This window comes from Bos indicus, chromosome 19 (assembly GCF_029378745.1).
Source record: "Bos indicus isolate NIAB-ARS_2022 breed Sahiwal x Tharparkar chromosome 19, NIAB-ARS_B.indTharparkar_mat_pri_1.0, whole genome shotgun sequence".
Classification (NCBI taxonomy): domain Eukaryota; kingdom Metazoa; phylum Chordata; class Mammalia; order Artiodactyla; family Bovidae; genus Bos; species Bos indicus.
The window spans coordinates 30,844,667-30,985,829 of record NC_091778.1 but is presented as its reverse complement, the minus strand read 5'-3'; the positions used below and the strand labels follow the sequence as shown (position 1 = coordinate 30,985,829).

At 46.4% G+C, this 141,163-nt stretch overlaps 4 protein-coding genes, 1 long non-coding RNA gene, 1 other non-coding gene and 1 pseudogene across 11 annotated transcripts; 4 read left to right on the top strand and 3 right to left on the bottom strand.

The window, feature by feature from the left end:
• Positions 1-24,744: 24,744 nt before the first annotated feature.
• On the bottom strand, positions 24,745-29,619 carry LOC139177546 (uncharacterized). Its single transcript, XR_011561993.1, has 3 exons — positions 27,768-29,619; positions 27,230-27,305; positions 24,745-26,450 (listed from the first exon to the last, which is right to left on the bottom strand). It is a non-coding gene; the product is annotated as an uncharacterized lncRNA (long non-coding RNA).
• Positions 29,620-30,339: 720 nt separating this feature from the next.
• Positions 30,340-46,068, top strand: TMEM220 (transmembrane protein 220). Of its 4 annotated transcripts, XM_019981428.2 has the most exons (6): positions 30,355-30,530; positions 31,218-31,247; positions 35,547-35,607; positions 37,682-37,805; positions 39,637-39,696; positions 45,868-46,068. In XM_019981428.2, exons 1-6 carry the CDS (start codon positions 30,438-30,440, stop codon positions 46,001-46,003), a joined length of 504 nt encoding a protein of 167 aa, XP_019836987.2. In that variant the 5' UTR covers positions 30,355-30,437; the 3' UTR covers positions 46,004-46,068. The 4 variants fall into 4 exon arrangements, with proteins under 4 accessions (XP_070629198.1, XP_019836988.2, XP_019836987.2 ...); XM_019981429.2 differs by lacking the exon at positions 39,637-39,696 and having other exon boundaries at positions 30,341-30,530; XM_070773096.1 differs by lacking the exon at positions 31,218-31,247.
• ADPRM (ADP-ribose/CDP-alcohol diphosphatase, manganese dependent) lies at positions 43,159-55,888 on the bottom strand. The gene is made up of 4 exons (XM_019981426.2): positions 55,829-55,888; positions 53,199-53,816; positions 52,225-52,341; positions 43,159-49,241 (listed from the first exon to the last, which is right to left on the bottom strand). The coding sequence occupies exons 2-4, from the start codon at positions 53,797-53,799 to the stop codon at positions 48,946-48,948; spliced, it is 1,014 nt and encodes a 337-aa protein (XP_019836985.1). The 5' UTR covers positions 53,800-53,816; positions 55,829-55,888; the 3' UTR covers positions 43,159-48,945.
• A 54-nt stretch (positions 55,889-55,942) lies between these two features.
• On the top strand, positions 55,943-87,117 carry SCO1 (synthesis of cytochrome C oxidase 1). Of its 3 annotated transcripts, none has more exons than XM_070773095.1 (6): positions 55,943-56,274; positions 57,765-57,855; positions 60,494-60,691; positions 61,369-61,461; positions 66,112-66,227; positions 77,045-87,117. In XM_070773095.1, exons 1-6 carry the CDS (start codon positions 55,990-55,992, stop codon positions 77,192-77,194), a joined length of 933 nt encoding a protein of 310 aa, XP_070629196.1. In that variant the 5' UTR covers positions 55,943-55,989; the 3' UTR covers positions 77,195-87,117. The 3 variants fall into 3 exon arrangements, with proteins under 3 accessions (XP_070629196.1, XP_070629194.1, XP_019836986.2); XM_070773093.1 differs by lacking the exon at positions 77,045-87,117 and adding an exon at positions 72,155-73,219; XM_019981427.2 differs by lacking the exon at positions 77,045-87,117 and adding an exon at positions 73,226-76,222 and having other exon boundaries at positions 55,947-56,274.
• A 2,462-nt stretch (positions 87,118-89,579) lies between these two features.
• On the bottom strand, positions 89,580-89,970 carry LOC109573520 (small ribosomal subunit protein uS8-like; annotated as a pseudogene).
• A 10,098-nt stretch (positions 89,971-100,068) lies between these two features.
• On the top strand, positions 100,069-122,236 carry LOC109573382 (myosin-3). Its single transcript, XM_019980557.2, has 42 exons — positions 100,069-101,357; positions 101,854-101,889; positions 102,007-102,060; positions 102,685-102,896; positions 104,541-104,684; positions 105,238-105,394; positions 106,376-106,403; positions 106,732-106,840; positions 107,416-107,508; positions 108,178-108,241; positions 108,321-108,419; positions 109,174-109,277; positions 109,370-109,508; positions 109,895-110,013; positions 110,104-110,253; positions 110,769-110,939; positions 111,038-111,344; positions 111,452-111,522; positions 112,075-112,162; positions 112,247-112,364; positions 112,955-113,078; positions 113,167-113,303; positions 113,388-113,643; positions 113,962-114,204; positions 114,288-114,464; positions 114,572-114,717; positions 114,797-114,887; positions 115,252-115,641; positions 115,729-115,855; positions 116,261-116,379; positions 116,546-116,742; positions 117,082-117,265; positions 117,842-118,007; positions 118,270-118,394; positions 118,868-119,176; positions 119,293-119,496; positions 119,571-119,696; positions 120,519-120,689; positions 120,784-120,888; positions 121,048-121,143; positions 121,238-121,375; positions 122,095-122,236. Exons 4-42 carry the CDS (start codon positions 102,693-102,695, stop codon positions 122,119-122,121), a joined length of 5,823 nt encoding a protein of 1,940 aa, XP_019836116.2. The 5' UTR covers positions 100,069-101,357; positions 101,854-101,889; positions 102,007-102,060; positions 102,685-102,692; the 3' UTR covers positions 122,122-122,236.
• Positions 122,237-139,207: 16,971 nt separating this feature from the next.
• Positions 139,208-139,279, top strand: TRNAC-GCA (transfer RNA cysteine (anticodon GCA)). Its single transcript has one exon. It is a non-coding gene; the product is annotated as a tRNA-Cys (tRNA).
• Positions 139,280-141,163: the final 1,884 nt, after the last annotated feature.

Sequence of the window (141,163 nt, the reverse complement as noted above, 5' to 3'; positions counted from 1 at the left end):
TGACAGAATCCCTGGTTACCAGTTATTAGATGCCGGTAGCACACACTTTCCTCTCCACCACAAGTTGTGACAACCAAAAATGTCTCCGCACGTGGCCAAGTGTCCCCTGAGGAGGTAACACTGCTCAAGGTTGAGAACCACCACAATAAGTCATAACTCTGCAGCTACAATATATATAATGCAATGCAATTTATATAGTAGAAGTCTAGGAAGTCCTAGTCATTGCAATAAGATAAGAAAATTAACAGTGAGTTAGTTACAGAAGGAAGTTAGTTCACTTCCTTATATAATGTAACAAATTAAATTTCAAACAGACTAAAGAATTCAGATTTTTTAAAAGTCAAAGAATTAAAACATATAGAAGAATGTTTATCTGATCCTATGGTCTAAAAATTAACACTTTTAAATTTAAAAAACAGCATAAATAAAAGGTAAAATTCAAGGTGACATATTCTATATGTATATTAATTTATTAAGAGTCTACAGTCTATGTGACATATGAAGGTTAATATATTCCTACATTAAAAATAGATGTTACAAATAGAAAATAAAAGACCACTGCCTCAGTAGAGGAAAAATAAAAGGCAAAGAATATGAGCTGGATATGCACAAAAGAAGGAAAATAAGTTAGTTAACAAACTTTAAAATGTCTGATATTTTCCGTAACTCAAAAAATGTAAATTAAAACAATTGCAATGTACTTTTGCATATACAATTGACAGAAATTGGCTTTAAGCAGTAACATCTAGTTGTGGGGAGAATGTGCAGAACCTGGTTTTGCATATGGGAACTTATGTGGTTTTATCTTCCCAAGGGAGTTTTGGTATCACAATTGGCATATTTTTGACCCAAACATTTCACTTTCAGAAATGTATCCAGGAAAAAAAAAATCTTGATTGTGTATAAAATGCATCATCAAGATTGCTTTTCACAGTAGGAGGCAGCTGGTTGCATCAATGATGCTATATCCATAAAAGTGAATCCCTTGAAGTCTGTTAAAAGAATATGCGGACTGTGTTTTCCAAACTGGTCTTTCCCAATTCCAAGGGGTTCCTTGGGCTGTTTCAGCAGTTGCCTCTGGTTGGTGGGGGTTGTGTTGGGGGGACTATCAGCCAGGAAGGGGCAAGGGGACAGGAACAGGTAAGACTGAGAGCTTCCCACTCCTATTCAGTATCAGATCAGATCGGTCGCTCAGTCGTGTCTGACTCTTTGCGACCCCATGAATCGCAGCACGTCAGGCCTCCCTGTCCATCACCAACTCCCAGAGTTCACTCAGACTCACGTCCATCAAGTCAGTGATGCCATCCATCCATCTCATCCTCTGTCGTCCCCTTCTCCTCTTGCCCCCAATCCCTCCCAGCATCAGAGTCTTTTCCAATGAGTCAACTCTTCACATGAGGTGGCCAAAGTACTGGAGTTTCAGTTTTAGCATCATTCCTTCCAAAGAAATCCCAGGGCTGATCTCCTTCACAATGGACTGGTTGGATCTCCTTGCAGTCCAAGGAACTCTCAAGAGTCTTCTCCAACACCACAATTCAAAAGCATCAATTCTTTGGCGCTCAGCCTTCTTCACAGTCCAACTCTCACATCCATACATGACCACAGGAAAAACCATAGCCTTGACTAGACGAACCGTTGTTGGCAAAGTAATGTCTCTGCTTTTGAATATGCTATCTAGTTTGGTCATAACTTTCCTTCCAAGGAGTAAGCGTCTTTTAATTTCATGGCTGCAGTCACCATCTGCAGTGATTTTGGAGCCCAGAAAAATAAAGTATGACACTGTTTCCACTGTTTCCCCATCTATTTCCCATGAAGTGATGGGACCGGATGCCATGATCTTCGTTTTCTGAATGTTGAGCTTTAAGCCAACTTTTCCACTCTCCACTTTCACTTTCATCAAGAGGCTTTTGAGTTCCTCTTCACTTTCTGCCATAAGGGTGGTGTCATCTGCATATCTGAGGTTATTGATATTTCTCCCGGCAATCTTGATTCCAGCTTGTGTTTCTTCCAGTCCAGTGTTTCTCATGATGTACTTTGCATATAAGTTAAATAAACAGGGTGACAATATACAGCCTTGATGAACTCCTTTTCCTATTTGGAACCAGTCTGTTGTTCCATGTCCAGTTCTAACTGTTGCTTTCTTGTTTTACATATTAGGCTTACAGAAGAAGTCCTTTAAAGAAAGCATTCCAGGGTTAAAGAAGTTTGCATAACATTGTTGTAGAATAGCATAATGGCAGAAATGACATGAGTTTGGGAATCAAACAGATCTAGTTATAGTCCTTGTTCTGCCACTAAACTAGTCTTATGACCTTGGCCAAGATGCTGGATCCTTCTGTGCTTTGGTTTCCTCATCTGTAAATGCTGGAGAGGATGTGGAGAAAAGGGAACCCTCTTACACTGTTGGTGGGAATGCAAACTAGTACAGCCACTATGGAGAACAGTGTGGAGATTCCTTAAAAAACTGGAAATAGAACGGCCTTATGATCCAGCAATCCCACTGCTGGGCATAAACACTGAGGAAACCAGAAGGGAAAGAGACACGTGTACCCCAATGTTCATCGCAGCACTGTTTATAATAGCCAGGACATGGAAGCAACCTAGATGTCCATCAGCAGATGAATGGATAAGAAAGCTATGGTATATATACACAATGGAGTATTACTCAGCCATTAAAAAGAATACATTTGAATCAGTTCTAATGAGGTGGATGAAACTGGAGCCTATTATACAGAGTGAAGTAAGCCAGAAGGAAAAACACCAATACAGTATACTAACGCATATATATGGAATTTAGAAAGATGATAACAATAACCCTGTGTATGAGACAGCAAAAGAGACACTGATGTATAGAACAGTCTTATGGACTCTGTGGGAGGGGGAGAGGGTGGGAAGATTTGGGAGAATGGCATTGAAACATGTAAAATATCATGTATGAAACGAGATGCCAGTCCAGGTTCGATGCATGATACTGGATGCTTGGGGCTGGTGCACTGGGACGACCCAGAGGGATGGTATGGGGAGGGAGGAGGGAGGAGGGTTCAGGATGGGGAACACATGTATACCTGTGGTGGATTCATTTTGATATTTGGCAAAACTAATACAATTATGTAAGGTTTAAAAATAAAATAAAATTTAAAAAAAAAAAAGAAAAGTAAAAACAATAATGATGCCTAACTTACAATCACTATTGTGAAAACTGATAATACATGACTGATAATACATGTCAAGTGCACAGACCTCAGCACATAACAAGCAGCAATCAAGGGTAGCTACCACTATACTATATGTTATATATCTAATAAGATGCAAAAATGTCCACAAGTACACTTAACAAAGATTGTCCACAGCAAAATAATACATGTCAATATATAATGGATCACGTGAGAGAAAATGTATATATAACACCAGTGCTAATGTTTGCTGGGAGGTAGAATTCCAGGTGGTTTAGAGTTATACCTTTTTGCTTCCTCTCCCAGAAAGTGCTTTTGTAGACTCCCAAGACCCTGTATCTCTTTATGTGTAGGAGGGTCATGTGATACGATTCACATTCCTTTTCACAATGTCCTGACAGTCCAGACAGAGTTAGACTTCACCTTTAGCCTGTTTGATAGGTAGGATTTGTGTCATCTTCAGGATTCATCTTGTCTGCTAAATCTGGGCCTTTAGGATATGAAACATTGGTGTCAATATGTGGAGAACATTAAATCCAACTGAGAATTGTCTCATGGGAGCTGGTGGAAGGATGCTGTAGATCACAGCAAGCCAGCATCTCATAAGCTCTGAGGACAAGTATCTGTGAAATGGGGCAGCGTTGAGAGCCAGCCATTTCTCCTGCCTCTTTTTATATAAATGCTGCTGCTTATTATGGGATATCCTGGGTACTGCAATAAGAGAGGGCAGAACAGAAAAGGGATTTTAGAATGTGAGAAAGGGCATGGCCTACATCAAACTATCTCAAATTTATCTCTTATTTGAGTTGCGAAGTTGAACAGTTCTATGAAGACCTACAAGACCTTCTAGAACTAACATTCAAAAAAAGATGTCCTTTTCATTATAGGGGGCTGGAATGCAAAAGTAAGAAGTCAAGAAACACCTGGCTGCTTCTTCTGCTAAGTCGCTTCAGTCGTGTCCAACTCCGTGCGACCCCATACACAGAAGCCCACCAGGCTCCCCCGTCCCTGGGATTCTCCAGGCAAGAACACTGGAGTGGGTTGCCATTTCCTTCTCCAATGTATGAAAGTGAAAAGTGAAAGTGAAGCCGCTCAGTCGTGTCTAACTCTTCGAAACCCCATGGACTGCAGCCTACCAGGCTCCTCCGTCCATGGGATTTTCCAGGCAAGAGTACTGGAGTGGGGTGCCATTGCCTTCTCCAGAAACACCTGGAGTAACCGGCAAATTTGGCCTTGGAGTACAGAATGAAGCAGGGCAAAGGGTAATAGAGTTCTGCCAAGAGAATGCAGTGGTCAGAGCAAACACCCTTTTCCAACAACACAAGAGAAGACTCTACACATGGACATGACCAGATGGTAGACACTGAAATCAGACTGATTATATTCTTTGCAGCCAAAGATGGAGAAGCTCTATACAATCAGCAAAAACAAGACCAGGAGCTGACTGTGGCTCGCATCATGAACTCCTTATTGCCAAATTCAGACTGAAATTGAAAAAAGTGGAGAAAACCACTAGACCATTCAGGTATGACCTAAATCAAATCCCTTATGCTATACAGTGGAAGTGAGAAATAGATTTAAGGGACTAGATCTGATAGACAGAGTGCCTGATGAATTATGGATGGAGATTTGTGACACTGTACAGGAGACAGGAATCAAGACCATCCCCAAGAAAAAGAAATGCAAAACAGCAAAAGGGCTGTCTGAGGAGGCCTTACAAATAGCTGTGAAAAGAAGGGAAGCCAAAAGCAAAGGAGAAAAGGAAAGATATACCCATTTGAATACATAGTTCCAAAGAATAGCAAGGAGAGATAAGAAAGCCTTCCTCAGCGATCAGTGCAAAGAAATAGAGGAAAACAACAGAATGGGAAAGACTAGAGATCTCTTCAAGAAAACTAGAGATACCAAGGGAACATTTCATGCAAAGATGGGCACAATAAAGGACAGAAATGGTAGGGACTTAACAGAAGCAGAAGATATTAAGAAGAGGTGGCAAGAATACACAGAAGAACTGTACAAAAAAGATCTTCACGACCCAGATAATCACAATGGTGTGATCACTCACCTAGAGCCAGATATCCTGGAATGTGAAGTCAAGTGGGCCTGAGGAAGCATCACTATGAACAAAGCTACTGGAGGTGATGGAATACCAGTTGAACTATTTCAAATCCTGAAATATGATGCTGTGAAAGTGCTACACTCAATATGCCAGCAAATTTGGGAAACTCAGCAGTGGCCACAGGACTGAAAAAGGTCAGTTTTCATTCCAATCCCAAAGAAAGGCAATGCTAAAGAATGCTCAAACTACTGCACAATTGCACTCATCTCACACGCTAGTCAAGTAATGCTTAAAATTCTCCAAGCCAGGCTTCAGCAATATGTGAACCGTGAACTTCCAGACGTTCAAGCTGGTTTTAGAAAAGGCAGAGGAACCAGAGATCAAATTGCCAACGTCCGCTGGATCATGGAAAAAGCAAGAGAATTCCAGAAAAACATCTATTTCTGCTTTATTGACTATGCCAAAGCCTTTGACTGTGTGGATCACAATAAGCTGTGGAAAATTCTGAAAGAGTTGGGAATACCAGACCACCTGACCGGCCTCTTGAGAAACCTATATGAAGCTCAGGAAGCAACAGTTAGAACTGGACATGGAACAACAGACTGGTTCCAACTAGGAAAAGGAGTACATCAAGGCTGTATATTGTCACCTGCTTATTTAACTTATATGCAGAGTACATCATGAGAAACGCTGGGCTGGAGGAAGCACAAGCTGGAATCAAGATTGCTGGGAGACATATCAATAACCTCAGATATGCAGATGACACCACCCTTATGGCAGAAAGTGAAGAAGAACTAAAGAGCCTCTTGATGAAAGTGAAAGAGAAGAGTGAAAAAGTTGGCTTACAGCTCAACATTCAGAAAACGAAGATCATGGCATCTGGTCCCATCACTTCATGGGAAATAGATGGGGAAACAGTGGCTGACTTTTATTTTTCTGGGCTCCAAAATCACTGCAGATGGTGACTGCAGCCATGAACTTAAAAGACGCTTACTCCTTGGAAGGAAAGTTATGACCAACCTAGATAGCATATTCAAAAACAGAGACATTACTTTGCCAACAAAGGTCCGTCTAGTCAAGGCTATGGTTTTTCCTGTGGTCATGTATGGATGTGAGAGTTGGACTATAAAGAAAGCTGAGTGATGAAGAATTGATGCTTTTGAACTGTGGTGTTGGAGAAGACTCTTGAGAATCCCTTGGACTGCAAGGAGATCCAACCAGTCCATCCTAAAGGAGATCAGTCCTGGGTGTTCATTGGAAGGAATGATGTTGAAGCTGAAATGCCAATATTTTGGCCACCTGATGTGAAGAGCTGATTTGAAAAGAGTCTGATGCTGGAAAAGATTGAGGGCAGGAGAAGGGGATGACAAAGGATGAGATGGTTGGACGGCATCACCGACTCAATGGACATGGTTTGGGTGAACTCCAGGAGTTGGTGATGGACAGGGAGGCCTGCTGTGCTGCAGTTCATGGGGTCGCAAAGAGTCGGACATGACTCAGTGACTGAACTGAACTGAGGCCACCTTATTGACAGCCATCAAAAGGGCAATGAAATGGCCTAATTTTTTTCAAATCAGTGTGTCCGTGTCCATCCCAGGAATACATAGCTACTGAAAGGAGTGTGTGTATGTGTGTTGCAAGGGATTAGGGGGTTGAAAGGGTCCAGGTCACAGTGTCCAGGGCTTAGCTGAGCTCTCCAGCCAAACTTTCTGAGAGGATGCATTTGTTTCCCATCTGTGCTGTCCAATGTGGTAGCTACTGGCCACATGAGGGTAGTGAGTCTTTGAAATGTGGTTCATGGGACTTTGTGAATTTTTCATGTTATTTAAGTTTAACTAATTTGCATTTAAACAGCCATGTGTAGCTACTGGCCACCTTACTGGACACCTCAATGTGGTGGTGAAGAACACAAAAGCCTGTTCAGATGGCCTGGGTTTGAGTTGCAGCTACTGCCACACTGACTTTGGCTAAATTATTTAGCCTCATTCTACTTATCTGTAAAATGGTGTGACCCTAGAATTTCCGAGAATTTCATGAGTTGCATACAGTCAACATGAACTGCTGTGTATACTGTGTGCTCATCATGCTCATAGGAAGTGACATAGAAGCTCCTGTGCTGGATTTCCTCCGTCGGCCCCTCCTGATCCACTCTCCACTCTTTCTGCCCCACTCTGTCCTCCAGGAGTTTAGCTTTCACGGACCACATCAATGGCTCCCTTGTCCTCTGGCTTCCAGTTGGCTTCAATCAATGAGAAGTGCTGACATGGAGCCGGAGGGTGGGAGCAGAGAGAGGGCAGGGTGTTTGATGATCCACCTCCGTCCTGTGTGGCCACCAAGCTGAGTCCCTCCACATAAGGGCATGGCCCCTGTAGGCCTCTTGCACAATGCCCCTCTCCCACAATGCCCCTCTCCATCAATGCCCCTCTCCCACAATGCCCCTCTCCATCAATGCCCCTCTCCCACAATGCCCCTCTCCAGTTTCTTGGGCCCGGGGGTGGTAGGGATTTGCTCCTGGGGGCATCACTGACTCTCCCCACTGACTTCTGTTAACACTGCCCACGCCTTGGGAACTAGTCCCTGTAACAAGCCCCGCAGGTGACGTAATCATTTCCGGTCAGACTTGCAGGTACCGTCTTGTTACTCCCATGGTCATCATTGTCTCACTGTCCCCCCACCACTACCTTGGGAAGTCTTTCTCGACTGTTGGGCTCTCTCTCTCTGTTGGACCCCTAAGCTTTATTCACTGCTCTCAGCTGGTTGGGTTGTGATCTCTGCAAGTGGGAAGATGATCATCAGTGAGGAGAAAATGTGTTTTCTCTGCAAGAATCCCTGCCCCCAGAGGATAATCAGATCCACTCCGCTCACAAGCCAGAGCCAGAGAACACTCTAATTGCTGCTTTTCTGTGCTTTGCATGGGAATCTGAAAGCCTGAATCCATTATCCCCGTTCCAGGGGGAGGAGCACTCTCCCCACACCACCAGCCTGCCAGCTTGTCACACCCTTAACCACAGCCATCACTGAGGACAGGCTGGGATGAACCCTGTCTCCCCAAGAAAGACACACAAGCTCTGTCTCTGCCGACCTCAGGGCTCATTGGCTGGAAAGATGGCCAAGGTCAAGGGTTGGTCACTGAGTGCTCAGGGTGAGGACCAAGTATGGCCTTGAAAGAGACGAGGATGAAAGCTGGCATTGATCAGCAAATGTTTACTATTTGAGAGGCACTGGTGCATCTGTGAGGGTTTGTACACACAAGTGGCAAAAGAAGTCAATTCTGGTTGATTTAAGGAGAAAAGTAATTATTGAGGGGACATTGAGTGAAATGGCCATGAGCCCTGGAAGCCAGGTTCTGGGAATGGGCAGCTCAGAGGGAGGCTGAGCCAAAATCATGCCAAAGAGCAAGTCACATGACTTCTGTCCCCAGAAGCCCAGGATCCCCAGCTCGCTCTGCTTCGCCACTGCCTCTACAGGTGCCACCACCCAAATGCATCCCCCACTCCAGCCCTCATCCCTGCTTCTTCGGGTCACCAGCTTCTGATTCAAATTACCAGGAGAGTGAGACTGCTTGGCTGAGTCCGCATGCCCATGTCCCTGTGCCAGGGGGCTGGGAGGGCAGGACTTGGATCTTTCAGCTTCTGTGGGGAAGTGGGCTTTGTCTTCTATCAGGACAAGATGGCCAGGAATCCTCCAAACATAGGGAGGGGGAGGTGCTGGACGGCCATTTCCACAGGGTGTACGTGAGTGAGCCGCAGAGCCAGCAGCCTGGAGGGACTGATGGTCCCCAGACCAGAAAGTGTTGTCAAACATTAATGCCAATATGCATAAGAATCAACCCAGGTAATTAAGAAACAGTGCAGACAGGCCACACTGCTCTGATCCAATCAGCCTATGATGGGGAACACGCGTGATGCTGAGGCAGGTGGTTCCCATGCGGGCGCCATGACCCTGTACTCTGCAGGCACAGAGGAGGTTCTGACTTAACAAACCACACAGGGATGAGCTGAGGCTTGAAGGGCCAAGGGTAGGTGACGATGGGGAGGATGACGATACAGGCAGAGGGGATAGGGTGAGAAAAAGCACCAGAGTGAGGCCTAGCATGGGATTTGTGCTATGCTAAGTCACTTCAGTCATGTCCGACTCTGTGCAACCCCATAAACGGCAGCCCACCAGGCTCCCCGTCCCTGGGATTCTCTAGGCAAGAACACTGGAGTGGGTTGCCATTTCCTTCTCCAGTGCATGAAAGTGAAAAGTGAAAGTGAAGTCTCTCAGTCATAAAGGAACTCAAAGAAATGGAGACCAGAGACTGATGAGAACCTGCAACAGGAGTGGGGAGAGATGAGGCCCGGGAGCTGGGCAGGACCTGGGTCACTGCGGAGCCTTCTGGGCCATTCCCAGGGAGCTCCGCTTGTTTCTTCCAGCCAGTGAATTTCGAACAGATCACGACTCACTGGTGGATGGTGAAAGCAGTTCAGTGGGTCTTGGCCAGAAGTTTTAAGAGTGATATAGGGTGGCAACTCGGGTAAGTAATGACTCTTGAAAATGTTGCCTCAGTTATACAAATAAGTGCATTGTAAAATCAGTTGCAATGTAAAATAAGTTTCTTCTTGTAGGTCAAGGTCATAGAACTTTGAAAGCTGTGCTTGTGGGCAGAAAGGCACTATTTGAAGCTTTATGAAGGAGAGGGTCTTCCCTGGTGGCTCATCAGTAAAGAATCCACCTGCAATACAGGAGATGAGGGTTTGATCCCTGAGTCAGAAAGATTCTCTGGAGGAGGGAATGGCAACCCACTCCAGTATTCTTGCCTGGAAAATCGCATGGTGACCAACAGTGAGACACGACTGAAACGACGGAGCAGAGCACGGCAAGGACAGGGGTGATGAGAGCAGATCTGCAATATACAAAGATCCTCTGCTGCTGGCTGCACATGGGAAAGACCCGAGGGCCGAGCCTTCAGGAGAAGGAAAGGCGCCGCAGGCCTGAACTTCAGCAGTGCTCGCAGGAATGGAGAGGAGGGTCATGGGCAAACGAGGTGAAGTCGCCACCACGCTGGAGGCCTGGAGGAGAAGAGGAAGGGCTCCCCACTCCCCGTGTGAGCAGCCAGGAGGACAGAGGTACCAATACCTGGAGTGGGGAAAGGACAGGGGAGGATGCAGACCTGGCACACTGTTTGGGGAAGCAGAGCAGGTGGAGAGAATGAGCTGAGGGCTGGACACTGTGAGTCAGCCATGCCTGTGGGCCTCATGGGGCCCTTTGTCCAGCACATGGCCTGAGACGCGGGGCACCTGCCCTCACTCAGCCCATCAGACACTGTCCCTGGAGTTGGAGCCTTGAGTAGAGGACACAGGGCCATTCAATCTATAGGGCTGCCCTGGAGAGAGCCCTGCTTCTGCTCTGAAGGGTCCTTCTAGAGAGCTGGTCCTTCAGTTTTCCACTAAGTCAGTGAGCTCCCCTATCCTGTCCTTTCTGAGTAAATGAGCTGAAGCCCTTTTCTACTACTTGAAGGCGAAATGAAAGCAGCTCAGTTGTGTCTGACTCTATGTGACCCCATGGACTGTAGCCTACCAGGGTCCTCTGTACACAGAATTCTCCAGGCAAGCATACTGGAGTGGGTTTCCATTTCCTACTCCAGGGGATCTTCCCAGCCCAGGGATAGAACCCAGGTCTCCTGCATTGCAGGCAGATTCTTTATCATCTAAGCCACCAGGAAAGGCCTTGCATTGCTTACCACCGAAGAATTCTGAGAAATAACACCCACTCTACTGACCTCACAACATCTGGGGGATTAAAAAGGTAAGGTTTCAAAGTGCTCTGCAAACTGTAAGGTGCCAGACGGCTGTACAGAACAAGACCTGGACAACACCCGCTTCCGCAGGTCCTTCACATCCATCGTGTTAGGAGCCCACTCATTCCTTCACTTCTGAGACTTGCTGAGAACCTCAGGGGAGGCACGGTGCAGGTGAGCCTGTGAGAGGCCAGAGATGAACGCTGCATGGTCCTGAAACTGCCCCCACATAAAACAGTCAACCAAAACTACTCCCAACCCATACTACCGACACCCTTTACAGGTGAGGAAGCGTTTGTGATGGGCTTGGGAAAGCTGACCTAGACTGAGATGGGCCAAGAGAAAGGGAAGGAGGATCAGCCAGCAGGGGGCCTGGCATAGGTGACATCACAGAACCTGCAACCCTGCACCTACCCGACTCAGTCACTGCAAGCAGCCTCGTGGTTTGGGCAATGGAAACAAGGGGAAGGCTGTGGGATGTTACCAAACCAAACTCGGGTCCACTTGCTGGAAACGCGGCAAAACCAATGTACTGATACTGGGTTGCAATGAAGGAAAATGCAGCATTTATTGCAAGGTGCCGAGCAGGGAGTACAGGCAGTTTGTGCTCAAAGATGGAACTACCCTGAGGGTTTTCAGGAAAGGGTTTCTCAAGGCAAGGTGAAGAAGAGGGTTGAGGGTGCTTGATCACCTTCTGGACATTCTCCTAACTGACTGGTGGTGAGGTCACCACGGTGTATTTCAGGAGTCAACATGACCAACCTGGTTCCAACCATCCTGGGGTCAACATGCCGGTGGTCAGCATGCAGTTAACTTCTTCTACCTGGTGTGTGTTTTAGTAGCTACAAAATAATTCAAGGATATTAAGGTCCTTGGTTTTGTGTTTCAGCTAAACTATATGGTTTGGTTTTGTTTGACTGTTTCCTTTGTTTCTGCATTTTCTCACTTCTCTGATTAAATTTGCTCTTTGGAACTTGGGGAAGGCCTAAGAGGCTAAAACTTTTCTACAAGAGGTGGGGGACACAGAGGGTGGTCTGTCTCGAGGAAGGCCCGACAGGTTCCTGATCAGTTTCAGGAGCAGAGGACTTGGCTCATGGAGATATGAAGATCAAAGCATAGATTTGATGCCAGAGCATTTAGGGATGGATCTAAAGGTTTAAAGCACTTTTGTTAAAAGGAGGGGAACAGAGTAGATTCATAGTTTATGAACAGGGCTTAGTGTCTTTTATCTGACCCACCCCAGGACAGGTTAAGTGCCTCTTCCAGGTTCAAATCACCCCTATGCTTCCCCAGGGTGATCACTCCTTCCTTGACAGTCACCCCAAAACTTGTCAGACTCAAGAGGGGAAGACAGTACCTTTACTGTGTCCTTTACATAGGGCCAAGCACCCAGCAGGCACTCCACAAGTAAAGAATGCATGAATGGATGAGTGGGTGAATGAATGGATGAAGGGCCCTTCCTCCTGCCAAGTAGCTACAATGCCTCCATTTCTACTGAAGTATCAGAACTGAATGCTGTGTACACATGGCACTGTGTGACTTGTCAACCCCAGAACTGGCACTCTCAGCTCCTTCTTTAGGGGATGTGTGCAGGGCTCTTGTTTACCCAGGTAGATAAGCAGAGGCCATGGCTGGTCAAAAAGAGCTGAACACAGCTGGGTCATGAAAGAGGCAGCAGTGGAAAATAGCCAGCCCACCCAACCTGGATGCCCCACTGGGGGTGGGAACTCAGATCTCATGCTCCTTGTGCAGCAACATCCTGACGGTGCTGGATGGCAGGCAGTCCTCACCCAGGAGCCCCTCTTTGCTCCCACTCTTCCTCTTTAATATGTGGTGATGGTGTGGAGGGCACAGGTCTGGGTCAGGCACAGGACAGTCCTTCATCACTGGCTCTGAAGAGAGGTTGGCAAAGCTTTTCTGTAAAGGTGTGCTAAGTTGCTTCAGTCATGTCTGACTCTTTGTGATCCTATGGACCATAGCCTGCCAGGCTCTTCCATCCATGGACCAGATAGTAAATATTTAGACATTGCAATCTGGACAGTCTAGGAAATGGCTCCAGTATTCTTGCCTGGGAAATCCCGTGAACAGAGGAGCCTGGCGATCCCATAGGGTCGCAAAAGAGCTGGACATGACCTACAGCAAAACAACAACAATCCGTCTTCTCCACAACCTCCCAAGCCTTGTTGCCTTTCCTCCTTCTGATAACAGCCATACTGACAGGTGTGAGGTTCTGACTGGCATTTCTCTGATGATCAGTGAGAGAAATAGAGGAAAACAATAGAAGGGAAAGACTAGAGACCTCTTCAAGAAAATTAGAGATCCTAAGGGAACATTTCATGCAAAGATGGGCACAGAAAGGACACAAGTGGTATGAACCTAACAGAAGCAGAAGATATTAAGAAGAGGTGGCAAGAATACACAGAAGGACTATACAAAAAAGACCTTAATGACCCAGATAACCATGATGGTGTGATCATTCACCTAGAGCCAGACATCCTGGAACGCGAAGTCAGGTGGGCCTTAAGCAGCATCACTACGAACAAAGCTAGTGGACGTGATGGAATTCCAGTTGAGCTATTTCAAAACTTAAAAGGTGATGCTGTGAAAGTGCTGCACTCAATATGCCAGCAAACTTGGAAATCTCAGCAGTGGCCACAGGACTGAAAAAGGTCAGTTTTCATTCCAATCTTAAAGAAAGGCAATGCCAAAGAATGTTCAAACTACTGCAAAATTGCATTCATCTCATACGCTAGCAAAGTCATGTTCAAAATTCTCCAAGCCAGGCTTCAACAGTACATGAACTGTGAAATTCCAGATGTTTAAGCTGGATTTAGAAAAGGCAGAGGAACTAGAGATCAAATTGCCAACATCTGTTGGATCATCGAAAAAGCAAGAGAGTTCCAGAAAAACATCTATTTCTGCTTTATTGACTATGCCCAAGCCTTTGACTGTGTGGATCACAACAAACTGGAAAATTCTGAAAGAGATGGGAGTACTAGACCACCTGACCTGCCTCCTGAGAAATCTGTATGCAGGTCAGGAAGCAACAGTTAGAACTGGACATGGAACAACAGACTGGTTCCAAATAGGAAAAGGAGTACGTCAAGGCTGTATATTGTCACCCTGCTTATTTAACTTATATGCAGAGTACATCATGAGAATTGCTGGGCTGGATGAAGCACAAGCTAGAATCAAGATTGCCAGGAGAAATATCAGTAACCTCAGATACGCAGATGACACCACCCTTATGGCAGAAAGCAAAGAAGAACTAAAAAGCCTCTTGATGAACGTGAAAGAGGAGAGTAAAAAAGCTGGCTTAAAACTTAACATTCAGAAAAGTAAGATCATGACATCCTGTCCCACCACTTCATGGCAAATAGATGGGGAAACAATGAAACAGTGGGAGACTTTATTTTGGGGGGCTCCAAAATCACTGCACATGGTGACTGCAGCCATGAAATTAAAAGATACTTGCTCCTTGGAAGAAAAGTTATGACCAATCTAGAGAGCATATTAAGAAGCAGAGATATTACTTTGCCAACAAAGGTCCATCCAATCAAAGCTATGGTTTTTCCAGTAGTCATGTATAGATGTGAGAGTTGGACTATAAAGAAAGCTGAGTGCCAAAGAATTGATGCTTTTGAACTGTGGTGTTGGAGAAGACTCGTGAGAGTCCCTTGGACTGCAAGGAGGTCCAACCAGTCTATCCTAAAGGAAATAAGTCCTAAATATTGATTGGAAGGACTGATGCTGAAGCTGAAACTCCAATATTTTGGCTACCTGATGCAAAGAACTGACTCATTGGAAAAGACCCTGATGCTGGAAAATATTGAAGGCAGGAGGAGAAGGGGACGACAGAGGATGAGATGGTTGGATGGCATCACTGACTTGATGGACATGAGTTTGAGCAAGCTCTGGGAGTTGGTGATGGACAGGGAAGCCTGGCGTGCCGCAGTCCATGGGGTTACAAAGAGTTGGACACGACTGAGCAACTGAACTGAACTGATGATCAGTGAAGCTGAGCACCTTTTCATGTAACTGCTGGCCATCTGTGTGTCTTCTTTGGAGAAATGTCTATTCAGGTCCTTGGTCCATTTTAAAATCATGTTGTTTGCTGTCTCTGCTGTTGAATTGTATGAGTTCCTTGTCTATTGTGGATATCAACCCCTTAGCAATGCTGGAAAGCTAATGTATAACATTGTGACTATAGTTAACAAAACTGCACTGTATGCTGGAAACCTGAGAAGAGGGTGCATGCATGCGCAGTCGCTTCAGTACTGTCCGACTCTTTGGGGCCACATGGACCTTACCTGCCAGGCTCCTGTGTCCCTGAGATTTGCAAGGATACTGGAGCGGATTGCCATTTCTTTCTCCAGGGGGTCTTCCCAACCCAGGGATCGAACCTATGTCTCCATTGTCTCCTGCAGTGCAGGCGAATTCTTTACCCACCGAAGCTACCTGGGAAGCCCAATAAGAGGGCAGACCTTAAGTTTATTTTCACTACCAAAAGAACAAAGAACAGGATGTGACTGTGTGAGGTGATGGGTAAATTTATTAGCTTGACTGTGTTGACTGAGGGTAATTTCACATGTATACGTATACCGAATCAGTAAATCGTACACCTTTAAATGTACACAACTTTTAATTGTCAGTTATACCCCAGTAGAGCTCGTGGGGGAAACAACGGCAGACAGCTTTCCAGGTGATTCTGACACACACGAAAATCTGAGAACCACTTGGGGAAAGAGATCAAGAGAGGCTGGAGGAAAGGGAGGTGAGGAAGGGCAGGGTGGGCAGAGCTGGGAGCAGGGACATGCCAGGCTCTGTGCCGGGAGGGGTCTCAATGCGATGAGACAGAGGTCACATGACCCACAGAGGCAAGGATCAAGACGGGAACCCGTGGAGGTGGGGGTGGCGGCACTAAGGATGCCAGTCCCAGAAGGAGGTGTGAGAGACAGGAACATAGAGAAATCAACACTTCGAGCCAAGGGTGGAGCAAGGTGTAACCGAAGGGCATGGACAGATGAGGGAGGGAAGCAGAGTTCACCCATTCCCAGAAGCTGCTAGAGGAGGAGCAGAGCCCCTGATGGAAGAAGAGGATGAAGGGGAAGGGGGCATCGTGGACAGTCTTATTGCCTTCTCACAGCAACTCTGAAGGGTACAGCTGATTATCGGCTCTGTTTAGTGGATGAGGCTCAGCAAGGTTCAGTAACTTACTCAAGGTCACACAGCAGGGACATGGCAAAGTTGAGACTCCACGTCCTCAGGAAGGAGCCCATGCCCTCAGAGCACAGAAGTGACTGGAAATCAGGAGGGGACTCGGAGACTGGCTCTCTCCACAGGGCTCTGCAGGGGAAGAGCTGACAGCCACCTATTTATCGCAGCAATAGTAAGATCTCCAGCACCCCGCTCCATTCAGGGCTTCCCCACCCCCTCCCCATCTTAATTCCTATAATTTCTCCTTGAGAGGAGGATCAGCCAACTGAGACAAACAGCTATTCCAAGTTTCAAGTAAACATAACCCTGGGAGGTGAGAATTCTTTTCTAGGCCATTTTTTGGTGAGAGGCTTGGCTGGGGCCGCAAAGATAACCACTCCTGTGCTTCTCCCCCACCCGCCCCTGCTGATGTTCTCAACTACAAAACACTCCCCTCCTGGGATATTCTCCTTCCATAAAGTTCTTCCAGCATATTTTCTGATGGATTTCTAGAGTGAACCAGAGATTTTTATCTTTGTGATTTAATTAAAATGTGTTTGCTTGATGGTGAGGAAAGACAAGCTTCACCACTGTGGACACCTCTTCGAAAATGCCCTTTTCCAGCCCTTTGGTGGCTTCCCCGATGCTTGGGGCTGCCCCACCCAAGAGGGTAAGGGATGTGGGCTCTTTCAAAAAGGTACCCACCAGGGCTCACCCCCCCCACAGCCTGATTATGCATGCCCACCTTCCCTCTGGGGCAGCCTACGTGAATCAGAAGGGAGAAAGCACTGGGCGTGTTAGACGAGCAAACCAGGCAAATGCCATTTGCCCTTTGGGTGTTAGGAAATTGGCTGAGCAGCAATGGCCTCCTTAATTGTTGACTTTGAGCTCACGGGAGATGAAATGAGTGGGAAGAGTGAGCAGCCACTGCCTCCAGGGTCAGCCTCAAGGGAGACAAGCGCAAACTCCTAGAAACAGGAGTTGGAGATGAGGGAGACGGGCAGTTGCTGAAACAGAATCAGAAAGCTTACCAGGCAGTGTCCAAAGCAGATAGCTCCTGGATTAATCTCTTTGTCCAGGGTGACTCACACGTCCTCACTGAGCCCCACCCAGCCCCACCCAGCCACAGACCAGCTGGTCCCAGAGGTGGGGAGATACAGTGCAGCAACTGGCCTGAATGGTCGTGGCCCAGCAAGTCCCAAGTCCTGGCTTCAGACATGACACTCAGGAGAGCACATTGTCTACAGAAGCCGAGGAGGGAATTCAAGGAGGTGCTGAGACCAGCAACTCAGACATCAGTCTGAGAGCACTTCAAGGCAGCCAACTGGGCTGTGATAGTAAAAGGGGACCAGTTCTCAACCCATCAAAGCCCTCTTTGCCTTTAGCAGTAGAGGTACTCTTGGACACCTTCTTCGGTTTCCTGAGCCCCACTTTGAACATCTGAGCTCTTCACTGGACTGACCTGTGCTCAGGGTCTCCCACTCAGAAGCTCACAACAGTAAGGGTCTCCATACCCTACCCCTTCCATCACTCAGGAGCTCACAATAAAGGTCCCCATACCCCACCCCTACATCACTGACTGCCTGGCAACTCCTCCTGCCTGCTTCTATTTTATGGGATATTTATATTGTTCTATAGCTTTCCTGGGAGTGTATGGTTTTTCCAAGCACATAAAAAATCTCCTGGAGATCAAGGTCCATATCTTAAACTCCACACTGTTCCACAACATATTAGACCCATGTCTCAACCAACTTGATACTTTCAGAGACATACACAGATTAGTGGCTCAACTGATATACATAGTAGAGGCAGAAAAAAAAAAAAAAACAAACAAACATGTATTGAGTGAGTGAATGAATTTAGCTTCCATGCAGCTCTTCCTAAGAAGGCCCAGGACATCTCCTCCCCAATTCCTTTCTCAGAGCCTTCATGGCTCAGAACTCTGATTAATGGTCCCGCTGAGAAGGGCAGAGGCCAGTCTGCTGTTCCCCAGCAAGCAGAGCCCACGGGTGGCCAGGAGCTCCCAGAGCAGATACTTACACAATGCCCCACAACCCCACAATGAGCACACAAGACCCTTTGTGTCCTGTGCTCTGTGTCCACACCCTGTGCTCCCCTGGGCTGCCAGGCCTGTGCCGTTTCTAGGCAACCACCTCACTGAGCTTCCAGGTGATGGAGGACCTGCAGGTCGTTGGGGTGAGAAGCCCCTGCCTACTCCCAGGTCCAGACACTTGTGATGGGAGCAGATTGTCCTCATCTGGACCATCACCTGTGCAGAGGGCTTCCTCCAGGGCCTGTCAAGGTATGGATCAGGTCCTCCTGGAAAGACAGCAGTTGATGGGCCCTCCCCTGTGAGGAGAGCAGGCAGCCACCACTCTGTCCTGTCTAGCAAGGAAAGATAACGGTGGAGGGGTGAGGATGAGACCACATCCTGGGGATGCTGGGAGGTGTTGGGTGGTGTCTGTTCCTTGGAATGAAATCCCCAAGAGAGGCAGAGAAATATTTTGCTTTTCCCTCTCTCCTTTCAGAATCATGGAAATCAGTGGACCCCAACCCAGAATAATTTTGTCTCTCTGCCCCCTGTAGGGACATTTGGCCAAGTCTGGAGATATTTAGACTGTGAAGACTGTGGTTTCTGTGAGCTCCTGTTCATTCTTCAGATCTCTCCTCCCCAGCAAGTTTTTCTGACCCCACTGCCCTGTTCAGGTTATCTCCCACCTCATCCTCTTTTACCCTCTCAAAGCACCTTGTGCTCACGCATCATAAAAACACTCTTGTAGCTAAAGCAGTAGATGTGCAATTGCTGATTCAAGGTCCCTCTCATTAGAATATAAGCTCCTGACAGCAGAACCGGAGCTTTCTCATCCACAGTGCATCCCCCAACACCAGGATCAGGATGGAAAACGGAACCAGGAGTACCTTTGCTACTGTACTGTGCTCTTCTCCAACTTGTTCATTTCTCAGCACAGCTGAACTCACCTTAGACAAGTGCCTAATGACTCAAAGGCACTTAGTGAGATTTAATAAACATCGTTCCCTCCCCCACCTTGTTCCCACCCCCTCCCCTTCTCAACCTTCAGCCCCCAATCCGAAGTCAAGCACAAGAGGGAAGAGTCAACAAACAGTCTGCTGATTGACTGATGCCTGCCGGCACCTGAAACCCCAAATTCACCTTCCAGGCAGAGGGGTGAAAGATTCTCATGCTTCCACAGAGACTGAGGGCAGGAGCAGGGACAGCTCTGAACTGGGCCCCCAGGCAGCAGGGAGGGAATTAGCTCAAATCACATTAACATGCTTCTCAGGAAACACTGCTGAATTAGAGGTTACAGTCACAGCCACTGCCTCTTTTTAATAGGATGCTAATGCTCATTCTGAGCAATTACTCTATTTGCAATGGTTTCTTAATGTTCAGCTTCTGGAGCTCTGGGAGGAAAGGGCCTTGTGTTTCCAGTAACCCCGCCCCCCCTCCACTGGCAAAGCAGAAGGATGAGCTGCGGAAATGCACCTCATGGCCGGACCAGGGACCTGCTCCAGTGAGCCTGGGGAAGGGGCTGGCAGCTGGCTCCCTCGACTGGGAACCAGGCCAAGGGTGAGCCCCTACAGGCTGAGGCAGAATGGTCTCCCTGAACCTCCTTCTCAGTTCCTTGAACAGCTGTGCAGCTGCTGAGCACTCTTAAAGCATCCTGTCCTTGTCTCAGCATAGCACTTACCATGCTTATTTTGACTTTAACATTTCCCCCTTTTGGTTATTAGAACAATGGAGGTTCATTGCAAAAATAAAGCAAACTGTAAGAGAAGAAAACAGATCACACTGCATGGTGCCCAGAGATCAGAGCATGCTACCAGATTTTATTCTATATACAGGCACACATAAAAATCTGTAAATACCTTAAAAAAAAAATGGGCCCATTGTACTCTCTACCCTGCTTTTTAACAGTAGGACGAACATACTTCATTGTCATCGCTTATGCAATTGTCTGTCTTTCCCAGTGAGTTTTCCCCACAGTGTGGGCGGCTCCCAACTTCACTAGGTTCACTGTGCATGCTGGGCACAGACCCTAGCGCATGGCAGTCATCCCTCAAATGTTAACTAGAGATGACATGTCAGTCAGGATTCTTTGGGGCCACAAGTTGCCCAGTTAAGTACCCAATTAAAGCTAGCTAAAGCAAAACAGGAGTGTATTGGCTAAAAAAATCTGGGATGTTCAGAAATACTTCTAGCTTCAAATGAGACTTGATCAGTAATTCAAACCATGCCATCCAGGACCTAATCAATCTCTGCTCAACATCTCTGTCTTGTCTCTGTCTCTCTCATCTCGTGTGGTGTTAGTGTCATCGTTAGGCTCCTCCTGGTGGCCCAGATCCCCCAGATCATGTCCTCACACCACAAGGTCCAGGAGAAGAGAGCAGGTCACTTTCGATAATGGCAGCATATGTTCTAGGGGTGATGGTGGGGTGGAAAGGAGGGGTCACTCTCTCTTTAGCCTAAATTGGGACACAGACCTTTCTCTGAACCCATCCCTGTGGCCAAGGGGATGCTAGAGCTGGGGGTGGGGTCAACCCCAGCCAAGTCCCAAGCATGAGGATAGAGAGTAGATGGAGTCACAGAGGAAGACAACAAGTGCCCGCTAGAAATGAACGATCACAGAGGCAGGTGGGAGAATGAGTCAAGTATTGAGGAAGGTGGGCAAATTGTTTTCTGCCAAGATAGTTTAGAATCTAAGAAAGGAAAATACAAGGAAGGAAGGAGCATGGCTCACTCTGCCTCGAGTTCCCAGCTCACCAACAAGGTGCAGAAGCAAAATGCAGTGACACCCACATCAGTCACGAGCCCTTGGGACTGTGCTCATCCAGTGTGAAGGGTTTCTTTCTCCTCTCTTGCCTCTCTCCCTCCTCCCTCCCTTTCTCTGTCTGCATGCAGGTGTGTTTTTCCCCATCTCCTTCTCTCTGTTTTGCTGCTATCAGGTATTTGAACTTGATCAAACACAGTTACTATATTATCAACCAAGTAGGTGCTCAATATTTGTAGTATGATTCTGGAACTTCAAATCTCCTTTCTGATAAGTGAATCCTGTTTATTTCCATAGACTATGAAGCCTTAAAACACACTTTGAATGTAATTTGATTTTTAAGAGCCATAACATGGGTCTCCTCACAGAGCTCAAAAGGCCCCACTTCCCGCAGGTGGTACAATGGGCCATACCTGTGTGTTGGCAGAGATAAGAAGGGCAGTGTCCAAGCTGAACTAATTTCAGGGCACGCCTGGCAGACTTCTGGTCAGTCTTTTAACCAGCTCTGCTGAAATGTCCAACAGCACTGCCTTGCAGCGACTGGAAAGCTCTGGGCTCTAAGTGGTGGTATGTTAGGGTCATTTCAAAGAAATGCTTCCCACGTAGAATCAGACAATCAAATGAAGAAAGGGCTTTAGGCAGGAGGGCAGACTACTGACCAGGAAGTGGCGGCAGCCATTTCTGGATTATGTGACATTCTAGCGTCCAGTTCACCAAAGCAACATCTGATCCACACCCATAATAAACCTGACCAAGGGACTAAGGATTTTTCCCACTCAGCTCCCAACTTTGGGACCACAGTTGAGACCTCCCCCACAAATTTTGTCCTTTTTCTCCATAAAGGACCATCATTATGGTAATGAAAAATCATTCTGTGGGTGCACTTTCCAGGCCAGTGCTGAGCTGGGCAACTCTTCATCTGTTCATTCATCCTATAGTTCTTCATTGGCCAACTACTGAGTGCCAGGATGTTTTGGGTGTTGGGGTGACAGTGAGGGATAAAATATATGAAGCCTGGGTTCTCAGTGGGAAGAGACAGGTCATTTAAAATGAGTATATAAACACAGAATATCGAGCAATGAGAGGTGCTCAGAAGAAACACAAAGCTGAGTAAAGGGATAGAACATGAAGAGGAATGCCATTTCTGACAGAGTAGTACAGTCTTTAGGATGGGGTGCCATTTGAGAGAACCCTAAAGGAAATGAGAGATCAAGCCACAGGAGAGGGAAGGATGGTCTGAGTGGAGGAAATTGTGTCTGGAAAGGTGACAGCCTGCTTGGTTTGCTGGAGGAAGAGCTGGGAAGTCAGCAGGGACGGTGCAGAGAGAGCAAGGGGGAGACAGTAAGATGGGGGACCAGGGAGGTCATGGGCCATGTGGGAAGGATCCAGATTTGGGACTTTATTCCAGTGCCATTGGAGAGTTGTGAGATGGGGAGAATCTTGTTTTGTTTTGTTTTGCTTTAAGAACGGTTCTGGCTTCTGAGGGGAAAGGAGGGTCTGGGACAAGAGCGGAAGTGGAGGCACAGTGAGGCAGCAAATGCATTCTTCGAGGTGAGAGATTTTAGGGCAGGGAGGAGGGGCTGCTGTGGATGGATTTTAGAAGCAGAAGTAACAGGTTTTGTCACTGAATTAAGTACAGAGGAGAAGCATACGTGGAGGATCACTGCAAGGATTTTAGCTTGAATACCTGGGAGAACCGGTAGTGCCATTGACACACTGAAGACTCAAGGGCGGAGCCCATGAGGGGGTGGGGGCGGATCCAGGATTTGACTTCAGATGGGTTATCTCTGTTGGGGCTGGGCAGAGGGAGACCAAAAGGCTGAGGAATCAACCCCAGGGGAATCCACCTTGTGACGGGGAAAGTGAGGATGGGGCAAAGGAGGCTGAGAAAGAGTGGCAGGGAGGCTGGGAGGGACCCAGGAGGGACCCTTGACCCCTGCCTGAGGGCAGCAAGTATTCCACGGAGAACCGGATCAGCCGTGTCAAAAGTTGCTGGTAAACGGAGCAACGGAAAACCAGGGATTGACCTTGGAACTGAGCAGACAGGCCAGGGAGGCTCAGTGGTGCCCCCGAGGCCACGTCAGCAGTGAGAGGGTTGCAGTGTGGATGTATCTGTGCCCCCATCAAGGTCATCACACCCCAGCCACCCAGGCTCCTCACTCCTGTGGCCTCTGAGAAGACAGACCTGACTTTACTGCTAAGGGGTTGGTGTCAGCAGGCAGTCCTTTTAGAAAGCAGCTTGACACAGTTCAAAACACGAGCCTGACATTTCGTTTTCACTGTTTTGACTCCTAAAACTTACTAGGTTTTCTCTCAGCCTAGCTTTGAGATGATATCTTAAAAACGTTATTATTTGTAACTGGACAATTTTTGGTGAGCTAGTTTTGAGGGCTAACTCTGCCCACGTGATGATTAGGGGAGCAGGTGGCCGCTGTCTCCCTTCTCTGTGCCTATCAACCCCTTAAAACTAACGCGAAATGACAATAAGTGATTTTCTTTTCCTGCATCTTTGGACTGTCTTATGGATTACAGCGAACATTAGCTGCCTTTGAAATACAATTTTTTCAGATTATGTTATTTTTATTAAACAGCTCATTATGAAAATTTTCAAACACAAAGTTTAAAGTATTGTGCTGTAAAAAAAAATAAATAAAGTATTGTGCTGTGACTGCCTAGATACCGCCACCTAGCGTCTACATGTAACATTTTTTTCTACTTGCCTTATCCAATCTACGTATCTATTTACCCTGCTGTCTGTTATCAATTGATTTTATTTTTTGAGGCATTTTGAAGTAAGAGGCAGATGTTAGTACACTTCACCTCTGAACACTTTGGTGTGTATATCATTAACTAGAGTTCAATATTTGCTTAAGAGGTTTTTTTTGAGATAAATTTTGCAAAAACAGAGAAATCAACACCTATCATGCATACATATGCTGAACTTGGACAAACACATTCACACCTGGGTAACTGAAACCTCTGTCGAGATGCAGAGATTTCCTTATCACCCCGGAAAGTTCCCTCACCCTCTTGCCCAGGGGGTTCCCACCTCCACCCCAGAGGCAACTGCTGATCTGATGTTTTTCACTGTAGATGACTTTGCCTTTCCCAGGGTTTTGCATAAATAGAATCCCAGAGTGTGTACTCCCTGTGTCTGCCTTGTTTAGCTCAGCATAATGTTTCCGCAGTTGGCGGTTGCACTAGCGGGTTATGGGTAGTTCATTTCCCTTTCCTGCTACTCGTGTCCACTAATGACTGTATCGCAGGTGGTTCATCCATCCTGCTGCTGATCGCAGTGATTATCTTAATAAAGGAAATTACCCTTTGATGAATTTCTGGTTAAGATGCTTCTGCCTTTCTGTTAAGCATCTGCTCATCTTCTGAAGCAAACCGGACCTGAGTTGTGGCTGTGAATCTGAGCTGTGGCTGTGCATTGTTTGTGAAATCAGAAAGCTCTGGATTCCGAGTTCAGCTCCAGCAGTGATAACCAGGAGCCCTTGGGCCAGTTACAATCATGCATGTGCCCGGCTTCTGACACCTGAACACTGGAAGCAGAAGAGTCTAAAGGATGTGAGATGCGTACTAGGATCAGAGCCGTGTATTCGGTCCCGGGCTCACTCACGAACTACAGTTAACAAGTGTCTGCTATTCTAACTTCCCTAAGCGCTGGAGAAACAATAGGAAACAAAAGTGGGCCCAGACCTCATGGGCTTTTAGTCCAGTGGGCAACATGAACACCAAACAACCAACTGCACAATTAATTTATTGTCATTGTTCTTGGTGCTGCAAGGGGAGCTGTGACAGCTGCTGAGGGCATCCAACAGAGGCGCTCAAGGTGCTGAGAGTGTCGTATGAGCCAGAGTGAGACAGGCCCAGGGGAGCCTTCCAGGCGGGAGCCATCCGTTGGAGAAGCTGATGAACGCTGTGTACAGACGGTCCTGCACGTGCCCAGTGGTGGAGAAGGAGGGGGACGGGGCATACTTCGAGGCTGACAGGCCAGGATCCGTGGACAGTGTTCAAAATGTGGGGCTTTACCCGCAGAGCCATGCGCAGCCAGGGCAGCATCACACAAGACTGTCGTGTTTCATCCTTGCTGCTCAGAGCTGTGCCTGCATTGATTTCAGGAGGGGCGAGGGGGCGAGAGGCCAGCAAGCAGAGGTTTGAGATGCATATCTTTCATGGAGCCTTGGTGGGGGGGCGGGGGGAAGCTCAGAGTCGCTGGGGCTGCTCGGGCTGCTGTGCCAAAACACCACAGGCTGGGGCTGGAGTGGCAGAAACCATCTTCTCAGGGCCCTGGAGATGGGAGCCCAAGACAGAGGTGCCACCAGGTCTCTCTTCCCAGCTCACAGCCAGCCAGCCTTACTCTGGGTTCTCACAGCCTTTTCCCGGTGCGTGTGGACAGAGAGATCACTTGTGTCTCTTCCTCTTCTTAAAGGGACCCCAGTCCTCTCAGACTAGGGCCCCAGCCTTACAACCTCTTTTAACTTTAATTAGGGCTTCTCAGGTGGCTCCGTGGTAAAGAATCCACCTGCCAGTGCAGGAGAAGCAGGTTCAACCCTGGGTAAAGAAGATCCCCTGGAGGTCTGGCAACCCACTCCAGTATTCTTGCGTGGAGAATCCCATGGACAGAGGAGCCTGGCAGGCTACAGTCCACAGGGTCGCAGAGAGTCAGACATGACTGAGTGATTAAACAGCAGTATCTCCTTAAAGGCCCTTTGCCCAGTGCAGTCACAGTGGGGGTTAGAGCTTCAATACATGAATGGGGGCAGCGGGAGCACAGTTCAGTCCACAGCAGGGTGGGCGTGTGCATTCCAGTCGGGATTAGGGCGGAAGTGCCGACAGCGTGGACTAGGTATCCGCAGTGATGGTGAAAGGACACTGGGCGGAAGAATCTACCGGAATCAGTGGAGGACATCACGAGGCGGGAGGGAAAGGGAGGTGTCAATTCCTAGATTCGTTGTCAAGGGCAACTCCTAGGTTCCTAAAGTGCGGTGAGCTGAATGATGGCCCCCTGAAAAGGCATGTCCATGTCCCAACCTCTGGAATCTGTGAATGTGACCTTACTTAAAAAGAGGGTCCTGCAGATACAACTGAGATGACATGATCCCGTGTTACCCGGGTGGACCCACATTAAAGGACAAGCCTCCTTATAAAAGACAGAGGGGAGAAGACACAGACACCCCAAAGGCGGAGACTGGCCTGGTGTGGCCACAAGGTCCCCAAAGCTGGAAGAGACAGAAAGGACACACTCCCCGCTGACACCTTGAATTTGAGCTCCTGGTCTCCAGAACTCTGAGGGAGTACGTGTGCTTATGGTTTGCAGCCACCGGTTTGGCGATCGATCCTTTGCTAAGGCAGCCCCAGGCAACCAACGCAAAGAGTGCCTAAACGGGAGGTTCGGTCCTGGAGGTTCGGTCCCGGAGGTGGGGGCGGGGGTCGCTAGGGGGCAGGTCCTGTGGGATGGGAGGAAGAATTTAGGTTTAGAAATGTAGAATTTGTGACTCTAAGATGTGAAGGAGCTGAAAGGATAGCAGCCGGGCTTACAGAAAATACTCAATAAATGATAGCTATTCTCCTTATTATTTAGTTTTGGAATGCTCCGATATTACAAGGAATGGCTCCTCTTAAGCATATTTGGTTTTGCTGGAATCTTGGGAGGGCAAACAGTTTGAAGCTCTGCCAGGACACAGGGCAAAGTGCAGCTCTGTGTTAGCAACACCCCAGCGGGGACCAGCACTTCCTGGTACAAAGTTCTGTTTGTCCCTCTTCACCTCAGGTTGATACCAACCTCGTACCCACCTGGAAAGGCTACAGCACAGCCACATAGGACAGGTAGCCCAGGGGAGCACCGCCAGCCCTCTCTGCCCTCCCTTCCCTCCTCCCGGCAGGGCTGTTGGTGGAAAAAGCTCGCCACCTTGTGGACACCCACAGTTCTTGGTCTGAAATCAGAATCAGGCTTGGAGAGAAGGAGGCTTGGAGAGAAGGGGCTGCAAAGACCTACCTAAGTAAGTAAGTACGTGAAGTCGCTCAGTCATGTCCGACTCTTTGCGACCCCATGGACTATAGCCTACCAGGCTCCTCTGTCCATGGGATTTTCCAGGCAATAATACTGGAGTGGATTGCCATTTCCTTCTCCAGCAGATCTTCCCAACCCAGGGATCGAACCCAGGTCTCCCACATTGTAGACAGACGCTTTACCATCTGAGCCACCAGAGAAGTCCTACCTACTTACCTCCATATGTAGCCTCGTTTAATCAGGCTCTGCAAGTCAAGGTCTGGGTGGAAAATCTCTCTGATCTTGAAAATATCTAAGAAATAAGGAAGATGGCTCCAAGCAGGCCCTGAGGGACGGCCCCTCCTGCCTGTGTCTCAAGGTCTCCTCCCCAGGCTACGCGGCAGGAGCAGCTACTTCTCTCTCATGGGTGGGAGAGCCTTGGCCCCACCCAGACCACGGCTTCCACAAACCCGGAAGAAACCTCCCTACTGGCTTGGAGATACCCAGTTCTGACTCAAAGCACAGAGAGCTGGGGTCTTTCTCAACCAGTGTATTCAAAGGCTAGTCTATGCCTCGGTTTCTTCATCCATTCAATGGGGGTAATAGCAGTGTCTATGTAATTGATCTGTTGTGGACATGAAATGAGTTAACCTAAATAAAGTGCTCAGATGACTGCCTGAGCCAGCAGGCCCAATACCTGTTAACCAGTATGTGCCCCTCTCCCCACCCACCCCGAACCACCACCATCAAACCCAGCTTTCAGCAATATCCTTACATCTCAAGGCATCCCCACTCACTGTCAGATACCAGTGGTATCCAGGTATGCCAGGTGCTGTGGGAGGGGAATAAAAATAGGTAAGTTATAGTCCTTTCCTCCAGCAGTTGCGGAACAGTCCAGGAGCAGGGATGACACGGGTACACACCAGTGCCCCGCCTGCTCTCAGACGCTGCCACTGACCTGGTAGACTGGGGCAGTCCAGCGGCGTGAAGGCCCCTCCTACCAGCCTTTCTGCAGAGGGAAGCCAGCACTGACAGGCCACTGCTCCCTTCCAAACCTCGTCCTCCCTGCGGCAGTTAACACCGCAGATGAGAAGGGAAAAAATGGAGTGAGTTCTCAAGCAGAGCTCTCTGGGAAACTGGAGTCACTTAAACTTATTTCTCATGACCTCTCAGGCTAAGCTTTCTCTTCCCTGTGTTTGCAAAAGCTGGACAAACATACAGCAGGAGGATTTAGAGGATTTCAAGCATTGGCCTAACTGTCGAATTGTGATTTTAAAGTCATCATTCTGTGTTGTGAGTGGTAAAAAAAAAAAAAAAAAAAAACCCACCCACACAGGGTTATATAGAAGAAGGGACTGTGCTGACTCACAAAGCTGAAGGGGGGTGAGATGTTCCCAGTGGGGCTAGACCCAGAGCCTCACGTGATGTTACCAGGTACCTGCCTTCTTTATCTCTGAGCTCTGCTTCCCCCACCTGGACTCAACCTCAGAAAAGCTTTCTCCCGGCAGCTCTACTTTACACAGTACCAGCTCAACCCACTTCTGTTTAATGCTCCAGCTAGGGTTACTGGATTTAGAAAATATTTGGGACACACTTAAAATAAAAAAAATACTATTCCTTGTTGATCTGAAATTCAAATGCAACTAAACATCCTGTATGCTATCTGGCAATCCCCCCTCCAGCGCAGGTCCTAGGACTGCATCTGGGCAATCTGAATCACACACCACCTCAGACCCAGTTGTGTGTTCAGGAGGATGGGCTGTGCCAGCTGGCAGACAAGGGTCACCTGCCTGTCTCATGTCAGCCCTCCTAGTACACGTGCCCTGATGTTGGGAGACAGGGTCCCTCCCTAATAACTGGGATGCTGACCCTACAGGCAGGGGGTAAACCCTGCACCAGCAAAAACAACAGATGTCCACACAATGGCCATGAATGTCCTGGTCAACACTGAGAACAGAAAACTCTGGGTGGTTGTACAGCACACAACGGTTTAGAAGGCATTTGCCCACCACTCCTTCTTGCCTCCCATACCTCTGTTTGGCTGGCAGAGCGGGCACTGTGATCACTTTCTGTATTTCTTTGTAAGACCATCACAACAAAGGGCCACAGACTGGGGCGGTGAAACAGCAAACACCTATCATCTAACTATAATTCTGGAGGCTGGGAGGGCAAGATCAGGGTGTCAGCAGGCTTGTTTTCTCCCGAGGCCTCTCTCCTTGGTCTGCAGACGGCTGTCTTATCGCTATGTCCTCAGTATATGTCTGTGTATATATCTCTTCCTGGATACTGGTCATATTGGATAAGGTTCACCAACGTGACCTCATTTGACCGTAATTTTCTCTTTAAAGACCCAGTCTTCGAACCTTCCTGGAAGTGCGCACAGCAAGTCCCCTTTGTGGCCCCTACACCAAATAAGGGGGCCAGGCAGCCCGTGTTTCCGAACTAAGCATTCTTTGAAAGGAATGAAATAGAGAAAGAAAGAAAGAAAACACCCTAAAAGAGTTTTAGGAGATTTAGCAAAAAGGAGAGGAGCACAGGAGTACACGCTCATGATTTGAAGGGATTAAGACTTTTTAGAACAGCAAAAATGATGAGGCCTATGGATGTGTAAATGAGCCCCACGAAGAACTAATCAGAAAAAAAAAAAAAAAAAGGCCCGTAAAACAAGCAAGGGGAGAACAGTGAATATTTCAAGTGTCTTTAGTTCATAAGAAATTCATGAGCAAAACGTGTGGAGATCTTGTTGGTTTTGGTGGTGGGAAAGAATTGTAAATATGTATAATATGTAAATACCTCTGATAATAAAAGCCCATGAAGATAAACGAAGCTGTCTTCAGAAAAGCTGTGAGCTGTATGAGATGCTAATATCACTGCCGTCACTCTAAGAAATTACCATAATGCTTACAGCGCTTTGAAAGTTTCCGAGCTTTGAAAAGACACGCATAAACACTAACCAGAAGGCGCGCACTCACACGCATACACACACACACCTTTTTTTCTCGTTCCTTCGTTCGTCTCTCCCTCCCTTCTAATGTCCTCTAATTTTTTTTTTTTTTAAATATGAGGAAGACAGCCTTAGTGAAAACTGGTGTTGGAGTTGCACCTCTCTGGGTTCAAGTGCAAATTCCTGCCCCCACGGACCAGCTGTGAAATGCTAGGACAGCCACGCGGGCGCCCTCGGACTCACTCTCCGCGTCTGTGAAATGGGCAGACCCCCGCGCCTCCCCGCGTTTGGGGAGGAGCGAATGGGGACACTCAGGGAGGCCCGCTCGGCGCCTCTCCCGCCCCGGCGCGCGCCGGCCGGTGGCCCCGGACCTTCCGGAGAGCGCGCGGGCGGGGCGGGAGGAGGGGCCAGAGGTGGACCGCCCAGCCCGGTGGACGTGCGCCCCGCTGGGACCGGTTTGTCCCGGCCCGATCCGGCCCAGCCCGGCCCGTCCGCCCGACCATGGCGCCGGCGGCGGGGCGCGGGGCGCGGGGCCTGTGGCGCGCCTGCAACTGGCTTATGGGCGCCTTCTTCGCGCTGGCGGCCTTTGTGCAGGTCAGCGCCCCGGGCCGGGCGGGGGCGGCGGGAGGGGAGCCCCGGGCTCCAACTCCAGGCCGGTTGCGGTGTAGACCGACCGACCGGCGGGGTCGCAGAAGCCGGCCCGGTACGGGCAGGGCGGGAATTAGGGTTGATGCTTAGGGCACCCCCACCCCATCTGGGCTGAGATACAGCTGCGGTCACATGACCCCGTTTGCTCGCTGGAAGGAGCTGGTTTGGCGCGTGTCTCTTTGCGGGGTACCTTTATAAAAAGGCAGCCCGGGGGCAAGGCTGTGCACAGCTCGGAGAGCAAGCAGAACAAAAACCCTCACAGCTAATTATCCTTTCAAGTAAGATCTGGGGTCCCCTCGCGATAGCTTTCCTCATTTCTTGAGGCTGGAGGGCCGTTTAAACACCCATTCTGGGCTTGGCCCACACTTCGCAGAGCCTCTGTGCACTTCTTTACAAAATAAGTGTGGCTGTGTGTTTAAACCAGGTGCTGGGGTCAGCCAGAAACACCCCCTACACACACACACAACCAGAAGCACCCGCTACACATACACACACACAACCCCATCAACTAGACTGTCTTACTCCTATCCTCCTGTTGGGCTTAGCAAATTGCTGACATGAATGAAGACCAGACCAAATACTGGAATAGAACTGTGACAGCCTGGGGCTAATGCTGCTGTTCTGGCATTCCAGGTGAACGATCCGGATGCAGAACTGTGGGTGGTGAGTATGGCCTGCTCTCCCATACCTAAAAGAATCAGGGAACTGGAGGAAATATGCAGTGTGTCTGTTTGCCTTCCTCCCTGCTTCGTGTACTTAAGAGCGTAGAAATCAAAAGTAAGAGCCTTTTCCTAAAATGTTAGGAGGAAAAGTGAAAGTGTTTGTTACTCAAGCATATCTGACTCTTTGCCACCCTATAGACTGTAGGCTGCCAGTCTGGAGTGGGTAGCCAGTGCCTTCTCCAGGGGGATCTTCCTGACCCAGGGATCGAACCTGGGTCTCTTGCATTGTAGGCAGATTCTTTACCATCTGAGCCACCAGGGAAATGTGAAAACATTAGGAGGAGAAGGATCAAATTGAGAATTCAGAATTTTAGAGAGATACAGGGGCCTTTCAGCTGTATTCCCTTTGAATAAAACAGGCCAACTAAGAACACTTTTCTGAAGACAGAGTAGACCTCTCAAGGTCATGTGAACCAATCCTCATGAATTTCTACCCAGAAACCCCAACAAACGTTGGACCAGAAAATGGCAGGCTTAAGGTTTGTGGTTCTGCTAATTCAGTGAGTTATATTCACAAAAAGTAATTAAAGCCCATAAAACCTACAGTATATACTGAACTGATGCTCTGACTAAACCGTTTAGAGGAGGGGGGAATTTGTTCCACACATTTTCTGAAATATCTGGATTTTGTTTCTTTTAATAGAGGCATCTAAGACTATACAATATCACCGATGAGATGATCTTAAGCTTTGGAATAATGTTGACTTTGTACAAGTAGCAACAAGTAAAAGCATTTGGAATGACAGTACATATAATATCACGTATAAATATAACCACATTCTGATATTCTTATTGTCCAGATTCTCATGCCCCTGCATCAAATCAAACTGCCTCTTCCTCAGGACTCTGGTCCATGTCCTTAATTCCAAATGTTATTTCTCCTGCAGTTCCAACTATCCAGCTTAATGGTGAATTTCCAAAAGACTCCTAGACCCATCCACCAGTACGTCACACTGACTCCTCTAATACGCACAAGGTCCTCTAATACGCACAAGGTCCTTTTCAGCATCTTTCCTTCCAAAACCCACTTTTCCTCCTGACTCACCATTTCTGTTATCAGCAGAGTCATTCTGAGTCATCCTTGCTCAAAACCTCAGCCATCTCTAATATCTCTGTTTTCTCACCACTGTCTTTGCTGCTGCTAAGTCACGTCAGTTGTGTCAGACCCTTAGCAACCCCACGGACTGCAGCCTACCAGGCTCCCTGTCCATGGGATTTTCCGGCAAGAGTACCGGAGTGGGGTGCCATTGCCTTCTCCAACCACTATCTTTGAGTTCCCCTCAAAAAAACAAAATGAAGAACAATCCACCAAAAAGCAGTGTAGGTCTAATTGCTCATCTGTACAGTATCTGTACATTTTACCCTTTACATCATGCTTGGATGATGAAATATAAGCATCAACACCAGACCCCCACAGACATCCTCACTCACCTCCAGTTTAACCCGCCATTACCTCCCATGTGGACCCTTATGGGTCCTTTCTAATTCTTTGAGCTGCCTTTAATCTCTTACATTCCTATAATTCTTCCCACATATTGCTTCCTGATTCAGAAACGTTTGTCACTCCCCAAGACATCTAAGTTGGCCCTCCACAATATGGCCCTAACCTACCTTCCCAACTTGGTCTTGGAAGCCTAGTCCACCTGTAGTACTTCTGGCACTTGCCCTGAGAATTCCTGTGTCAGACTTTTATTCAGGTGTCCAGGCCTATCTCAAATGCCGTCTCACCTCAAAATCTCTCCACCTCTTTCCCATAAATCCCAAGCATCCTTCCTCTGAACCTTCACTGTAGCAGTAACTCATTCTGCTTTACATTGGAGTTGGCTCTGTATATGCCAGCTCCCAGGGGTCAGGGGCCAGTTCCCTCTTCTTGCTTGGCAACCTAGCATAGAGCTTTCCTATGGCAGTCCTTCCCAGACTGACTCTTAGAGTAGAAGAATGAACACACAGATGAACTGACACTCGGTTACTGGGTCCTGGGCGCTTGTACTGTACCTGACTGATGTTCATGTTCTCTACCACAAATTGCGCATGGAGTATACTTGTATCAGGATGCATACAGGAGCAAATAACAGAATATCTGACTAGCATCAGGTTATAAACATACAGACCATCTCATGAGAAGAAGTCTAGAGGCAGCTGCTTAATGGTCAACAGTGTCATCAAGGACCTGCACTTGCTTGCTTGTTTCTCTGCCAGTCCTCAATGGGTAGGCGACATATCCTCATGTTTACAAAATGGCTGCTACAGCTCCAGACATCTCATCCCTAGACAAAAGCATCGCAAGTAGGAAGAAACAAGGCAGGAGGTAAAACCAGTTTTCCTCTGTGCTTTTTCTTCCTTTCATCAAATAGCAAATGTTTCCCAAGAAGCTCCCCAGACAGGCTGCTGCCCAGTTAGTACATATTACTACTAATAAGGCTTATGGTCTAGGATCCATCCTGCTGGGTCAGTACCCATGAATATTGAGTGTGAAGGGCTCTGCATATCAGCCTTGCCTCCAGAAGACTTTTCCGTACATTTCATTGCTGGAACATGATGGCCCCTCACTGCTAAAAAGGGTAAGAAAACAAATTGGCTTTTTTAGTTTTTATAGTGGCAGGGAGACGGGGGAGAGCATTGTTAGAAATGACTATTATGGGTCTCAGTGGCTATATGTTCAATTAAACTAAATATAGTAAATAAATATTACAGCACCCTTTAGTTTAAAAAATTCACCAACAAAAAGATAAAAGACCATTATACTTGGGTTCTACTGAGTTCATTAATGAGTGTTTATACTATGCATTGTTTTTACTTGTGTACTAAAAACAATTACTTTCAGTCTCTCTGCATGTAAAAAAAGAAAATCCTTAATCTCATTCAAAACAGAGATAAGCATTTAAATAAGGATTAACATGGCACAGCTACCTTGGGAAACGATTACTTAAAGATTTGTCCTGGTCATGTGTTTCCAATACACTGAAATAAGATCTTAGACCCTTTAATCACAGATATCTGTTATACTTAAATGCACATTTAAAAGTCTCCGCCAAACACTTCTTATGGAGAGCACAGTTAAATACTGTATGATGTGTATGTGTTTAATTTCTGTCTGTCTGTCTATCTCCGTCTCTCCCTCAGTTGCTAAGTCATGTAGGTTTTCACTGGGGGAACTAACTAACCCCTTACTGCTCTAAGTGTGGTCCTTGGAAAAGCAGCAGCAGTGTCCCCTGGGTGCTTATTAGAAAAGCAGAATCTTGGGCCCTACCCCAGACCTCTGGAATCAGATCTGCATTTTAATCAGACCTCCAGATAATTCATATGCACACTAACGTCTGGTCTAACCCTCAGCAGCATGGCTGTCCTTGCAAATGTCGGTACCTGCTGATACTCCAGTCATCACTGGGGACCCTTTGGGAGGGATGAACATGGTCTATAATACAGATACCATCTCTCCCCAGGGTCAAGACAGGTGTGTTTTCACAGTGACAGCAGATCACTTAAAATGTTGAGCCCTGACAACATCCAGATAAACTAATGGTTTCTAACTAGCCATCACGATTGATGTGGCTCATAGCTACATTCTGGGGAGGCCCCCATGCTTCTTATAAACCTCCCACCTCTGCTTGTCCTCTGCCCACAACATACAAGCAATAGGTTTTTCTTGAATCTGCCTGCTTGCTGTGAATGAGGCCTCTTCAGGGCCAGTCTTCGCAACTCCAAACCAAGTTATCAGTTTCAGAAATGAAGAACCTGATCTTATTGGGCACATGTGATCCATACACTGTTAGTAAACTTTCTGTGGTCTCACTTGCAGATGGAGTATGGGGCTGGATGGCCCATGGGTCTAGACTCAGCAGGGCCACGTAGCTAATTATGGCTGCTCAAGTCCTGCTTTTCATAGAGCAATTTTTGAAAAGTAGGGGAAGGCCATTTAGGCGTGGGTGTCGCTTGGGAGAGATTAGGAGGTCACTGTGTCTTGAGATCAAAGCTCTGCTCACTGCTAGAGCTTGAGAATGAACAAGTCTTTCCTGGAAGAGCCTACGGTCTAGGAAGAAGGCAGGTAGAATGACACCCTGACACGGTAAGTGCTGTAAAAGCCGAGGTTACCACTTCCTTGGCTGTTACTAAAAGCTGGAGGTAAATCGTGGCACGTGGGACCACCACCGGTGTCATCTTTCTCTGCTCCCTAAACGTCTCGGAACATCTCCTGTATCGGGCATCCTTCTTACCCCTGTAATTTCCTTTCTGCTCACAGGTTATGTATACGATTCCTGCCACTCTGACCCTGCTTGTTGGACTTAACCCTCTTGTCACAGGTATGAACCTTGAATTCTCAATGGTGATACGGAACATCAGATTTCCTTTTAATAATGAGAGTCTGTCTGCCCAACTCCCAGTAAAAAACTGGAGCCCTCCATGTCTTTCTTCTTCCTTCTGATCCTAAGAGGAGGCGAATTCCAGTCTAGATCATCCCCTTCCATCTTCAGGAAAACTTGATGCAGACGTGCCATACTAAGACAGGCTTTATGCACTTGGATCCCAGCATCTCTGATGCTGATGTGGAACAGCCCCAGAGAGATGGGCTTCAGTCACTGCACTTATTTCTTAAGCCACTAAACTAATGGAAAATCAGCAACAATCAAACTGCTAACTTTGTTTCCATACTCAGTGGGGATCAATGTCTATTATTTATCTACTCTATACAAATCCTTCTCCCAGTACCACTCTGGTTCATCACTTTCTGATTTTCAATTCATTCAAAATGAATGAACTGCTATGTATCTGAATTGCTACTATTATATAGAAACTGTCTATAATGTCTGTAACACATCTCTGGATTTCTCATTAATACATATTGCCCTTTCTAGTCTCCCTGTGTACCTTCACAGTGAAAGTGAAAATGAAGTCGCTCAGTTGTGTCCAACTCTTTGTGACCCCATGGAATGTAGCCTGCCAGGCTCCTCCATCCATGGGATTTTCTAGGCAAGAATACTGGAGTGGGTTGCCATTTCCTTCTCCAGGGGATCTTCCCGACCCAGGGATCGAACCTGGGTCTTCTGCATTGCAGGTAGATTCTTTACCATCTGAGCTACCAGGGAATCCATCACAGTAACTCCAGCAATTTCCTGCACACTTTTATATATGTTCCCTCCATCTAGACTGTAGGCCCTTTAAAAGCAGGATCATGTCTAACTCATGTACCCAACGCTTGTTGAGTCAATGAATGGCTGTATAACACAGAGGCTTTATCGTGTATTTGTCTCATAACTTTCTCCTTGGACTCCTTACACATATATATCCCAGGTGAGAATACATATAAAACATTCACTTAAAATAGCTGGCTTGTATGGGCCACAGGTCACCAACCTCAGTCAGGGGCAAAACATAGCTGCTTCACCTTTTACGGCCCTAAAAATTCATTAAACCTAAATTGGACAGTTTTATTCTATAAAAGTGTCTTATAGCAGAAAAAATTTTTTCACTGTTTACTAATATTTTCTTATTAGTGGAGAATATCAGTCCTGCAGGTTATTCTTCACTTTCTTTAAATCAGCTTCTACTAATGGGGCTGGAAATTTCTCAGGGCCTTAGAATAAAGACGAATGATCCCCGCCTGGGTGGGGAAAACTCCCGTGGCCCAGATGTACAGGCTCCTTGTACAGCCCTCTAGAACTCTGTTTACATCTTTAAGGTGTATCCATTAGGGCTCTGTTAGTTGCAAGCAAGGAAAAAATACTCAACTCAAATGGCCTATAAGCTGAAGCGAGATGTACTGGGATCCTTTACTGAAAACACTGAGGCAGTGCTGGCTTCAGGCGCCGGTGGCGGCTCAGAACTTACACTTCTCTGCAGTCTTAGTTGCACATCAGCTGCACTTCAGCCCTGGGCTCCACGTGGTGGCCCTGCTGCTCAAAGGTCACAGCTTCACCATGCTAGGTCCAACAGAATCTAGAATCCACTTCCCTGATCGCTCCGCAAAAGCTCAGGATGGAGCTGGTGCTCCTGATTGGTTATCTGTTCATCCTGAGACAAATCACTGTCACCAAAGGGATGGAATACATTGACCTTGTTAGTGTCCAGTCGTCTGGGACACTGGGACGTGTGTGAGAGAGTGCGGGAAGGGTGGTTCCCCAGAGAAAAGACAGGTCGTCAGCATCCGAATGGGAGATTATGGACAACCAAAATAATAAATGTCCACTTAAGTTTATAAGTATTGTTTTCACTTCTGTTTTAACCTTTTGATTTGAGGACAAATCAAAACAACAGCCAAAAAACCCCCAGCCTTTTCTGTATGTTTTCCCTGAAGGCAGATGAAAAGCCAATACAAAGAAATCTTGTTTCTCTGGGGCGTGGTTCCATGATTAACAGCACCAGGATATCTGTTTTTAGGTAACTTTATTTGGAAGAGTGTGTCTGCAATACACATATTCCTTTGTGTCCTGTGGGCTATCAGCTTGGCATACAACCTGTTGCTTCATAAGAAACAGAACCTCTTGCATGAAGAGGAAGGCAGGTGAGTGAGTGGTGGCTTTCACAGTTTGGGGTGGATGGGGAAGAACTGGGAAATTTGTGTCTTCACAACACCTTATCTTGGTGATTTAACTCCCCCAATACTTTGAGGAGGGCTTCCCTGGTGGCTCAGAGGTTAAAGCGTCTGCCTGCAATGCGGGAGACCTGGGTTCGATCCCTGGGTCGGGAAGATCCCCTGGAGAAGGAAATGGCAACCCACTCCAGTAGTCTTGCCTGGAGAATCCCACGGATGGAGGAGCCTGGTGGTCTACAGTCCATGGGGTCGCAAAGAGTTGGACACAACTGAGCGACTTAACTTTACACTTCGAGGGGCAGGGAAGATATCTCCTTTACAAGCTAAAGAAACTGAGGCAGTGACGGAGCTGGAGCCGGGCCTACCACACTCTGTGATAGTTGCTACACATCACCTTATATTACCATCAGGCAGTTGGACCTTGGCCCCCCTTGTGATGCCATAATGTTCAGTCCAATCTAATGAGGTGAAAACTCCGTCAGCATCTGGGTTCAGTCCTGGTACAAGCCACCTCTTACCCGGTTAACTGGCCTCCTCAGAGGGGGACCTCTGCCAGCCTTGCCCTTGCACATCTCCTGTCCTCTGCACCCTCTGTCACCATCACTGGCTCTTGTTTTGTCACCTCTTCCACTGCTTCCCCCCCTCCCCACCGGCTTTTATCATCTTTTCCTCTGCTTCCCCCCACCCTTGATTCCCTGGCCTCACAAAGAGCCCCCGTTCCTTTCCTTTCTGTCCCACTGCTAACATCTGCCAACACCAAGATTGAGAGTCCTGTAGGTTAAGTCCCACTGGTTTTGTGCTGCTGTTACAGGCCCTAATCTTTGGAAACTAGATCAGGTTGGGGATGGGAATGCAGACCAGATGGTTTGAATCAATCCCCATCTACTTGAAGCCAACAAGATTCAGTGAAATCAGAGGGGTTTCCAAGTGGTACTTGGCCAAATACAATTATTTTCTACTCTGTGTGGAAGATACGACCTTTAAACAAATATTTCTAGAGGCATATGCTGCTGCTGCTAAGTCACTTCAGTCGTGTCCGACTCTGCGACCTCATAGACGGCAGTCCATCAGGCTCCACCATCCACGGGATTTTCCAGGCAAGAGTACTGGAGTGGGTTGCCATTTCCTTCTCCAATGCAAGAAAGTGAAAAGTGAAAGTGAAGTCACTCAGTTGTGTCCGACTCTTCGCGACCCCATGGACTGCAGCCTACCAGGCTCCTCCGTCCATGGGATTTTCCAGGCAAGAGTACTGGAGTGGGGTGCCATTGCCTTTTCTGCTAGAGGCATATACCCACCCCCAAATCATTAGACTGACTCATTCGACAAATCATCCCTGTCCTCTAAGACATGACCTGATCTCCTACAGTGTGTACTTGAACTACTGATTTGAGCTCAACCTGCCTAACACTGACCCCTCTAAGACAATATGAAGAGAGTGCCTGGTCAAATCTGGGATTATCTTCTTGACTGTAGTTGTTTCTCTGTTCATCTATAAATTGGGAAACAATCATAAAGTTCATATCTGCCTCATAAGATGAAATTTATTTTCATATAGGGTTCTTTAAAGGGTCTGACAAAAGTAATTTATGAGTCATGGCCAGACTTGAAAGTATTTTGTAGATGCTTGTATCTTGGAGCAAGTCATCAGACAATCAGCAGAATCAAGTGTCATTGTAGATGCTCTGTATCTTGGAGGAAGTCATCAGACAATCAGCAGAATCAAGTGTCAGGGAGAAAATGGAATGATATGCATCTCACTTACAGCCTCTTCAAAAAAAATGAAATCTCTGCTATTTTGTAGGGAGCTGTTTGGTCTCGTGATCATCACAGCATGGCTGGGCCTGTGCCACAGCTCTTCAAAGTAAGTTTTCGACCCATCAGTTAAAATCAGATGTGCTCAAGTAGGTGAATGAGAATGTTGACACAAATGTAAACAGGAATCTTTTGAGAGAAATCTTCCCTTTCTGTAGGGGAAGCTAACAATAGTTGGCTCAGTGTTTCATGATCACTTATACTTTTGTGAATACCACAACACACAGTTTTCTGTGTCATCGCAGGGAGCTGCCAGTCTAAGAGGGTGTCCTTCAGGGAGAAAGTGATCTCAAAAGGAAGCTCGGAGATGGAGGAAAAGAGAGTAGCAAATAAAATATAAAACTGGAGGTATATATACGTGAATATTAACTTTGTAAAACAGTAATAGAAAAAGAAAAATGCATGACAACTGAGCATGTAAGTTGGAAGGGAAAAAAATGGAGCTAAAGCAGTCTGGGGTCCTTGAATTATCTGGGAAGGGTAAAAGTACTAACTTATATCAGACTTTGATAAGTCAAGGATTCATGTGGTAATAATCTAAGAGAAAACCTTAGATTATTAGAAAAATAATTAAGAAAAATAATATTTAAAAAATCTTAGAAAAATAAGAGGTAACCACTAAGAGAAAAGGAGTATAGAAGGCAGGAAAGGAGAAGAGAAAAACACAGAACAGATGGGGAAACAGGAAGCAGATGTTAAGATAGAGAATTACATTCAAATATATGATAAATTACATTAAATGTAAATATTCCAATAAAGATTCAAAGATTTTCAAAATGGATAAAAAGGTTAAAAACCCAACCAAACACTGCTTACAAAAGAGAACTCTTAAGTACACAGAATCAGAAAGATTGAAAGTCAACAGGTGGAAAAATCACAGTATACAAACACCAACCACATGAAAGCCTGTATAGACATTTTAATTTTAAAAAGTAGACTTTAAAATCAGCATTAGAGTAGAGGACTGTTTTTGGTAATGAAAACATTTTTGCTTTTTTATTTTGAAATACCTAAACATATTCAAAAGCAGAGAGACTAATATAATGAATCAGATGTACTCATCACCCATTTTCAACATTTATTATATATCCAATCTTGTATCATCTATCACTATCCTGATTATTTTGAAATAAATCTCAAACATCATATTGTTTTATGTTTTATGTATTTCAGTATGTATCTCTAAAAGGTAAGCACTTAAAAAATAACCACTCTACCACCATCACACACACAAAAATAAAACAGTAATTATTCAGTATTGAGTTGTGCAGCCAATGTTTACATTTCCACAACTGTATAATGCTTGTTCCTCTGTGCTCCATATTTCCTATAAACTGGTGGTGAGATCACAGGCTTAGGCATAGGCTGGTCATCGTTGTTGTCTTCTTCTTTTCTTCTTATCATCATCGTCACCATCACCACCACCATCACCACCACCACCAAGCAAGACCACTTCATGGGTGGTGGTATGTACTTCCATCACAATGTACATCACACCTAGATGTTTCTCTGTAACATTATTATAACATTTTGATGACCATTGCCTAAACCCACTAATTCATTTGAGTTGCAGAATGCTGATACTCTAATAATATCATTTCTTTTCCTGGAAAACTTCTAAAACTTCTACTTATCAATTATTTGACTACTCAGATACAAATCGTAAGAGGAAAAGGAGTTGATTCTCTTAATTTCCCATTTTTCAGAATAATGAGTTTTTCTTGCCGGGCATCTTCCAAAAGTGACCAGTGAGTTTTGTTTATTTAACAGTACCATTATGAAGTCATAGATCTCAACATACTTGATGTTTTTTCAATCCACGGCAGTTGCTTAAACTGTTCCATCTTTGATCAGTGGCACTTATTTACGTTGGCTCCAGAAGTTTAACATGATCCTAGTAAACTTTTAGTTTTTTGGGTCTTAGTAAATTTTGATTGCTTCCTTGCTTTCTGACAAAATGTTCCACGCTAAGATGTACATTTTATGCCACAGACCTGGAATCAACCATTTTCCCCAAAAGCCTTCATTACTTTTGGTAGCTAATAGTATTTAGAAGTCACATTCTGGGTATAAATGGTGCTCACTGCTACTGGGTTGAGTTCATTCTTTTTAGTGGTTAGAAGTAGGAAATTCACATATATGTACATATGTATGTGTGTATACACACACACACACGTGTATTGTGTGTCATAAATGTATATGCATACATGAGTATATAAAATACATATAAAGTATCTATATGTATATATATTTTTACATAGATACCTCAACATAACTCATCTGACTTATCTGACAATACACAATCAGAATAACAATATAATTATGGAAAATAGGCACTTTGTGTTGTTGTTCTTAGGGAGTATCTCTTTAAGGGATGCACATTCAAATTACGTGGAATAGTTACTCTGTATGCTAATCTCACCAAGTGAATACATAGTTTATTTCATTTTACTTTAAATTTCTAGGGATACTTTATTTAAAATATATTGTTTTATAATTATGTAAAATATCTATATGGTTCTACATACAGATCTACAAAACAGAGGACATTCAAAGGGCTCTAACTTCTCTATCCCCGAAACCTAACTCCCCCCTTTCCTCTACAGGTAAACCTTTTTTCTACTTTGTGGTTTATCCTTCCATGCTTTCTTAATGGAGCAAATACATGCATTCACTGTTAGATAAAGTGGAAGCACATTATACACAATTGTATTCTTCATTTTACCCTTACACATCCTGGAGATCATTCTGTGGTATATGAAGACTTTCCTTATGTTGATATGTCCACAGTATATGCATCCAGCCCTCTACTGTTCAGACTGTATCCAATCGCTTGATAGTAAAAACGGTACCAACAGAGTGTATTGTCAAATTTTTGAAGTCTTACTAATTGGTTAGTTGAGAAACGGGTAGTAGCTTTCACTTGCATTTTTCTTACGGTGAGCATAAGGTGAGCGTACTTTCGTGTGATGAAGAGCCATCTGCATTTCTTTTTCTATACACCTTAGTTCATCTCTGAGAGATGTAGGTTTAACCAGTTTCTAAGGCAGTTGGTCTTCTCTACTTTTAGAAGCTCTTTAGGGCTATTAACCCTCTGAATGTGATATAAGATGAACATTCTTTTTTGCTTTTATTGTCCTTTTACTCTACTCATGCAAAGTATGCTTTGCCATGAAAAAAACTTTAATGTATCCAAATTGATCAGTCCATTCCCTTACTGCTTCTGGATCTGGAGTCACAGGAAGGAAAACTTTCCCTCCTCTCAGGTTTTAAGTAACTTACTTAAGTTTTCTCCTAATACATATATGGTTTCATTTTTACATTTAAATCTTTGACCTGTTTAGAATTTATCCTAGTATAATGGCAAAAAGAATGGATGCAATATTATCTTTTTCCCCTTTGGCTCTCTGGTGATCTCAACACCACTTATTAATAAAAGGCATATATAATTAACATAGCCTCAAAATAGATAAAATAAATACTGACAAGCCAAAAAAGAAAAACTGAAAAATTAACAATCATTTTGGGAGACTTTAATACACTTTTTCCAGTTACTAACAGAACAAGAAGATTTTAAAAATCAATAAAGATATAGAAGACTAGCTACACAATAAAAAAATTGACCTAATGGACATGTATAGAACACTAGCACCAAGAAGGACAGAATTCACATTCTTTTCAAGTAAACATTGAATATTTACAAAAAGACTTCATGTTGAGCATGAAATAAGTCCCAACAAATTTCAAAGAACTGTAATATGGAGCATGTTCTCTGACCACAGTACAATTAAGCTAGAAATCATTAACAAAAATAATAATTATATAACCACTGTATGTTTGGAAATCAGGAAATACACTTCCAAAGAACATCTGGAAAAAAATCACAATGAAAATTAGAAAATATTTTGAACTAAATGATAAAGAGAACACTACATATTAAAATTTGTGGGATGGTGGCTAAAAAGCATGCTTATGGGGTCATTTATAGCCTTAAATACATATATTAGGAAAAAAAAAAAAAAGGCTGAAAAATCAATGAGTTAAGCTTCCAAGAAGTTAAGAATTTTCCAAAGAAGTAAGGAAAATAACAGCAAAATAAGCCCAAAGAAATAATGAGAAAATAAACACAAAAGCAGAAACCAATGAAATAAAAAAAAAAATCAACATTTCATTCTCTGAAATGATTAATAATATTGATAAACCCTGGCAAGACTAAAAAGGTAAAAATAATTAGAGCAAGGAAAGGAAGGCACAAAACACCAATAATCAGGACTGAAAAAGAAAGTTATTACCCATGCAACAGACACTGCAAAAATCATAAGAGGAGATTATTAACAACTTTTTCCCAATAAATATGAAAATGTAGATGAAATGCACAAATTCACTGAAATACAATTTGTCAGAACTGACAAAGTAAGAAATACTCAGAATGGTCTCATCACTGTTAAAGAAATTGAGTAGGTAACTTTTCCTAAAAGAAAACTCTAAATGGCCTAACTGCAGAATTCTACCTAATATTTAAAGAAGAAATAATGCAAACTTAAACAAACTTCTTTCAGAGAACAGAAAAAGAAGGAATATTTTCCAGTCTATTTGTTGAGGGCAGAAAAATCTGGATACCAAAACTTGACAAGAATGTTACTCCTACCACCCAAAAAAAGGAAAGAAAAAAAGAAATTATACAGCAGTCTCATTCATGACCACAGACGGAAAAACCCTAAACAAATTAGCAAATCAAGTCCTGCAATTCATGACCCAACCACCAAGTTGGTTTTTTCCTAGGAATAGTTAGTTTAACATTTGAAAACCAAGCAATGTTTTTCATCAGATTAATGGAAAGAAAAAAATATCTATGCAAAAAGAACATTTGATAAAATCCAATAACCACTTATAATAAAAACTCATAGAAACAGACTTACCCTGATAAAGGGTGGTTGTTGTTTAGTCGCTAAGTCGTGTCTGACACTTTATGAATCCACGGACTGTAGTCTACCAAGCTCCCCTGTCCATGGAACTTCCCAGGCAAGAATATTGGAGTGGGTTGCCATTTCCTTCTCCAGGGGATCTTCTGGACCCAGGGATCAAACTCGTGTCTCCTGCATTGCAGGGAGATTGTTTAACACTGAGCTCCCTGATAAAGGGGTAGCTATACCAAAGATTAACCCTTAATGGTGAGCCGCTACTTCCTCTGAGATCAGGAGTGAGAAGTGGCCACTGCTGCCACTTCTCACCACTGTTCTAGCTCTTGTCCTTGCCAGTACAATAAGGCAAGAAAAAGAAAGAAAAGGCCCAAGGATTGGAAGGGAAAAATTAAATTTTCCTTATTCACAGATAACATTAATTACATATGTAGAAAATTTTTTAAAAACCTAAAAGTTTCTTCAAATAGGTGACTCTGGCATGATTGCTGGATACTATGTCAATTTACTAAAATCTTATTTTTAATCAGCAATAACAGAAAATGATAAAAAGTTGCCATTTATAATATCAAAATATCAGCACCCCAGGACTAAATATAGCAGAGATATGCAAAATCCCTACCAAGCAAAACTATAAAAACTATAAAACATTATGGGAGAAATTAAAGATCTCAATATTAAAGAACACCTAAATGATTCTTTGTGAGTATACGATAAATCCATACTGGCAAAAGGATAAATGAATGAAACAAGAGTCTAGAAACAGTTCCATGTACATATAGAACCTTGATTTAAGACAATGGTAACACTCTCGGGTAATCTTTACAATAAATAGTGATGGACCAATTGAATATCGATACAGAAAAAAGAGAAACCACCCCTACAACTTTCATAAAAATCGATTCTAGGTGGATTATAGATCTAATGTAAAAATCAAAACGATGAAACTTTTAGAAAAGGTAATTTAGTATCTTCAAAATCTTGAGGAGAAAAAGTTTTCCTCAACAGGACACTAAAATCATTAGGTGAGGATCCATTTTAACACTGCTTAATCAATGATCTCAGTTCCTCACAAGACATTAAGTGAGCAGGAAAAGCTATATAGAATACACATTAAAAAAGAAAAAAAAAGATTTGCAGTAGGAACATATAAAGAACTACAAGAATTATATTCCAATTTAAAAAATTAAAAACTGTATAAAAATGCAGTGATGTATTAAATTCAGTCTTCATATTTGTTACCAAACCAAATCATTATTTTTATTGGATTTTTGTTTCTAATCATTTTTGTGTGTCTGTAGGGCTCCAGGTGGTGGAAGAATTCAGCTGGCCATTGCTACCACAGTTGCTTTTCTCCCGTTTATCTCCTGGGTCTACATATATATAAACAAGGAGATGCGCTCCTCCTGGCCAGATCATTGCAAGACGGTGATTTAAACGAAGAATCCTGTTCTTAAAATGAGAGTTCTTGATTTTTTATAAACATGGTTGTAACAAGCTGACTTCCTAGGAATTTATTTCAGTTACTACTAGAGATGAATTTTTTTTTTTTTAATCCTAAGAACCAACACAGGACTGGATGGGACTAGTAAGAGAAGGATCTGACATTCTGTTTTATCATACTGTAGTAGGAAAGTTAAGAAAGATGAATTCCAACTCTGCTTCATCACTATCCATGTGACTTGGACAAATATATAAATCTACTTTAATTCTTTGTAATTAAAGAATTCCAAAGATAATTGAAATTATCTTTTGGATAATTCTTTATCTGTAAATACCAGCCTGCCTACTTATTTATATAATTGTGAAGATTAAAGTAGATAAAATGAGAGCATTCCAAACATAAAGTCCTCTGCACAGGGTAACAGAGGGAAGCAGGGTTTGGATGATAGATAGGAGTTTAGGAGAGAGCTATGCCCTTGAACTAACATCGTTAGAATGGACTGGTACCATGAATTAAATGAGGTGCCGTGAATTAAATGAGGACTTTGTGTGAACAAAGTGAACAAGTATGTCTTGGAAAAAAAGGAAAGTTAGTTAGAATAAAGGAATTTGGGACCAAAAAGAAGCAGATAGGGAATATTAATTACCATGTAATTGAAAAGTCAGACCAAAATCTATACACATATCCTTAACAAATGTCAGAAGTAGCTCTGGAGAGATCACTTCAGAGCTGCACCATCTGGCGACCACAAGCCACATGGTGTATTGAGCACCTGAAATGTACTTACTGAAGAAGTTTTAATTTTTTGTTTTAATTTACAAACATCAATTATGAGGAAACTGATACATGTATTTGGAACACTTGGTTTAAGCTTGTTTGGAACAACTGAATTATGTGAATCCACTTCTTCAACTTTAAATTTTGTACCTAAATACAGACCCAAGTTTTTCCAATGAAAAGTTATTGTCCAAATGGATGGATTATAAGCATAAAACACACACTACATTTGAAACTTAGTATAAAAAGAATGTAAAATATTTTTATATTGATTACATGTTGAAATAACATGAGATGTATTGGAATACACAATTATATTATGAAAATTACTTTTATGTTTCTGTGTACTTCTTAAAATGTGCCTGCTGAAATATTTCAGATTACCAAGGTGGCTCACATGTTGTTTCTGTGGGTCAGCGCTGTTTTAAAGCACCCGGATACAACCCTTTTAGTTGATGGCATCAAATTCCGTAGTTTGATGGTACGCAGGCATCAAACTCCATAGTAAAGACAGTTTCCTGAGATTTAGGAAATATTTGACCCAAACAGTATTAGCACCAAGTGTATGTCAGGAGAGTGAAGAGTCTGGTAGTTTGTCCCCTTGTATAAAGGATTTCGGCGTTCCAGCGTACACTTATGGTGCGTATTTATGGTTTTGTATATATAACTGTCAGTCAAGAAATGAAGAAACAGACTTATTTTCAAATTCCAAATTCCTACCCAGCCTCCAAGCAGTGCTTGACACTGTGCAGAGAGCACATTATCGCCAAGTCTGTAAAGTGAATAGAGGGCCTCAGACGTAACCGGATCCCAGTTCTTATGAATGTTACACCACAGTATGCACTTCCCAGGTGTGATTAAGGATCTTGAGATGGGGACTGTCTGGGTGAGCGCTCAATGCCCTCACTGTTACAAGAGGGAGGCAAGGGGAGGCCTGACCACACAGACAGAAGAGGAGAAAGGCACGTTGACAATAAAGCAGCAAGAGGCTGGAGAGAGCCGTGAGGCTGTCTCTGCAGAGGGCGGGGCCGTGAGCCAAGGACAGCAAGCCACGCAGTTCTGGAAACTGGAAATGGCCAGGAAGCAGTCTCCCCCAGAGTCCCTGGCCCTGACGACATGGTGCTCTCAGCCCAGTGAAGATGTTTTCAGACTTATGACCTCTGGAACTGTCAGAGAACACACACACAGCTTATGCCACCGAGTTTGGGGAAGTTTGTCACAGCAGCCAGTGGAAACACATATGCTGTACCCCACAGTGCCTTGGTACTCAGCAGGCACACTACGCTGACTAGCACTGGCTTTTGTCGTCGCCTTCCTTAGGCCCTGAAGCACACTTTCTGTACACTCGAACAGTCCTCATTTGCCACTGAGTAAATGTTTTTGCAAACAAGCCTCAGAATATATGACAACACAGTTAAAAACACCCCACTTGTCTATGAAGGGAGTCAGGGGTAAATTCATTTACCTACTACAGTCTCACACAGCACCGGCTGGGGGCCCAGACAGGCAGGATGGCAGGCACAGTCACACTGGCGCTCGGTCCTGCTCTGGCTGAAATCACAGGAGGTGTGCAAGGAGACCACACATCTACCTGTGTGAACGGAGGTGCCATTTGTTCACCTGTGAGGCAACTGGTGATCTTTTTGGCTTACAAAATAGCATAAACCCATAAAAGTACAAATATGATGGGTTCTATAAGCAAAAAGTGTCCACAGCTCATTCACACAGCTGGGTAAACGGAAAAAGTTTACCTGGGCTTATTTTACTTTTTTATTGTGAATTTTAAGTTACATGGCTAACACAGTGAATGAATACATTCTCCTCGTAAAAAGTAAAAAACATCTCAGGTAAGGCTAAATAGTGTCTGTTTTGAGGATTATATCCACCTTCCCACCTCAGTCTCCTCCCTGCTTTACTCAGGCTACTTTCATTCATCTTCTTTCCAATTTTCAGCATGGGATATATTACCCAAAAATAACGCTTCAGAGTATCTTACGAGCTAACACACATTGAAGCCATTTATGGCTATCTGTTATGCAAATAGAATCCTAAATAACGAGACTGAGTCTTGGGGAATGGGGGGCAAACAAAACCACAAAGCCAAGTCAGTCTCTGTCTATAAAAGTAAACAAAATCAGACCAAAAATGGAAGGAAGGCTTATTCCTTCCTGTAATTCATAATTCTGTGTGGAACTCTGCCCCTCCCTTCCAACATCATTTTGTCAGGATAGACGTGAACGGTGCCAAAGGCCTGGCTGTCCGGAGCTGTTTCGATAACCCCTTCTATGTTGACGTGGTGCACACCGTAAGGGTCCTCAGAGTAGCCGCCATCGTGAGTGTGGCCAGCGAAGAAGCACACCACGCACTTGTGAGACCAAATGACCGCCAGGGCGTCTCTGTAATTCCAGGCCAGGCACACACTGTCAGAGGCCTCGGGGTAAATGGGAAGATGGCCTGTTTAAGAGAAGAAGAGTTATGAACCAATCAAGAAATACCTCTTTCACAAAAAACAGGCTAACAACGAGTACTCAGGAAAAAGAAAATGTGTACTGCTACTCATCCTGGACTGAGAACAGAATCAACATACGCAAAAAACTAGATACTCTACAGCCACGTCTCTGGAGCATAAAGAAGGGGGAGACGGTTCATACCCAAGGGGACAGCAGCCGCTGTACAGGCAGAAATCCGAGATCTACGGCCTAGGGTCTCAAGATGTACTAACACCAGGGGAGACAGAGGGCGACCTGGGCAGGGCGGTCAGCAAAGGCAGCCACCGGTCAGGCAGATGCCATGCTGGAATCCAGTCTTGCCAACTTTCCTACATGTATATGAGTGTCACACACATAGAACGAGCTGCTCAGAAGTAACAGAACAGTCTAGGGAGGCGCCCATGGATTATATGTCATTTGTATACTCGATGTTTTATAAAGAACTGACTTGTGCCACTTTAAACACTTCCAGGTCAAGATGGTCACAGCCATTGTACACGAGAAAACTAAGTTAGAGCAGGGAACATTAACACTAGCTTCCCCAGGAGACAGAGGCAGAACTTCAGATTCTCGATGCCAAGACACGTGTGAGGCCACATCACATGGCAGGTGCGGTTTCATGCCCAAGGATGGGCACTATAGCTCACTGGTCTTTACTTCTTCCCAGTAAATCACTTTCTTTTTTTCTCTGCTACCATTTATTTTTATTCTGAATATTTTTATTCTGCTTAAAAACTATTAGTTTATTTAAAAAAAAAAAAAGGGAGGCGGTAACAGAGGGTTGGCACACAGACAGAGACACACACACACCCCATCACCACCACTCTCGAGCTGTGATAAGGGCTGAGAGTCCAAGGAGGCCACGTGACTTTCTAGACCCACTGTTATGCTGGACACATCTATCAAGTCCCAGTGGTGTCTGACACAGTCACTTGTTCCCTTCTCCTTGAAATACTTGGCTCCAGAACACCGCCATGCCCCTACTCTTCTCCCAACCTTGACTGCTCCTGATACTCACCCTCCTTTACTGCAGTCTCACTTCTCTGGGTCCTACCCGGGCTGCCTGAATGCTTGCTCCTCGGGATACACTACACTATCTACCCCTAATAGCATAGTGACCTCTTAGTAATTTACGATTTTAAACATCAGGTCTATTCAACTTCCACATTTAGATATCCAACCCAAACTTCGACTCCAAGTTTCTGACAAGTATGTCCACAATGCTTACTCAGTCTCTCTCCTGATGTCTAAGAGGCATCTGACGCTTGAAAATATTTTCAAACATGAACTCCTGAAGTCCACCCGAAACCCCTCCTACTGCCGTGGTTCCATATCTCAACTAATAGCAATTCCGTCCTTCCAACTGAATGGCCAAAACTTGAGTAGGCCAAATACCACTGAGTAGCCAAAATGAAAGTGAAGAAACAAAATAAAATGTCTATTAGCCATTTTAAACTTTGCTAAAGAAAACCCAAGGCACTCAGTTATTACAGGTTTGTTTACCTGGCCTCTGAGCTGAGAGCGAAATGGAAGAAACCTATCAGAAGCTAATGCAGACATGTGCACGGAGAGAAGCGCAAAGAAATGGGAACACAGAGGGAGAGATGACAAAGGGGCTCGACTCAGGAGCCGCGCGCCGTGAGCTACGTGGTTCAATCTCTTTGGGTTCAAAGACATCAGAGTATTAAGTACAGGTACATTTTGTACACTCAGTACAGGTAAAATTAACAGGTACACTTTGGCAGCAAAAACTAAGAAGCAGAGACAAGAAGTATCCCATTCTGGAGACCACTTATTACAGAACCAAACAGTGTAACATCAGGGCTATCACCCCTGAGGGCACCTTATTTAATTTTCCAAGCCTTGAATGACATTTGATATTTTAGAAACACTTTATTCTGAATAAAATTTAAGAATAAAACACCATCTCGTGCACCATCTTATCACATCAGTGAAAGAGAAGTAAAAACTGATTTACAGAAATATAATTTATTTTTTGGCTGCCCCACGTGGCGTGCAGGATTTTGGTTCCCCAACCAGTGGTCATAGAATCCAGGCCTCAGTAGTGAAAAGCGCGAAGTCCTAACCACTGGACAACCTGGGAATTCCTTGGATATAATTTTATATTACCAACTATCTGAAAAGCTTGTCACTTTCAAAAGGACTTCATGTTCACAGTTTCATTTGATACAACATAAGAAAACTGCAGTGTGTACACTGAACATTTGTCCAGTCACATGGATCACAGAAACAACAGCCAGAAGGGCATGCCATCCCCATGCCCCTCAGTCCAATCTTCAGGCAATGTCAATTTTAAACAGGAGAACTAATCTCAGCCCCCACACCACGTACACCAGACATACCGCAACCCAAATTCAGTTCATGTGTGTGCGTGAGAATGTGCATAAGCACCCGCACACATCTACATCTGAGTGTACTTTAAGCACCTCCAGATTCCTATGATCTCTGGTGGCAGTATGCCGCAAAAAATAACTCTAAGTGAAAACAACACACTTATTTCCTTGCAACCACATGGAGGATTCACAGTCCTGCCAGGCGGTCCTCTCACACTTGTCTCCTGGGACCCCAGCTTTGCTCTCAGTGGGCAGCAGAGGCCACTGCACCCACCAGCAGGACCCCTGAGGCTGAGACGTGGGCCGGGGCCGGACTGGAATTTTTCATTTACACACATCGCTACACAAATTGATCCTATTTGGGGAAATTCTACTTTGAAACCTAAAAGGCCAAATCACAATCTCTAATATATGTTTTTCTCCTTTTTATTTTACAATTCTTAAACATTAATTTTATATTCAGATTGTTTCTCAATAAAGAGTTTTAAACTAAGCTTTTATTTTATAAAAAAGAGACATCTCAATATTGTTAGTATGCTTTAACTAAACCCATTCTCTAAAATGCCAGAGTAACAGAATCATGTAAATACTTACTCACAATCACCACCTTTTCTTGGTTTCTGTCCGAGAATGTAAGAACTGCATTCAGCCAGTTCAGCTGTTCTGGGCTAAATCCACCATTAAACTGGACAAACTGGGGCTCACGAAGTCCTGAAACGAATCCAGTCATTTACACCCGTCAAACGTCAACACTACTCTCACTCGGGCATCCAAACTTAGCTACCAGGGGGGAGACTCGTGCTTTTTTCTTCAGGAATACTCGGCAGCAGTTGACTTAAAATAGGGAACTAAAAGAATTAGAGCAATGTAAATCACGCTGTGTCTTACTCCTGATCTCAATACTCCTCTGCTTACTTCCCTTACTCCTCGTTACACTGAATACAAAATAGACTGTTTTCACATCCACTGAGTCACTATAAAGTCACTTTCACCCCCAGACCCTTGTGCGTGCTTCACTAACAAGGTCTTACTCTGCTTTGCATCTCTGTGTTTGTTTTTGTCTTGAACACTATGCTCCACCCACTCTTCCAAAGGATGATGACTCCTTCTCACTCAGGTTTCAGCTGAAATGCTTTTCTCCTTAGAGAAGCTATTTCTGGCCAACTAACTACAATGGTACCTCTAGTCCTTTTCTGTAATATTATACTATATTTTCTTGGTGGCGTTTATCACTTCTCTTTCGTTTATTATCTGTCCTGCACACTTTCTTCTCTTGCTTCCTCCACTCGGTCCACAAAAAAGCGGTGCTGTCAGTACTGCCTATAACTCTGAATAGGTGCCCTAGTGAAAGTGCCCGGCCAGAATATTAGGCCCTCAGACATCTGCTACATAAATGAATCTTGAACCAACTGCCACCACTCCGTGTGCCTTGAGGCGAGTGAGAAATCCTGACCCTGAACAACAGGACAGTATACTTTTACCTTATCATCCATCTTCCTGCTGAATAAAAGGTAGCTGAAGAATTTAAAGACAATGTATAAGATTCTCAGCTCAAAGGAATAATTCACCTTGAGGACTATTCAGTTCCGTATTTGGGTTGTGCTCCCTCAGTATCTTCAGACACTGCTGGTATTTTGGAGAAGACTGATCCACGCCCAAGACACTCATGTCATAAGCATCGAGTAAAATGAAGCGGAATTTAGGGAATGGTACAAAATGATACGCGTAATAATCCTCCGAGGGCACAGTCTCAGGATGGTGGGCAATCTGGTCTTCCAGAAACTTTGTGTTAAGTTTGGAGTTTGTTAAATAGTCTCTGCTGAAATTATAGAATTCGTGGTTTCCCCACGTGTGATGAACAGGGACTCTCAGCATTTGGAATGTGTTCATGACGCGCTCCAGTGACTTTTCTGATGCTTTGTACTGCGCATTGTATCCGTCGATGATGTCTCCAAGCTGAAGCACACAACGGGGCGGGCTGCGTTCTTGATTCCAGTGTTCGATAGCACCCTGTAAGTGAAGAAGACTGTGTCTGTAGTACCTCCTTCTGTTTCCCTGGAAATTATAGCCATCTTCCAAATCAGCATATTGAATATCTGCTATCACTCCAAAGGAGAAGAGACGTTCTGAGCTCTCACTGAGGAGTTCAGGTTCGGGCTTATAATCCATAACCTCCAAATAGCTTTCTAAATAAAGAAAATGAAAAAGGTAACTATGTTATAAATGTCTTAATTTCCTACTGGACTAAAGAAAATGGTTACATGAATGTTAAACTTAATAGTCAATCCACTAGGTAGCCAGGTAGAGAAAAGTGCATGGGCTTTAAAGTCTGATGGTTTAAGTCCAAATTATCAAGTCCTCAACCTGTAAAATAGATAATCTCTATTCTGCAGAAGAGCAGCAATTAACAAAAGAGTATTAACATATTAATGAACAGGCATTCTAGTTCCTGTGAAGTCAAATTCAAGTCTGTAATTTTTAATAAATATACACTAATTTTAAACATACACACGTGCCCTTCTTCCCCAGACACCAAATAATTCTATCAAAAGCTCAGGACACCTACTTTCAGTCAGGAACTGTTTTAGAAGTTACTATTTTATTTAACATTGTAAATTTAATATGAAGAAGTTGTATAAAAATACTTCAGTAAACAAATACAGGAACAAGTTTTAGAAGAATCACTCTGGCAAGTAAGAGTTAACAGATCAGCTGAAAAAACATTGAGTTCAATTTTAATGTATCTGACAGCTGTCTGATCAGTTAACCTACAACTGAACAAAGAGGTGAACAACTTTTATATGCTCACTGCCTGAATGAGCAAGGAACTTTTGTGTCTTTTTGTTGATTTGAGGAATAACTTCTCCCTGGGGAAACAGAGACATGGGGTGGTGGTGGGGGGGGGACCTTAACCACAGGCAAGTTCAAGACAGAAAAATTTGTTCAATTAAAAACGATCTGACGTGCTAAGTAAATATTTACTTCCAGCAGATATTCTAGAGAATTCCAGCATAATTCAGGAATCAAGAAACATGGGTAATAGCAGACCACCAACTTCCTGGTTAGCGAGCAGAGGAGCACCCTAGCTAAAGATGCCAGTTCATAGAAAATATCATGTCCCAGGGTCACCATCGCCAGATGCTTCTGCTCAGAAGAAACCTTGGGGGAAAAAAAATCCCCCGCAGGAGTGGGATCCAAAGTTAAGGAAGTTAGAAGACTGGTTTCTCCTGTTTTTTTTTTTTTTTCTTTTCCCCTATATTTTGCAAATCCGCCTCAGAGATGGAGAAGGGTAAGATTAAGACAGCAGATGTTGAAGCAAAGGCAAGACAGAATGAACGCGAGTTAAATTTTCGCAAGGAATTAAAAATAAACCTTTGAGTGCTCTCCCCCTCATTAGTGTCAGTCGCTCAGTCATGTCTGATTCTGTGTGATCCCATGGACTGTAGCCCACCAGGCTCCTCTGTCCACGGGATTCTCCAGGCAAGAGTACTGGAGATGTCCACAGGATCTTCCCGACACAGGGATCCAACCCCAGTCTCCTGCATAGCTGGCAGATTCTTTACCGTCTCAGCTACCAAGGAAGACACCCCTCGTTAGCAGAGAGCTTAAATAAACGTAGGCTTGTATCAATTACAGAGCCCAGGAGGACCAAGTCCAGGGCTGGGATATAGCACAGAACAAACGCTACTCCGTACAGTGCCGTTATTTGTAGTTCGGTCCCTTATAACTTGGGAATATAAGTTCCAGGGAGTTCGGTCATACTTGACTAGTCCTTGTCACCCTGCACTACTCAAATATCCTAATCAATTTTTTTTTCTTTTTCAAGTCAAACAGTATTTCAAGTGCAATGGGTGCAAAGCGGTCAACGACCCGCCTCCTGGCTGGGCTGGCCGAGGGAGCCCAACAGGGTGGGGACGGGGGCTGCCCGGTCCCGCCCGTCTCCCGGCGCCGTTTTCTCTTTTCCAAGGCGGGGGGCGCCGGGGGAGGAGCAGCTGCTGCGGGCGCCGAAGCCTGGGGTCCCTGAGCTGTACTCAGGCCTCTCGGCCCAGGACCCGCCGCGGAGCCCAGCCCCGGAGGCTGCCCCCTCCTCAGGCACTTGCCCCATCCCGCGAGCCCGGCCGTCTACCCGGTCGGACCGGCCCGCGAAACCCCCGCCCAGCCCGGTCCGCCCCGCCTCCGGCCGCGAGGAACCACCTACCGCGCGCCAGCTCCTCGGCGAAATGCTCCCTGGCTACCGGATGGGCTACCGCGTCACCATCGAGCGCAGCGGAAAGAGCGGCCCTCCCTCACTTCCGGAGGAGGTGGAAACGGCGCCGGAAATCGAGGGGCGGGTCAAAGGAGGCGCGGTCTCTCGAGCTCATGGCAGGGCTGTTGCTCGCGCCCGGCCGGATAATGCGGCTTCCGGGCAGCCAACTTTGGCGTCTCTTTCCTCGCGGATTCGGGGTTTGGGGCCCAGGGAAGGAGACCGCTAGCGTCTTGCTAGGGCGGCTCTGCGCGAGGCCAGAGGAGGCATGGCGGGCCTCGGGGCTCGCTGCCTGCTGCTTGGGGAGCCGCCCCCTCAGCACTGCAATGCCGCCCCCGCCCGGGTCGTCAGGACCGGAGTGGAAGGGCAGCGGAGACCCCATGCGCCCCTCGAAGCCCGGGGTGAGTACATACCAGAGCCTTGCCTTTGCTAGTCTCGGCTGTCGGTCAGCCCTGCGCCCTTCCCATACCACTTGGTCATGACCTCAGAAACCACTCTACCTGGCCTCAGGTTGACCACTCAGCCTGCTCACCTGAGTCACAGAATCTCATCCCGCGTTCCCCTCCGTTTTGCACGTACCCCCGTCATTAAAGGGGCTTCCCTTGTGGCTCAGCTGGTAAAGAATCCGCCTGCAATGCTGGAGACCTGGGTTCGATCCTGGGTTGGAAAGATCCCCTGGAGAAGGGAAAGGCTACCCACTCCAGTATTCTGGCCTGCAGAATTCCATGGACTGTATAGTCTATGGGGGTCGCAAAGCGTCGGACATGACTGACCGACTTTCACTTCCAGCGTTAAAGAAGGATACGGACTTGAATTTTAGTTAGCTATTGCGCGAAGAAAATAAGTTTCAGGTTTTTTCAGGGGGTCTCAACCGTAAGTTTGCCATAATTAAAGAGTTAACGTTTTTATAATTTGTCACTCGACTCTCCCTTCAGAGGCTTTGTGTGTTGTATGCTGATTCTGAGCAAATGTGCGTCATGGTTGCATGCTGGGTATGCTTTTTTCCCTTTGGTTTTTCCTGGATTCTAGGACCCCAAAAGAACTTAGGAGCCGCTGCTGCTGCTGCTAAGTTGCGTCAGTCGTGTCCGACTCTGTGCGACCCCATAGACGGCAGCCCACCAGGCTCCCCCGTCCCTGGGATTCTCCAGGCAAGAACACCGGAGTGGGTTGCCATTTCCTTCTCCAATGCCTGAAAGTGAAAGTGAAGTCGCTCAGTCGTGCCCGACTCTTAGCGACCCCATGGAGTGCAGCCTACCAGGCTCCTCCGTCCTTGGGATTTTCCAGGCAAGAGTTCTGGAGTGGGTCGCCAGTGCCTTCTCCGTAAGAGCCACTAGGCTGTAGTGATAAGTAAGAGAAGCGGTTATTGGAGCTGGGGGAAGATTAATGAGTTATTTTACTTATCGCGGGACTTGGAAGAAAGTACAAAGAAATAGTGATGCCATTTGCAAGAAGTTCCACTTCTAAGTCTCTTCTACTTTGGCTTTGTTACTTCTGGAAACTGATTTAGGTTCACTTCCCAGATTTATTTGGTTTATTTCTCAGTATCTGCACAAGCAGGTGATTAACTGATTTTTAAATCAGCAGTTGGGATCTCAGTCATACGGGGTAACACTCATGGTGCTTGCGTCTTGGGTGCTGTTTTCAGGTGAACAGAAATTGATTTAGGGAACGTTCCCTTGGAAAGAAGTGCCTTAGTAATTGTGTTAGGAGCTCAGATGCAACTGTGTTTTTTCATCCCAAAGTACTGTGAAACATCCTGTCTGTTTAACAAGATGTCTGTTTAACAAGATCGAGGCTTCTGTGTATGTATTTTAGAAACTGCTGTAATAAATGTAGTGTAATTAAATGCAGTTTACTAATACTTTTAATTTTGAAATCTCTGCCCCAGTAGCCTGTTTCCTGGAAGTCTTTAGCCGTCACGTTTGCTATTGGAGGAGCTTTATTGGCTGGAATGAAGTACTTCAAGAAAGAAAAGACGGAGAGTACGTAGATGCCATCCAGTGAGCTCTTAATATAACCCTTCCTGGCTATGGACTAGCATCTTGGTGGTGTTGGTGTTAAGCTTTGTATCTTGAAATAATTTTATGTTTATGGTAGAATTGTAAAAATGACAGAGTTCCCACATATCTTCCACGTATCTTCACCTAATGTTACCATCTTGTATAACCATGACTATTCACTATACTACAGGCTTTATTGGGGTTTCATCTGTTTTCCCACTGTCCTGTCTGTTCAGGGCACACTGTCCAACTGTGTGAAAAGACTTGCTGTGGACAGATTAGGATGCAGATGGTAAGAAGTCCAGAGGGCACAAAGATGACTAGGGTGCAGTCCAGCCATCGAGGCGCGCATTGAGTGAAGCAGACACAGAAGCAAAGGACTTCACTCGATGAGGTTCTGCCCGGTCAGGGGAAGTTATGAGAACCTGGGGTGGGAACGCCAGGAGCTGCTCTGAATTAACACTTGGAGTTTAGAAATTGTTTACAAGAACTTTATATTTTAGTGAGTATTTCAGGACTTTTAAGGTTTGTTTTAGAAGTTTCTAGTAAATCCCTAAAGTATCACTTACTCTGTTTTGATTCTTTAGAGAGTCTCTTTTGATGCCATTATACAAAGGATAATGTTTATATCTGGGAGTGAGAATTGTAGGCTTTAGAACCTTAGGAATATAAGCACCATATTGATACACACATATATTTCTTTGGTGTAGCAAGCCGTGTTTTACTAATTACGATTTTCATATTTTAATATGCACTTAAGTTGCTTCAGTTTCAAAATGAAACAAACTTGACAAACTAGGAAAATAATAGTAGAGACAGTTCTAGAAAACCCAAGCTTCTTTTGACTTTAGTTTGGAATTTTCACCTTCTGTTAATAATCTTGTTTTGTAAACACTTGTATTATGAAACAGTATTAAAAGTGAGAGTACTTGCTGACATACTGCCTTATCATCTCCAAATACTTTATTGTGTATTTTCTACAAACAAGGACATTCTTAAACATGACCACAATACAATCAACAAAATCAGAAAATTACTACTGTTCAATCTTCAGATCTTGTTCAAGTTTTGCAAATGATACCCTCCTTTTATTTTTTAAACATTTTTTGGCCGTTCCTCATGGGATCTTTGTTTCCCTACTGCGGATTGAACCCTCACTCCCTGCAGTGGAAGCGCACAGAGTCTTAACCTCTGGACTGCCAGGGAAGTCCCAACTGTTGCCCTCCTTTTACAGCAGAAGGATCCAGTGTAGAACCACACTTCATAGCTAGTTCTTTCTGTTCTCCTTCAGTCTGTAACAGTTTTGCAGCCTTTACCTGACTGTCATGACCTTGACAGCTTGGAAGATTATAGTCCAGTGATTTTGTAGACTGTCCCTTAGTTTGGGTTTTTCTGGTGTTTTCTCCTGATTAGATTGAGGATGCTGTGTTCTTGTTGTATTTAATCAGGTGTCACGTGATTTCATTCAATTTGTGCCGTTACTGATAAAGTTCAGTCTGATCACTTGATTAAGGTGGTGTCTGTCACGCTTCTCTACTGAAGATGTAATTGTGTGTTTCGTGATGTCCATTTATGTATGTAAATATTCTGTATTTATGCATGTAAATATTCTGTTCCCCATGAAATTCAATTCATGTATTTATGTCAGTGTGGGCTTATGATTTTCTTGCAAGCCAGTGAGTTGTAGTCCACTATTCTCTTTAGTTTGACACTCCCATTGTCCCAGATTGGTCAATGGGCGTTCCTTCTAACAAACTGTTGTTTCCTTTCAACAGTCCTCCAATATTCTTTTGAGGTCATCCTTAATTCTAGTGTGGTAGAATGTTCTGGGATCATGTACTTTCTCTGCCCTAACCCTGGTACCAGCCATTTCTCTAAAGAGCCTCATTTCCTTTTAGTGGAAGATGATGATATTTGGAAGTCAGGATATGAGCTCATTGCTGTTGGGGTGTGTCCACTCCTGCGTCCTTTTAGTGAACAGAGCTAGGAAAGAGATATGCATGTTTATAGCTATATTTATTTCTGTATCTATATGTATTGAAACCGTAAGTTCATACACTACCTCCCATCTCTTTCCAGTACCTCAAGGTTTGTTCTACTGTCTCTTTCCATTGTCCTAACTCCTTTTCCATTTGTTTTAACACTTACGTTTAATATTACTTGTTTGATCAGGCTCCTGTATGTAATAACTAAGGTCACATTTCTTCTGTCCTCTCCCCATGCAGCTGCCCTCCTGTACACTCAGGCTCCAACATCACTGCCAGGCCACCTACCTCTCCCACTTGGTCTCAGACATTCTCTTCTGCTGTGACCCTCCTCCACCCCTTCATGGCCACACCTAATGGCTAAGGATTGAATTGTTCTGGAAGAGGAAGGAAATTTTTTTTACTGCTTTTTTTTTTTATAGTCCTTATTATGTACAATAGCATTTCATTTCATTTTACTTTATGCTTATTTCTCTTAAGATATATTTTTTTAAGCTTCTTGGAAACAGGCTATTTCTTCCACATTTTGTGCCCATAGTCATTAATATAGTGTGAACCATAGATGAGGCATTTGAGTACCTGTGGTTAGATTGACTTTTTTTTCCTCTCCTTCTGTGTGTGTTTTTTTTTTTAAGAACTGGAGAAGGAACGGCATCGGAGCATTGGAAAGCCTTTACTTGGGGGCCCATTTTCCCTCACAACTCATACTGGCGAGCCCAAAACTGATAAGGACTACCTGGGTCAATGGGTATTGATTTATTTTGGTTTTACTCATTGTCCAGATATCTGTCCAGAAGAACTAGAAAAAATGATTCAAGTCGTGGATGAAATAGGTAAGAAAACTGTCTCATTCTGTAAAAAGTACATGTTTACTTGATGCCCTTAATGTTACTATGCTTTTCTATTCTTACGTTACCGGTAGGTGGAGGGCTGTAAACATTCACTTATCTCAGTGTTAGACTTGTTAGTTGCTGTGATACCTGTGACCTTATTCCCCACCAGAGAGGAAGTTTGTTTTGATGCTAAATGTTAGATTGCTTAAAAATGTCGGTGTGGTCTGGGTCTCCCTTAACTCTGCTTTGTGTCCCTTGCTTTTTGTAGCCTTTCATCACAGACCGTGCCATTGCCTTTCTGCCGGTGACTGCTGGTTAGACTAGGAAATGAATTGTTCCAGGATATTCAGACCTTATTAACAGTTTCCTGGCACTTGAGAAATGGTTGTGGGGGGAGGCGGGGCCGGGAACCCTACAAACACTGGATTGGATTAGAAGACAGGATGTCCACAGGATGTGATTCTGAGTAACAGCATGTCCGCACTGGTGCGGGTGTTTGCTAGGATATGTATCTGACTGCACCATACACGTACATACAGACATGTTTGTACCTGCACTTCCTGAGGCTCCCCTCCCCCCCGCCCCCAATTGGTGTTAGCTGTCCCTCTGTGTTGCCTGACTGCCTTGCTGTGCTGCACACAGAATGTAAATAATAACTAACAAGAACTTTCTTTCAGACAGTATTCCAACTCTGCCAAATTTAACTCCACTTTTCATCACTATTGACCCAGAGAGGGACACAAAAGAAGCCATCGCCAATTATGTAAAAGGTATTTTTTATTTCCAACACTTTATGTCTGTTTAGTGCTTAGCGTTTTTGGAAGATCGGCTCACTCACACCTTGCAGTGCCTTGTGAGATACAGGGACAGGTGGCACCATCACTTGTTGCACAGGTGGGTAGAAAGCGGCTCAGAACTCTGACTCTGGCTGGTAAGTAAATTATTTTGTCACAGGGGAAGGATTGAACTTGGTCTTCATATATCAAAAAGGAAAGAGAGAGCCTTGAGTTGAGAGGCTGTAATTGCTTCTGAGCAATTCATCAGGAGCCTCTTGATGAAATGAAAGAGGAGAATGAAAAAGTTGGCTTAAAATTCAGCATTCAGAAAACTAAGATTATGGCATCCGGTCCCATCACTTCATGGCAAATAGATGGGAAAACAATGGAAACAGTGACAGACTTTATTTTCTTGGGCTCCAGAATCACTGCAGATGGTGACTGCAGCCATGAAACTAAAAGATACTTGCTCCTTGGAAGAAAAGCTGTGACCAGCCTAGACTGCATATTAACAAGCCAAAACATTACTTTGGCAACAAATGTCCATCTAGTCAAAGCTATGGTTTTTCCAGTAGTCACGTATGGATGTGAGAGGCGGACCATAAAGAAAACTGAGTGCCGAAGAATTGATGCTTTTGAACTGTGGTGTTAGAGAAGACTCTTCAGAGTCCCTTGGACAGCAAGGAGATCTAACCAGTCAATCCTAAAGCAAATCAGTCCTGAATATTCATTGGAAGGACTGATGCTGAAGCTGAAACTCCAATACTTTGGCCACCAGATGCGAAGAACTGACTCATTGGAAAAGACCCTGATGCTAGGAAAAATTGAAGGCAGGAAGAGAAGGGGACAACAGAGGATGAGATGGTTGGAAGGCGTCACCGACTCGGTCGACATAAGTTTGAGTAAACTCTGGGAGTTGGTGATGGGCAGGAAAGCCTGGTGTGCTGTAGTCCATAGGGTCTCGAAGAGTCGGACATGACTGAGCTATTGAACTGAACTGAAGTTCAGTTGCTTCTGATTCCAGCTCAGAACCTCATTCTCCCTTTCGTAAAATTAGGGCAAACATGCATTCTGAGAGTATGTTCATTGGGAGATTAAAGAAAAATAACTAAATATAAACACATTTTTTAACTCAGTGCATATTTTATAAATCTAAAGTATAAATGATAAACACATAGCTGTTTTAAGGAAGAATTTCAGTTCAATCATCTCAACATGTAGTTAAAGCCTATTAGAAGGTACTTTTAAAGGCTAGAAATTATGATAGAATTAAGGGTGAAAATTTAGGTTCTTATGAGTTTGGGTAATTTCTCTGAATTCAAGTTTTTTCAGCTAAAACAAGTGATGAGAACACAGTATTGTGAATCAGCTGTAATTCAATTAAATATAATTCAATTAAGAGAAAATATGTAAAAGGAAAGAAAAGAATGACTTGTTAAAATTCGTGTGATTGAACACTGGAAGCAAAAAAATAATAATAATAATAATAAGTAAAAATCTGATCAGACAGGTTTTGTAGTTATACTAATGCCTGGAACGTGGGTGCTTAAAAATCAGGAATTTCGATTTTAATTATGGTGAAATTGATTTAAGCTACTGGTCAGAAGGACTAATGAATTGTTTTCTAATTATTTTTATTATATGACACCTAATACATACCCTCGAGAACTTTGAGTTATTTTCAAATGTGTTTTATGACAGACCTGCTGTATGTTTTATTATTTAACATATGTAATGAGAGATATATGAAAAGAGTACTTAAAGTACAGCATAGTGTGTTCCTTTTGACACATGTAAGAACTCGGGACACCATCACCACAGTCCGAGTGAATGTATCCGTCACCCCCATCAGCTTCCACGTGCCCCTGCTATTCATGTCTCTCGCCTGCACCTACCTTCTATCTCCAGGCAACCACTTATCTGCTTTCTGTCGATACAGATTAGTTTGCAAATTTATAAGTTTATGTAAATGGGATTATACAGTATATGCTGTTTTTTTTAATGACTTCCTTCAGTATAATTATGTTGAGATTCATCCATGTTGGTTCAGACAATAAAGAGCCAGCCTGCAGTGCAGGAGACCTGGGTTCAATCCCTGAATCAGGAAGATCCCCTGAAGAAGGAAATGGCAACCCCCTCCAGTATTCTTGCCTGGAAAATCCCATGGATGGAGGAGCCTGGTGGGCTACACTCCATGGGGTCACAAAGAGTCAGACATTACTGAGTGACTAACGCACATACACAGACACACACCTTCAGTGTAATTATGTTGAGATTCATCCATGTTATGGTGTGTATCAATAGTTTATTCATTGTTTTTGTTCAGTAGTATCCCATTGATGGACATTGGAATTATTTCCAGTCTCTGATCCTTACAAATAAAGCTGTTGAGAGCACTTGTGTGCACGTCTTTGTGTGGACACATGCTTTCATTGCCCTTGAGTAAATACCTCGGAGTGGAGTGGCTAGGTCCTGTAATAGGTGAGTGCTTAACTTCTTAAGAAGCTGACAGACTTTTTCCCAAAGTGGTTGTGCATTTTTACACTCCCACTGGCACCACATGAGAGCTCCAGCTCCTCCACATCCTTGCCACACTTGGTAGGGTCAGTCTTTTTAATTTTAGCCGCTTCAGTAGGTGTTCTAGTGGTGTTTCATTGTGGTTTTAATAATGCATTTCCCTTAATAACTTTTAATATTAAGCATCTTTTCATGCCGTTACTTGCCATCTGTATGTCTTTGGTAAAGTGTCTCCACATCTCTCATTTTTATGAGCTGTTTGTTTCATTTTACTTAAGTATTTGTTTATTATTTATATTTCTGATAAAAGTTTTATCAGGTGTATGATTTGCTGATATTTCCTTTTAGCCTATGGCTTGTCATGTCAGCCATGTATTTTGAAGAGCAGTTTCCATTTTGGAGGGCTTCCCTTGTGGGTCAGCTGGTAAAGAATACGCCTGCAATGCGAGAGACCTGGGTTTGGTCCTTGGGTTGGGAAGATCCCCTGGAGAAGGAAAGGCTACCCACTCTAGGATTCTGACCTGGAGGGTTCTATGGACTGTATATTCACAAACACAACTGAGTGACTTTAACTTTTCACTTCACACTTCCATTTTGGAGAAGTTCCATTTATTAGTTTGTTCTTTTATATTAATGGATAATCTTTTTGGTGTCATCTGTGAGAAATACTTGCCTAACCCAAGATTACAAAGGATTATTTTCTCATTGAAGTTTTAGAATTTTTATTATATGTAAGCAGAATTTATATCCACAGCTTACAGGTGTGTCAGAAATTGGAGCAATAGCATTGTTATTTTTTAAAAGCAGGTGTAACTCATTGGGTAATAAATGATCTCAAATTTAAATATGTGTCATACTGACTTTTACTTATCATCACATATTAACCAAACTTAGGTATCCCCAAATGAGTAAATGTTTGAGTTGCTGTACCTAATGGAAATACCAAGACCCTATGGTAATATTCTTCATAGTAAGTACAGTGGTTGATGATGATACCATTTCTAGTTGCATTTGGGGAGAATTTTAAGTATTTAAGTTGGTATTTAGAAAATTACTGGAGTTTCAGCAATTGTTTTAAAAGGTTTGGATGTGCAGCTAGTTCAGGCTTCACTTAGCTTCTCTTCATTTACTCAGAGAATGGGGAAGTAAGACAAACCACCTTGCTTTTTTAGTTTCTGAGCAGTTTTTCAATTTAGAATGAGTTAGACCAGAGAATGATAATGGGTTTCCTCTCCCTTTGAAAGAAAGTGCTGCTGTTAAATGCTGGACTCAGCTCAGTGGTCTGATGAATCCAAGTTTTGTAAGTGACTTCCCCAGCTTACTTATAAATATTCCAAAAACTTAATAGCAAATGCATGCTGTGAGATTATGTGCTGGAAAATGAGGCACAGGTATTTTGACCTGGCATGAACTAATCATCAGCCAAGTTTTTTCTCATATGATGCAATGGAAAACTGTCGTGCTTAATTCATAAGAATATCTTTAAACTTCAGCATATCTCAGAACTATACCTAAATGTTTAAAAACAACTAAGTTAACAAAAGTTAAGACAAATAATTAGAATACATTGCTTCCAGCTTTATTAGATAATCATGAAAGGATTTGACATACATTATCAAGAACTTTTGGTTTCATTGCTCTTCTCTATTAATACCCCGTTTTAAGTTTCACTGATTTCTGCTCTAATTCTCTTCTGCATACTTTGGATTTAATTTTCTCTTTTTCTAGATCCTAAGGTAGAAACTCATACGTTTTATGTCTTCTTTTCTACTATATGCATTCAATAAGTTGTATTTCCATTTTGATTTTTAGTTTCTTTGGAGATTTCTTCTTTGGCCCTTGTGTTATTTAGAAGTGTGTTTAATTTCCATGTGTTTTGGGGATTTTCCAGATATCTTTCTGCTATTGATTTCTGGTTTAATTCCAGTGTGGTCTGTCTTGGTGAATGTGACATATATCACAGAGGGAATTTTTCATTTGTTTTAGATTAATTTCTTCTTTGAAACATGAAAAACTGTTAAGGGACTCACAGGAAGAAAGTAGCAGTAGCTTTATAACTGTTTTTTGAAGTAGGGATGGTTGTTTTTTGCCTCTTCTTTTTCACTGTCTTTCTCATTTTTTATTTAGAATTTTCTCCCAAACTGATTGGCTTGACTGGCACAAAAGAAGAGATCGATCAAGTGGCCAGAGCATTCAGAGTATATTACAGCCCTGGCCCCAAGGACGAAGATGAGGACTACATAGTAAGTAAATGCTCAGTTTCAACACCTGGGCGGGCGCCCGGGTCTCAGACATTTATAAGCTTTCCATGGCAACTGGCTTTAAAAGCAAAATGAAAACGGTAAATAATCTGAGATGATAGCAGATTCCTTAATAATTAGGGATGCTTGAGAGCCAAAGATGGAGAAGCCCTATACAGTCAGCAAAAACAAGACCAGGAGCTGACTGTGGCTCAGACCATGAACTCCTTATTGCCAAATTCAGACTTAAATTGAAGAAAGTAGGGAAAACCACTAGACCATTCAGGTATGACCTAAATCAAATCCCTTATGATTATACAGTGGAAGTGAGAAATAGATTTAAGGGCCTAGATCTGATAGATAGAGTGCCTGATGAACTAATGAGGTTCATGACATTGTACAGGAGACAGGGATCAAGACCATTCCCATAGAAAAGAAATGCAAAAAACCAAAATGGCTGTCTGGGGAGGCCTTACAAATAGCTGTGAAAAGAAGAGAAGCAAAAAGCAAAGGAGAAAAGGAAAGATATAAACATCTGAATGTAGAGTTCCAAAGAATAGCAAGAAGAGATAAGAAAGCCTTCTTCAGCGATCAGTGCAAAGAAATAGAGGAAAACAACAGAATGGGAAAGACTAGGGATCTCTTCAAGAAAATCAGAGATACCAAAGGAACATTTCATGCAAAGATGAGCTCGATAAAGGACAGAAATGGTATGGACCTAACAGAAGCAGAAGATATTAAGAAGAGATGGCAAGAATACACAGAAGAACTGTACAAAAAAGATCTTCACCACCCAGATAATCATGATGGTGTGATCACTGACCTAGAACCAGACATCCTGGAATGTGAAGTCAAGTGGGCCTTAGAAAGCATCACTATGAACAAAGCTAGTGGAGGTGATGGAATTCCAGTTGAGTTATTCCAAATCCTGAAAGATGATGCCGTGAAAGTGCTGCATTCAATATGCCAGCAAATTTGGTAAACTCAACAGTGGCCACAGGACTGGAAAAGGTCAGTTTTCATTCCAATCCCAAAGAAAGGCAATGCCAAAGAATGCTCAAACTACCGCACAATTGCACTCATCTCACACACTAGTCAAGTAATGCTCAAAATTCTCCAGGCCAGGCTTCAGCAATATGTGAACCATGAACTTCCAGATATTCAAGCTGGTTTTAGAAAAGGCAGAGGAACCAGAGATCAAATTGCCAACATCCGCTGGATCATGGAAAAAGCAAGAGAATTCCAGAAAAACATCTATTTCTGCTTTATTGACTATGCCAAAGCCTTTGACTGTGTGGATCACAATAAACTGTGGAAAATTCTTCAAGAGATGGGAATACCAGACCACCTGATCTGCCTCTTGAGAAATTTGTATGCAGGTCAGGAAGCAACAGTTAGAACTGGACATGGAACAACAGACTGGTTCCAAATAGGAAAAGGAGTTCACCAAGGCTGTATATTGTCACCCTGTTTATTTAACTTATATGCAGAGTACATCATGAGAAACGCTGGACTGGAAGAAACACAAGCTGGAATCAAGATTGCTGGGAGAAACATCAATAACCTCAGATATGCAGATGACACCACCCTTATGGCAGAAAGTGAAGAGGAACTCAAAAGCCTCTTGATGAAAGTGAAAGTGGAGAGTGAAAAAGTTGACTTAAAGCTCAACATTCAGAAAACAAAGATCATGGCATCCAGTCCCACCACTTCATGGGAAATAGATGGGAAAACAGTGGAAACAGCATCAGACTTTATTTTTCTGGGCTCCAAAATCACTCCAGATGGTGACTGCAGCCATGAACTTAAAAGACGCTTACTCCTTGGAAGGAAAGTTATGACCAACCTAGATAGCATATTCAAAAGCAGAGACGTTATTTTGCCAACAAAGGTTCGTCTAGTCAAGGCTATGGTTTTTCCTGTGGTCATGTGTGGATGTGAGAGTTGGACTGTGAAGAAGGCTGAGCACCGAAGAATTGATGCTTTTGAACTGTGGTGTTGGAGAAGACTCTTGAGAGTCCCTTGGACTGCAAGGAGATCCAACCAGTCCATTCTGAAGGAGATCAGCCCTGGGATTTCTTTGGAAGCAATGATGCTAAAGCTGAAACTCCATACTTTGGCCACCTCATGTGAAGAGTTGACTCATTGGAAAAGACTGTGATGCTGGGAGGGATTGGGGGCAGGAGGAGAAGGGGACGACAGAGGATGAGATGGCTGGATGGCATCACTAACTCGATGGACGTGAGTCTGAGTGAACTCCAGGAGTTGGTGATGGACAGGGAGGCCTGGCGTGCTGCGATTCATGGGGTCGCAAAGAGTCGGACACGACTGAGTGAGTGATCTGATCTGATCTGAGAGGATAGAAAAGTATATATAGTTTTTGAAGGATGATTAAATTTTTTGTTCTAATAGTTTAATTGCCCACTTTTCTCATGCCATGTAAAATTGTAGAGCAGTATATTAAAATCTGGGCTATCTTAAATTCACTAGAGATAAAATAATCATTTTGAGCAAAGCTCATTTTTAGTTTATAAACACTATTGGTTCTCTCTGCCCCCTAATGAAGAGGTTTAAGAAATATGCTTCTTTTGAGAAGCAGTATTAGGCCTTAGGGACCTGCATTTTCGGGTTGAGTGAGTAAGAATTCTGAAAACCAGGAGAAAAGAAAGCCATAGGCAGTTACTTTTTATAAGATTTCTTTTCATATCAACTTTATACATTTACATAATTTTGTGTTTAGTTGCATTTGCAACTGTTAGGCTCTGCATAATTAGGTGTTCAATATGCTTTTTTAAAATGAAGAACAAATTCTATTAGGTGGTTCTTCTGCAGCCCTTACGTTAGAGAGCTGTCTTCACATTCATCAGCAGTACCCAGGAGTCTCAGTCACCTTGTTCCTCTTCTTGTCAGTGGTTTCTCAGTGAAGCATAAGCACCACCCCTACCCACCCAGTTTCCTTCCCAACATGGACATACTTCCCTATCACATGAAGCGCTTACATTGTATTTTAATATTATTTCAAGATTTTTCCTCGGTTGCCATGCTCTATTTTCTCTGAAATATTGTTGTGACAAAGTGATGAATCATAAGAGACTTTCCAGCTGCAGAGCTGGTTTTGTAGAAAGGCAGTCAGGACCCTGAAACACTGGTGTGTCAGCAGGACCATGGCCAGCTTCCAGGAGGATGTGCAGAGGGAGCGTCTCACTGCAGGGCTACCTCTACAGCCCACTGTGATTTCCCCACCACCTCTGAACCTGGAGCATGTGGGTGCCCCATAGCCTTTGGCCTAAATTAAAGGTGTGTTTCTGGTCCCTTTGCCTTAAACCCACATAGTAATCTTATTTTTAGTTCTGGTGCCTCATAGACTTAGGGAAACTTGAGTTCATGAGAGAAAAAGAGAAAAATCAGCGTTTTTTCTTATACTCTAAGTTGAAGCAAAGTAGAAGGACCTACTGTGGTTTCCTCTTGTCACACTAACAGCATGAGAAGAAGCCAAGGAGAAAGAGCTTTTTAGACTTCTTTATCTTTCTGTAAAAGAGAGTTGTACTGACTGGTTTTGAACTTAACTTTGATAATAGTGGGAGCATTTGAGCTAGTCAGTCAGACTTCCAGGGTTGAACAGCTTTATTAAATTAAACATACACACAATTGTCAACTAGTTAACACTTCTTAGTCTTGTGCTTATAGCTCATAATTCTAAAGTTAAATTTTACAGATTAGACCAAACAACCTAAAATACTCAGTTAAAACATTCAGCTAATGTTAAGAGATACTTTGCTGAACCCAGAGCACTGCTTAGCACAGGAAAAGTGATTTGGGTCACACTGCTGTCAGACACCCACCTCTATTGGCAACTGACTCTCATCGTTTTTTATTTAAAATACCTTGAGGGAATTCCTTGGTGGTCCAGTGGTTAGTACTCCACAGTTTCATTGCAAGGGCCAGAGTTCAGTCCCTGGTTGGGGAACTGAGATCCCACAGGTTGAGCAGTGCAGTAGACAGGTAGATAGGCAGACAGACAGATAAAAATACTTTGAAACCTTTGAGCTGGTTGGTCTTCACTTAGTAAGAGTTCATCTTTTCTTGTCTGACCATAACCAGCAGTGAAAGGCAAGGTGCCAGTGAGCTCATAAACATAAACCAAACACAGGTGCTGACATGTGTACCCTAAGATAGGCATGCAGGTAATCCAGAATATGGGTATTAATCTTTAAAATGTGAATATTTAAATCTTGTGGAGATCTCTTAAACCCTCTAGAACCCATCTGAGACCCCATTTTGAGAAATAAATACTGATCTACCATAGAATGCAATGTTTTGATAAGAATCAGTGCGTTCACTGCTATACACTTGCAAAATCAACCAGTAGGAGGAGACATTCTCCAGCTTCTTGGTTTTTTTCAACTAGTGTGGTTTTGTTTCTTGAGTAGATGGTAAGGGAACTTAAGATTTAAGGACATGCAGGGAGTGAGGGAGTGCTTTTAAGATGGAGAGGTAAAGGAAGGAGATTTTTTTAATCTCAGTAGCGACAGAGATGAGCTTCTGGCTTTGAATGCTCATGGCGTCCTCAGACCCATAGTGTGCATAACCTGAACGTGCTACACATTCCTGACAGCTACATGTGCAAGCCATCGTGTGATATGTGTAATGTTTTATTATTTTCTAAGTGTTAGTTAGAAAACACTTGTGGAAAAGAATACATGTGGCTTTCAAACCTGAGATGTTCAGTCTTAATAAAAGAAGTGTGAGTTGTATAATGTGATGTCATCTTTCACCTGTTGGATCAGAAAGGCCAAATATATTGTCATGATCTTATTTACGGAAAGAGAAAACACTACAGTGAGTGAAATTGGACCCACTGGCACTTCCATGCCTTGTTGATGGGATTCAACTGATACACACTCTTCAGAAGGCCATTTGTATTATCATCAGCATTTAAAGCATTTAAATACTTTTTAGGTTAGAGACCCTATGTTTTGGAATCTGCCCTACAGATAAAACCTACAGCATTGTTTGTAAATGGACTGAAAACCAAGCAACCATTTTTTAAAAGGCTTCTATACATGTACTGATACAGAACAACATCCAGTATATTGCCACGTGGGGAAAAAAGTATAGTGTGGTGGTGGTTACTCACTTGTGTCTGACTTTGCAACCCCAAGGACTATAGCCCGCCCGGCTCCTCTGTCCACAGGCTTTCCCAGTCAGGAACACTGGAGTAGGTTGCCGTTTCCTTCTCCAGGGGCTCTTCCCAACCCATTGATTAAACCCGCGTCTCCTGCATTAGCAGGTGGGTTCTTTACCACTGAGCCACCAGGGAAGCCCCATAATGTGTTGTCACTTTTGCATAAAAAGAAATGGGTGGGTATTGACACACTGATAAATGCAAAAGGATTGTCTGCAAGAATCCAGCGGGACCTGGTGGCAGAGGCGCCCCCTCAGGAGAACCTAGGGAGTCTGAAGGAGTATGTATGTATGTGTACAAACTGCATGTTAGACACACTGCGTGGTTGCGCCCCAGCATTCCTGCAGAGACGGAGGTGGGACAGTCCAAAGACTATGGACTTTGGAATGGGGTAGATCTAGGTTCTAAGCTTGCTGTGGCACTTACTAATTATGTCACTTGCCCCCCTGGAGCCTGTTTGTCGCTTGCAGAGGAGATAATACCTGTCTCCTGGGTTAAGATGGCACATGGAGGTGCTTGTCAGCAGATGGTAGTATCCTTTCTCTGCACTAGAAACTACTCGAAGTTTACAGTGGAAGCATGATGATTTGCTCTGCCCATGACCCCAGTGAACACTGAGACATGGCCACTGACCAGTCTGACAGTTTGGGTGGGACAGTATTTTTACTATGTGTTAGAATGTAATTTATATGAGGGATACTCATAAAATTAAGCCAAACACACACTGAAATTCTGGTTTTTTAAGGAGGAGAGAGAACAGAATAGAGTAAGAGTAAGGAAGAAATGGGATGAAAAAAGAAGAGGTGTGAGCTATGGAGTAGGGCTTCAGGAGATGCCTGGAGGCCTCGTTCTGACTGTCAGCTATTGGGAGAAATGCAGGCCCCTGCCCTCCCGAGGTGAGTTATCCCCAGACCCCTGAGAGCAGCAGCTGTCTGGGCCCCTGGCTCTGCATTCTTTCCGATGTGAGTAGGCTAGTGACTCTTTCCATTTGCTCTCTCTTTACAAATGTGTGTGTGTAAAAGCATGACAACTTCACAGACATAGCATGTGTGTCCGGGTATATTTGGGGTGTCTCCAGTCTGGTATGTGTGATCACATTCCTGTCTTTGTCTTGCCAAATAGCAGTCAAGCCTGGAATAAATTCCAAAGATTCCAAGGGCCAAGTCTTCTGCTCATTTTCATGTTTCCTTTTGAACCACTAATATCCGAACTAAATACTGTGTTGGAATTTATATATGTTATGTGTTTAGTGGTTAGTGGTCTGGCTTTTTTCTCATAAAACATGGTAAATAGAATTTAGGATGTGATGAATGATACCTAGTTCTTCCAAAAACATAAAAGAACATACCCAAGAACTTAATAAAGAAAGTAATTTCTTACCAACACTTTTAATTCCATGGGATATCTCTTCATGATGTGGTTAAGGGGTCAGATAAAATGTTTTACTCGTAAACATGGACTTTTTCCAAGCAGGCATCAGTGATCCACAGCTTTGTGAAGGCCAGCAGCAGCCATTTCTTGGAAGTGTGTTCTTTCTTCAGAACTGTGTAGATGAGTGTGTTAAGGATTGAACTGAAAGAATTCCAAGTTCTCGCTTGATGTGTCAAGCAATAGTTAGGGCAAATTTCTGAAACAAAAGATTTTAGATAATTTGTGGTTGTGAATTGACTGTAATAGACTTAGGCCCATTCCCTAAATGATGGAAATAATAGATGCTGCAGAAGTTAGTGTCTTACCTGCAGGATTCATTCAGTACAGTAAGGAGCTTATTTTGGTGAACTTTTTGTCATCCTTCCCTTTCCCCTTTTCTCTGCAGGTTGATCATACAATCATAATGTACTTGATTGGACCAGATGGTGAATTTCTAGATTATTTTGGCCAGAACAAGAAGAATGCAGAAATAGCTGGTTCAATTGCTGCACACATGAGGACCCACAGGAAAAAGAGCTAATAGCTAACGCAGCCTAGCCATGCTCTATTCTCCTGCCAAAGAGGAAGGACTTCATCTCCTGTAGGAGCCAGTACATACATGTACATACATGCAGCCTACAGAAAGGACTTCACACCAGGAGAAAATCTGAATTTTGGACAGGGCATATTACACTTGGGTTCATCAAGGATGAATTCTTGGAACTGTATAGATTACAACCCAAAGTCTCCCAAATTGTGGCCTTGAGACCAGAGAACCCATTTGTCTTGAAACCAGTGGAATGGACCTCAGGGAAGGATACAGCTGGAAAAGACGCATCCTAGGCATCTCCCCACATGAGTGGGGCTCTCTGGTCACGTGGCTGCCTGTCTGGAGTCTTGAGGCCTTGCTCAGACAGGTTGTACTGAGTTTCCAGGAGGAGTGTCGCTTGCTTTCCTCTTTGAGGTGGCTGATGCAATCAGCTCAGGCTCTCTGACATTCATAATTAATCTTTACGCTTGAAAGCATTAGTATAGTCTTCCTTGTGAATGAGAATCATTGTCATTGTTTGCAGTGTGATTTTACTCAGAGGGAATCTGTTGTTTGGGACAAACTATTAGATCGGGTTCCCTAGGGATCTTTCTTGTGATTTTTAGCAGTATGATGTGTGGGGCTTCCAGGGACCTCCCGGAGGGTGTGAGGATATGGACCATGCACGTGTACAGAGTACCCGCCTGCCTGTGCTAGACTGCATTTGCCTGAGATAAAGGTGTGCTCAGCTTTGCAGCTTGGACAAGCATGGCCTTTCTCATGGGTGCAGACGGGACAGCTTACAGCTCTTGGGGCTGGTAGGTAGGTCTTGTTAAAGTGCAGGTGCCCGGGCCCAGGGCTGGGTTCACACTTGCCACCCAGGTTCCTCTGATGCAATGGCTGGGGACTGGGGCCTCAGAGGCTGTTTTGGGGGTCAGTGGGAGGGATGTGGGGAAGGCAGGTTTGGATCTGGGTGAGGACTCTGCTCATCTTTGGCATGTCCATCCACAAAGTGCTGGAGTCAGAGCCATTAAGGGAGACGCTGGCTTTTATTTCAGAATTTAACTTCCCTGAAGTCTGGACTTCACTCTCTTATCACCGTTCTCCACCTGAAGCTGCTGCAGAGCCTTTGCCAGCCTGCACACACCCTGACAGGTGTGGTGCCTCATCAGACGTGGACTTTGCCTTCACATCAGTTCTGTTGCTGTGACATGGCTCTATCTTTTGGGTTTTAAATCCTCTTCTCAATACTTAAGTTAAACCTACTACAGGTATTTACATGAAGGGGTGTGAAGAAAGTCAAACTCGAGCTGTTCTGGGCTAAGCTGTTCATATGTTCATTGAAGTTCTAACCCCAGTGCCTCAGAATGAGACTGTGAGAAGATAGGGTCTCAGATGTTAAAATGAGGCCTTTCAGGTGGGCCCTCATCCAGCATTCCTGTTCTTACAAGAAGAGATTGGGACACAGGCTGAGAGAAGACCACGTGAAGACACGGAGAGAGGCAAGAAACAAGCCCTGCCCTTCCCTGGATCAGGGGCTTCTGGGTGCCAGAGCTATGAGACGACGTCTGTTCAGGAGCTGGGGCAGTCATGCTTTGTGACAGCACCTAGAGGACTGCCACAGTACCATTCTCCCTTTGGTTCCTTCATACAAAACTACCCAGATTTAGTTTATATAAACCTAAACGCAGGCAGAAGTCATTGGTTTGGGATGACTTTCCTGGGAACCTTGTCAAGGAGGTGAGAAACTTAGAAGAACCTGGGTCTCCTGCATTGCAGGCAGATTCTTTACACTTTGAACCCCAGTGGAAGCCCCAGTAAAAGCCGAGTCTCACATAACAAAGAAGATCTTAAGTATCTGAAATGCCAGACATGTAAAAAGATGGTCTGTTTTAAGCCACAGAACATTTGTGCAGATCACTTTGCAGCAGCTTATACCGGAGAAAATTCAATCTTCATTCTCAGCTGTTGCAGGTTAGAGCCTGTGTCATGATCCAGAAAAGGAACAGAAGCATTTGAAAAAGGCCGTTTATTTGCTCTTCATTCCAGCGTCAAGTTTAAAGGCTTAGAAGTTGGACAGAAGACCTCAGAGATGACGTCCAAATGTCTCTATGCAGGGGCGGACGCTCCCAGAGATGAAGTGCTGGCCTCACTCCTGAATCTGCATTAGAAGTTGGGTCCCAGTTTGTGGTCAGGTCCCTGCCTGTCCCAGGGCTGTAGGGTGCCTGTGAAAGTCGCTCAGTTGTGTCCAGCTCTTTGCAACCCTGTGGACTATACAGTCCATGGAATTCTCCAGGCCAGAATACTGGAGTGGGTAGCCTTTTCCTTGTCCAGGGGATCTTCCCAACCCAGGGATCGAACCCAGTTCTCCTGCATTGCAGGCAGATTCTTTACCAGCTGAGCCACAAGGGAAGCATGGGGTGTTCATGGGGGCCAGACAAAAGCTGATGCAGGGAGGGGGTACACTGTGGCCATGCGGCACCCGTTCATTTTAAGCCTCCGGAAATTAAAGTCAAGGCTGCCTCTCAATAGAATACCACTTGGCAAACCTTGACCTGGATGGGTTGTGTTTTTGCTGGACTCTTAAGTGGAATTACTATTTTAAGAAGTGGCATTTATTTGAAAATTACAAAAATCCTGTCCATGCAGCAGGCCTGAAAGTACTGTGTGCACCTGGCTATCAGTGAGATAGCTGATACTTCAGGTCTAAGAGCCGAGACTCGCTGAATACCAGTAAAAACCCTGTGTGGATTGACAGCTGATGTGAACCCAGTAAATGGTTTGAATTTGTGAATATCTGTATAAGAGATTGTAAAATATCTTATGTTGTTTTTAAATATAAGGTTAAAAGAAATTAAAATTTTCAGATCACCAGTACTGCTCTAAATAATGTCTTTTCTTTTTTTGCATATGGCACAGTTAAGTCGTATGAGTGTGTGTATGTTGCAAGAGCTACCCTTTCAAAGACCAGTCACGCAAGCATTCTTCATCCATTGAGCTCATACATTTTGCCTGTGGTTCTTAGTTACATTACTCTGTAGAGATATGGGTGGTTATTCCTATTAATGAGGTGCAATTAATAACCTCTTTAGCCATATGTTCCCCTTTAGAACCTACGGGTTGTTTTCTGTTCATTTTAAGACTGTATTTTAAAGGTGATTAATCTTTCCACAATTGTAACATAAACATTTGTAATATTCAGAAAAGTTGGAATGTTTAAGTCAGCATTGTTCACCCACCAGGAAACTTTGGATGCATTTCCTTTGAATCTTCAACTTTAGTCTTTGAACTGGAAATCCACCAACGTGTCCCTTTAAAAAATTAAACGTTAACAGGTCAAGGTCGAGCTCAAGCCTCTAGACAGCACTTCGCCACCATCCTCACAGGCAGCTGCCGTTAAATGCTGGCTGGGTGTCATTCCGGAATACTAAGGACCTACTCGGGCTGTGTTCTCAGGCTCCAGTTATGAACACTTCAACTAGCACATGTGCCACTCAAGTTTTTTACATAGCTGTTATTTTTGTTATATTTTTTCTATAGTTAATTATTGAATTTGGTAAATATCGAAGGTAGCCCAAAATAGCCCCCTCATGCCAAAGTTACGTAGTGGACTAACTGGAGAGCAAAAATGTTTTCAGGGCAAGCTTCGGTTGTTCCCTCACCCCTCACCATTGCTGAATGATGCCATCATTTCAGGTATGTTGGAGAAACTTCATTCTCAGGACGACAACATGGAACTGGGAACCACAGGCCAGGGACCTTCAGAGCTGGCCAGACTGGCTTCCCCCATGCAGGTGCAGTTGCTGTGCAGTGCATGCACACAGCCTGGCTCTCCACCTCATATAGTTTCTCGTGTGCTGAAACCAGTCTGGTTTCAATCCTGACGGTGCTAAGGTAACTCGAAGCCTCCTTTTCTTACCTGTAACCTGGGAGCTTAAGAGCACTGGTGGGGCCGGGTCGGTGTGAGGGTAAGAGAAGCAGTGTAGAGCACCAGCACGTGCTCAGGGAGTGATGCTTCATGTTATTTTTGGTCCTAATGAGGGTGGTGGTTTGGGGCTTGCTTAACAGGTGGTGTCAACAGTGGGTTTGTGTGTGTGTTTACCCTCCCTCCACCCTTACCCAACTCGAGCCTGTCTGTATCCTAATGCCTGGAACCCCCACCTCTTGCTGTTTCCCCACCCCGATACACATAGCTGAACCTGAAGCTGTTTGGTTACCTCGCCTTACTGAACTGTTCACACCTGCTTTCTTAAGTGGTGTCCAGATTTAGAAGAGTTGTGGGAAAAGCCAAGTTGAAGCCAGGACCTTGGAGGCATTTGGTCCTGACAGGAACAGCAGGGCGTGAGCACATGGTCATGGTCAGAGCAGGTTCTGCTTCAGGAGTGGGTGGGCGCTGGGGCCTTGTGAAGCTGTTGGACTTCCAGCAGCTCTGAGTCTGCTAAGGAGGAGGCAGTTCTCCCAAGTTCTAGAATGTGATGCTCAGGACAGTGGGTGGCTGGAGCGCTCCTGGCTTCGCGAGGGCTTTGACCACGGGTGTAGCTGCTCTATCAGACCATGACCGTTTCTGTCAAGCGTTTCTGGTTTTAGCAGTGGTGTGTCACTCCCACTTTGACCTCAGGAGCCAGTCGCTGTGTGTCACTGCTCAGATTGTCCTGAGGCCTGGTTCCTCCCATTGCGGGCAAAGTTGGTTTGATTCTGTGCCATTTCTGCTTACACTCGGTTCACAAGGTGGTACCTTCTTGCCTTTGAGGGTCCATCAACAGGTCATGAGCGAGCATTTCTTCATGTCTGGCTCCAGGACACCCTTCTAGAGGTGCTCTGCTCAGCAGCCTGCGTGTCTGTCTCTTCGGTGTTGATTGTGCATCTGCTCCCCATCTACCGAGTGCAGGCCTGAGCTTTGTGCTACAGACAGAAGGGGGCTGAGTACCTCCCTGCTGAGTCCTGGCCTGTCCTCTGTGCCGGAGAGAGGAGGGGACTGAGTACCTCCCTGACCTCTGTGCTGGAGACAGAAGGGGGCTGAGTACCTCCCTGCCCCTGCCGAGTGCAGGCCTGAGCTCTGTGCTGGAGACAGGAGAGGGCTGAGCACCTCCCTGCTGAGTCCTGGCCTGTCCTCTGTGCTGGAGACGGGAGGGGGCTGAGCACCTCCCTGCTGTGTCTTGGCCTGTCCTCTGTGCTGGAGACGGGCAGGGGGTAGGGTAGGGACTGAGCACCTTCCTGCTAGGGGAGCTCATCTTCAGTGTGGCAGACAGACTGTCAACAGTGAAATACATAGAGCAGGTCAGATAGTCAGAGGTGCTGGAAAGAAGAAAGAAGGTAAGGGCTGGAGAGCAACGAGGGTGGGTGACGGTGTGATTGGTCATGGAAGGACTCCTTTGGGAGGGGGCTGTTTGGAAACGGAATGAGCCGTATATCTGGGGAGACCTTCCAGCTTGAAGGCCCTGACCCCGGAGTGAGTGTGTGGCACTCAAGAGCAGGAGCCCAGTGTGACAGTGGCTGGTGAGTCTCAGGGACAGGAGGGCTGGAGAAGGAGCCGGGAGCCATATGTGTCAGGCCCCAGAGTTCATGGCAGGGACCCTGTTCTGAGTGTTGAGGGGGCCCTGGAAGGGCTGAGAGCAGTGCTTGATCTGATCCACCCGCCAGGGTGCCCACCGTGACTGTTGCTTTGACCATGCAGGAGTCTGTGGGTGCCAATGTCACCCCCTCAGGGGGTGTTAAAAGTCACTCACCCTGTATCATATTTCAGGAAAACATCTTTGTGAATGTTTAATTGAAAGAAAAGCTTTTTCTTTTTATAGTGGGAAATTTTAAAGAGTGGCCTAGTTTAGTGAACTTGATATGCCCATCACCAAGCTTCTGTAATTCTCAACACGGCTGAGCTCATTTCTTCTACACCTCCACCCCCTCCTACCCAGTCCCGCATGTGTGCACATCTTGCTTAGTCTTTGAAAAATAACCACAGTCTCCTTATCACACCAAAAAAAGTTAATCTGTTTTTGTTTAATATCACTGAATATCCAGTCAGTGAAAAGTCAAGTTTATAATTGGGTCCTTTGCTTTCTAGGAGCCACAACACCTCATTGTGGAGGGGTGTCCTGTCCACATCACGAGTGTGACTCTGGGTTTGGGTTTGCACCCAGTCAGGGAGGACACAAGCGGCTTAGAGTGAAATAGCCGGGCAGCACCCCTACCACGGTATTCAGGTCAGACTCCGATCAAACTTGGGCCCACTCAGTTCAGTTCATCCGCTCAGTCATGTCCAACTCTTTGCGACCCCATGGACTGCGGCACGCCAGGCCTCACTGTCCATCACCAACTCCCAGAGCTTAGTCAAACTCATGTCCATTGAGTCGGTGATGCCATCCAACCATCTCATCCTCTGCCAGCCTTTCTCCTCCCCCCTGAGTCTTTCCCAGCATCAGGGTCTTTTCCAATGAGTCAGTTCTGTGCATCAGGTGGCCAAAGTATTGGAGTTTCAGCTTCAGCATCAGTCCTTCCAATGAATATTCAGGACTGATTTCCTTTAGGATGGACTGGTTGGATCTCCTCGCAGTCCAAGGGACTCTCAAGAGTCTTCTCCAACACCACAGTTCAAAAGCATCAATTCTTTGGCGCTCAGCTTTCCTTATGGTCCAACTCTCACATCCATACATGACTACTGGAAAAACCATAGGTTTGACTAAATGGACCTTTGCTGACAGAGTAATGTCTCTGCTTTTTAATATGCTATCTAGATTGGCCATAACTTTTCTTCCAAGGAGTAAGCATCTTTTAATTTCATGGCTGCAATCACCATCAGCAGTGATTTTGGAGCTCCCCCAAATAAAGTCTGCCACTGTTTCCACATCTATTTGCCATGAAGTGATGGGACCAGATGCCATGATCTTAGTTTTCTGAATATTGAGCTTTAAGCCAACTTTTTCACTCTCCTCTTTCACTTCCATCAAGAGGCTCTTTAGTTCTTCACTTTCTTTCATAAGGGTGGTGTCATCTGTGTATCTGAGATTATTGATATTTCTCCCTGCAGTCTTGATTCCAGCTTGTGCTTCCTCCAGCCCAGAATTTCTCATGATGTATTCTGCATATAAGTTAAATAAGCAGGGTGACAATATAGAGCCTTGGCATAGTCCTTTTCCTATTTGGAACCAGTCTGTTGTTCCATGTCCAGTTTTAACTGTTGCTTCCTGACCTGCATGCAGATTTCTCAAGAGGCAGGTTAGATGGTCTGGTATTCCCATCTCTTTAAGAATTTTCCACAATTTGTTGTGATCCACACAGTCAAAGCCTTTGGCATAGTCAATAAAGCAGAAAATACTCACCCATAGGCAGTAAAGCCGGTCTACTGACACCCCTTGGTGGTGAAGGGAAGTGCAGCATTTATCGCAGCACTGAACAGAGAGTCCAGGTAGCTCATGCTCTAAAGGCCTAAATTTCCCTGATAAATTCTGAGAAAGATTTTAAAAGACATGGTGAGGGAGAAGGTGTCATGGGGTGTGTGATCCGCTGGAGGACATTGTTCTGATTGGTTGGTGGTGAGGTAATCAGGAGTCAACTCCATCAACCTGGCTTCAACTACTCTGGGGTCTGTGTGCTTGTGATCAACATGCAGTCAGTTTCTTCCACCTGTGGGGGTTTCCGTATCTGCAAAGCAAAGGAAATGGCTCAAAATATTATCTGTAGCCCTTTAGGAGCAACTGAAGGACAGAGGATGAGATGGCTGGATGGCATCACTGACTCAATGGACGTGAGTCTGAGTGAACTCTGGGAGTTGGTTATGGACAGGGAGGCCTGGCGTGCTGCGATTCATGGGGTCACAAAGAGTCGGACACGACTGAGCAACTGAACTGAACTGAAGGACCTTGACTTTCTTAATGGCTAAACTAAGTCTTGACTCTTTTCCTTTCTGTATTTTCTCGCTTCTCGGATTAATTTTACTCTTTGGAACTCGGGGAAGGCCAAGGAGGCAGAAGCTCTTCTGCAGACAGGAGGTGGACTGGGGATGTGGACAGGGGAAGGGTAATCTGTTCTGAGAAGGCCACAGAGTCCTTCTCAGTTATAGGACCAGGTCAGAAAGACCAAGTCACTTGTCTTGGGTTTGTTATTTGCAGAACAGGAGAAACAGCGGACGAGTTGACACACTGAGAACAGGGAAAACTAATGGATGGTTGTGCTGAGAATCAGAGCTGTGCTCACCTGTGGCAGGAGGTGGGCGGGGCCAGAGGGCCCAGAGGCCTTCCAGGAGCGGTGGAGATGCTTGGAGCTGGAGCTGGCTGGTGACTCGTGTAGCTCAAGAGGTGTTAAGTATAAACTTGAGATGTATGCATTTGATTGTTTATAGCTCAAAAAAAAAAAAAAAAAATTGTAGAAGGGACAAAGAGCTCTCCTGAAGGCCAGGCTTGAGAGAGAACAGCATGAGGTAGAGAAGGCATCGGCCATCATGCGCCCTCGCTGCAACAGCCTAGACCGGGTCTCGAACTCCCAGCACCACCAGGTCACAGGTAAGAAGGGGCTGAACGGAGACCCTCCGAGAGCTCTGACGAAGCAGAGGTGGGTTGGGGCCGGAAAAACGGGGCTGGGAGGGGACACAGGCCATCAGATGAGGGCTCCTCAGCACCACTCAGAGTTGCAGGAGAGCAGACAGAGGTCGAGGCGAATGCTGGTCCCGCTCTGAGAGGCTTGGGGGTGCTTTCTGGGACCCGGGACACCAAGGGGGGACTAACCAGAGGACAGAGCCGGCAGGTTCCCTGCAGGTGCAGTGAGAGGCACTAGGTCACTGTCAGTCTTGCCGTGGGGCTGGTGGTCTGTGTGCTTGCTGAGTCCTGGGTGCTGTCCTTAGACACGAGCCGTGTGAAGTACTCCTGGTGGGGGCGGTCTGCAGCTGGGGGCCCCTATCCAGTGTCTTCAGGATGACTCAGAGGTATGAGGCCAAGTTGAACTTTGTAGTCGGGGCGCAAGCCCCCCAGTCTCGATGCCCCTGGGCTCTGCATCTGCTGGGCTCCCAGGTCTCTGTGGTGATTTGGAGGACGTGGTGTCATCACGTATCAGACGTGGTAGAGAGCATCCCGCCTGCCCTTGCTGTGTAAGAAGGAAGGGCTGGGGGAACCCGTCTGCCAGTCTGTCTCCAACCTGGCTACCGAGACGTGGTCCTGTACCTGCAGCGTCACCTGGGAGCTGACCAGAAATGCAGAGTCAGCCTCCACGCAGGCGTCCCCAGTCAGAAGCTGTAGTTTAACGAGATCCCATGTGATTCTTGTGCACATTACTGTTTGAGAGCCACTGCTCTGCATGTCAGCTTTCCACCCCACACCACAGAGCCTTCCTACTTCCCCCCAACGGAGAAAAGTAAGGAATAATGAAGTAATTCATCTTACCCTGACCAGGAAGCTCTTTAATTAATTTTGCTTCCATGAAACACATAATTTGAAAGCATCTCTCGAGTAAGCAGATTCCATTTTCTGGTAACTGATCACTCCATTTAAAAAATTTAATCAAAGACATACATCATTCCCTGTCAGAACTTCTGTTCAGCCTTAGGATACCAGGAGTTTCTGCACTGACTTGGCTGTAATTCCAGCAAAAAGCAGAGAAATGCTGTTTGGTTAGCCTGTGAGGCTTTGTAAGGTTAATTGCAGTGTTTCCATTTGAGCATTTTCAAATATTGAATTGAAACCAGATGAGGAGCATTTGACCGTCAGCCTAAACGGCTGATGAGATTAAATGAAGCTGGGAGAGGCTAAATTGCTAGTCTCCTGGTCAGCTCAGACTCAGAAAGGCTCTGAGTTACAGAAGAGATTGGGGCTATGGAGCCCAGCAAGAATTAAGAATTGTCCCACCCTTGACAGGGACAAGCATGGAGTATGTAACTTGGTACACACACAATACACTTCTCAGTGAACTAAAACTTTGCAGCAGCGTTTTTTTAAGAGCTCAACAAAAAGATTCTGAAATTAATCTGGAAAAGTAAATGTGAAAAACAGTTCAAGATACAGGCAAATAAGGGAAGACAGTAAAAATAACAGCAAGGACAAAGGACTTGTCTATCGTTACTAAAATACATTACAAAGCCATGATGACTTAATACCGAGAATTCAACAGATGGGTCATATCACAGAAGTATGGAAACAGATACATGGTTTATCAAACTTGACTGTATAACGAAGGTGGTATATTGTGCTGGTGAAGATTATTAAAAATGATTACTGCAACTTAATGAACTTAACGAAATGAAAAAAGGAATTCCAGTGCTACATCCTCCTTTAAAATGAACACGCAGGAGGGCAGCAGCCCACATATGCGGGTCCCTGGGGGGGCAGTGCTGCCCACTGCACCACAGGGTCGCCCCCACCACAGCCCGGAGCCGGCCCTGAAACTTGGACAGAAGAAGAAGAAGGCCCTGCCAATCAGCAGTGGGAGCTGAAGAAAGGCGGCCAGAGCAGCCTCCACCAGCCATATGCAAATTGAAGCACGGGGTGCAAACCAGGCAGCAAAGGAAGCCTGTGGGCGGGGCAAGAAACCAGCGGGCAGAGACTGGGGGTGGGGAGGGCGGTCGCTGAAAGTCAAAAGCCTGACCTGCCTCCTCCAATATATGCACATTTACTGATTTATATATTATACGTGTGGGCTTCCCTGCTCAGTTGGTGGAGAATCTGCCTGCAATGCAGGAGACCTGGTTTGATTCCTGGGTTGGGAAGATCCGCTGGAGAAGGGATAGGCTACCCACTCCAGTATTCTTGGGCTTCCCTTATGGCTTAGCTGGTAAAGAATCCACCAGTAATGCGAGAGACCTGGGTTTGATCCCTGGGTTGGGAAGATTCCCTGGAGAAGGGAAAGGCTACCCACTCCAGTATTCTGGCCTGGAGAATTCCAGGGACTGTATAGTCCATGGGTCGCAAAGAGTTGGACACAACTGAGTGACTTTCACTTTCATTATACGTGTGCTATTGCACAGACGTATTTGGCAAGTTGGTTGTCAGGGGTAGCATATGGAAAAAAACAGAAATTTGAAAGGACAAGACAGCAAGTAAGTGGTGGTGTTAGCCCAGGGAGTGGATACCTGAGTATTATTCTATAAATTGAATATATTTTTGTACACCTTATGTATGTTCTGTTTTCCTGTAAAAATCTTTATGTGCACATAAGTAGAAGGGCTGGTATTTTCTTCCTAAACCCCCTGTTGCATGTGCTCCTGAGTCTGGGATGAGTGCTTTGGAGTCTGTGGCGTCCTGGGTTTAGATCCCACCTACACCCATTCTTAAAGTGCCTGCCCTCCCCACTCCAGCCCCTTTCTCCGGAGTTTCTTCATGAGCTTCTGTTTTGCTTCAACCATAAAAGGCAGACTAAAATAGTAGTGAAAGCTTTTGTAAACATGAAAATAAAGGCAAAAAGCATAGAGTAAGCCATTGCTAGGCTTAATCAAAATCATACAACAGAGTTACTATCACTAATATGAAAGGAGTGTTTACAAATCCATAAGGAAGTAGAAGATGAGCACCCCATGAGAGCTGGACAAAGGACATAAAGAGTTCAGAACAGAATATCAAATAGTTCACAGCCATACCTACAAAAAAAAAGCCAGCAAAAAACAATAGTGGTCAAATAATGCAAATTAAATCAGTGGAGGTGTTCTCTCTCAGGTTGACAAAACACTGAAAAGAATGTTGCTCAATAAGGAGGAGGCTCAGGAGAAATGGACCCTCACATAGAACTGGTGGAGTATAAAGTGTGGCAGCCAGCGGGCAGACGTGGAGACGCTGGGGTTTATCACTGTTTCCTTGGGTTCAATCTGACTGGAGAGAGACGTGGCCAGGATCCAGCTCTGGATTCCCACCTGGGGAAGTCCAGGGAGGAAAGGCTCCCAGTCACATGCCATCGTGGACATTTACCCTGCACCTCATACGTGGAGAAAGACAACCCAGCCCTTCTCCTGCCCCCATAACACTAAAGGGTGCTGTCAGGGCCCTTGCTGGAGCAGCAGGACAGCTTGGTGCCACCAGACTCAGCAAGGAAACCATGGTCCACCCAGGGCCTCTCACCACCAGCCAGGATCCTTCACCAAGTCCCCGTCTCCACATCAATTAAGTGGGGATAATTCCACCTGCTCTGCCAGTCCCCTCCCCCCAGGAATGTTGTGAGGCTCACATGAGATGAGGAACAAATGAGGAAACCATTTGCAATATACATGAGAGATTACTAAAATCTCTGATATATGAAAGTTCTTGAAATAGAAAATGATTAACATTTAGACAGAAAAAGGACAAAGGACATGAAGACTATTCATAGAACAGCAAATGACCGGCGGCAGCAGGTTCAGCCTCACTCATAATGAAAGCAAAGCATCCGTGAGTCACTTTGTTCACTTATAAAACTGGCCCGAATGAGTGGTGATACCCAGAGTTGGCAAAGACGGGAAGTGAAGCCCTCCACAGTGGGAGTGGGGGACTGTAAATGGATATAGTCCTTCAGATCACTATGTCTATATGTGCCAAAAGCATTAGATTCAGTAATCCTATTTTTGGAAGTTTATCCTAAAGAAATAACCGGATAAAGGTTCAAAGAGGTAAGGGTGTTCCTCACTATGATATTTTCAAAGGTGAACTTTGTTAAATTATTGTACCTCTGCATAATGGAATTGTGTGGCCCCATTGAAAATGATGAGGGGACATCCCTGGTGGTCCAGGGGCTTAAGACCTCATGCTGCCAATGCAGGGGGCCTGGGTTCCATCCCTGGTCAGGGAACTAGATCCCACATACAGCCCCCAAGAGCCAGCGCAGCCAAATAAATAATTTTAAAAAATGATGATGTGAATCTGAAGTCCTTGACAAGGAAAGATGTCCACAGTCTGTCAAATAAAAGCAAAGGTGGTTACAATTACATTTCTGTATGACAGGATTTTGGTTTTACAGTGAGCATGTGTTGCTTTAATAAAAATACATAAAAGTCGCTCCTTTTTATTTTGAAAAGACAAATATTAATGCAATGTTTGGAAGCAGTATATAACATCAGTGACTAAGCTCTGAGTGGGAAGTTATGATTTGCCTTCATCTTCTATTTCCTTAATTTAAATTTTTGTATAAATATTAATTTTACAATCAGAAGAAAACCTTGGGGAAGGGAGCATTTTTCCACAAGATCTGGTTAGGGCAATTCTTTTTTATTTTTAATAATTGTTTTGGCTCTGCTGGGTCTTCATTACTGCGTGTGGGCTTTCTCTGGTTGCAGAGGGCAGGGGCTACTCTCCAGTTGCCGTCTGCGGGCTTCTCCTCGTGGTGGCTTCTCTTGTTGCAGAGCACGGGCTCTGGGGTGCTCGGGCTTCAGTAGTTGGGTGAGTGGGCTCAGTGGTTGTGGCACATGGGCCCCGCAGCATGTGGGATCTTCCTGGACCAGGGTTCAAACCTGTGTCCCCTGCATTGGTAGGTGGATTCTTAAACCAGTGGACCACCAGGGAAGTCCCCCAAATCATTTCTAAGTTAACTCTTCACTCACTGTCATTCCCAGTTTCCTGCAGAGACCACAGCTTGCTTTTCTAGAGTTGACTGTTCTGCTTGGGGGATGATCCCTAACCTGACTCACGTTTCCACTGAGCCCACAGTCCAGGCCCCACCAGGATGAGAAAGCCATGGTGCTTTCACACTTTGGGAGGAAAAAGTAGAGAGGGAAGAAGGAGGCCTTAGGCCCCGTGAGGGAATGGATGAGGTGGCCAACGGGGGACATGGCGACAGGAGGGTCAAGGCAGGGGGAAGCCGACTTTTGCTGCCTGAGGGCTGGGTGGTGGCCCTTACAGCCCCCCTGGAGCGGGTATAAGGGACAGATGGGTGTGGGTGAGAAGGCCCTGGGATGGAGGGAGTGTTATTTGGTGAGGGGGGGAGGGATATGTGTGAGGTGTCTTGAAACTGCCTGGAAGGATGTTTACTAACCCTCCTGGGTGGGGCAGGTTGGGGGCAAGGCTCCAGGTGGGCTTGTGTCCAGGTCTGAGACACTGAGCGAGCTCCTCAGCACGACCAAGAGAGGAGGAGCTCAGGCTCCCAGGCTGGAGGATGGTGAGTGGAATCTGGAAGAAGAGGCGGTAACATGGAGGCAGGTGATGTCCCCCTTCCCCTCCCATGTCCCTGAGATTGACACAAACCATGGGATGCTCCCTGCAGCTGGGTTTCTTGTGCAAAACCGACGAGTGCTGAAGTTTTGCACTGAAGCTGACAAGTGGGTAAACTAAGGTGTCCCTGAAGTGCCAGAGCGGGGAGGCCTCCTGCTTCGCCGGGCTCCTTCCTAAGCTCCCTGCATCTCCTCTTTCAGCACAAGCTGACCCACAAAGGTCAAAGGTATGGAATTCATCTGTTAGTTGCACTGTTTTGGGTCCGTCTGGTTCACCACTTGGCTCTGGCTGCCTGGCACGGGCCCGGGCACATCCTTGGGGGCCTCTATTTTGGGTGGGGGCCTGAGAGTGTGTCAGCCAACCTGAAGTCTAGAGGCCTCAGGGACTGGAGGAGTGGGGACAGGGCCCCTTCCCTGCGGTGACCCCCGCCGGACAATGGCAATTGTAGATCAGAGCTCCTCTCCCACCCCCAGGATGAAACTTAAGGTGCCCCCCACCATGTTGAGGGCAGGTTTGGGGATACAGGAAGGAGAAGGGGGCAGCATCCTGAATGGACTGTTTCCCAAACAATAGAACACTTCTGGAATCCACTCAGTTACTGTGAAGTGACAGAATTTAGTTTTCTCCTCTGGTGGAAGTGGACATTTGTAAACGAAGTCAGAAAATGTTAAGAAGAAATAGTGGCAATTACTTCTCTGCCTTCCCCTGTAGTTGGGAAGTCTGTACCTGCTTCACAAGGGCAGTCTCACAACGAGACAGGGCTGGCCAGGGGCTACCACTGTGGAGTGGCTACCCAGTGGGGTGTGCCTGGCATCCACATGCCTCTCGCCTGCTTTACTATGAAGATAGAATGAATATTGTGACACATCAGAGCCCACCTCAACCTTTTTAGGGCATGTTCATGCTTCCCTTTAATGAGAATGGTAAAATCAGAGAAAAGAGGGAAGCTTGGGGACCTAGGAAATCAGAGGGACCCGTTTCTCAAATGAGGGGACTGACACCCGGTGAGGAGACAGGATGAGCCAAAGTCTCAGGTCGAGGCTGTCTGACTCGCCCCTCTTACCTGCCCCCCCACCCAGGAAGCTAAAATGTTTGACCGAAACTCCTTGTGTTCTTTGTCCTGCGCCCACACCTCCCCTCCCCATCCCCCGCAGGTGTTAGAGTCCAGACACAATGTTGGGACCTGCGGAGGAGGACAACCCTGCCCCCTGCTTTTCCCCAAGGCTTCTGGATTCCCTGGGGAAAGGGTCTCATCTCCTAAGGAAAGAGCTGGTCAGTTAGTGGTAGGGCCGCCCAGCCCTCCCAGATTTGGGAATCAGGTCCGTCAGGGTTGGAAGCAGCTGAAGAACTTGGTCTGATAGTATCTCCTACCCAGGGGCCTTCCTCAGCGTGACCTGGAGAGCCTTAGGAAGCCCACATGCCCAAGTCCAGCCCCCAGAGATTCTGACTTAATGGGGTCTGGGTTAAGAAACCTCGGCTAGATCAGCTACTTCAGGAGAAGTGTTTGAGCATCTCTGGGCCCCTGGCTGCAGCTTCAGTCACTGCTCTTTTGAGAGGCTCCTCATTCCCTCCAGAACCACCCCTCCCCTGTCACACACCCACACCAGCTGGCTCTGCATCCTCTTCTTGCTCTTTGCAGTCGCTGTTCGGGGAATATCTGTGTGCTCTCGGATCCGTCTCTTCACTTCAAAATTCCATCACCCTAGGTTCTTTCCCCTACCCCCTGGAACTCTGAATGGTTTCCTTTAGAATCTGGGGTGCACTAGATGGGGGAACCTCACAGATGGTACTCAAGCCTAGAGATTTGGTTGGTCTGGGGCAGGGGCAAGGCTGGGACCTTTTCTTGCTGGTTTTTACATTCTCCCCTCGCTTTTTTTTTTTTTTTTTTTTCCACCTCTGAGGCATTTTATTTGTATGTATTACATCCCTAGACTTCCCTGGTGGCTCAGACGATAAAGCGTCTCCCTACAATGCAGGAGACCGGAGTTCCATTCCCTGGGTCGGGAAGATCCTCTGGAGAAGGAAATGGCAACCCACTCTAGTACTCTTGCCTGCAAAATCCCATGGATGGAAGAACATGGTAGGCTATAGTCCATGGGGTCGCAAAGAGACACGACTGAGTGACTTCACTTTGACTTACATCCCTAGAAAAAGAATCCAAGGATTTTTCCCTCCTGTGCATTTTTGTCTTGCTTCTTCATGGTCCACGATGCCAGCTGAGGTTGTCAATACAATGAAACCAAACTGGCGGGATGGGAGCAGGTTATTCTGCCATTGTTGTAGATCTTTGAGTTGCACGTCAAATCTGGGGCTGATCACTCCACGCTTATTTAGCCTGCCTGTGAGGTTCACAACAATTTTCCCAGCCCTGTGATCATCAATGATTTCGAATTCGCCAATGTAACCATGCTTCATCATCACAGTTAGAAACCTGACAATGACTTTGGAGCACAGCCTAAAAGGACCTGGCGTTTGTCTCTCTTTTCAGCCTTGTTGATATTCGAGAGCATCAGCCAGGACATTCATGCACACCATCTGGCGGCATGGAAAGATGGCAGAAACAGCTGTCCTCACTTTTTATTTGAACATTTTCAAACTCACAGAATGCAGACTTACCCTTTCCTTAGAGTGAACCTATTGTTACTTTTAAAATTTAGTTTATATATCTGGTTGCATCTATCTTTCTTGCTATGCACAGGCTTTGTCTAATTGTGGCAAAGGGGGCGTCTGCTCTTCACTGCAGTGCATGGGTTTCTCCTTGTGGTGGCTTCCGTTGTGGAACACGGGTTCTAGGGCGTGTGGACTTTAGTGGCTAAGCATGGGCTTTAGTTGCTGTGTGGCGTGTGGAATTTTCCTGGACCAGGGATGGAACTCGTGTCCCCTGCATTGGCAGGCAGATTCTTACCCACTGGACCACCATTGGATTCTTGTCCCATATCAGACCACTGGACCAGTATTGTTACATCTTTGCTGTATTTGCTTTACCTGAGAGTATACATTTGTTTTTTTTTCCCCTTTGGCTAACCATTTGAAGTTCCTGTGTAAGATTCTATCTCCCTAAGATACTTCAGCACAAAATATCTAGAAATAAGATCACTTTTTCTGCATAGCCAAAATCACATTTTCACACCTAAGCAAAGTAGCAGTAATTGTTTAAGTACCATCTAGCTTCCAGTTTACATTCGGATGTTCTGTTTGTCTCCTCTTTAGGTTTGTTCTTTCTCCCTCCCCTCCCTTCTGTTCTCTTTTCCATTCTAGGATCTAACCAAGGCCCATGTGTTACATTTGGTTCCATCTCTGCTGTCTCTTTTCCCCTGAAACACATTAAAAATTTTTTTTATTCACTTTGAACTGTCTAGGCCAGTCCTTGCAGAATCCTACTTTCTGGGTTTGAGTGACTGCTCCTTCATGGTCTTACTCCCTTGTTTCTGTCTCTGCTTTCTGCAGCTGTGGACAGAGGCTTGAATAGACGCAGTGAGGCAGCTGGCAGGTCCATTCCCGGGGGTGCTGCGTAGTGCACCCTGCGTCTGCTCATCACAGGCTGGCCAACTGTCCAGTATTACTGGCGCTGCTTCCTCGCCTGGCGAAAGCAGTGACTGTCTTCTTCCCTAAAACTCTCTCCCCCAGTGGTTTTAGCATCAACGGTGATCCTTGCCTGGATCATTTATTTTATTAGCAGTGGCAAGGTGATAATGTCCCTCTTTTTCTTATTCTGTCTACACATATGACCAGCATCCTTCTTTAAGGAGGAAGAGCTTTTCTTCCTTGCTGCCGCATGCTGCCCAACCCTGTCTCACCTTAGGACTCACAGATTATTTCTTACTCAATGTGTTGGTATTTCAATAAGGTCATTCTTTCAGATGCTCTAAATGATTCAGATGAACGGGTCCAGTTCAAATTAACATGGGGGTTTTCTTACCTTCTTTTATTTTATACTCCTTTTTTTTTTTTTTTTCTATTAGGGTGAAAATCTTGGTTCTTGTAAGATGAATATATTTATTTAGTCATTTGCATTATCTAAAAACATACAACTGTTTCCAATTTTAACCCAGATTGCAACTGATAATTAACCTACTGGGAAAGGTTCCAAATTTATACTTCTTTCTATGCTTTGAATACATCTCATGAAGAATGTAGAGTACTTTTCAAAATTGACAGGAATTATTCTTTTCTAAGTGTGTTATTAATTGGATATGCATTGGGTTTATTTGTGCTTTTATAAATTTGATTTTAGGAATTGCCTTTTTCCTTTTTCTTAAAAATTATTTTTGAATAAGTCATTGGCATGGTTTAAAAGTCAAAACCATGTAAGAAAGTATATGGTTTGCATTCGCTCTCTGTGGAGTGTGGGGAACTATTTTCTTAGTTTCTGGTTTATCTTTCTTAGGTTTCTTTGTGCAAAACTGAGCAAATACACAGAGATATTCTTATATCTGCTTTCTTACACTAAAGTTAGAATTCTGTATACAATGTTCTGGACCTTTCTTTTTTCACAGACAATATATCCTAGAAATGACTCCATCTCAGCTTATAGAGTTCATTCTAATTTTTTTAACTCATTAAAAAATTATTTTTGGCTGCGCTGGGTCTTCACTGCTGTGTGTGGGCTTTCTCTAGTTGCGGTGCACTGTCTCCTTATTCCAGTGACTTCTCTTGTTGCAGCACATGGGCTCAGAAGTTTCTGCTCTCAGGCTTAGCTGCTCTGCAGAATGTGGAGTCTTCCCAAGCCAGACATTGAACCCGTGTCCCCTGCATTGGCCGGTGGATTCTTAACCCCTGGACCACCAGGCAAGTGCTTCTTTTTCATGGCTGCCTCTCCATAAAGCCACATGTTCTACCATGGGGATAGAGCATAATGTGTTCAATAAGCTTTCTGCTGATGGATATTGGGGCTACTTTTCACCTTTTGCTGTAATCGTGCCACAGTAGATAGCCCAGCACTTGCAGTGTTTTAGTATTTGTGGATGTACATCTTAGGAGCTGATTCCTAGAAGTGGTTTGATAAGTCAAAGGGAAACTGCATATTTAGGTGTTTTTTCTTTTTCCCTAAATTCCCCTCCACAGCAGTTGCTATGCAATTTTTTACCCACTAGAAAATTATGAGAGTGTGTGTTTTATCACAGCTTGCCAACAGAATGTTTTGCGCAGCATTTGGATTCGTTCCATTCTAATTAGTGAGAAATTGTGGTTTTAATATGCTTTTCTCTTGAAATAATGATGAGCATTTTTTCACACGTTTAAAGACCACCTGTATATGTTTTTGTGTGAATTTTCTACTTGTTTACTTGCCACTTATTTCCATATGAGGGTTTTTAAAAAAATCCTTTTCTTAGCTTTTAAAAATTATTTATATATTAAAGACATTGGCTCTTTGTGATGCAAATTGCAAATATTTTCTCCCAATTTGTCCTTTGTTACTTTTTCTTTTTTGCCATGGAGTTCTTGTTCCTTGCTATGATGTTGTCTTTTTTTTTTTTTTTTTAAACAGCTCTGAATTTTGAGTCAGAGTTGGCCTCTCCCACCCCAAAATTGGGAAGGAATTCACCCATGCTTTCTTTCGGTACTCATTTCATTTCTTTACACTTGGGTGTGATACACTCGTTGTTTAATATGTGGTATGTGTGTGGTATGAGGTATGGATCCAAATTTATCTTTTTCCAAATGGCCATCCAGTTGTCACTCTGCCACTTATTAAGGAATCTATCTTTGCTCTGATGACTTGAGATGCCCCCTTCATCCTGAATCAAATTTCCAAATGTATTTAGGCCTCTTCAGTAAGAGGCCTTTCTAGTATGTTCCTTTGGTCAGTCTGTCTCTTCAAGCATCAGTACAACCTTCTGCATTATGTAGACTTTATCATGTATGTTTTAATGTCTGATAAGATGTTCTGCCTTTTACTTTTCCATTTTCCGGGTTTTTGTTTTCTTTACTTTGTATGCATGAAATTTAGAATTAGCTATATAGCTCCAGAAAAAAAGTTGGTATTTTTTATTGAGATTGCATTAAATTCATATATTAATTTGGATATAACTGGAATCTTTATGATGTTGAATCATCCTATCCAATAGCAAGGAAAACCTACACATTTGTCTTTTTGTATTATTTTAAGGTTTTGCCCATATCTTCTTAAATTTGTTCTTTAGTATTTTATCTTATTTGCTGCTAAAGGAGTCCTTTCTTCCATAGGAGGTCATATCTTCCAATTGGTTATGCAAAATTTATTTTTTTTTGAACAGTTCCTTGTATGATTCTAAGGTACAGCCAAATTTGAGAAGCACAACTCTATTTATTATTTATTGAGGTATAGCTGATTTAGAATGTCGTTAGTTTCAGATGTACAGCAAAGTGATTCAGATATATATACACATATACACATATTTTTCAGATTCTTTTCCATTATAGGTTAGTACCAGATACTGAATACTGTGATACTGAATATTGTTCCCCATGCTATACAGTAGGTCCTTGTTGTTTATTTAGAGTGGTGTGTATCTATTAATCCTAAACTCCTAAATTATTCCTCTCCCACCCCTCTCCATTGATAACCATAGGTTTGTTTTCTACGTATATGAGTCTTTTTCTGTTTTGTAAATAAATTCATTGGTATCATTTTTTTTTAGATGCCACATGTAAGTGATATTATATGATATTTGTCTTTGTCTAACTTACTTCACTTACTAATCTCTAGGTCCATCCGTTTTGCTGCAAGTGTCACTGTTTCGTTCTTTTGTATGGCTACTAATCCATTGTGCACAATGTACTGCATCTTCCTTATCCATCTGTCTGTCAGTGGACACTTAGGTTGCTTCCATGTCTTGGCCACTGTAAATAGCACTGCTGTGAACACTGGGGAGCATATCTTTCTGAATTCCAGTTTTGTCCAGGTACATGTCTAGGAGCCGGACTGGTGGATCCTATGGTAGCTCTGTTTTCAGGTTTTTGAGGGCCCTCCATATTGCTCTCCACATTGGCTGCGCCAGTTTACTTTCCTACTAACAGTGTAGTAGGGTTCTCTTTTTGCCACCCCCTCTCCAACGTTTGTTATTTGTAGACTTTTTGATGATGGCCATTCTGACCAGTGTGAGGTGACGCCTCACTGGAATTCTGATTTGCATTTCTCTAGTAATGAGTGGTGTTGAACATCTTTTTATGTGCCTGTTGGCCATCTGCGTGTCTTCTTTGGAGAAATGTCTGTTTAGGTGTTCTGTCTGTTTTTTGACTAGGTAATTTGGGACTTTTTGATATTGAGCTATATGAGCTGTTTGTATATTTTATAAACTAAGCTCTTGTCACTTGTCTTGTTTGCAAGTGTTTTCTCTCATTCGGTAGGTTGTCTTTTTGTTTATGATTTCCTTTGCTGTGCAAAAGCTTATAAATCTGATTAAGTCCCATGTGTTTATTTTTGCTTTTATTTATTTTGCCTTGGGAAATTGATCTAAGAAAACACTGCTACAATTTATGTCAGAATGTTTTGCCTATGTTCTCTTCCAGGAGTTTTATGGTGTCATGTCTTATATTTAAGTCTTTAAGCCATTTTGAGTTTATTTTTGTGTATGGTGTGAGGCAATGTTCTACCTTCGTCAATTTATATGTGGCTGTCCAGCTTTCCCAGCATCACTTGCTAAAGATTCTGTCTTTTCTCCATTATGTATTCTTGCCTCCTTTGTTGAAGATTGCCCATAAGTGTGTGGGTTAACTTCTGAGCTCTCTATTCTGTTCCATTGATGTAAGTGTTTGGTTTTGCTAGTATCATGCTGTGTTGATTACTGTAGCTTTGAAGTATCATCTGAAGTCTGGGAGAGCTATGCCTCCTGATTTCTTCTTTTTTTCTCAGGATCGCCTTGGCAATTCTGGGTCTTTTGTGGTTCCATATAAACTTTAGGACTATTTGTTCTAGTTCTGTGAAAAATGTCATGGGTAATTTGAGAGGGATGGTATTAAATCCATAGATTGCTTTGGGTAGTATGGCCATTTTAACAGTATTAGTTCTTCCAATGCAAGAGCATGAAATATCTTTCCATTTCTTTGAGTCATCTTCCATTTCCTTTATCAATGTTTTATTCTCAGTGTAAATGTCTTTCACTTCCTTGGTCAGGTTTATTCCTAGGTGTCTTTTTATGTGATTTTAAAAGGGACTGTCTTCTCATTTTCTCTTTCTGGCATTTCATTACTGGTATAAAGAAATGCAGCAGATTTCTGACTGTTAATCTTGTATCTTGCTACCTTGCTGAATTCATTTATCAGTTCTAATAGTTTTGTGTGGAATCTTCAGAGTTTTCTATATAGAGTTATCATGTCATCTGCATATAATGCAAATATTGTATGCATTATAATACCTCTTCTCTTCCAACTTGGATCCATTTTATTTCCTATCTAATTGCTGTAGCTAGGACTTATAGTATGATATTAAATAGAAGTGGTCAGAATCCTTGTCCTGTTCCAGATTTTAGCAGGAATACTTTCAGCTTTTCATCATTGAGTATTATGTTGACTGTGGGTTTGTCATAAAAAGTTTTTATTGTATTGAGATATGTTCCCTCTATACCCACTTTGGTGAGGGTTTTTATCACGAATGGACATTGATTTTCATCCAATGCTTTTTTTGTAACTATTGAGATGATCGTGTGGGTTTTGTCTTTTCTTTTGTTCACATTTTTTTGTGTATGTTGAGCCATCCTTGTGACCCTAGGATAATCCTGGTGTATGATCACTTTTCTTATGTGTTGTGGAATTAGGTTTGTCAGTATTTTGTTGAGGATTTTTTCCATCTCTATTCATCAAACAGTGGCCTGTAATTTTCTTTTCTGGTGGTGTCTTTGTCTGGTTTTGTATCAGGGAGACAATAGCTTCATAGGATGTCTTTGGGAATATTCCCTCCTCTTCAGTCTTCTGGAAGAGTTTGAGAAGGATGGATGTACATTCTTCTTTGTATGTTTGGTGGAATTCCCCAGTGAAGCTGCCCACCAGCCCTAGACTTTTGTTTGCAGTGAGTTTTGTTGTTTTCACAGGGAGTTTTTAAAATTACAGATCCTGTTTCCCCTCCAGTGATGGGTCTGTTCAATTTCTTCTTGATTCAGCTTTGCAGGCTGTAAATTTCTAGAACTGTATCCATTTCTAGGTTGTCAAGTTTGTGGGGATATCTTCACTCACTGTATTCTCTTATGGCATCTTTGTATTTCTGCAGGATTGGCTATTTCTCCCCTTTCATTTCTTATTTTGTTTATTTGGGTCCTTTCTCTTGAAAAACACAACATAACTTTAAATGAAAAGTCAGTGTTATCCTTCAATTTAAGGGTTATGGCTTAAATTAATCAACTAACATGCCTCAGATTGACCACCTTTCTTCCAAGCTCTCTATCATCATGGAGCTGTTTGTTCTCCATTTCCTTCTGGAGGTGACCTCTGGGTGACCTTTGACCTTTACTTTCCACACTCCTGTGCACCAGGTGGACTAGTTTTCATGCCTCCTTCTCTATAGCATTGTTCAACCCACGTGTGCTACTCTTCGTTTCTGTCCCCAAATCCCCTGGCGAAGCCCTGGGTCATGCCTTCTCTTTATAACCTCCTTCCCCTTGGAATGCCTGTCTTCTGCTGTCCCTCTCAAAGCATTCTTCCCTGCTTCCATCATGTTGCTCCAGTCTGCCAACCACAAGGGCCCATCAATCTTCTGAATCACATGCAGACTCTTGACAGCGGCTGTGGCTGCCCCACCTCGGGTACGGGGCTCATCTCTTCTTTGCCAGGGACTGTCTCTCAAACCTTCTCTCACTCTCATCTTTAGTCTTCTCCTCTGGCTTTCAGCGTGTATGGAATCCTCTCTTTACCTGGTCCCCTTTTAGCAGCAGCTGTTGGTGGCTAAGTGGTAAAGAATCTGCCAATGCAAGAGACGCAGGTTTGACCCCTGAGTCGGGAAGACCCCCTGGAGGAGGAAGTGGCACTCCACTCCAGTGTTCTTGCCTGGAGAATCCCATGCACAGAGGAGCCGGATAGGCTCCAGTCCATGGGGTCACAAAGAGTTGGAGCACCCATGCGCATCCTTTCACCTACAGATAGAGGTTTGACATTTTCAAGAAGTTTGCTCTGATGGACTTCACAAACTTCTGTCTCATGTCATAATTCTAGAACCACCCATCCCCCGAACTCCTCTTGTGTAGTGAGTGAGGTGGTTTGTAGCACGTATCCAATCCAGCCGCACCGTTACCCTGGATGTTCAGCACCGTGCTTCATCTCCGTGTGTTTGACATCGTGCATAATGGAAAGGTAGGGAAAGCAGGTGTTTGCTGAATTGAATTAAAGGAGTATTATGGGCCCTCTCAGCTTTAATTTCCACCTGGGGCTCTGGACAGCGGTTCGGGACCCCTGCCCTTCACCTCAGGGGCGGGGAAGGGTCTTAGCTCAGAATAACCGACTTCGCTGCTTCCAGTGACACCTGACCCACCTCGAGCAGGATGTGGAGAAGGCACTTGACTCCAGAGGCATCTACTCCTGAGGCTGACTTCCTAGTCTGACCACGGCCACCCCAAGGAGCCCCGTGTCCACATGTGGAGCAGACATCACACAGGAGTGGAGGAAAACCAGTCAGAAGGAAGCCAACATCTGGGGAGGGGACTCAGCTGCCTGCTCTCCAGTTAGCGCCTCCTGAGCTGCCCGCGTCCTGGAGACACACAGCACGCTCTTCCAGTGCGCCCAGGAGCAGACACAGCGCTCGGTCCAGGCTGTGCGGGTTGGTTCTCGCTGGGTGATGGCCGGAGGAACAAGGCCTCCTCCTGTTCCCATAAAGTTGGCTAATAATACACTGCTATGCCGTCTGTCCCCTGCTGATCAGAGAAGGGTTTCACACCAGCCACAGGGCCAGTTAGCCCTGAAAGCGGCCTGTTTCAGCATCCCAAGGCTCCTTGTCTAAGATGTATCCCTCTTTGGATGGAAATCTTTTAAAACACACACACATGTCTCTTCTCCCTGATCACCTCAGTAAAACATATCTAATGTGAATCTACTCAACAACACCAAGATAACCAGTAGTACCGTGTGTGACACGTGGAAACCTTCAGATAGAAAAGAAAACGTAAAATCTACAATGTGCTAAACACAGCATTGGGTATGCCTGACATTTTATTAACCTATTGATGCACATAACCAGTCTGCAAGGCAGCCGTATTGTCCCCATCTTTGTGCTCAGTCGTGTCCAACTCTTTATGACCCCCTGGACATCAGGCTCCTCTGTCCATGGAATTTTCCAGGCAAGAATATTAGAGAGTGGGTTGCCATTTCCTCCTCCAGGGGATCTTCCCAGCCCAGGGATCAAACCAATGGCTCCTGCATAGGCAGGCAGATTCTTTACCTTGAGCCCTCTGGAAAGCCCTCACCCCCATATCACAGATGAGAAAACAGAGGCTCAAAGAAGTTAGGCACAATGCCCGCCATCACACAGTGAATCAGGGTGAGCTGTGGGGTTCACACCCCGGCCCAAAATTCCACAGCCTGCGGCTGCTGCTATCTGTGCAGTTCTTTCCTCCAACAGGTAAGTTTCCAAATGACTGTGCTTTTTTTCTTTTTGCCACACCGTGCAGCTTGCGGGATCATAGTTCCCTGACCAGGGATTGTACCTGCACCCTCAGCAGTGAAAGCACAGAGCCCCAACCCATGGATCACCAGGGAAGTCCCCAAACGGCCGTACCTTTCAGTCCCTGACTCCTGGTTTTAGAACTGTGCTCTCTGCCGCAGTTTTGTTGTCACCTCCATCCTTGGGGTTTCCAGAGAGCAGGGCTCTCTGCCTGACTCTGAGCCTCCTCCTGTGCCCTCAGGCAGTCCTTCTGCCCCTCCTGCCTCCCAGCTCCTCCTGAGCAAAAGCAGCTTGACCAGCCAGCCACCTGTGAGACCTCCGAGCTGAACACTCTCTGCCTGCGTGAGGAAGGAGCGTGATGCAGAGAGGAAGACAGGCTATGTGACCTGCAAAACCTGGAGGAGGCCAGGAGCATCTCAGAGCTAGAGTTGGGTTCAATTAATGTGACCTGGGACTGTTTTACAAGGAACTCAAACACTGTATGGAAAACATCCTTGCAGTTTCCCAGAGTTGGGTGTGGAAGTGGTCATACAGAGAGACAGGCAAACTGGTGACAAGAAGCTGTAAAGAGCAAACTGCAAATTTTGCTCAGCAAAAGTCTGCTGCCCCAGAACCCCTCCCAACCACAGCTCCGGGTGGCAGGGAGGGACCACCAGCACCACCCCTACCTGAGGCCGCCCTGCTCTGCCAATGCCTGAGGTGTGGCCAGGGCCCCTCACACTGTCCCTCAGCCCACAGGGCTGGCTCACACCTCTGCTCCGCAGGTGACCTGTACCTGTCCTGACCAGGCCTCCCAAGGAGATGGCCGGCCAGTGGACAAAGATGTGGACTCTGATGTGTCACTGGGCAGGCAGGACGGGACCTCAAGGAGACCACCCCCTTTCAGACACAGACGGACCCTTGAGCAGCATTGGGCTGTCTTCTTGGATGAGGAGGGTCTCTAGGGATGGGGGTCTCAGCCCAGCTGGAGCAGGGAGGTGGGGTGCACACGCCGTGAGCCCATGGCAGGCTGAGGGGTGCAGGCTTCCTGTTTTTTTTTTCCCTTCAGCCATGTGCCTGCCTGGCCCTCACTGAGCAGGCAGTTCACCAAGTGTGCTTTGACCTAAAATCACCTGAATCTCAAAAACGGTTGGCTCACCATTATCCTGGGAACCGTTGTGGGTAAAGGCCGCGTCTCCCTTCCTTTTGTGCCCTCTTGAGGTGCTCTGCACTGGGGCCAGCATACAATAGGCGATTAATGTATGTCCCTGTGTCTTGGGGTCCACAGCCCTGCTGCCCCGTCCCCGCCCGCACCTCTTCCGCTTGCGCGAGCGCTGTGTGTTGGGAGGGGGCATCTCTTCCTCTCAAGGGGGAACTGGTGACAGTTAATGACCACGGGGTGCCCACCAGCTACCCTCCCAAAGGCTTGTCAGGAAAGGTAGGGAGAAAAGAAGCAGATGTAAAGTCGGACAGGAGTGGGCCGAGCTTCAGCCATACCTCTGGTCTCCTGGCTTTGTTCCTTCAACCCTGATTTAGAAAGAGCCATGCTCGCTGGACCCTCTCCTCCCATCCCCCCATTTCTCTGCAGGCATGCCACTCCCTAACCCCCACCCTGGCCAGCAGCTGGTCTTTCCTAATTGGTCATGTATCTTAATAACAACAGGTCCTCAAGCAGCTGTTGCTGTGGATACTGTCTGGCGGGGTGGCTCCCTGTAATTAATTTACTTGTTGGTCCTACTGGCGCTTAAGAAAGGATTAAATTAACAATGACACTAATGAGACAGAAAGTTACGCAGTGAAAGGAGGAGGAGGATTATAATTGTTGTCGTTCCTGGCACAAGTTTTACAGTCACACAATTCTGTCACAACCCTGTGTTGTGACAAACGTCTTGCCCAAAGTGCCAAGAGGATTTTCGTCTTTCTGTCCTCAAGTTGCACTCCTTTTCCCCACAGGACGAGATTTCTGTCCCCAGAATGCACCCTGATTTTCAAGCACGTGGCGCCTGCAGGGTGGAGTTTAGGCAGGACCCCCGCGAGGCCACCCCTCACACTGAGTGAAGACACCCTGGCCCCAGGTTCAGAGAAAGGCATCTCAAACTTCCAGCTTTCTCCAGCTGGAGAATGGTTATGGATCCTGCTCATTTCTATATATACCTCACCCTTGGCAACAGCAAAAAAAAACGTGAGGAAGGGAGCTGGCCCTCTGCTCATGGCATCGGTCATTCCCTTTCCAAATATAGAGCAGGAATGAGTGGTGGGGGGACAGGCTATAAAAGCCGCAGCGGCAGCCCCCTGGCGCTGCTGTGGGTGGAGGAGTCTGAGCGCCCCGCACAGCTCTCTTCCGTGTGTGGCTCGGAGGACCACACCTGGCTGTGGTGAGGTTAGTTAGAGGTGGAGCTGGGTCTCCACCTCCTGCACCCCACTTCCTCCTCCCCAAGCTCCCCTTGACTTTGTCTTCGAGGGCCCCCTTGGGCAGGATCCCTCTGGATGCTCCACGGACCTCGGTTTGTCAGTGTGGCCCGATGACCACCCCCTTCCACTCTGATCTGTGCAGAGGCTGTGGGGTCACCGCCCCCGCCCCCACCCTCACCCTCCCCTGCCTGCGCTGTGTGCCTGGCGAGCGGGTGTCCTTGATCTCAAGGCCTCGATGGCTTGTTTCAGTTTGCCAATTTGAGACTTCTCCTTGTTCACGGAAGTCAGAGGGGGCCCGATCCTAGCCTGGAACCACAGGCCTTTTCGACAGAGATGCTGTCCTTCCTGCCTCGTTCTGAAAGAGAGGCACTGCATGCAGACTGAGGAGGGTGCATTAGTGGGCTGGTGGGAGCCAGGTTTGGGGGCAGCTGGGGGCTTTGACTACCTTTATGAATCACTTGTAGGTCACATCCCATCTGCTCTTCCAGCCTGTCTCCCGGGTAAGACTCTCTTTAAGTTATTAGTCCTTTCCCCTTATTTGGTTAATTCAAGACCCGATTCAGAACTGAACTACACTGTCCGGTGTCCTGAGCTTGCTTCCTGCATATTTACCGCAGGTCTGATTTCCCGGCTGCTGTTGTCCTCTGTCGTCCTGTGGGAGTGACTCTCAGGTGAGGAAGCAGGTTGGGTCCCTTGGCTCAGAAGTCTCCAGGGTCCAGTTCCTCCCGCTTCCAGTGGCCTGGGGGGCAAGAGCCTGTGGAGCTTAGACCAGGACAGGGTGGATTGGAGAGGACCTTAGACCAGGACAGGGCAGGTTGGGGAGAGGGTCTCGGCAGATGCTGAAGTCAGATGCCACCTCTGTTCTCAGAACCGAAGGAAGCAAAAGCCAGTTTCCTTGTGTGAAGAGGTGGCCACCTTGAATCGAAACAGTCCCCAAATTCCTTAGCTGTTTGCCATTTAGCACACTGTCTTTGAAGAATGGTGTTGATTTCTGATGGTGTTTATTTTTAAATTTCCCCTTGGCAACACCTGGGCTTTTCAGAAAAGGAAACTCAGTCCCAAGAGCTGCCCCCTCCTTCGGGTTCCTTCACCCCTCTGAGCCCCGCCGGATGGGGGAGCTTGGGTGGCATCCACTCCGTGCCCTTTGCACAGAGTCGGCACAAAACGTGTGCATTTGATTTTTCCCAGGGGATGGATGGGAAAAATCAGATGCTCCTGGCCCACCTTGGTGGGCTCCCACGGGGGCAGGGCTGGAGTCGGGGGTAGGGGGCTGACCTGGTGGGTTCATCCTCCAGCCAACACCATGAGTAGTGACACCGAGATGGAAGTGTTCGGCATCGCCGCTCCCTTCCTCCGGAAGTCAGAAAAGGAGAGGATCGAGGCCCAGAACCAGCCCTTTGATGCCAAAACCTACTGCTTCGTGGTTGACTCTAAGGAAGAGTATGCCAAGGGGAGAATCAAGAGCACCCAGGACGGGAAGGTCACGGTGGAAACTGAAGACAACAGGGTAAGCCCCGTCCACTCCCTCTGCGAGCCACTGGCCCTCTGTCTGCCCCCCTGGCTGCACAGTCTGTGTGTCTGCCCCACACCTGGCCCTCTCCACATGTGATACCTCCCAGGTGACCTCAGAGAAAGCAGAGTGAACACTGGCCTCAGGTTGCACGGTGGGAGAACCGCCTGCCTGCGGCTGGCCAAAGCAAGTCATGTTCCAGCGCTTTTGTTGAGGTTCATGTCACTCTAGGTCAGCGGGAACCAGCCGTGTGTGTCCCAGGGGTGTGGAGTTGAGAGTCCAACAAGAGGACGACCTCCTTCAGAGCACTGTCGTTTGGGAGCCTAGGTTTCCCCCTGATTCTTCTGGTGATATAGTATGTAAGGAAGTAAGGAAAGCGGGTCAGGGGTCCTAGTGGACCACAAGCTTGACTGAAGTAGCAGTGTCCCCATATCACGAAGGCAATGGGCAGTGTAGCCCATTCCTTTCTGCCCAGGCTAGCATGGGGGTGCTGGGAGGATTTCTGGACATCCCAACTCTCTGGAATTTAGACCAGAAGAATCCAGAAATGTTCTAAGAAAGGTTCAAATAAAATGGGGGTGGGGATCCAACTGAGAGGAGTAAAGGAAATAGTATCATTGGGTTGGATGTGAAAGAAAACAGCATGGAAACCACCCATTGAAACCATCTTCCAAGCCCTGAAGCTCGAGGGCAGCTCTCGGTACATTTCAGATGACGGAGTGGGGAATGGCTTCCGAAGCTGCAGGGAGCACAGACTGTCCTGGTGGAGGACAGTCCAAGAGGTCCAGACCTCCTCACTGGAGAGCTGTGGCCTGGATGGTTTTAGTGAACCCTGGCTAGAAGGCAGGTTTCCTACCACTTGGCCCAGACGCGGGGCCAGGAAAACCATCATCTGCAATGGAGGTCTCAGACAGGAAGGGGGTGAGTGGAGGGTATGAGAGAGGAAGGTGAGCTCCACGCCACGATGCCAGGTCTTCCAACGCCCCGGGCACTGGGCCGGGGGTCTGCTCCTTTCGAGGGGAGCACGAAGATGCCTGTCACCACCACTCTGCATGGTGGTTCCTTCCAGCCTGGAGTTCTCTTGTCCCAAAAAGGGAGTGGGGTAGGGGGTTCCCTTTCACAGCTCAGGCAGGTGGGGGTGAATGGGTGAGATGCAGGGTGGGGGCTGGGAGCTGCTTTCAGGGAGCTCAGGATGACTCGAGCTGCCAGCCTGGAAGTCCATGCCACCAGCTTCCTCCTCTCTCACCCTGCCTCGGGGACACCATCCACCTGCCGTGCCCTCTAAGTAGACGGCCAAGACCCATGAGCCGCTGGAGCCAGGTTTTGGCCCAGCCAGCATGACCCAGCTGAGGAGTTCCCGCTGGCTCCTGGGCCTGCATCCTCCTCCCCAAATCCCCCCGAGACCCTCCTCTCCTTTCTGTCATCCTTCCCTCACTTCAGACTACTGGAGACGGAAAAAACAAAAGCCCGAGTATCAGAACCGAACCCCATTCCATCTCCTTCACCATGAGCCGCCCCATCCCCGACTCCTTCCCTGTCAGATGGGCCTTTCCTCCAGCACCCCCTCCTTCTGATCTGGGCGTGGGAGACACACCTGTGCACAGAGAAGCCCAGATGTGCACCCTACCCCTTCCCTTGTAGACGCTGGTGGTGAAGCCAGAGGACGTGTACGCGATGAACCCCCCCAAGTTCGACCGGATCGAGGACATGGCCATGCTGACGCACCTGAATGAGCCGGCCGTCCTGTACAACCTCAAGGACCGCTACACCTCCTGGATGATCTACGTCAGTGCCCACGTCTGTGGGCTCCCGGGACCTTGGGTGGGGTGGGGGTGGTGTGGAGATGCTCACGGGGAGGTGGGCTTTAGAAGAATTAGTGTTTGATGAGGCTGTTGGATGGCATCACCGACTCAATGGACGTGAGTCTGAGTAAACTCTGGGAGTTGGTGATGGACAGGGAGGCCTGGCGAGCTGCAGTCCATGGGGTTGCAAAGAGTCGGACACGACTGAGTGACTGAACTGAACTGAGGCCGTTGAACAAAAGAGGGAAAATGAAGAAAGGGGGATGAGAGTGATGGAGGATGAGAAAGTGAGAGATGAGTGGGGCCAGGAGGTGACCTGAGGAGGGGTGGGGCTGAGGCCGGGTCCTGGTGCTGCCACTCAGCAGCTGTGGATGGCCGCTGCACCCCTCAGGTCTCAGTTGCCTCATCCACAGAGAGAAATCGTATCTTGCCTCCTTTACGAGTTTCTCATAAAGAAAAGTGAAATAACAAAGGGGGAGGGTTTTATAGGCACACACCCATGTGTACATAAATATATATATTTTACGCCCCCACAGACCTACTCGGGCCTCTTCTGCGTCACTGTCAACCCCTACAAGTGGCTGCCGGTGTACAACCCCGAGGTGGTGGAGGGCTACCGGGGCAAGAAGCGCCAGGAGGCCCCGCCCCACATCTTTTCCATCTCTGACAACGCCTATCAGTTCATGCTCACAGGTAGGTCTCCAAGGAGGAAGCCTGAGAGACGGGCAGGGCTCAGGGAGGCTGCAGGTCTGGAATCAGCTGCCTCTCCAGTATGCAGCCTCCACACAACTGGCTGGAGGTGCTTAAAAAAAAGGAAGCCAGAGATTTTAGGGCCTTGCAGGCCTGGGTGAGAAGCTTGGATTTAATGCAAGCATGAGTTACCTCATGTGAAACTGATGTTTTTGTGGGCCCAAAACAAAGACTGATAGTTTCATATGGTTCAACCTAATATGATGGGCAGCCGGTGGCTGGCTGTAAGCAGGGGCTTAACCTCTTTGATCTGTATTCTCATGGAGGAGTCTCTTTGAGCTCCCATGTACGACAAAACAGAGTCATTGTGCAGTGAACTCTGACTGTTGGAGACATGGAGAACTGGGAAGCTCTTTTTATTTTTATTAAAAATTTTTGATTGAAATATAATTGATTTGCAATGTTGTATTAACTTCTTGTTTACAGCAGAGTGATTCAGATATATATAGATATAGATATAGATATTCAGATTTTTTCCCACTATGGCTTATTATAGGATATTGAATACAGTTCCCTGTGTTGTACAGTAGGACCTTATTTATTTTATATATAGTAGTTTGTATCTGGTAACCCCCAAATCCCAGTTTACTCCTCCCTCACCCCTTTCCCCTTCGGTAACCATAGGTTTGTTTTCTATGTGAGTCTGTTTCTAGTTTCTAACTAAGTTCAGTCATATCATATAACCACATGTAAGTGATATATGGTATTTGCCTTTCTGTCTGACTTACTTCAGTTAGTATGGTAATTTTTAGCTCACTCATGTTGCTGCAAATGGCATTATTTCATTCCTTTTTATGGCCAAGTAATATTCCATTGTGTGTATGTACCACATCTTCTTAATCCACTCCTCTGTAGATGGATATTTAGGTTGAGAAAGTTCCTTTTATAATACCATCAACCCTATTTTATTTTTCCCTTTGGCAGATCGTGAAAACCAGTCTATTCTGATCACGTAAGTATCCAAGGTGTAGAGCGTTCTCACAGCTGTGGCTCTCTGTCCCCAGTGCAGAAGGGGAAGACGCCACTTGCTTTGTTCTATTAGTGAGAAAGTACAGAGGACAAAGTCTGTGATGCAAAGATGCATGGGGGACAGGCCAGAAGGCGTGTGAGGCCTCAAGAAGCTGGGGTTCCCCGTCCAGGGTGTTCAGTGGTGCCGGTCTCCCAGGGCCCTTGTCTCTCCGAATGGGCTCCTCTTTGTTGGGAATCTCATATCTGATGTGGCTCAGGAGGCTGTTTACAGTCACAGGACTCTTTTCCTCCTCCTCTCTCTTTCGATCTAGTGGAGAATCCGGGGCAGGAAAGACTGTGAACACCAAAAGGGTCATCCAGTACTTTGCAACAATTGCAGCAACTGGAGACCTTGCCAAGAAGAAGGACTCCAAGATGAGGGTAAGAAGAGGAGGCAGGCTGGCTCTGCTTCTACTGCCAACCCTTGTCTTAACTTCAGAGTAAGGAGGCATAGGGCATGTGTGGGGTGGGAGGTGCCCATCTCCTCAGGGAAGGAGTGCTGGCAGGGTTGGAAATCGCACAGGACAGCCGGCTCTCCTAGACGATCCAGCGCATTGGTGATCTCACAGGACCAGATCCGGCGATTGCCAAGAAAACGAGCTCTAAGGCTCCGCTGAAGAAAGTCAATCTGACATACACCAGAGTCACACACACCACCCAGGGAGAACTGTCGCATCCACTTGCCTTTCAAAATGAATATATCACAGCAATATGGTGTGAACACAGGTGGCCTCACCACCTGGAGAATGAAGGAACTGAAGGGTTAAATGAGGTTCATGTCAAGATACCCAACCAGAGCCAAACGTGACTTGGCAACAGGGCTCTGAGTGAGGTGCTGATGATGTGGTTGGGCCCTAGGTTGGAAAGCAGGGAGCAGGGGAGGGACCAACTGGGCAGGAGGGGCATCGGAGCTCACCCTCACATGGGGCTCTTCCTGCCCTGACTCCCTGCTCCAGGGGACACTGGAAGACCAGATCATCAGCGCCAACCCACTGCTGGAGGCCTTCGGGAATGCCAAGACCGTGAGGAACGACAACTCGTCCCGCTTTGTGAGTCTGTGCTGGGTCAAGCTGGGGTGTCCTCCAAGGCCAGCGAGGAGGCACGATCCCTGCTTCCAGGAACCTGCAGTCCGGGGGTGGATAATGAAAGGAGGAGGAAACAAGTCTACAAAACAGTCTGACAGTTCCCTAGTAAATGGGACAGTAAAGGGGGCCGGGTCTCCTTTAGACAGGGCCAGCAGGGGAGCCCTCCTGGGGGGCTCTGACCTGTGAACCCGAGATCCACAGGGTGAGGCGGGACACAGTTCAGAGGCAGGGAGGGGACTGGTGGAGTCAAGGGATCTCCAGGGGGTCTGAGTGGCTGGAGTAAGGCAGGCTCTGCGAGTTGAGGTGGGGAAGTGAGGAGGGGCAGTGGGAAGGGACCTGGAGCCTGGGAGCATGCAGGCCAGAAGAAGGGTCTGGTTTCATTCCAGAAGTCAGGATCCTGTTAGAGGGAAGTGATATGGTTTGATTTGCATCTTGAACAGAATATGACTCTGCTGACTGGGGTGGCATGTGGATGCAGTGTGGAACAAGGGGATGGAGGAAGGCACAGCAAAGCAGGGAGAGAGGCGACAAGGACACTTAACTGCAAGTTCCTGGGGGAAAAGGCTCTGTTGCACTCCCCAGGTGGGTAGGAACAACCTGGAGTCAGGTTACTTGGTCTCCCTTCCCCGACAGGGCAAGTTCATCCGCATCCATTTTGGTACCACGGGAAAGCTGGCCTCTGCAGATATTGAAACATGTAAGTAGATTCCTAGAATCAGATGTTTTGGGACATTGGGGCAACAGTTTGGAAGACACTCCTGTGTTTGCGTTCCTAGATCTGCTGGAAAAGTCAAGAGTGACCTTCCAGCTGAAGGCTGAGAGAAGCTACCACATCTTCTACCAGATTCTTTCCAATAAGAAGCCTGAGCTCATAGGTGAGGATGCCCCCAGAGGGGCTGGTCTGGGGCCTGTCAGCTCTTAGGTGAGTGGACTGAAGAGAGTTGTGCCTACTCGCAGAAGAAATTTGTTTTAGAAATAGGGTGTGGCTGTTTTGACAGTGATGTGCCAATTTGAGAAATGCAATCCAATGGACAGAAAAAGAATGAGGCACAAATGCCTTCAGCTCTGGTTCATGGAAACTGGCTGAACGACTTAGCGTTTAGTGGTCCTCTGATGCCCCCTTGTGGTCAGCCACAAAACCAATCTTCCACCAAATGCTGTGAGGCCGGCGCCAAGTCAGAGGAACCGCCAGCTGGTGGATGTCCACCCCGCTTTTCATTTGGCACCTAACAGGGGCTCTGTGCCCTTCTCTGCTCTCTGGCTATGTCTGCTCAGCATTCTGGGCCCAATCCTGGAAACAGGCTGCAGCTTGCAACAGATTTTGGAAAAGACGACGATTCTACCAAACCATCTGGGCTTTCTTCCAGTGGCTCTCTGTGTCCTGGCCCACACTCAGCCTGTTTTCCTGATTAATCTTTCCCAACCGACATGGATCTGTGCTGTCTGCACACAAAGCAAAAGGGTTTAAATGTTCTCTCTGGGGTTTGTACCCTGTGTGGCCGGGGTGGGTGCAGAGTCTTCCCTGGACTTTATATTCAGCCACAGAGTGAGTATGAGAGGCTGTTTAGCCCCAGGCGGGGGTGTTTCCTTTGCATCCATGTGACCCCCTCTAACTGGTCATCATTGCAGAGCTGCTGCTCATCACAACCAACCCTTATGACTACCCCTTCATCAGCCAGGGCGAGATCCTGGTGGCCAGCATTGAAGACGCTGAGGAGCTGCTGGCCACGGATGTAAGTAGATCAGGGAGAAGGATGTGTGTGTGGCGGGGGCTCCTGCTCCATCACTGACGTCAGCCGGCTGACACGTTCTCCTGCAACGCCAGAGCGCCATTGACATCCTGGGCTTCACCCCCGAGGAGAAGTCTGGGCTCTACAAGCTGACGGGCGCCGTGATGCACTACGGAAATATGAAGTTCAAGCAGAAGCAGCGGGAGGAGCAGGCAGAGCCGGACGGCACAGAAGGTACCCCATCACCCACTGGGGTGTGCACTAGAGCTGGGGCCTCCCTTGAAAGTGATCAATCCTCCTCCCCCTGGAGAGATGAACCTCTGCAGGGCTCAGATGCTGACACGTTACTGCCCTGTCTGCTGAGTCACTCGAGTGGTCCTGCTTCAGACACGGTGAGGACTGACCAGGGTTTTGTGGAACCCAGTGCTGCCTTTTCACAAAGCCCATTATATTCTCTGAGTGACTTAGCACCCACAGGTGAGCGGTTTAGAGACACGTAATGCAAACACATGGAGACAAGCTGAGCTGAGCCTTGAAACATCTGGAGGATTTTCAGAGGGGTTCTTTGGCTTTGCCAGTTATCTGGGGTTTCCCTTGTAACTGGCCTTCTTTCCTGCCAGTGGCTGACAAGACAGCCTATCTGATGGGCCTGAATTCTTCGGACCTCCTGAAAGCTTTATGCTTCCCCAGAGTGAAAGTTGGGAATGAGTACGTTACCAAGGGCCAGACCGTCGATCAGGTAAGTGACTGCCAGGAGGCTGGGAAGGGATGCAGGCACCCAATGGCTACTGCCCACAGACGCAACACAGGTGCTGACCCCCCGACACAGGTGCACCATGCTGTGAACGCCCTCTCCAAATCCGTCTACGAGAAGTTGTTCCTGTGGATGGTCACCCGCATCAACCAGCAGCTGGACACCAAGCTGCCGAGACAGCACTTCATTGGTGTCCTGGACATCGCAGGCTTTGAGATCTTCGAGGTTTGCATTCTCAATATTCAGGTGTCTTTATGTGGGGGGCTGGTTCTCAGGATCACAGGCAAGATGTCCAGGCAGCCACTTGTCACCCCATATCACATCTGGGAGGAGCACTAGATGGAGGGTGGGTCAGGTAGAAGCATGTACACCCATTAGAGCATGTTGTCAATGTCTACCAGCTATAAGACTTGCAGGTGAATAAAAGATGAGCTTGTAGTTTGTAGATGATGACGAGAAGTATGTAAGTACACAGAAGACCAACTATAGATAAGACAAACTGTGGTCAGGGTCCAGGAGAGGCCCAGGCCATGGACTTAGGAGATGGAGAGCTATCTTCTAGCTTGAGTTCTGGAGAAAACGTGATGTGAGCTGAGCCCAAGAATGTGACCACACCTGAAAGCCTAGCTGAGCTACTCCCAAGACAAAGAGAAACAAGGAGAAAAAAGAAGAAGGTTGGTGTGTCTTTGACTTTGAAAGCAGTCTAACCTTCCGTGTGGACATTATGTTTTTAATGTTAGTATAACAGCCTGGAGCAGCTGTGCATCAACTTCACCAACGAGAAACTGCAACAGTTTTTCAACCACCACATGTTCGTGCTGGAGCAGGAGGAGTACAAGAAGGAAGGCATCGAGTGGACGTTCATCGACTTCGGGATGGACCTGGCCGCCTGCATCGAGCTCATCGAGAAGGTACCTGCCGTGTGTGCTTGGTAACCGCCCTCACAGGCCTGGTGCTTGTCACGGCAGCTCACACCCACTCACCCCGTGTGCACTCTGCCTTGGTCCAGCCTATGGGCATCTTCTCCATCCTGGAAGAGGAGTGCATGTTCCCCAAGGCCACGGACACCTCCTTCAAGAACAAGCTGTATGACCAGCACCTGGGCAAGTCTGCCAACTTCCAGAAGCCCAAGGTGGTCAAGGGCAGAGCCGAGGCCCACTTCTCCCTGATTCACTACGCGGGCACCGTGGACTACAGTGTCTCAGGCTGGCTGGAGAAGAACAAGGACCCCCTGAACGAGACGGTGGTCGGGCTGTACCAGAAGTCCTCCAACAGGCTCCTGGCACACCTCTACGCCACCTTCACCACCGCGGACGGTAACAGACTCCCAGGCTGCCTCGAATCCACCCTTCTCCCCCAACTCAGCCCACAAAGGAAACAGCTCTGGAGGCCTGCTAACACCACACACCATCTTTTCTTTCAGCTGACAGCGGAAAGAAGAAAGTTGCCAAGAAAAAGGGTTCTTCCTTCCAAACCGTCTCTGCCCTTTTCAGGGTAAGAAAGATAGAATTTATTTGCTTGTAATCGGCTTAAGTCATCTCTAAATGAGCAACGTAGAGATGCTGAACTTGCTTTATTCAAGAAGAGTGATGTGATCTTAATCTGCTTTCTGTCACTTAGGACAGTGGTGGTATATGCAGATAAGTGCTAAAAATTGGAGGACCAGAATTTAACCCCCATCTTACACGCAGCCGGCCGGGTTGCCTGGGAGGCCAGTCCTCAGCGTGAACTTTCTGACTTGCCTGAAGGACACAGGCAGCAGCGTCTCAGGCGCCCAGTGGAGCCGGATAGCTCCCCCGAGTTAACTCAGCAGGCGTCCTGTACTTGGCTAGTCTCTGGCTCACTGTGAAGCAAAAGACTGTCATATCAGTGACCTCCCTACACTTCTTGCCAAATGGACTATTGAAAGACCTTTTGAAAAGAATTAAATAAGACCTTTATTAGAATTCACAAGAAGTGTAAAATATCTTTTTTTGTTACACTGTATCTCTGTGTTTGTAAAAGCCTACAGTCTGCTCACTGTCAAATTGAATCTTTCTCTTTTAGGAAAACCTGAACAAGTTGATGTCAAATTTAAGAACAACACACCCTCACTTTGTGCGCTGTATAATTCCCAACGAGACCAAAACCCCAGGTAAGATGCCCGCTGGTCTGGAGGCGGCACTCGGGTCGGGTTTTAGGAGAGTCTGTGCGAAGCTGACGTTGCTTCTCTTCTCAGGCGCCATGGAGCACAGCCTGGTCCTGCACCAGCTGCGCTGTAATGGGGTGCTGGAGGGCATCCGCATCTGCAGGAAGGGCTTCCCCAACAGGATCCTCTACGGGGACTTCAAACAGAGGTGCGTGGTAAGAGGGCTTCCCCAGCGGCTCAGCGGTCAAGAACCTGCCTGCCCGTGCTGGAGACCCGGGTTTGATCCCTGGGTCAGGAAGATCCCCTGGAGAAGGGCATGGCAACCCACTCCAGTATTCTTGCCTGGAGAGTTCCATGGACAGAGGAGCCTGGCAGGCTGCAATCTGTGGTGTTGCAAAGAGTTGGACATGACTTAGCAACTGAACATGCATATGTAATAGAAATGTTCCATTTGTTTCTTGAGGAGGTGTGTAAATGCTGGAATTTGAGAGGGAAAAACACTGAACAGCTGTGGACTCCACGTAAAATGATTTAACCACCATCTGGTCAAGGTACACATGCTTCTTTCTGCCACACTTTCTCAGGGCCTTCTCCGATACACCACATGGCAGAAAAGGACGTGGCAAAGAAGAGTCGGGAGGCCTAGATTTCAGGCCACTGTTTGGCCTGTGACCAATGGCGAGTTTCCTTCCCGCTCAGGACCTCGGCCTTCTTGCCTCTTGGAAGAGAGGCCTGAGCTGATTTCCAAAGTTCACATCTTTGCTAATAGCCTACGACGTTTCTGTGTCCACACGGCAGATACCGAGTGCTTAATGCCAGTGCCATCCCCGAGGGGCAGTTCATTGACAGTAAGAAGGCGTGTGAAAAGCTGCTGGCATCCATTGACATCGACCACACTCAGTACAAGTTTGGACACACCAAGGTACTGTGTCAGCTCCAACAGACACTGGCCTGAGGTCCCTGACAGACCCCTCCAGAAAACTGACCCAGGGCATCCGTCTCCCCTCAAGGTGTTCTTCAAGGCTGGCTTGCTGGGAACCCTGGAGGAAATGAGGGATGACCGCCTGGCCAAGCTGATCACCCGGACGCAGGCCGTGTGCAGAGGGTTCCTCATGCGTGTGGAATTCCAGAAGATGGTGCAGAGAAGGTCGAGCGGGGTGTGTGCTCAGATCTGAGCTCTTTGGGAGAAGTGGGGAGTCTCTCTTAGAAATAACTGATGTTTTGTTTCCAGGGAGTCCATCTTCTGCATCCAGTACAACATCCGAGCCTTCATGAACGTCAAGCACTGGCCTTGGATGAAACTCTTTTTCAAAATCAAGCCCCTTCTCAAGAGTGCAGAGACGGAGAAGGAGATGGCCACCATGAAGGAAGAGTTCCAGAAAACCAAGGATGAACTGGCCAAGTCAGAGGCCAAAAGGAAGGAACTGGAAGAAAAACTGGTGACTCTAGTACAAGAGAAGAACGACCTGCAGCTGCAAGTACAAGCTGTATGTGTCTAGGAATTTAAGGTTTTTTCTCCTAGATTTGATTATCTAGGAAAACTGGATTTTAGGTGGGATTTTTGCTTTTTACTGGGTATGTTTCATAAAGGATTCCATTTATAACAAAATACTTTGTTATTGTTCAGTTGCTGAGTTGTGTCTAACTCTCTGTGACCCCATGGAATGCAACATGCCAGGCTCCTCTGTCCTTTACTATCTCCTGGAGTTTGTTCAAATTCACTCATTCAACAAAATACTGGAATGTCACCGACTTTATCTTTAAACCATTAAAGGAAATCATGATTCTTTTTTTTTTTTTTTAAGGAAAGTGAAAACCTGTTGGATGCAGAGGAAAGATGTGATCAGCTGATCAAAGCCAAGTTCCAGCTGGAGGCTAAGATCAAGGAAGTGACAGAGAGAGCTGAGGATGAGGAAGAGATGAATGCTGAGCTGACGGCCAAGAAGAGGAAACTGGAGGACGAATGTTCAGAACTGAAGAAAGACATAGATGACCTTGAGCTGACACTGGCCAAGGTTGAGAAGGAGAAACATGCCACAGAGAATAAGGTACACCCTGGGTCTTTCCACTGCTATGGTCAGTACAAACCCAACTTGATCTTTTCTTATAATTGCTTGTGGCATCTTCTTAGGTTAAGAACCTCACTGAAGAACTTGCCGGGTTGGATGAAACCATTGCAAAGTTAACCAGAGAGAAGAAGGCCCTCCAGGAGGCCCACCAGCAGACCCTGGATGACCTGCAGGCAGAAGAGGACAAAGTCAATTCTTTGAGCAAAATCAAGAGCAAACTGGAACAGCAGGTGGATGATGTGAGTGAAGGATGCCAATTGGGAGGCCTGGGTTGGGGCAGGAAGAGCCCCTGGGACACCCATGGTGCAAAGCATTTGTTCTTAAAAGGAGATGGTACCTTTTGCAGCTGGAAAGCTCCCTGGAACAAGAAAAGAAGCTCCGTGTAGACCTGGAAAGGAACAAAAGGAAGCTGGAGGGAGACCTGAAGCTCGCCCAGGAGTCCATCCTGGATCTGGAGAACGACAAGCAGCAGCTGGATGAGCGGCTCAAGAAGTGAGCCCTGACACCGCTGTGCTCGGGTTTCCAGTGCCTGGGTGTCTGGTCCTCACATGTTCTGCATTTCCCTTCACAGGAAAGATTTTGAGTACTGTCAACTGCAAAGCAAAGTGGAAGATGAGCAGACTCTGGGCCTGCAGTTTCAGAAGAAAATCAAAGAGCTACAGGTAGGGGGCGCTTGGGACTTTGCTTTCACACTGGATCACACACGGTGAGCCGGAGTGTCTGCTGTGCATTATCAGAGCAAGGGGCAGGACCGTGGGCCTCGTCTGTCCAGGCCGACAGTAGCAATGAACAGTTTTTCCACAATTTAAACAAAATACGTAACTGAAGTATTTCATATCAACCCGTAGTCAGAGTGGAGGATACTCATTATCAGCCGCTGCAGGAAAGGCTCATGTCAGGGGAAATTCTCAGTGTTGGTATTGCTCCGGGAGCAGCCCAAGACTTGGTTGGTCTAATGGGAGGGGAAACCAGCCTGTTCTTGACACTGGGAGTCAGGATTCTCCCGGGGATGGCCTGCCCGCACAGGCCCGGATCGAGGAGCTGGAAGAAGAGATCGAGGCCGAGAGGGCGACCCGCGCCAAGACGGAGAAGCAGCGCAGCGACTACGCCCGGGAGCTGGAGGAGCTGAGCGAGCGACTGGAGGAGGCAGGGGGCGTCACGTCCACCCAGATCGAGCTGAACAAGAAGCGGGAGGCCGAGTTCCTGAAGCTGCGCAGGGACCTGGAGGAGGCCACCCTGCAACACGAGGCCATGGTGGCCGCTCTTCGCAAGAAGCATGCGGACAGCGTGGCAGAGCTGGGGGAGCAGATCGACAACCTGCAGAGGGTTAAGCAGAAGCTGGAGAAGGAGAAGAGCGAGTTCAAGCTGGAACTCGACGACCTGGGCAGCAACGTGGAGAGCGTGTCCAAGTCTAAGGTTCGGGGGTGGGAGGCGCGGGCCTCCCACCATTGGCCCTCCACACCTGAGCACTGACTGAGCTCTCTCCCCTTCCTTACCCTGCAGGCAAATCTGGAGAAGATCTGCCGCACCCTGGAGGACCAGTTAAGCGAGGCCCGGGGCAAGAACGAGGAGATTCAGAGGAGCCTGAGCGAGCTGAGTACCCAGAAGTCCCGGCTGCAGACAGAGGCTGGTGAGCGCCGGGGAATGGGAGGGGCGGCGCCTCCCGGACACCCACCGGGTACAGCAGGTCAAAACCAAAGGCAGGATTTGTTTGGGGAGGACTTCTAGGGAAGCAGATTTTTGGGAGAGAGGCAATCAGAGTAACCTACAAAAGGTCATTCAGAGTGCCCTGGAGGAGGTGAGCACTGAGAGTCCAGTAAGGAGAGAGGAGTGAGGAGGGGCTCGGAACACCCCCTGCTCCCCGAACACCCTTGAGACCCTTTACAGCAGCATCTCACCAAGGTGTGTGCTCAGCTTCCTTGTCATGGACACATGCCTTCACTCCCAGATCTCAGCACAGTGCCTTACACACAGCAGGAATGTGTGAGTGAATGAATAGACGGATGAAATAAAAATGTTTACCTTCTGGACACAGGTGAGCTGAGTCGTCAGTTGGAGGAAAAGGAGAGCACAGTATCGCAGCTTTCCAGAAGCAAGCAAGCATTTACCCAGCAAATAGAAGAGCTCAAGAGGCAGTTAGAGGAAGAGAGCAAGGTACATAGCTGAGGGAATGCTCCCTGATCTAACCTCTACGAACCACCTACAGAAACAAGACAACTTTATTCGTAGGTGATGACAGCGGGAACACATCTGGACTGCATCACGCACACAGCCTGAAACATTCATGCATTGGGCCTCTCCTCTCTCCTGACTTCCGCAGGCCAAGAGCGCACTGGCCCACGCCCTGCAGTCAGCCCGCCACGACTGTGACCTGCTGCGGGAACAGTACGAGGAGGAACAGGAAGCCAAGGCCGAGCTGCAGAGGGCACTGTCCAAGGCCAACAGCGAGGTGGCCCAGTGGAGGACCAAGTACGAGACGGACGCCATCCAGCGCACGGAGGAGCTGGAGGAGGCCAAGTACGCAACTCTGTCTTCAGAAGAACTAGCACTTCTAAATGATCAAATGACAGAGGGCACTGATATTAGCACTGCTCGAGAGTGAATGTTACCGTCTTTTAAGGCAGTTCTGTGCCAGCAGGGGACTTGTGTGAGCACATTTCATTGAGACAAACGACTGTGATCTTGGTTAGAGGCAGGCAGGCTACTGATCACTGATTTTTAGCAGACAGGAGGTTCTCCTGGGCTTATGAAAGGAAAGCTGTTTGAATCACATAGGTTAGTGATTCCAGTTAGATGAATAGTGATGTTCAAGAAGGACTGAAGCTTAAACAGCATCTGCTTCTCATTTGTTTTAAGGAAAAAGCTGGCTCAGCGCCTCCAGGATTCCGAGGAGCAGGTGGAGGCGGTGAACGCGAAGTGCGCGTCCCTGGAGAAGACCAAGCAGAGGCTGCAAGCGGAGGTGGAGGACCTGATGGTCGATGTGGACAGAGCCAACTCCCTGGCTGCCGCCCTGGACAAGAAGCAGAGGAATTTTGACAAGGTGCGGGGTGGGCACAGGAGGTGGGGCCCCAGTCCTGACTGCCCCAGGAGCAGTGAGACCTGGGGCGAGCCCCCTAAACCAAAGGAGCGTGGGATGCAGGTGGGGGTCCCCTTCAAACACTTCAGTGGAGACAAGCTACCTCCTCCAGTGTCATCCAGCCCCAAGCATTCTTGATCCCCAACATGGCTGGTCTGTCTGGGTGGCTGATGTGGAAATCTAATTCGGGTCCTAGTGGGAGGGTTTCTGGCAAGTATGACAAGTATGGTTGATTTGAACCGAGGTTTTAATGAAATATTTAGAAGTGCAGGGCCATTTTCGTAGTGGGAAAAGGGAAGTAGGCCCAGCTAATTCCTTCCCAAAGGGTCCACTTGCTTTTTGGAGATGGCAGTTGTTACTGACCAGTGACTGATCTTGAATTGATTTATGGAATGAAATCTTGGTTAGTCAACAGTCAGGAAAAAGCAACACAGCCAAGGGGGCCCCGATTCTCAGAGTGTTCACACTCATGGGGGTCCTGAGACAGAAGCTGGAGGTCAGGGGTCATGGACAGAGGTGCCTTTCTCCCCGGCACTGCAGGTGCTCGCTGAGTGGAAAACCAAGGGTGAGGAGAGCCAGGCGGAGCTGGAGGCATCTCTGAAGGAGTCCCGCTCCTTGAGCACCGAGCTCTTCAAACTGAAAAATGCCTATGAAGAAGCCTTAGATCAACTTGAAACTGTGAAACGAGAAAATAAGAATTTGGAGCGTAAGCAGTTTGTCTAAAGTCCCCCTTCACACTATCGCCAGAGTGTGAGGCTGCAGGAGTGTGACTTCAGGACCCAACCTCATCTGCGTGTCTGTTACCACACCCAAGGGCTTGTTTCTGAGCTTCTCTGTGTCCAGTATCTTATCTCCAGCAAGCAGCATCCTTAGAGCTTGATAAACTAGTTAAGAGCATCCGGCTAGTGCTTACTCTGCGTGGAAACCTGTGCGAAAGTTCAAGAGCAATCAAACTTCTCTCTTTGCAGAGGAGATAGCAGATCTCACGGAGCAAATCGCTGAAAGTGGTAAAACCATCCATGAACTGGAGAAATCAAGGAAACAGATTGAGCTGGAAAAGGCTGATATCCAGCTGGCTCTGGAGGAAGCAGAGGTGAGCAGAATGCCAGGGAGGCAGTAAGGGAGCAGACGCCGTGACTGTGGGGCTCCAGCCTGGCGCCACTCGGGGTCTCAGAGTCACAGTCCTCATGTTGGTTTTTTTCCTAGCAAACTACGTGGATGAATACCTGTGAATACCTGCGAATAATCTTGAAATTACTGGAGAAAATCACTATGTTAAAATAGGTCTAAAATGAGATTTTACAAAAGGCTGAGATGAATTTAAAATATCTATAAAGTCTCTTAAGTGCCTAAGAAATATTGTTTCATAGTATAATAAAAACAAACTGCAGTGAAATATTTTATTTCTGCACTGAAGGTAAGTTAGGGATTTTTTTTTAAAAAGAGTTTTGAATATTGTTGAGTTAGTTACAAATATTCCATTGGAGTTTTCTTACCTCAGAGAGGAATGTAGCAGGCTCTGTCCCATCACTGGTACCATTTCTGTTTTGTTTTTGTTCTTCAAAGGCCGCCCTTGAACACGAAGAGGCCAAGATCCTCCGAATCCAGCTGGAACTGACACAAGTGAAATCAGAAATCGATAGAAAGATGGCCGAAAAAGATGAAGAGATCGAACAGCTGAAGAGGAACTACCAGAGAACAGTAGAGACGATGCAGAGTGCCCTGGACGCCGAGGTGCGGAGCCGGAATGAGGCCATCAGGATCAAGAAGAAGATGGAGGGGGACCTGAATGAAATCGAGATCCAGCTGAGCCATGCCAACCGCCAGGCGGCGGAGACCGTCAGACACCTCCGGAGTGTCCAGGGGCAGCTGAAGGTGTGTGGGCTCCCTGGTGGGGAACCTCTCCATCCTCAGACACGCACAGCTATGGGCTGGCCTCAGCATCCTCTGGCCTCAACTTCAAGCAGACACTTCCATTACTGTCTGGCCAGGATACCCAGCTCCACCTGGATGATGCTCTCCGGGGCCAGGAGGACCTGAAGGAGCAGCTGGCGATCGTTGAGCGCAGAGCCAACCTGCTGCAGGCCGAGGTGGAGGAGCTGCGGGCCACCCTGGAGCAGACGGAGAGGAGCAGGAAGATCGCAGAGCAGGAGCTCCTGGATGCCAGTGAGCGCGTCCAGCTCCTGCACACCCAGGTGAGCGGAGGGGAGGCGGGGCAGGGTCCTGGCCTTGGACGTGCCACGTGGTAACCCTGCTCCTCCCGCCCTAGAACACCAGCCTCATCCACACCAAGAAGAAGCTGGAGACGGACCTCGCGCAGCTCCAGAGTGAGGTTGAGGATGCCAGCAGGGACGCGAGGAACGCTGAAGAGAAAGCGAAGAAGGCCATCACCGACGTGAGGCCCCTCCCACCCTCTCCAGCCCTGAGCTGGTTCCCATCAGAAGGGGTGGGGCCTCCCCAGGGCACATGTGGGGTGAGCTCTGCTCTAGAAGCACTCCCCCGACCCCCCAGAACTCAGCGTGTGCCCTCCCACACATTAATAAGGGGTGGGGGGCATGAAAAATAACAGGAGTGTGGATGAAAAAGACCGGCATTCTGTTCATGTCTTGTGCCCTGGGAGAGGTATGCTCTTCTTCGGTTCTATATATGACTGATTCCAAATATGAAAACGAGACAACACCACCCCCCGCAATTTGTTTGGATCGTACCTAATGTCACCTCACAGAAAGCCCGCTTCCCGCCCCAGCACCCACCTTGCTGCTCCAGAGGCCGGTCCCTGGACGCGCGAGTCCCACAGCGCCACCTGCTGCTGGTGGGGAGCACTACCCCGCGATTATTCCCGCCCTGCACCGTCCGCATCTCCAGTTCCCTTAGCCTCCCGACCCCACACCCGTGATGCTGGGTTATAGACTCAGAGTCCTATAACTCACGGGTTGGTAATGAAAGACGGGATTTCCTTGGGGGTGGGGAGGTCCTAAAGGGGCCAGTTTAAGAAAGGGGAGAAACCAGTTTCCATCCAGCCCTTGGAGGTCTCACTGTCTGGCTTATATGCCTGGTGCAGCTCTTCCCAGAGTCCATGGTGGCGTGGTGGGCTCAGGCATCATGTCACCTGTGTCCTTTGTCAGCAGCATGGCTCTAGTCCTCCGAGTCCCCAGATTTTGACAGTTCCAAGCACCTGACCTTTGTTTACATCTCAGTGGGATGATGTGCTTTTCAGGCGGCCATGATGGCCGAGGAGCTGAAGAAGGAGCAGGACACCAGCGCCCACCTGGAGCGGATGAAGAAAAACCTGGAGCAGACGGTGAAGGACCTGCAGCACCGCCTGGACGAGGCTGAGCAGCTGGCCCTCAAGGGTGGGAAGAAGCAGATCCAGAAGCTGGAGACTCGGGTACTTGGGGAAGGGACCCCAGCATAATAAGCGGAGCTTTCCAGCCTGCCCTGGTCATGCTTCAGCCCGACTAACTTCCCAAGTGCTCCCCCAGATCCGAGAGCTGGAGTCCGAGCTTGAGGGGGAGCAGAAGAAGAACACTGAGTCTGTCAAGGGCCTGAGGAAATATGAGCGGCGGGTCAAGGAGTTAACTTACCAGGCAAGTGGAAGGAAACCCCAGGGGCATTTCCTCTGTAACGCGGAACCTCACCCTGGGTCCTCTCCAGAAAACAGGAAGAAACTCTTTAGCCCAGGCACTGGGACCCTGTGTGTCCCTGTCCCCTCCTGGAGACCTGCCATCCCATGTTCTCTCTTGAAGAGTGAAGAGGACAGGAAGAATGTGCTGAGATTACAGGATCTGGTGGACAAACTTCAAATGAAGGTCAAGTCCTACAAGAGGCAGGCGGAGGAGGCTGTAAGTCAGCAAGATCCCAGGGCGACACTCGCCCTGCTTGCCTGGGAGCTCCAGAGAGGGGCTCACTGCTCATACCCACTTGACTCGCTTTTAGGATGAACAAGCCAATGCTCATCTCACCAAGTTCCGAAAAGCTCAGCATGAGCTGGAGGAGGCTGAAGAACGGGCTGATATTGCCGAATCTCAAGTCAATAAGCTGAGAGCAAAGACCCGAGACTTCACCTCCAGCCGGGTAGGTGGTCCTGAGGCACTGGGTGGGGAGGGCGAGGAGGGGAGGTGTGGCTTCCGGGGAGGAAGCCCCCGAGATGGAGACATTTTTGAGATGGACGGGACCCTGGAGCACCATCGACTTTAGAACTGGTCCATCTGGGATTTGCTTAGAATCACACAGCTGAGAAGAGCCCTGCTAAACCCAGGTCTGTGAGTCCCAATAAAACACTGTCCTGGAGAGCAGGGAGCGATCCCTCCGTGGGAAGGGAGCTCTCGGGCGCCCTCTGCCGCCGGCCTCCATCACCGCACTCATGGCGTGTAGGTCCCTAAGTGGAAGTCGCTCAGTCTTGTCTGACTCTTTGTGACCCGCTACAGCCCACCAGGTTCCTCTGTCCATGGGATTCTCCAGGCAAGAATACTGGAGTGGGTAGCCATTCCCTTCTCCAGGGGCTCTTCCCAACTCAGGGATCGAACCCAGGTCTCCTGCATTGCAGGTGGATTCTTTACCACCTGAGATACTAGGGAAGACCTCCCCTGGGCTGTTCTAAGGACCAGGCTCTCAGGCCTGGGGTGACTGCCACCACGTAGATAGTCGTGTATCCATTTGCCTGCGATCCAAAGAGTACCCCGTGTCCTCTGAGACAGACAAGCATGCACCCCGGATGCTTGCGGGGAGGGGGAGCAGCAGGAAGTGAGGCTCTGCTGACAGAACTAGAACTAGAAATGCCCATTTTCCCCCAGATGGTGGTCCACGAGAGTGAAGAGTGAGCCCCTCCTCTGCGACAGGACAGAAAATATGCAAAATGTGTATTTTCATGGTTCCTGACTCTGATACTTTCCATGTGACTGCTTTTCACATGCAATAAACTTTGTTTTCAGTTTGGGGCTGTTTCATTGTATTTGTCTTCTCTTCCCAGTGTGGAAATGGTTCGCTGGTCATACTTATGCCCAATGTGGAAATCTCAGCAGATGGCTTGATAAAGCGATTCTGCATATTTTCTGGGGTGTGTGTGTGGGGACAGGGAGAGATTGCTTTTGGTTTACATTTGAGATTAGGTTAACCACTGCTCTGGCAGGAGAAGGGGGAGTTTGTCCAAAGAGTCATCTCCCAGTACAACATGAGGGAAGCACGAAGGCTTGGTTCAGGAAAGTCCTGTCTCAAGTTGAACTGGATTATAAGGCAGGGGCTAGAGTCCCCCTACACCCTCTCAGGGAACTGCCCTGGAGTGCGGGAAAAGTTTGTTAGGCAGCACTCCAAGTGAGCGCTGCACTAACTACTGGAAACACAAATCAGTGAAATAGCGCCAGTTCCCCCGGAGCCCAGGCGACATCTACCACTGAGTTCTTGGCTCAGTCTACATGGTTTCAAAGCCGCACAGCAGAAAATCCCACCCCTACCCAGGGTAAGCCTGTCTTTATGAGAAAATACAGTAGGAAGTCAGAATACTACCTGGGCGAACTGCTACAGAAACAGAATTGTCAAACTTGGAATTATTTGTTCGTCATTATCAGAAATATTGTCAAATGCCCTCCTTTATCTGATTCTGGGGGATTAGATGACCCAGACTTACTCAGGAGGAGTTAAAGCACCAGGAGAGCTCAGCGCCTTCTGGGATTTGTCATCCACAGAAAGGGGGCCACTGTGGCCTGTCATTGATTTCAGATCACCTTACCTCAAAGACCACATCTGTCTCTCGTGCTTTCTTCCTTTCTGGCAACGCTGTGACTAGAACGCGCGGTGTCCTCCTGGGGGGTCTGTTGTTGAAAGGAATCCCAGCAGTGAGACCAAGGCTGGGCCAAAGGTTGCGTTTGCCCAGAGCCTCTCTGCTGCACACCGATGGCTATAGGCCACCTTCCAGGGAAAGCAGGGGATGGAAAAAGCAGACAAAGCTTGTTACAGAGGTGTTCATACTGGTAGATGAAGAAGGAATGAAAGGTCTGGCACGTCACCATTTTTATACAAATTATGAACCCCTGACGAATTATGGCTACTAGTATCACAAAAATAAGACAAGACATGGCATGCCTGCAGAAAGAAGTATATACATCACTGCCCAGGAAAAATTCCCATCCAGCAATCACACTGGGGTCTGATCCAGACCCTAATCACATCCACCAACTTACAGGAAAGCAGAAACAGACCCAAGATAGAACCAATAAACTCTAGGATACGGGGAACGCAACTGAACACAATTTTTTCAGAAATTTTCAGAAACATCTAATTTTTTCAATAAATGAATCACAAGGGAAAAAATCCGTGAAAGAAATGGAAGGAGGAATTCTAGATTAAAAGAGACTCCGCCCTATCCACCAACTGCTTGGCTTGGACGTTGTAAGGATACACATGTATATCCCATCAGGTAAAATGTGAATACTGACTAGATATTTGATGATGATATGGGATTATTGTTCATTTTCAAGGTGATACTATGATAATGTTTTCTAAAATAGTCCTTATCTTTTAAAAATATGTAATAAAATACAGATAAGAAAGGAAGAAAGAAAAAAGAGTCAGGCAGGCAAGCAAGACCACCTCTCAAGTGAACTCATTTTATAGAATTTTAAGCAAAGAATTGATGAGAGAGATACCTGATGCATTTTATGTAGACCGGGGCCATAAAGCTGAAAACCCCTGAGGCTGTAGGACCTGCCACGCCCACACACTGACAGCGCAACATTTCACACGAAGAAGGTGAGCAGGTGGGTTCTGGAAGGAATCCGTAACTTTCCAGTTAGGCTCTGATTTGGTGAGGGACATTACTTTGCCAACAAAGGCCCGTATAGTCAAAGCTGTGGTTTTTCCAGTAGTCATGTATGGATGTGAGAGTTGGACCATAAAGAAAGCTGAGCCCGTGTATACCTGTGGCGGATTCATGTTGATCTATGGCAAAACCAATACAATATTGTAAAGTAATTAACCTCCAATTAAAAGAAATAAATTTATTTTTAAAGATAAATAAAATAAAATAAAACAATCAATTGGAAAGAAAGCTGAGTCCCGAAGAATTGATGCTTTTTAACCATGGTGTTGGAGAAGACTCTTCAGAGTTCCCTGGACTGCAAGGAGATACAACCAGTCAATCCTAAAGGAAATCAGTCCTGAATATTCATTGGAAGGACTGATGCTGAAGCTGAAGCTCCGATACATTGGCCACTTGATGCAAAGAGCCGACTCATTAGAAAAGACCCTGATGTTGGTAAAGATTGAAGGCAGGGGGAGAAGGGGATGACAGAAGAAGAGATGGTTGGATGGCATCACTGACTCAATGGACATGAGTTTGAGGAAATTCCGGGAGATGATGAAGGATGGGGAAGCCTGGTGTGCTGCAGTCCGTGGGGTCACAAAGAGTCGGACACAACTGAGCAACGAACAACAACAAAATGGTAACATTCATTTTCTGTTAATATTGTGATCAACTGTGCCAGTGTTCGTTTATTCCACAAAGCAAAGGATGCCCATGACTATAGAAAATATAAGCCCTATTACTGCAGAGAGAAAGGAAAGCATGAACCTCATTCCAAATAAGCCCCAGCCGTGCCCCACGTGGGAGCAGGGGGAGTTGAGTCTGGGAGCAGAGAGGGGGACGGTGGACTCGAGCCTGTCCCCTGAACTCCATCCCCGGTTGACCCAGTGAGGACAAATCGAGGCTGTTGGCCCTGCTTCACAGAGGAAGAAACGGAACCACAGGGTAATGAGCTTAAGGTCACACTGGCCTCTAGAACTGGGATTCTCCCTAGCGCCCAAACTCCCCTGCACTACAAAACACCCCTCCCTGAGCAGCTGGGAAACAAACGTGACAAGGACCTCGAGGCGGCGGGCTTGAGGGTGAGAGTCCGTCATAGCTGGACAGATAAACACATGGCACACACATTTTTTTCCTTTTGACTGTTAGCATTTCTGTTAAGTTCCTCCAGGCCTCCACTCTGACTCTTCTTGTCCCATCAGCCCGGCCCACTCTGTCTTAAGAGAGTCTCCCCTCAGACAGGCCAAGTCCCTAGGAACTCGGTGACCTTTAGCTCATCTGCAATATCGCTTGGTCCTTTTGCACGTGAGCCCCAAAACAGAGTGGCAAAAAATGGTGAGGGTCCCCCCTTCAGGCTAAGTTCTCTGGGTGGAATCCCACCACCTTCAGATTAAGAGCCATTTCAAGTTACTTTTCCTTTTCATAGATAGCCTCACCTTTTATTATTTTTTTCCTGGTACTTGAACATAGAATTTATTCATTCTCCCCCTGTAATTCTTACACTATCCAGAAAACTTTCTGAAGTCTTTACTGAGCCAAATCTCTTGGCAGTAGATTTCTATTTTTTATTACCTTTTATAATTTTTTAATTACACAAGAAATACATGATCAACACAGGATTTAAAAAATACATCTGTCAGCTCTAAAGGGACTGTGGGCTAGGATGGCAGACTGCTTTATTTGGAAGTGAGGAGATCCTGATTTATGATGGTCAGGGGGCCCCCTTCCTCACAACGTGTAAGGGACTCAGCTTCTAATAAGAGCCACATGTCCTCATGGCAGGGGTGGGAGGGGAAGGCGGACAATTGGCAGTGCTCTGCAGCCTCCTCCTCCTGCTGGACAAGGCCGCCTCCCCCCTCCTCCCAACCCTTTCTCCACGCCTGGTCCCTGCGACAGCTGAAAGCTTTAATAAAGCAAAGTGTGCCTGGGAATGTGGGCTGAGGAAGCCTCCCAGAAGGTGGAGGTCTATTTCTACCCCTCCCAATAATCCCACTGCTAAAAACAGCTGAGGCTGAGCTCTCCTGAGGCTGCTTGCTGGGGCCCAGCCACGGTCCGGTTACCCTGAGCAAGGCCTAGACGTTCCGGAGGCCCTCAAGCCCATGGTGCAGCAGCCGGGACCCAGGATGGTACCGATTATTTTTAGCTAAGATGTGTCATGCTTTCCATGGCAGTGAGGAGCAAGAAGCCTGGGCATCCGAGGGCCTTCTCCATGTTTTATCAAACAAGAGGTGGTCCTCAGAGCCCCAAGGAGGAGCAGGGGAGCGGGTGCTAGACACCCTCAGGCTGCCTTCATCAAGACCCCTGACGCCAGCCTGCAGAGAGAAGGGGCAGCTCAGGTAAAGAAAATGGACCATTGTCGTCAGCAGAGGGTTACCCAGTGACCCAGAGATACAGAGTAAATGAGTCAGAGCCTCAAGAACAGTCAAGGAAATAGGAGTACTCAAAGGTGATGGGAAACAAAGCAAACCACAGAGGTGGCAGGGAGCCAAGGAAGGTGACAGGGTGACATGTTTCACAGTCAGAAACCAACAGAGAGGCAGTCCCTTTAGCGGTGAGCACAGTGCTCTGCACGCAGCAGGCACTCCACGCATGGCTGAACTCAACTCCTGGTAAGAGGGGGAAACGGGGGGACTCAGTGTACCCTTGGGGAGAACTGGTTCTTCTGACTTTCTGCCTCTCCTATCAGTAGTAAAGACATAATAATAACCCAGAAGCTGTTCTTTACAAATCTGTCAACAATCCTAACCATGCACATGAATTTCTTGGCTTCCCAAAACAGCAGGTGTGGGCACGGCTGTTTGCAGTTCACACTGGCTCAGAAACCTGGGTAGAGAGTCAAGCATCACCGAGGAGGCCCTGGAAGGGGGTGTGGGGCGTGGTGGGGAGCAAGGTGTGAAGACCGCCTGGGGCAGAGGCGGCACCTCCCCAGGCTCCAATGCTGCTGCCATCTCAGGCCTGAGGTCTCACACTGACTCATCCACCTGTGTTCACCCACTGCCTACTCCATGCCCAGGAACGGGAAATGGGCCAACAGAAGTCTCCAAGAAAGCCAGATCAGGACCATGTAGAGAGAGACCCCTTGCTCTGAGCTCCCGGGGCCGAGTGAGGAGGGCCAGCCGGTGGAGGGACAAACATTCCCAAATATGGCGCAGCCTCAGCCCGGGGCAGGATTAGCAGCCGTGGCAGCTGTGCCTATTTGGGGCCTGGGGTCTCTGTCCCCTGGGCAACAGGTGCAGAGACTGGGAGCAAGGCATTTACAGGGGCGTTTATTTTGGGGGCTTCCTGGCCTCAGGCCCAGGGACCGGAGTCAGCCTTTCGCATAAGGGTCCTAGGCCAGAAACCTAACATCTCCTTCTGTCTCCCTTCCACTCCCAGGCTTGCTTGAGACGCCCACCGAGTAAAGTCTGGGAGGCAGAGACAAGTCAGCCCCTTCGCACCACCCACCCCACTGCTCACACTGGGGAGCCCAACATAGTGATGAGGGGAGCGTGCCTGCGGTGGCCAGACACCATTTAGGCTCTTTCTCAAGGGCACTCGCAGGTCATTCCTACACCAGCCTACAAGCCAGCAAAGATGGGGTGGTCCCTTTTGGAAGTAGACTAAAGGACATGAGTTTTTCTCAGTTTAAGTGACTTGCCTTCAGTCCCACAGTGAATCAAGACCACAGAAGGTCCTGGGTGTAGTGTCATGAGTGGCCCATAGACTTACATTGAGTCAGTGTGATGTGGCCACAATCAACCTCCCATGGCCAAGAGCGAGCAGCCCATGGTCCTGGGGACCCAGTCGGAAAGGGGCCAAGCCCCCTGGAGGGTCAGCTGGTCCTGATGCGATCGCGTCTCCCGCCACTTCTCCCCCTTCCTCTGTGTCCCCCTGGAGAGGGTCAGAGCGGCAGCACCAATGGGCTGCGCCCACACCTAGAATCAGTCCTGTCGGCCACAAGGAGCCCCAGACAGCTCCACATGCAGGGATTTAAATTCCCAACTCTGGTCGCAGGACCGTGGCCCCTGCCTGCGTGGCTGGGCGCTGACACTCGGCTCACACCTGCTTGACCTGTGCTGCCTTGAATCCTGAGCAGTCTGCTACTGCCTTTGTTTTACTGTCTGGAATATGGGCTTGACGATGAACACAGGCTTTTTCTTTTGCACTTGAGCCGTCTCCATAAGGAAATATTAATAGCAGTTCCATGCTTTAAATCATCCCGGGCTCCTGAGATAAAAAGACAGTTTGAATATTAATCATCACAGTGAAAGCATGAGGCAATTTTGACAGGTTTCCTCCTGCCTTTCATGGTTGTACAGAAACCCCTCCTGGGCTCTGAAGGCTGGTAATGTGAGGACATGGGCTCTGAGGTCCACTCAGGCTATCTGGCCAAAAGAGGATCGGGTTCAAGGCAACCAAAATCATAGCCAAGTCCACGCAAATTACCTGAGACGGCTTCATCCTCTCAAGTCATCTTATTCGAAACACGACTCTGATCTGTCACCGCTCTGCTCAGACGCCATCAACAGTCCCCTCTGCCTCCAGCTGATCACATACCCCTGTGACAACAGCTCACCTATGCCCCAAATGCCCACAGACATGCTCCTTCTGCCTGGCCACCTCCCGCAAGGCCACCTCCAAGTGTTGAAATCCAAACATATCTCAGGCCCCTTTGGTCCTCTGCACTCACCAGCAGTCACAACCTAAGACTTACCATACATTTCCAGGGACCCGTTTTTATTTCTTCTACTCTCCTACGGAGCTGGGACTTACTGTCTTCCTTATCTTTGAATCACAGTTCCTGCCTCAATATCTTTTTATTTCAAACAGAGAGTTTAGTCAATAGAAGAACTAGGATGAGAACTAGGAGTAAGAAAATTCAAATTCCAGTCTTAAGGTGGCTTCCAGTTTCTTTCACCATCATGGGCTGCTCATTCTCGAGGTTTTGAGTCCTTACCTGGAAAATGAGTCATTGGAGCAATCACAAGCTTCCTAACCAAGCTGGAGCTTGGGAATATACATCTCAGGCTCCCCTGTTGATTGTAATGATCTAGATTCCTGGTACTATGTGATGGGAACACACTGCCCTAGAGGCGAAGTGAAGTGAAAGTCGCTCAGTTGTGTCCGACTCTTTGTGACCCCGTGGACTATACAGTCCATGGAATTCTCCAGGCCTGAATACTGGAATGGGTAGCCTTTCCCTTCTCCAGGGATCTTCCCAACCCAGGGATCAAACCGAGGTCTCCCGCATTGCAGGCGGGTTCTCTACCAGCTGAGTCACCAGGGAAGCATACCCTAAGAACTAACAGCATCTCAGCAACACTGCTCAACACCCCCTAGTCTGTCTGTTCCCAAGCCCCTGGCTGCCCACTTCCACTGCCACAAGTCCACAAGCCACGTCTTCCACATGTGTAACAAGCCCTCTGGTGCTCTGCCTGAGTGTCCCGCTAGGTGGCACCACTGCTCTGCCCACCGCCACAGTTCCCAGCAGGACCAAAGATCTGAAGTTCTCTAGGTGCCAGAGCTGATGGGTGACTCAGGCAAAGTGCAGGTGGAAAGTGGGAGAAGATACCCCTCTGCCCTTTGCCTGCGCTTTGGTGGAGAGTCCAGAGCAGAGCCATGCCACAATGGAATTAGGGCAAAAGGAAAACCCACTAATCCCATCCCATCTTAATTCAAAATCTTGATATTTTGTCCATCACGCATTCTTTTGCATCAACTCTGATTTTGAAAATATTGGTCAAATCTCACCAGTCTTACTAATGATTGAGTCTTTTGTTGCCTCCTCAAGTTTGACATGGACTTGCCTCACCTCGTCCCACCCTGGCCAGAGCAGCGTGGTTTTCCCCAGTGACCTGGGCGCTATAGAAAAAGCTGTATGTGCTGTGATGAATGGAGGGCCCCTTCTCTGTGGATACCAACGCTGGGCTGGAGCAGAGCTGAGGGCAGGCGCTTGGGTCAGTTCACCGTCACAGCAGGAGCCCAATTTCCCTCAGGCTAATCTCTGTCTCAGGAGACCCTCAACCTCCCTGTGGATGCACTTCTGCCAGGTCCCCAAAGAGGCATGAATCCCAGGAATGCCACCACTTGGCCAGAAGCCAAAGCCCCTGCTACAGAAGACCAGTCTAACTTCCCCAGCCCTGTCCTCTGGAGGATTCTAGAGGACTGCTTGCCCTCTGCATGGCCTGACTGAACTTATTTCCTGAGGGAATGCAATGCCTGCTGCTCCCTCCTGGGTGCTGTGTGGGCTCCTGTCTCCTCTCTACCCATGTTTCAGGGGAGTCTTTTCTCCATTCTAATGAGCTTGTATTCTTTCCAGCTTTTTGTGACACCTCTCCTGATGCTCCCAGTTTCCTCCTGTGTGTCCAGGCACCCCCTGCAGAAGACTGAGAGCATAGAAGGTGAAAAAAGCGGGCCACGGACCCCACAGCAATGACAGAGTCACAGCTCAGTCACTCCCTCTAGAACCACCGGGGAGCTCTACGACTGCCCAGGCCACACCCAAACCAACTTCATCACACTCTGGGGTGCAGTCCTCCCCCTCTTTCACCTCTCACTCTCCAGGCATTAGGAGTTCGTAAACAATCTCAGGTGAGTTCAGTTCAGTTCAGTTCAGTTCAGTCGCTCAGTCATGTTCGACTCTTTGCAACCCCATGGACTGCAGCACGCCAGGCCTCCCTGTCCATCACCAACTCCCAGAGTCCACCCAAACCCATGCCCATTGAGTTGGTGATGCCATCCGACCATCTCATCCTCTGGCATCCCCTTCTCCTTGGGAAGATACAGGGCCAAAGGTAAGAACCCCTGCATGGAGCAGGCTGGGCCCCTACTGAGTCAAGGCTGCCACCTACAGGTGAGAACACACACTCCTGCCCCTTGGGGAGAAGGCAGGTCGGGGGACAGACAGACAGCAGAGGCTTTGGAACTGAGGGCCCACCTTCTAAAGAGTCTCCCCCTGCCCAACCAACAAGTCTCCTGTATAAACTCCCCAGTGGCCTCCAGTCAGCGTCTTCCAGAGATGTCTCATCTCCACAGGCCACCATTTTCACCCATGCGGCAGCCCTTTCTGGCTAGTAACATGCTTGGACATGCGACTGAACCCTGCCTTGAGAGCGCTGCTCCCCTGGCCCCAGGTCTGCACTCCGGAAATGCACACAGAATAAACTACCCCCCCAACTCTTCAGCTACCAAACTCGTCTGGATCCCTGCCTCTCAGGGTGAAAGAGCCTGCTTCCTTTTCCTGCCCCTCCTTCCTGGCTGTCTTCATCTGGATATGTGAGACGGGCCACATCCCTTCATCATGGGACACCCAGAATTTAGCCTAATTTTAAAATATATAGAAAAATAACACATATTCATCATAAAAATATGTTAATTAAACATAAAACAGAAGTGCCCTCACCCATTCCATTCTCCACTCTCACTCCCACTGTTATGGGTGGGGCCGGGGGGTTCTGTTGCTAACAGGTTGGTGGCACTCAGAACTGAAGGTCACCCCTTTGCAGCAAGAGTGAGACCTCTCTTTTAGTACCAGCTCACGCATCTGTCACATGTGAATAATTAGAGCACCTCTCCTAGCAATTACAAGTTAGTTTGATGCCTGTAAAGGATCTAGCACAATGCCTGTGAACACATACTAAGCATTTACTCTTCCCAGGTGGCTCAGGGGTAAAGAATTGCCTACCAGTGCAGGAGATGCAGGAGACACGAGTTCAACCCCTGGATTGGGAAGAACCCCTGGATTGGGAAGATCCCCTGGAGAAGTGGATGGCAACCCACTCCAGTATTCTTGCCTGGAGAATCCCATGAAGAGAGGAGCCTGGTGGGTCACTCCATGGGATCGCAAACAGTTGGATACGACTGAGCATGCACACTCAAACGTCTACTAAGTGGGAATTTCTTAGGGCTAACTGGATTAGACAGTTGGTGGAAACAGAGGCACGAAATACATTTTTTTCCAGATTATTATTATCACATCACAGCAGGATTGGGCCCATGCAGGTTAGCATAATTAGTCCCAAAGCTCAAAGGCCGAGAGCATCCACCAAGTTGTAAATAAAGAAGGCTCCTGAAGGGATTCTTTTAAGTCAGTGTGCGCTTGATGGGGTGTACCACCAGGGGGCAGTGCTGGGCCACTTATGGAGGCCTGCTTCCTGGCCCACCAAGTGTGAACCCACCGAGCACGGTGCTGTGGGGCTGCCTGGATTCTGCTGATCCCAGGTTGAGCCGGGGTGTCCCTTGCCCAGGCCTGAGGTCAGCAGGCTCCCCTGCTATCAGATTGTCCAGAGCTGGATGCACCCAGACTGTTCTCTGGTGCCCAGCCTCAATTCAGGGCCACTTAAGTGATTTCAAGTCCAGGTTCTTTTATCACTTCCCACACCAGGACTCCCACACGCACACTGACTTCTACTTGCTCATCTGCACCCCCGCAGGTCAGTCCTAAATTACAGCTTTTCCCACAGAGCCAAGCCTGAAAATTTTCCTCAGCATCTCATGTCAGAAAGTTGCCACCAGCTGCTCGGACTCAACACCTGTGGTTCAGTCACTGGGCAGATACTTCCTGGGTCTGCTCTATGCCAGGCTCTCTTGTCATCCTTTCCCTGCCCACATCAGGCCCAATGAAGACTTGGTTTCCCTGACACAGACTCAATTTTCTTGGGTCTCCAGATTTACCACGTCTTAGAACTCCTCCCGGCAAGGGTGCCCTTTCAAACTTCTGGGCTTATCCTGACAATGAGCGTACGAAGCCATGAAACCCCAAATTCCTGTGACATACTCCTGGTCCGACCGTCTCATGTTCCTCTGACCAAATTCAGAATGGTGACAACTCCCTCCCTGCCATTCTGACTCAGACCTCCAACAACCCTGGAAGAGTCTGACCCAAACTGGAAACAGTGCCCCAGAGTAAACTTGCCCTCTTCACACCATGCCCACCGAAAGATAAAGAAGATACTTACAGAGATGCTACTGCCCAGGACAGTCAAGTATCCTCTCTCCCTGTAAACACTCAGATGCCCTTGGCCTTGGCAGACATGTGCCACACTGACTTAGGGGTTGCCCTGCCCCACCCTGCCTGGAGGTTTGCATTCAGAAATGTTATGCTCATGCATGTTCTTCAGAGAAACTGTTCCTTTACAATTAGGCAATTTTAGAGAAAGGGAAGTGGAGAAAGTCCTCGACATAGGGCTACAGACTATTTTAAGAAAGGGGAGAGGAAGGATACAAGGAATCAAAGGGTTTAACACCGCTTAAACCAGAGAGATCATAAAATACTTGTGGGGGATTTATTGCTAAAGAGGAATTTAGCTGGCAGGATGATACGAGATGCTCAAGATAGCAATAAAAGGAGGAAGATGTCGGTTCATTTCATCACTCCAGGAGAAAGAGAGATACCAAAGAGGTTTACATTTGAGTTATATTATGAGCCTAGGTCAAGAGAAGGCATGAGACTTTGGATCTGATCTAATTTAGGAGCTATTGGTCCAACTTTGCAAAATTGGGGGAACCAGAAAAGAAATGATGGTTAAAACAGGGGTTAAAAGTCATGGGACAAGGCATTGAAGTCATTTGATGACTTGGGCAAGAGAGAGGGTCATGTACATCTTAATGGACCAGGGAATGTAAGTCAAACGGCCTCCCTGCCTTGGTATTTCTTGAAGTCATCATAAGCATACTGTCAACAACAGCAAGCCAGATTTATCAGAAAAAGGCAAAACACTGTTAACTCTGATCTGTTTAAGAGGATAGAAACAAAGGACCACATACTATATGATTCCATTTATGTGGAATGTCTAGAATAGGCCAATCCATAGAGACAGAACTACAATTAGCAGGGCTGACCACTTACTGGGTATGGAGTTTCTCTGTGGGGTGTTGAAATGCCCTAACATTAGACTGCGGTGATGGTTGTCCATCTCTGTGAATATGCTGAATACCACTCAAATTTCAACAGGTGAATGTTATGGTAGGTGAACTGTTTCTCAATAAAGCTGTATAAAAAGAGGGTAGGAAGGGATGTAACACAACTTATAAGTATTCCATTAGTAATTACTCCAAACTTCAACAATGTAAAGGAATTAGAATCCTTAACCTGGAGAATTCACAGTGTGGAAAATTTCATTCTCAGGTAATGCTTGGAAAAATGAGGTGTTTCTATATAACCAACCAAACTGAATTCAGTAAAGAGACTGTAGAAAGAAAGTACAAAATAAACCCTCACACAAGAGAATTACAAACTCTTAGAGAAGGGACTGCTCCTCAGGTGGCTCAGTGGTAAAGAATCCACCTGCTAATGTAGGAGACACGAGTTCAATCTCTGGTTTGGGAAAATTCCTTGGAGTAGGAAATAGCAACCCACTCCAGTATTCTTGCCTGGGAAATCCCATGGACAGAGGAGCCTGGTGGGTTACGGCCTAAGGGATTGCAAAGAGTTGGACTCGACTGAGCACATGTGTACAGAAGGGACTCAGAAGATCATATAATCTCAGACATAATGTCTTACTTAATGAATGAAGAAGTCTAAAGCAGTACCAAAAGTTAAAAGTAAAGTAAAAAAATAATGTCTCTTCCCACCCCACCCAGTTCATCAGTACTCTTCCCTAAAGTAATCACTGTCTCCACTTTTTTGTATGTCCTTTAAATGTTTTAATCACATGCAAGGACCTACAGACACAGCCACTCCCTATGGTGCAATTAGACCACAGGTACAGGAAGAAACATAGAAATTAAGTTTAAGAAAGATTTTCCTTAACACAAGAGCAAGTCCTCAAAGTCACTCCTCCATTTTTGTATGGTGGAAGCACTTGCTTTTATTTATCATGCTGAAAACCAGGGGCAGCAAGGTGGTGGAGTCTAACAAATATACAACTGAAATCCAGGACTGGCAACTGACCGGCATGTGAGGGACTCTGAGTGACACAGAGCTCGTCAAATTGAAACCAAGCAAGACCTGTAGGGCCTTCCCTAAGAGAGACTCCCCTGTGTCCTCCACCTCTTGTCTATAGAAAAGCTTTAGCCTCCCAGACCTTCTTCAAGTTCCAAAGAAGAAATTTAATCAGAGAAGTGAGAAAATGCAGAAACAAAGGAGAACAGTCAAACAGGACAAAATTAGTAATAGTTTAGTCATTAAACAAAGCCAAGGACCTTTAGTTGCTCCTCAAGGGCTGTAGATAACACCCTGAGCCATATCCTTGAGTTGTTCTGCAGATACTAAAACCCCACCAGGTAGAAGTTGGCTGTATGCTGACCACCAGCATATAGACCCCAGACCAGCTGGAACCAGAAAACTGAGATTCCCAAAACATCTTTCTGTTATCTCATCATCAACCAATCAGGGAATTATGGAGAAGCTGATCACACACCCATGACCCTCTCCCTCACCCTGTCTTTAAAAACTCTTCCCTGAAAGCCATCAGGGAGTTCAGATCTCTTGAGCATGAGCTGCCCATTCTCCTTGCTTGGCTCCCTGTACTTTCCTTCAGCACAAACTGGTATCAGTAGATTGGCTTTGCTACACATCGGGAGAGCAGATTCACGTTCCCTTCAGTAACAGAATCAATGGCAAACAGGAATGTGGAGCACCCAGAGTTCAGTTTGGACTTGTAGCAGTATGTTTCATAATTTTCTCTAGAAAATTATAGCACTTGTGCAACACAAATACATCTCTGTTCTTCTGGTCTTAGGTTTCTCTGGAATATCCCAAATTATACTATTGGTGGTGGGAGAGGGCAGGGGCCTGAAGGGTTATCATGGCTGATACCCATGGATGGACACTCACATCTATGTGAGAAAATGAAGCCTTGGCATGAGGCACAGGGAAGGCGGCTAATTCTGCACATTGAGTCAAAACGGTGGTTGTACTGGGTTCAGGAGAATAACAGCAACATGAGTCTTGGATGCGTTTGTAGGGAAAAGGCAAAAAGATCAGAAAGGTCAGCATAAAGGCTGGCCTACAATCAACTATCATCTGAAATATTGGTCTATCGGGTAATACGCAGCTTAGCACAGCAACAAGGATACTGCCTTGAAATATGGCATCAAGATACAAGGAGGACAGGCCAGGTTGCAAAGTCCCCTTGAAGATTCTTCACCCTCTGAAGTATTTTTAGTCGCAGTAATTGTAGAAGGTGGACGAAGCACTGCAGTACTCAAAATAAGACTGCTCTCAGAAAGCGAGATCAGCAGATGCCATCTCCGTAAGTCAAGCCTGCAAGAAGGACAGGATTAGCTGTCTCCAGGATGGCTTTCCAGAAGTAACCCATCTTGCAGGGTGATCTGAGCGACTTACTGAGGAGATTAAAGCGCCTGTCCCAAGTATGCTGTGAGCAAGCAGCCCAACTCAACCCAAAACAACCCGACACTCAGGAGGCGGTGTTGTGGTAACAAGTGTAAATGGCGGGGTGAGGGTCTGTGTGAATATTCACAAAGGGAAACTGGAGGAGGAAAATCTATCATCGTGTCACTAGGAAGTCCAACAGGGACTCTGATTCTGGCTGGTCGATTTTTGACCCTTTACGTAAAAACAGCCTTAAAGAAATGGAGGCCAGGTTATGGGATCACCAGAACTGTATAGAAATAGCACATACAGAAGGTCCACCTTTTCTGTGTGGTCACCAAGTATCCTCCTGATCCCATTCACCAGGAAGAGACCACCGGGGACAAAGACTGGCTCCACTTCTTGGACCCAGGAGAGATCCCTTGAAAAACTGATAAACTGGAATCATGGTACAAAAAAACCCTCTCCTGTGTATCTGTCTACTCACCTCTGATCACATGATTAATCCTAGATGCCCCGATAAACCTATGTTCCTGAACTTCAATTTATCATTCTTTCATCCAATATCTATTAACTACTCCACATCAGCTGCTGTCCTAGGAACTGGTGAAACCAAGAGAAAGGACGTGGCCCCTGCCTTCAGCGTCGCCCCAGGCCTGGGCAGCGGTTAAAGATTACACCTGAGGGGCTGAGCCTGAGGGGACAACGAGCCTCCTCTGCTGTTAATGCATTGGCACTTACTTTGCATTCATTTTCTGTCTGCGGGATCAGAAAATCAATTAACCTTAGACCTGGGAGGAACCTCAGACATCGCTGTGTCTAGTGAGTCTCAGTCTCGCCTGCCTATAACTACCTGGAGAAGCTTCTAAACCACACTGAGCTAGAGATGTTAACTGAGTGGGTCTGGAGAGGATGGGAGGATCAGTACTCAAACACTGCCCAGGAGATTCAAAGGTAAAGACGGGGCTAAGAATCACTGATTAGTCCAACCCCCATATTTTCCAGATTGGTAAACAGAGAATCCGGAGAAGGCAATGGCAACCCGCTCCAGTACTCTTGCCCGGAAAATGGTTGTAGTCCATGGGGTTGCTAAGAGTTGGACATGACTGAGCGACTTCACTTTCACTTTTCACTTTCATGCATTGGAGAAGGCAATAGCAACCCAGTCCAGTGTTCTTGCCTGGAGAATCCCAGGGATGGGGGAGCCTAGTGGGCTGCTGTCTATGGGGTCGCACAGAGTTGGACACGACTGAAGCGACTTAGCAGCAGCAGCAGCAAACAGAGAATCAAAACGACAGGCCCAAACCAATCTACAGGTGAGTGAAGTGCATGGAAATCCAGTGACTTGGAGTCCTTACCCCAGACTGCTTTGGCTCAGGCGATGTTTCCTAAATCTAGTTACCTGCACGTGCTCTTCAAAGCATGTGTCACAGACACTCCCACTTTTATGTACTTAATATTTTTCTTTAAAACTTTTTTTTTTAACTTAAATGCTTATTTTAGCCTTTTAGCCTTGTCTTCAGCAATAAAACTTGTGAAATATGCCTGGAAATTAGTAACTACTAAAATGCAACAGATTTAGCCCTAGGCCACCAGAGGCCACGTTGTGTCACAGCCAGTGCCTGCGGCACTCTTTGGGGCGCATGGGCTGAGGTGCCTGCAGCACCGAGAAGTCTCAGGAAGGTTGGGAACAGGTGCTGCACACCTCAGGGCAGGTGCTCACGCGGGGAGGGGCTGAAAGCTCAGGTGAGCGCAGGTACCAGGCAGCCGCTGGCCTGTCAGAGGCCTGTCAGCTTTGGGGGCACTCAGACTGACAGGCGTGATGGATCCCAGGGTTGGCGTGAGGCGGGAACAGGGCAGTGGCAGCAGGGTTTATCTTCCCTCCTCTGGAAAGGCCATAGGTCACTTGGAACCAACAGGCTATTAAAATGAAGCTGCCTATCCATCACCCAGAATCTGCTGATGCCCACATGCTGAAATTGATCTAGAAGGAGGGGAAAATGCCATTATGGGACCCCCATCAGGGAACAGCACGGGGCCGTCCTTCAGCCTGGTTCAGAACCATTCGGGATTCTAAATCCATCATCCTAGTTACCAAAACCTATTTTCTTTTTTGAATAAGCTCATTGATCTTGGCATCTTGTTTAATGTTTCAAATTGCTGTGCAATATTTGGAGAGAAAAGAAAGAAAAAGTAACTTATTGGCCAGTTTCCACTTTAGCTTCAGGCTGAGTTAGTTCTTTTTTTTTGACCATGTGGCTTTGTGGGATCTTAGTTCCCCAACCAGGGATTGTACCTGGGCCCTGGGCAGTGAAAACACAGAGTCCTAAAGCCACTGGGCCACCAGGGAATTTCCAGTTCTTTGAGTTCTGAATGATAGATTGTTCATAATCTGGGCTTTGATTAAGAGGTTTCCCAGTTTTGAACTTTGGGAAAGAAGTAGAGAATGGAAGTGAAGAATTTATCCTTAGATGAAATGAAATGACCCAGAATTATTATTAAAACCAAACTTCCAGAAGAAAACCTAAAACCATGCACATTTCTCTCTTCTTAAATTTTGAAAGGTGTTTCAGTGACCCATCAGTCCCACTGCTCAGACAACCCAGGAATGTACTCTGACTCAAGTGTACAAGAAGACACAGACAAGATGTCCAATGCAGCATTTTTTACAATGGGAAAAATCAGAAATGTCTTGAATCAATAAGAGAATGGATAAATAAGTTACAATAGAATAGCTATTCAGCAATGAAAATGAATGAACCAGAGCTACATATATTTACTTGGACAAATCTCAAAAAAAAAGTTGATGAAAAACATCAAAAAGTAATTATGTAAGCAGCACCAAAATATTAGGGCTTCCCTGGTGGCTCAGATGGTAAAGCGTCTGCCTGCAATGCAGGAGACCCGGGTTCAATTCCTGGGTTGGGAAGATCCTCTGGAGAAGGAAATGGCAGCCCACTCCAATATTCTTGCCTGGAAAATTCCATGGACGGAGGAGCCTGGTAGGCTACAGTCCATGGGGTTGCAAAGAGTCAGACACGACTGAGTGACTTCACTTTCACTTTCACCAAAATATTTGGGTTTAGTTTTAAAATAGGGTTTCCCTGGTAGTTCAGCTGGTAAAGAATCTGCCTGCAATGCAGGAGACCCCAGTTAGATTCCTGGGTTGGGAAGATCTGCTGGAGAAGGGATAGGTTACCCACTCCAGTATTCTTTGGCTTCCCTGGTGGCTCAGCTGGTAAAGAATCTGCCTGCAATATGGGAGACCTGGGTTCGATTCCTGGGTCGAGAAGATCCCCTGGAGAAGGGAAAGGCTACCCACTCCATTATTCTGGCCTGGAGAATTCTATGCACTTACAGTCCATGGGGTCACAAAGAGTCGAACATGACTGAGCAATTTCACTTTTAAAATATGAAATAACAGTGCATAGTGTTTGAGGATACACACATAAAAGTGTAAAACACTGGAGAGGAAGATACACACCAACTTCAGGGAAACAGATGCTGCTGAGATGAAAGCAGAGGATAAATAACTGTAGTATTTTATTATTTTTTTTTAAGGAGGTGAAGCAAGCATGGAAAAATAACATTTGTTAAATCTAAATGGTGGGTCAGGAATATTTGTTAAATTATTTTCCAGACTATTCTGTCGGCTTGAAACTTCATAGTTGAAATAAAGTTATTGAAGCTCTGAATTAATGCACACGTATGAATTCATACAGTGAACATCTGCTTGTGACAGAAAGGCCTCTATGACTCATATAGGGGACAAACGCCAAATTCAATTTTTGTCAGGTGGTCCAGAGCATGCAAAATTGGCAGAAAGGATTTGCTAAAGAGCCAAGAAAATACCGTTCAACAAATTTTTTTTTCAAATGACAAAAATAAAAAAGTGTTTGAGTTTACCTTAAAATAAATGATAAAACTAATACACACTGGTTTTACCAGGTCAAACCATATAGACACGGTTTAAAAAGTTGGCAACTCCCAGCCCTTGTTTCAATTCCATCTCACACATTAACCAAGGTTAAATTTTTGATTTCTCTATAAAATTTTACAAATTACTTTGTGAATTTTTTCAAGCCAATTCAGTGTTTATAATGGCAATCATTTATCTTTATCACTATCAGTGCTATCCACAATCATTGTAGAAAAATACAGAAAGTGCAAAAGAGCAGAAATGGGGTAAAATCAACACATTTAAATGGGTGTGCACTTTAATGCACTGTTCGGAAAAAACTCAATAACATCTTTAAATCCTGAATCAAAGGTTCAGCACAAACTCTGCTTGCTGGGTCCAGGACGGCCAGCTTCATGTACCGTGGTTGTTTGGCGTGAGGGGACTTTAGTGATGAAGGCCAGAGGGGTTTCTACTTCCGGCCTGAGCAGGGTTGGTAAACAGCCAATCACACCCTGAGGCTCACAGCAGGGCACCACCCTGTCCCCAAAGTCCAGTGGGGGTGTGGTCAGGGGCAGTTCGATCTCCTCAGACTGAGGGACAGCCATGGCTCAGCCAGCCCTGCCTTCCTCCTCCTCACTGCCCCCTCCCTCTTGTCACTGCCCTTCTTTCTCCTCTGACCTTTCCTCCTCCAGCTCCCTTGCCCACTCCTTCCTTTTCTCCAACTGCCCAAGTGTCCATGTCACTCACGTCTTGGGTAACTGGAGCCCTTCAGCTGTTTGGGTCCCTGTTTGGAAGGACGTCTCAGCATTGCCCAGGGCTCTGGGGGCAGCCAACTTCTCAGAAGGTTTCATCTGTCAGCCCAAGAGGCTGACTTAGCTTTCCTCAGAAGAACTTTCCAAGAGCAATTAAAAT

What these genes read in the sequence shown, in the direction of transcription:
- SCO1 (XM_070773093.1), top strand. Translation starts at nt 55,990, where the DNA reads ATGGCAGGGCTGTTGCTCGCGCCCGGCCGGATAATGCGGCTTCCGGGC. An exon ending in CAAGAAAGAAAAGACGGAGA is followed by an intron (nt 57,856 to 60,493) that starts GTACGTAGATGC and finishes TTTTTTTTTAAG; the next exon opens with AACTGGAGAAGGAACGGCAT. An exon ending in TCAAGTCGTGGATGAAATAG is followed by an intron (nt 60,692 to 61,368) that starts GTAAGAAAACTG and finishes ACTTTCTTTCAG; the next exon opens with ACAGTATTCCAACTCTGCCA.
- TMEM220 (XM_019981428.2), top strand. Translation starts at nt 30,438, where the DNA reads ATGGCGCCGGCGGCGGGGCGCGGGGCGCGGGGCCTGTGGCGCGCCTGC. An exon ending in CGCTGGCGGCCTTTGTGCAG is followed by an intron (nt 30,531 to 31,217) that starts GTCAGCGCCCCG and finishes CTGGCATTCCAG; the next exon opens with GTGAACGATCCGGATGCAGA. An exon ending in CGGATGCAGAACTGTGGGTG is followed by an intron (nt 31,248 to 35,546) that starts GTGAGTATGGCC and finishes TTCTGCTCACAG; the next exon opens with GTTATGTATACGATTCCTGC.
- LOC109573382 (XM_019980557.2), top strand. Translation starts at nt 102,693, where the DNA reads ATGAGTAGTGACACCGAGATGGAAGTGTTCGGCATCGCCGCTCCCTTC. An exon ending in CTCTGCAGATATTGAAACAT is followed by an intron (nt 108,242 to 108,320) that starts GTAAGTAGATTC and finishes TTGCGTTCCTAG; the next exon opens with ATCTGCTGGAAAAGTCAAGA. An exon ending in TGGAACAGCAGGTGGATGAT is followed by an intron (nt 114,465 to 114,571) that starts GTGAGTGAAGGA and finishes TACCTTTTGCAG; the next exon opens with CTGGAAAGCTCCCTGGAACA.
- ADPRM (XM_019981426.2), bottom strand. Translation starts at nt 53,799, where the DNA reads ATGGATTATAAGCCCGAACCTGAACTCCTCAGTGAGAGCTCAGAACGT. An exon ending in GGAACTGAATAGTCCTCAAG is followed by an intron (nt 52,342 to 53,198) that starts GTGAATTATTCC and finishes GATTCGTTTCAG; the next exon opens with GACTTCGTGAGCCCCAGTTT. An exon ending in AGAAAAGGTGGTGATTGTGA is followed by an intron (nt 49,242 to 52,224) that starts GTAAGTATTTAC and finishes TCTCTTAAACAG; the next exon opens with GCCATCTTCCCATTTACCCC.